Raw genomic sequence first — 144,179 nt, forward strand, 5'->3', positions numbered from 1 at the left:
CTCTGGCTGTAAAATTATAAATTTACTATGTTTGAAAGAAATATAAAAGAAGAGAGAGAGAGAGAGAGAGAGAGAGAGAAAATAAAAGCAAACCCTAAAAGATCACTGAAGAAGTCAGACAAACCTCACCACTTGCTTTGTATCACCTATTCATGCAACAGCTGTACTATTGTTCCACAGGGACACAGTAAAAATTCATCTTCATTTTCAAAAAGGGATCCAATTATTTCAAAAGCCTTTGAAGCAGAGAATTTTTAAAAATTGAAGATTATCTTCTGTTAAGCAACGCTGGTACCCCTTGTTTGCAGAAGAAGATAATATGGTGGTTTAAAAACTCGTTGTAAAGGAATGTGCCTCAAAAAAACAGGAAGGAAATCAATAGTGGATATATTCTTTTAAAAAGTTAATGGATTAAATCTACTATTATTATCGATTTCTAATTAGTACGATGTCCTATAGTTTTGTTTTCAGTAGTAAAGGCATATATAACTTACAGATTTAACCTTAAAAAAAAAAAAAAAGAAAAAAGACTTCCACTCAAATCATTTGGCCAGGTAAATTTTAGTAATCCTAAGAGAGCAATAGGCCAGGCTGCTCTTGGAGGGCCCTGGTTTCAACTAATATATAAGGTGTATACACTAGAGACCGTAAACATTTTTTCCTTCTATAACAGTGCACCTTGGGCTCCTTTATAAATCTTCTGGAAGAGGAATAAAGCCACTTACAGAAACTTTGCAGCTACAAACACCCTAGTTCTTGACATACAAAAAGACACAGTACCAAGACAGTCCATACAGAAGGTAGTGCAATAGTCATATGGCATTTTCCACACAGGAAAACATTTGTCATTGAAGTACATGCCTGGGGAGTAAAAAATACTCAAACTCAAATTGTTTGGATCCCTTTTTGCAATGTTTATGCAAATAATATCTACACAGTGAAGAAAATGTAATAGGAAGGTGTGTTTGATTGGTTCTTTTAATTCTTAGTTTGGAGGTACGGTAAAAATAAAGCCTCTGAAAAAAATAAGCAGAACTCAAAGAGGGGGCATGAGACCAAAAACAGTGCTCTTCGAGGTCAGCAGTTATTTTTATAGTTGTATTTAAAAAACTGTTATGTTACTTCTGCATGAAAAATAAGCTTCCATGTTCAAACAAACTGTTAAATAGATGTGCCTCAAACTGTATTTTGGGTGGTATTATACTATTACACCAGGCTCGATAATATACCAATCATTATGTTTATCAAACACTAGCTTAAATTTAAATTATAATGGAATTTCCAATGAGGTCTTCTTGACTTGGAGAGAAACAAATGAGCTTAATATTGACAAATGAGCTTAAATTTCAAGCTTTTGAGTCGCTACTTTACAAATTTATTAAGAGTAGGCCTAACAAGAGGAGAAAAATTTCACCTTCCCACTAATACACTGCCTAAATATTTAATATGTTTTGGTAGCATTTATTTTTGCTTGAATTATTTTTAGGTCTCATTTGGTGAATTACAGATAAAAAATTCACTTACACTATTTTAATTCACTTCCTTCACTGATCTTTGCTTCAAATGCTAAATTCATCTTAAAAAGCAATGAGCAATCTTTTGAATGGACAAATTTGAAGACAGAAAAATAATGGTGACTTCCACTGCACAGTTCAGTTTCAGTCAGTCAGAGGCCACAAATCTATATATGGGCTTAGTCACCAAACCTGAACACTGTTCTCGCTCTGCACAAGCAGCCTCATGTTTAGCGCTGAAAATATCAAACACATCTTCCAGTGGAGCTCTCTCTTTGGCAAAACTGTGGGCTGTCAGGCTCTGACTTCCAGGTGCATATCTCCACAGAAACTTATCTACTTTAGCTTATTTATGACAAACAGAAAACATAATAAAAAATCCACAGGGTTTTCATCCACAGTGTTTTTTTAAAAAGCACATACACTGTTAAAAACACTTATTTCTGAAGAGAAATAAACAAGAAAATTAAAACAAAAGTCAGATGTGCAAGGTCTACAGAGTAATACTGCTATGCTGGTTATGCAGAGGGCCTCTTCTCAGCGCCCAGTGTGGGCTATGCTGGGAGATAAAATCACTAGCACAGGCCACATTTTGCCCTCTTCCAGCTCATGTCACTTTTCACAAAACCAGAAGTAATGGTATTTCTAACTGTGCTATATGAGAAAGATATTTGAACTCTTAGTATCCTTTCCAAACAGAAAACTAAATTTAAAAACTAAGCACTCAGGGAAAGCTCTTCTACTTTCCAATGGAGAGATTTTTTAGCTAATTATTCTAATAAGCAATATTTTCTATTTAAGTTTCATGTATTCAAGGATGAAATACTTATGATTAAAAAAAAGCATAAAATTCTCCAAGAATACAATCTGAAAAATTTTATGTGAGGCCCAAAGTAATAGAAGTCTATTAGAAGTTACCAGTCAAAAAGCACTTCTTACTCTGGGCCACAGCCAAAATTCATGATGCCTCATGAGTTTGTAACATCCAACACACAGTCCTTGTTCAAGTGCCAGTTTTTTGTTAAAACTCTAAGGCATTTCACCTTCAAACTTTTTTTGTAACTTAACATTTATTTCAAAAGTTAAATGCATTATTGCATTAAAGAGCTCTCACAAAACTGCTTGATCAACTACTGACAAAATATGATTTCATCGTAAGGACCTATAGTAAGTTTTGAGAAAAATGTTTGTAATAAAGGAAGGTTAAGTAGGAAGGAAAGTTTTGATACTTAAAATTCCCAGCATCTCAGTCTTTCACCTTTTTCCCTTTGAAAATTATTTTGTATGCCTTATAATAAAATACATACATGCATACAAACATACGTAGACTCTCTTTTAAACAAATGTGATCCTGAATCTCATATTGATCAAAAATAATGAAAATGAATAACAAAAAAAAACTGGCATTGTGCACATGAAACACTGTAAAAGAAACTATCCTGATAAAATATCAATACATCATCCTTGATGATAAAAATCACCTGTGAGTGACAGAAGGGATAATCCAATTCACTTGAAAAATGTAGTTATTGTAAAATCTTCTTAGAAAAGTTTAGGTTGGGATTACAGTTCTCTACTAAGCAGATCTGTGGTCCAACAATGAATTCATATAGAAGGCCAAGCTTTAAACCCAGTTAAAAACAACCATGTTTTCTGGAGCCCACTTGAAAAAAGTGTCTGGCATATGAACACTCAGCCTTTATACCTCCTGCAGGAAATAATGTACCCCTAACAGTACTAAATTTCAGAAGTTTAGTGTTTTAAAAAAATCTCCCCCCATCCAAAACAACCCCCCCCCAAATCCCAAACAAACTCCAACAACTCACATTATTAACATTTCTAATTCCTACACTCTTGTTGTGAAAAAGCGAGTGAGGCTGCAGACTAATGGAAGCTCAAGCAAACCTTTCCGCTAGGCTGCTGGTAGAACCCTACTAAGCTGGAGTAGCTTTATACCTCACTTCACAACCAGCTCCTAATGTAACCCATAAGAAATATGTTTTTCTTTTTAAAGTGTATCTAAAAAAAGGCGATTCTCCCCTCCAAAATTAGTACAAAGTTAAAAGAAATGCAAATTAGCTACAATCTATTCCAAGCACAGCACCGCCAGAAGATTCACACACACTATTTGGTGTTTCATGTTGGTTTTCCTTTCATTCTTTTAAGGCAGTGGTTTCCACAGGTCAGTTCAGAGATAAGAAGCATGGTCCATGGCAGTTTGTTTTGCAACTCCAATTAGTTCTCTGGGAATATCTCACTTCATTCCCTGAAATTAGTGCTTTTTTGGTTCAGAACTCCAGAGGCTGAGATGGAACCTCTAGGTTCTTCCTGGCACAGGATTGGTTTATAGCTGGCGCTCTTTCATCAGGTCCTTGCTTTCACTTAAGATAACAGTTCACCTTGTTTTTTATCAGGCTTTTACTCAAAAGTCATCAAGTTTGTAGGAACCTAAAAAATATAAGCATTACAAACTGATAGTATTTAAAAGGTGTTTTTCAAAGTACTATTTCTTATCTTTCCTTGTCATTCTAAGTAAGCCCAAATATTAAAATCTTTCTGACCTAAAGATCTTTTAAAAAAAGGAATTTGCTAGAAGGTACTGTAATTGTTTATGAATAATGAATAAAATACACTAGAACATTTTTGAGAGGAAGTCATTGAGATGAGTTAATACTTTTTCCAATAAATTGAAATCCGGGTGGGAAAAAGGGCAGAGACAGTATCTTTCTTGTCTAACACAGGGGAGCTCAGGAGATGTTCGCTGAGTGAATAAATGAATGAGGAAAGAGTAAGTATGGCCCTAGTAGTGTGAGATTCCACACAAACATGCTTGTCATCATTTATTTTTTCATTATATGTATTACAATGAATTCCTACATGCAAATTTTAAAATCCAGCACAGATAATTTTATAACAAACATTACTAAGAATTTCTTTGTGAAATCATCATGAAAATGAGCATAAAAGAATAAAACTCATTGCTAGATAAACTCTTACCTGAAACTTTGTGACTCTGAAAAATCTATAGGTTATATAACAGTTTGCTGCTTATAGACTGGATCAAATTTAATTTGGTTTCTTTTAAGTCTGAAATTCAACAATAATTCTTAGAAATATGAATATATTTTGTTTTTAAAAATTAATGAACCCTCTAGTCAAGGACTAAAGAGGGTTTCACCATGCTAAAAAAAAATGCTCTTAACTTTTACTACCAGTTTTCCAAAGTTGTGCTGGTAGAGAGATTCATGCACCAGTGGTCATTTCTCTGTCCTTTAAAAGAGCTTAACAGTTCCCACACTTTAGCAACCTTTTTCTGAAAACCTGGGATACTAAAAAAAAAAAAAAAATTAATCTCTTATGTGTGTCAGCTTCTGAATGAAAAATTATTTGACAATATAATCATAACTGAACTATAAATACACAGTACAAATCCAAGAGTGCTTAAATTAAAGTATAAATTCTCAGGTCTGGTTCTAAGAAACCCAATATTTTAATAAAGTAACATTTTCATTTCCTCCTAAGTTGCCTGACTATGGTTTAAGGTGTTGTATCTGAGTTAGAGTCTTCTACTAAAAGTTTTCAAATTTCACAGCTTCTACTTATAAATTTGCTACTTCTCTGATTCTTCCAAGTATAGAAACAAACAAATTAAAAAAAACCCATTTATACACATCTGGTTGACTTGTTCAGTAGCAAAGTCAACTAATATAGTAAAAAGAAATTGAACCTCTATGCTGGTACGCATACCCTGTCTAGATTAATCTTGAAACTTGAGATTAAAAAGAAATGATACAGTACTTTAAGCTACATTTAAAGAAAATGTACGGCATGGAGCTGAATCCTGAAAAGCTTGGTTTAGGCAAAAGGAGGTCTGCTTCCTTCATTCTGTCCCAGACACTAACTTGACAGGGGCAAGAAAGTAATTTTTGCTCTATGGTATTTCATGTCCTTAAGGGACATTGTTAAAAATGGTACCAAGTATTGCTATTAGTCTTTCATATATTTTTGAAATAAAAATTGTAAGAGAACAAGGCCCATTCCAAAAATATTTAGGAAGAATGAATCTATAGGATGAAGACAGAGTTTGTGTCGTCTCAGGTCCACGATTTTTTACTTGTTTGACCCTGTGTAGGTCATTTAGGATTTCCGAGCCTTAGTTTCTTCCTTTATCAAAAAAGGGATAATAACTTAGGTCCTGATAGCACATGGTGGAAAATATGTTTATAAGCTTTATAAACTTGTATAGTGTATTATATTATTCAAAATTAGCTATTGATAACACTTACCATATACTTCTGTATTTCAGTACCTTAAGACAATAAAATTTTCAAATATATTCAACTGAAAACTGGCCTAAAAAAGTCTATGTTTATTTTATGTCTGCCCTACCAATTCATGGTTCAACTTTAAATCTGCAACCGGGTTTGGGGAAAACACCACTATGGATTCATTCCCCTTTGTAGCTGAAAGCCTTTGAGTTAGACCATCTTTGTTTCAGTAAAAATAGAAACAAACAAAAAGTCCACATAGTTTTGGGTTTCACTGCAAGCACAGGAACCCGCATAAAATTGTTAATAGAACAAATAAAGACAAATCAGAATAATTTTTGTTAAGGTGCCATCACATTTTTACCTCTCTAAAGTCTCCTTGCCTCCCACTACATTCTCCCAACAAGGGCTACAGTTCCCTGTTTTGAACACCTGAAGCTTGTTCCATCTTCAGGGTCTTTGCGCACTTACTGTTCCCTCCACCAGAACTTTGTTCCCCCTTATCTTCACGTGGCCCTTCCTTCCTGTCATTCGTGTCATTGTCATCTCCTTAGGGAGATCTTTGCTGTTCACTCTTATTTATTTAAAGTCTGTCTCTACTCCCATCACTCCGTATCACGTAATTCTATTTTGTTCATACAGTTTTTACTACTTGAAATTTTGTTATTTGTTCACTTGTTTATTGCCCATCTCCTCTCTAAAATGTGGACTTCATGTCTTGCTGACTGTGGTCAACAAGACATAGAATATGAACAATTTCCCTACTTCACTCCAAAAATTAGTCCACTTACTTCTCTTTGGAACTCTTTTAAATATATTCTCAATTTATGGACTATTTTGAGGATCAAGAGAGATGCTTACCTGTTGTTTGTTACTTTGGCAGGCTGCACTCAAGTGCTTAAACCACAGCATTGCATTCATCCTATTGCCAGCTTGAAACTTGTATGAATTTCCTAAAGTTATTAAAAACAAAGGGAAACAATAAAAATTGATGACAGTTCTCCGTTTAAGAATTCTATTTCTCTAATACCTGATTTTCCAATACAAATAAAACGAAGAGTTCTCTGTGCTACATTCATGTGTTATCATTTATTCAGAAAGTCACCGTTTTGCTGTTTATGAATTGGAAGAGAAGTATTTTGTCTCCTTAAATGCTCTTTAAAGTATATTTAAATAAAATAATTGTTTGGCTTCTCTAGATTTGTATGAGTGGATGAGAGTGCAGAATATCACTTCTCAGCACTATTTAGATGATCTAAATATTAGTAGATGCTAATACTGAATTTTTATAGGCCAGAATGCTTTAACATGTTTAACACTTAAACATTAGCTATTTAATGTGATTAAGGATTAATCAGCTAACATCAATATAACCTATGCTTTTAGTTTTTAACATTTGTCAAAATTATTAGAGAAATTTCTAGGTCTAGTGAGGGCTTATGTGAAAAATCTGAGAAGGCAACTTTTTCTCTTTTAGAAAATTAGAAATTCATTTGTTTCATGTGTGTTGTATGTATTTAGACCTTATGTTGACTCTAATTCAAAACTGATGCATAATAAGGATATTTTATATGTTTATATGTATTAAGGTAATAAACTGAGAAAAGAAGAAAGGACTCATGTAGTATAGGTGCCCTAAGTTGAGCTTAATTCCCCTTTTTCACTGACCTGAGTTCTTTTTATCTCCCAATTCTTACTGAGTGCTACTCTTCCCTTTATAACTGAATTCAATGGCTCAAGAGCCTGATCTATATGTAGGCATTATACAGCTCTTCTTTGAGATTTTATCAAAGACTTTTTCACTTTCAGAGGCAACAGCTTTCTTCACCAAATGTTTAATTACTAAAATAGCACTTTTTTGCTTGTTAGACACAGATGCAAACATTAGATCAACCTAAATAGCAGACATATCTGATCAGCTGGCCACAGCTGCCATTTACCTACTCTCTCCTCCCAGAAAAAGACCATCAGTACAGACTTCATAAAAACCCTGTACTCTGAAACGGTTCTGTCAAACACACTAAGGAATTGATGGAAAACAAATAATTTGTTAACTGAACCCCATGAAAATGATCTTTTATAAATAATGAAGGCTTTTGGGATTGGCAGGGTGGAGGCTGGGGCTTTGAATTCAGAATGTTGAGTAGGAGCTCCTTACTCTGTAAGTCAACCTATTTCATCTCAAAACATAACATTTTGCTATTATTTTTTTCTGCCCTAACTTTTTCTGCATATTTTCTTAAATTTTTACTTAAAGTACCACAATATCCTAAAAGCAGAATATCTGTGGATATGCATTCTAAATAAACAGAAGTCAGAGTATAATTTTACAGTCAGTAAAAGGTAATATAACTTCATTTTAGTAGTAGTGAGCTGCTGAAGTGGAAGATTCTGGGCAGATATGAAAGAATTTTCTTTCTGGCTTCCTGTGTGGTGCTTATCAACAGCTGGCAGATGTTACAAAGGAAGAGCTGCAATCACATGAGGATCTGTTCTGATGACCGAGGTCTCCACAACAGGCACAGGCAGGGTGAGAAGGTATGATTTGATTCTACTACACAGCCCACCCTCCAACCTCTCTCATCCACTTTTAAAGTTTATTTAAAGTTTTAAAGTTTTTAAAACTCCTATGGTCAATAGCCAACACTTTCACTATAAATGTCTCTATACATTGTAAGCTAAGTTATTATAATTAAAATTATATTTATTTGGAAAGTGGTTTGAGTCAAATTACCAATTAATTTAATTAAAAGTAATGGAATAAAAATCATTTAAAGGAAAACTTCTGCCACATTCAGAGCTTAAGAATAACAATTTATCTCAGAATATAAACGAAGGGGTACTGCATACTGTAAATCTGAGATTTTAAAGTTAACAGTGGTCTATAGATTCTCGAATTCCCTCCTTCCTTTTCTGGTTATTAGCTCTCTAGGGATTATTTGGGTTTTTAATTTCAAGCTTATGCCCATGTAGCAAAGAAAATAAGCTTATTTAATAAGCTTATTAAATAAGCAATTAATAGATATTGATATCTAAAAAAATTGCTATCATTAGTATACATTACATTATGTGACACAAATATTTCCCAAGAGATTAAACTACACAAACAATGGCCCTAGTCGTGTATTCCAGTTAAACTATTGATAAATTTTGGCTTATCGAAAGTTGTGTACATGCAATACCTTAAGCCCTAGTTATTTTAATGATTCACCTTTCTCAGAGTCAGTCAGCAAGAAGAGATCCGGATGTTCCGGGTCATCGGCCATCATCACCATCCATCCTACTACAGACACGTTCTTATTTGATGTTGATTTGAACTGAGAGATAAAAAAAATAATTAATGGAAACAAAATTTATGGCTTATTCTATGTAAAAATTAACTGTTAGAGAGCATATTTTCAGTTTCTCCTAGAGAGAGACGAGATTTCATGCTGGTCAGGTCTGCACCCGGTCTCTTACTTCTAAATTCCATGTAGGCATGCCCTCTTCAGATAGTCTCTTATACTTTCCAGATCTTTCTCAGCTTCAACTCTTCATCAAAAGTTAACTGTCCTAGCGTCCACCCCCAAAGACCATGATCTGTTAGTAGATCTGGTAAATTCATCTGTGTTGTTTTTTTTTGTTACTGTGCTACACCTCACCCCTTCATTATAGGAAACATACTTCCATTTTAATAGAGATGTTATCTCCACACACACACACACACACCGCTTTACTGAATATAATTGACATATAACATTGTATAAGTTTAAGGTGTACCAATGTAATAGGGGTGTTATCTTAAACCTGATAACCTGATGATTTAATGAATCAGCACTGCCATCACAATTCTTAGTAATATATTCTTGCTTATATTTCTCAAAAAGAAGGTATTCTTAGCATGCTTGTTACTTGTCTAGTTATTCTTTTTTTTTTATAAAGTTACACTTTAGTAATGGGAAAAAAAGGGCTGTTATAAAAGCACAGAAATTTAAGTTAATCCTACTCATGAACATAAATGAAAAAATGTTAAATAAAATATTGGCAAACTAAATCTAGCAGTGTATAAAAAAGCTGGTACATGATGGCCAAACTGGATTTATCCCAGGAATATGAGGGTGATTTAATGTTAGAAATCAATGACTGCAACTAAGTTTGGTTTATTTCATGAAAGCAAGCTTAGTTCAACTTTAGATAAATTATTAAAATAAATCACCATATTAACATTAAAAGAAAAAAGTATGATCAACTCAGTTGATGTAAAATAAAACCATTTGCTAAGATATAATGCATATCTGTGTGACTTAGAATGGAATGGAATTTCCTAATTCAATAAAGAGTACCTACCAAACAAACAACAATACCCCCCCCACAAAACCCGAACAAAAACAAAGCAGGAAAGAAAAAAACAAAACAAAACAAAACAAAACCCAAACCCAAACCCTGCAATGCATGCTCAAGGGTAAAATGCTAAAAACACTTCAAAATCAGTTTTAAGACAAGGATGCCCACCATTGCTACTTCCATCCAACACTGAATTGGAAGACCTAGTCAGCACACTAAGATAACAGGAAAGAAATAAAAGGTATAAGGGTGAGGAAGAAATAAAACTGCCATTACTCACAGATGATATTATCTACACAGAAAATCCACCAAGTTAATAAGAAAGATCAGCAAGGATGCTTGGAAAAGATCAATATAAAAGTCAACTGCGGGCTTCCCTGCAGTTTGTGCAGGGAAGACATGGGTTCGTGCCCCAGTCTGGGAAGATCCCACATGCCACGGAGCGGCTGGGCCCGTGAGCCATGGCCGCTGAGCCTGCGCGTCCGGAGCCTGTGCTCCAAAACGGGAGAGGCCACAACAGTGAGAGGCCTGCGTACCGCAAAAAAAAAGAAAAAAAGAAACTATTAAGCATAAAGGAAACGATAAATTTTATTACTTTAAAGTTAAGAACTATTCACTAAAAACATCACAAAGAGAGTAAAAAAATAACCAAATCAAACAAATTGGAAGAAGATATTAGTAACACATAACTGCTAGTAGATTAGTATCCAGAGTATATAAGGAACCTTTACCAATTAGTAAGAAAACACACTATCCAATAAGCAAAAGATTTATCCAGGCATTTTAGAGAAGAAACATGAATGACCAACAACATGAAAAAAACTTCAAACTCATTAATAATCTGGGATGTATACATTAAAATCACAAGGTACCATTTCATATTTACTAGGTTAGCCAAAATTTAAAAGCCTGACAACAAGTATGGTGAAGGTGTGGAACAATGAAAAACCTCATTATACTGTTGGTGAGTACGTAAATCAATTTGGCATTTTCTTGTAAAGTTGAACGTTTACCTTCCTTGGTATATAATCCAGAGAACATATGCACAAAAATATTCATAGTAGCTTTGTTAGATACAGCAATAACTTGGAAAGCATCCAAATATCCATCAGTAGAATGATGAATAAATTATGGCAGATTCATAAAGTGGAAGACTCTTCAAGTATGAAAAGGAATAAAGGACAGCTATATGCATCAACAGTGATGAATCTCATCAACAATATATTAAGCAAAAAAGGGAGTGCTTAAAACTATATATGTGAATCCATTCAGGTACAGTTCAAAAATGAGACAATGTGTTAAGGAAACACATATGGTAAAATCCTGAAGAAAAACAAGGCAGTGATGAACATGAAGTTTAGGACAGTGATAGGCTGTGGGTATGGCTGATAAGGAAGGAAGAGGATGCTATCTGGGAAGTCTTGGACAGTTCTGGTAATGCTCTGTCGTCTTATGCTGCGTGGAGTTATAGAGGTGTTCATTTTATTTATTATTCTTTAAAATGTACATGTATACTATATATCTTTGCATGTATATGTTTCACAATTTTAAAGAAATGGGGAAAAGAAGGAACATGTCACATTATTTGTAACAACATGGGTACTACAAAAATGAAAGCCAAAGGGATTAGGAAGTTTTAATACTATGAAGAATCAAATTGGCAATACCACAGAACAGCTGATTTCACAGCTAATAATTTATGTCAAATCAGATAGCACGATTTTCTAATATACTTTTCCTAGCCCCCAAAACATCTGCATCAATTGCTTCTTTTTTCAATTAAAAAAAAAGTAATTCAAACAGTATAAGCCCCTTTACATAGAGTGCAAATGCCCTCAACCACCAGCTGAATCTCATCCCACTCCCCATAATTCATCATCCTTTGGGGTGTAGCCATCTGGACCTTCCTCTATGCATTACACCAAAGACTGACTTTTCTGTTGCTGTTGGTTTTTATATACAAATGGGGGTATACTTACTCTGACTTGTGGTTTTTACCTATCAGTATTTCCTTAATAATAAGTATTTTCAGTGTTTGCAGATTTCTGATACTATAAATAGTCCAGGAATATTCTTCTATAGATATCTGTGCACTTGTTCAAGGATTTCCATAGGACAGACTTTCAGATAAAGAATCGCTGGTTATTAAGTTAAATACTGACTAGAATTGTCCACCACAAAAACAATACCAATTTAAATTTCCACCGACTGTCTATGTTTCCCTACATCCTGGCCAGTGTTATATTATCAATCTTTAAAATTTCTGCCTAATGGCCAATAAAAAGGGCATCTTTTTTAATCTGTGTTTTTGATAACTAGTGAGGTTCATCACCTTTTCATGTTTATTAACCATTTATATTTCACCTTCTTGATCTCTCTATTCCATTTTTCTACTGTTGTTTTAGTCTTACTGAGTTGTGGAAGGTCTTTATATAGGTTACAGATTTCTTTTTCAGGTGTAGCCTTGGTTTTTAACATTTAACTTATCAAACAGTATTTATTCACTCATTACTATGCAGAGATAGGCTCAAACATATCTGCAAAAATTTTTTTATAATGAATACACTTTAATGAAAAATAATTTTACAGGGGCTTCCCTGGTGGCGCAGTGGTTGAGAGTCCGCCTGCCGATGCAGGGGACATGGGTTCGAGCCCTGGTCTGGGAAAATCCCACATGCGGAGCAACTAAGCCCGTGCACCACAGCTACTGAGCCTGTGCGTCTGGAGCCTGTGCTCCGCAACAAGAGAAGGCTGGGACAGTGAGAGGCCCGCGCACCGTGATGAAGAGTGGCCCCCGCTCACCACAACTAGAGAAAACCCTCGCACAGAAACGAAGACCCAACACAGCCAAAAATAAATAAATAAATTCATTTTAAAAAAATAAAAAAAATAATTTTACAGTGTATGTTTTCATCTTAAAACATTCAAAAATATAGACATAATAAAACCATAGTCCCCCTCCTTTCTTCCCAGTTATTCTCGCTTCCCAAGCCTGCTCTGCTCCTGACAGGCAAAAACATTCATACTTTAGAGAGATAAAACAGAGGTGTAGGCTTCCAGATTTCCTCCTCCCACATTTATTTATATATATATGAACGGGTATACTTTCATTAGTGACTCTTTTTCCTCCTCCAGCTTTTAATTTTGAAAAGGTTCAAACTACAGAGAAGTTTAAACAATGCTACAATGATTACCCATATATCTACATTTTGCATTTGCTTGATCTCTTTGAACATTTAAATGTAAGTTGCACACATAACATTGGACTCTAAATATTTCAACATGTATCTCCTAAGAATATATTACTATATAACCACAATGTAACATATTCAAGAAATTTAACAGTCACAATCATATAAAGTCCATATTACAATTTCTTTGACTGTCCTAATTATGAGCTTTATAGCTTAAAAAAACTTCCTCCAAGAATAAACCAAGGTACATACATTGCATTTAGCTGTCAAGACTCTTTAGTTTCTCTTAATCTAGAACAGTCCTTCTGTCCCCCTACCCTATTCCATCTGCCAAATTTTGGTCTTAAGAATCCAAGCCAGTTGTCTTATAGGAATGTTCCACAATGTGGATTTAATTGTTTCTTCATGATTAAATTCAGGTTATATTTTTGGCAAGAACACTACATAGATGGTGCTGTGTTTATATAAAAGATTTTAATCCCTTATCTATTGGCTTATATATATTGCTTATATATAGCCCATATTTTCTTCCAATTTGTATTTTAACTGTTTGAAAATGATTAAAATTTTTTTTCCTTCATTGCTTTTAGTTCTGTGCCCTATCTTTTCTATCCTAAAATTGATACTAAATATAAACATGGACTTGTCTCTATACTCTATTTTGTTCTTATAATTTTCTTTAATCTTAACAGTTTAAACTAGAAAAGATGAGGAATACAGTCCATTTCCTCGGCACTCAGTTGGGCTCCCTCACAGCCCACTATGCTCTAATTTCTAAACATTTCATATGCATTATTTATCACTTCATATAATTAAAAGCCCAAACTAGCATGTTATTATTCTGTATGTATAAGTACCAATGCCAAACGTGAAAAGATATTTAACATATGTATTAGAGGACAAGTTCAGTTATTTAATCAATTCTCTAATTTGGCTTCTTTCTAATTAAAGTTAGGAAAAAACAAAAAAAATTTTACCTTATACATTTTACTTCTTTATAATAGTCAGCTTCTTTATAATAAGTGAAATCCAGCCAAGTCTCTGAAAGTGGCTAAGTGAACAGTTAACTATATCTGAAGATGACAATTTAATTTAGCTATATCAACCTTTTTTTTTTCCCCCTCCTTTGAGTACAGCAGTACTAACCAGAGGCAATTACTCTGTAAAACGTTCTAGTGAAACTAAACTGTAGCTTTGTCGGGTATGTGGGCATTATAGTCAATTTGACTAGAATACAAAAAACAGTCCTTCACCTCAATGTGAGGACTATATCTAGATAATTATAACATAATAGTGAGCAAAAAAGTCAGTGCTCAAGAATTTATATGATTCCATTCAGGTACAATTAAAGAATGACACAATGTACTGTTTAAGGAAACATATATGGTAAACTCTAAAGAAAAGCAAGACAATGATTAACATGAAATTCAGGACAGTGACAAGGTGTGGGTACGGCTGATAAGGAAAGGTAGGTGATGCTATCTTATGGCACTTCCCACATTCATTTAAACCAAAAATGTATTCTTCTCTACCCCTGGTGTGATTAAAGGGCTAAAACTGTGAGAATAAAGAAAAGCTTCTCTAATGATAATGTCTGAAGTTGAACTTGTAACTGGCCTCATCCAACCAAACTTCAAACTAGGGATTATGCTTACTAAAAGGAACAAAACAAAATAAAACAACAACAAAACAAACAAAAAAACACTGAATCCCAGTAAATTTAGTCCAAGTGTTTGGTGAAGTAATACCTGATATTAAAATGTATACATGTAATGTGTGTGTATTAAAGTTTTTAAGAGCCATTGTTAGAATAAAAAAACACAAAGTGATAAATGCCCTCCCCCCCACTTCCAAAAAAAAAGAAGGGCTTCTCTGAATTATGCAGTATCACTGGGTAATGTATAAGTAGTAAAAGAACTTAACTTTTTTTTTTCAGTGGCTTACCTTTCCTCAGTATGGTAAACCACTTAATTCACCCCCCACCCCCAAAATACACAATTTAGAAATAAAATTCCTCTCCAGGGGACTGTGTTAATGCAACATGGAAAATGGAAACTTAGTTTTCCATTTTCAAATACTGTAGCACTGGCATAGAAAAAACAGCATGCAAAAAAAAGATTTATAGGAAGATTCTACATCTGGAGAAAAGAGCATTTCAAAGCTTCTTTTAAACACAAGAAGGTGATCATAGTAACCTTAGTAACTATTATTCCTCTTCACTGTTGGGAAAATCACTCAAACAGAGACTGAGGTGGAAAGAACCAGAGATGCTGGTCCGAATTTTTCATATTTTACAAATTAGGAAATGAGACTCCAAGGCGATAGTTTTCAACCATTTTTGACCCAAAAACCCCAGGTTTGAGAGGGCTTGGAAGTGAAGATAGATACTTGTAGTGTGCAGTTTTGACATTTGCAATGGAAAAATAGCATTTAAAAAAGAAACTACAAAATATGGAAGTTGTTCCCAAGACCTTCCTTGGAATGGTCTTACTAAACAAAAATAATTCCATTATAATACTCCAACAAGGAAAGTGTAAGAACTTCTGGATTAGAATGTGGGAAAAAACCCAAACCCTTGCATCGCATTAGACCTACTTTCTTTACAACCATGAAGAGGCTGTGAAACTATGCTAACAACTTGGAACAGGAATACTTACATGTTTTCTTTCTGTAGCCTTTAGAGATTTGGCAGCATAGTAGAAAAGCTGTGTCCCACACAAAGCTGCCCAATATTTCGTCCAAGATGCTACCTGGAGAGGACAGACACATGAATATACTATGCAAATGCTACTGGCTTCTCAGTCACTCTGTTTTCTCAGTGCCAAAGATCTTTAGCTCCACTTCACTTCCACCACCTTAGCTTCGAGTTTCATCACTTCTGAAATCTTTATCTCAAATATTCTTATCACGTCCACTCAATACATTCTACTTAGGACTGACCAAACAAAATTGGCTGAATTCTATTTTTTAGGGTTGTCACTCTGTTTTCTATTTCTTCTAAACTTACTACTTAAAATACTTCTTAATGGGATATATTTTCAAGGTTCTCTAAGAACTATATTAGGGAGCAAAGAGAAGTACAGGAGCATCTTGATTTAAACACCCAAAAGGTATGATTTAACCAAAATCTATATGGCAGGTATAATAACACTTTAAATTAAATAACATTGTGAGGCAAAGGTGTATCTTAAATTATTTCAAGTGTATTATATATCTGGTTTTATTTCAACCGTCTTCATATTTTTTAGGGTCCTATTCATTTGCTTAATTTTAGAACGTGTATTAAAATATATTAAATTCTTACTGTAGGCTTTTTGCCTTCTTTTAACAAAGTTTTTCTCCTGAGAACACCTTGGATAGTAACAGCTCCTGGATATAAATGTACTGCCAAATCTTCTGATTCTGCAGAACTATAATAATGAAATGAAGAAAAGAACATATAAGCTCTTTAGTGATTATCGAGTAGGTACTTAAATAAAATGTAATTATTCTTAATTTTAAAACTGTTACTTTATTCAGAATAAGAAGACATTGACAGTTATAAAGGCTTACTGATCTGAAATTTGTAAGCTGTCACAAAATTAACAGGAAGTTACTGAAGTTAGCAGATGGTTAAAAAACACATTTTATTGCATATTTGAACAAGTATAATTTAGAAAGAATACAGAGATTCACCCTAGTAAAGATTAAATTAGGGATTTAAGACTTTTCTTCTTAACATGCCACACTGCAGCACTGCTGAAACCTTTTTTTCCCCAGTAAAAACTTAAGTCCTAGTAGGAAAGATGAGGATTCTATTTGTTAAAAGTATTTAAGCATATAAAACTCAAAATAAAAATAGCAGAATCAAAAGGAAAAAAGCAAAAGAAAACCCATGCTTAATTCTAAAACAGGTGAAAGAAGTAATGAAGGCAGTTAACAACATATTTTAAAAACCTACTTTCTGCAATGAAATTTAATGACATTTTAATGTCATCAATGCATCTAAGTGATTATAGCTTAACAGCTCTCCAAGAAAGGAATAACTCCAAACTCAAGATTTCTTTTTCTTGTATCTTAAGAAAACCATCACAAAATAATAATCAAACATTTAAATATCTCTCCCCAAGTCATTTAAGGTCCAACAGTTAAAATGAGAACAATTCCTATATAAGTCAATTAAAACATACACACTGATTAAAAAAAAAAAAGCTGTCATTCCTCTGGTCATTTGACATGAGCTGCAGAATTGCTACAACAGTGAAGAAACCTGAAGTTTGCAAGTTTATCCCTTTTTTATTATTTAGGTGTCTTCAAAGTGACTTAAAAACTTAGAAACACTAGAAATTTCATGCTGGAGCTATTTATATTCAAGGAGGTATATGTTCAAGGAGATTACACACCATTAAATTGACATAAAATTAACTTTAAAGTCTGCTATTTTGTTGTATTATGAGAATTGGTGGATTATCCATTACTGTTAACCTCCAGCCCCCAATCAATCTACCATACTTATTTTCTTCTGCAGCTAATGTGGTGCAGAAAGAGACCAGGTTTAACAAGATAAACAACTGAATGAACATGAGTTTAAACACAGAAATATTATTTAATAAAAAAGACTTGTCTAAATTCAGGACCTGAAGTTAACCTGAAAAATTCTTAAAAAAGATAAACCGAATGTAGTAAATTCTTCGATTGCAGCGTTGAATAACAAGTGGATTTTTGTACTGCTTATCCAATAATCAGCAACATTAGAAAGACCTGTGCAGTTAAAAAGCTACAGATTTGGAATTATTTTAAAATGCTGACATAAAGATGCAAGTTCTAGCAATTAGCTCTGGGATCAGAAAGAATAGTTCAAATTTATCTCTAGATTAAATCTTGGAAAGAAAGTTTTCATGGGCATTTTGTTTAGTTTTTAAACCAATTAGCTGAGAAAGAACAGAAATAATGTGAGACCACACCCATGTAAGCCAATCACCAACACCAGAGGGGAGTTCTGTGACCCCTGAATGCAGGGGAATTGTACCTGCTGGCCTTCATGTGGCTTCGATAGCCATTTCGTGCCACTCTTGTCACCGGGCCGAGAGAATGGTATAATCTGTTCCTGTTGGATTCCATTATAAATTGTATATATTACTTTTACTCACACAATCATCATCAATAACCTAGAACAGCATAATAATTTCTTTGTGTAATACAGCTTTCTAAATCCTACAAAAGGATAGTATGTGATTGCTCCTCTTTCTTTTTTTAAAGCATACAGCATAAATTTCAAATTATTTTTTTTCTTCTACTATTGAATATAAATACTTAAAGGTGCTTATTAGTTCGAACCATATATTTATATACATTCACAAATCTGCTAAAATAATTAAAGAGGTATTTATAACCAAACACTATCAAAGCCTGAAAAATACTTAAAAAATCCTTTTGTTCATATTCCAGTTCCTAGATTCCACTTTAAATATGATACCTGGATTTATATAACAATAAATTTTTATTGTATGCCCCTATAAAGACAGCTAAAAGCAATGAGACCTAGAAACTTAAAAGTAATGTGGCTTAAACACCTTATTTTCCTTTCTTTTATATTAAATCCAAGAAAACTACCAAAAGAGATGAACTGAGTAATAAATAAAGCAGTCTTCTATTTCCACATCAATTAAAATGAATACATGATAAAGCCCATAAATGATAAAAATGGTATGAGTTAATATTCATCCAAAATGGCATGTGATACTTAACAAAGGAAATAAACACACACACACACAAACACACACACATGTAGAAACACTGTTACTTCTTTGCCTAGGAAAAGCCAGAAGTAGCACTGTTGATAAATGATATTTAAAACAGAAAGTATTATTTTAGCAACTTAAGGGGCAACATATTTGATGTCTCTCTATTTTCAAAGTTCACTGCCCACAGGTAGCATTTTAAATCCTAGCTCTTTATTCACTTTTTAATATTTCATGTCTGAGTCTTGCTGGGCAGCATTAGATTTACTCTCAAAATGTCCCAAGAGCCACTGATTTAAACTTTGGCACAAGCACAGTACATGTTTTTGGCTGAAAATATCTGCAAAGCAAAACTCCTGTCAAAAGAAAAATATTGTTTTGAGATGTGAAGGTTAATATTGTTAAATACCATCTTCATAAGTAACCTGCTAGGATAAGAACAGATTATTTAACACAACACCATTCTGGTTACTCGCTCATAACTCATGCAATATGAGAAACAATTCTGTTCATCAATGTTTCTTACCTAAATACAGTACACTCTGAAATCAACATCTGATGATATTATGTTCTTATTAGAGGAAAGAACTAATAAGACAGTTTGTACAGACAGCAAGCCAGAGGCAACTCTTGTGTTTTTCCTGTTTCAGGCAAACCCAAATAAAGAGATTGAAAGAAAAAGTTGGAAGAGAAATAATATGTAAAAACAAATTGTTAAAAATCCCCCAAAACAAAGAGAACAAAACTTAGGAACACTGACAATTGGAGTAGAAAGGTTCAAAAGTAGTTTGAAATATTAGATTTGCAAGTAAAATCTTAATCACATAATGGTGAGAAATCTTTATGAAGTTTCAAGAACAAGGATCTAATTTTCCAGTTACATCATGAAATTAACCAATTCAAGTATGTATAGTTCAATTTCAAATATATAGTTAGTATAATTGTTTTCTATTAAAAAGTGACTGACAGGGAGTTAGGTAACTAAATATATTCAACTTCATCAATTTTAACATGACATTCAAAACTCAATCTAATCTTGTTGCTTAGAAACTTAGATTGCTTAGTTTATATACAAAAGGGAGCAATTATTTTGCTCATGATTCAAGTATCTTAATATGACAATGGCAGAATGAAAATGGTCAAAGACAGTAAAATTCTAATGGATATTTTTTAAATAACAATTATTTGCACTGTTTGACTATATTTTTAGAAAAATCTTATTTTGGAAGATCAATATGGCGTATTTGCCACAAGCAGATGACAGATCTTACAGCTTAAAGCATCAAGGAAAAGAAAACAGAACATGACTTACATTATTTCAGTACAAATCTCTGTGCTTTGTGCAAACTTTGAATTAATGACAATTTAAGTTCAAACTTTTAGCTGCTTTACTTACAGTATAATTTAAAATTTACTAAGTCATTTTGCTCTTGACAAATTAGCTGAGAATGAATGAAGTTGACCACTCCACTAAATGCCTTAAAATTACTTAAATGAACCAGAATTTAAGGAAATAATTTTGTTTTTGTATACATATGTAGGTAAGCTGTGATTAGTTATTATTATTTTTAAGTTACAATTTAAAATGCACTAAAATTCAAATATATGTGTCAAGCCTCCAAATAAACATGTCTTTACTAGATAACACTAAATTCCAGGCTTAAATATTAACTTTTTTTTTTTGCCACCAGCAGGAAGCCTAAAATAGTCCCTTGGAGATATGTAATAAATATTATGTGTTTAAATTCACATTATCATATACTTTAAGATAGACAAAATAAACTCAAAATAGTTTAAATGGGCAATTTTTCTTACCTTTCAAAAGCAGGCCATGAAGTCTCTTCACTTAGTTCAGAGCCATCACTGCTACCTAAAATCAAAAGTTATCTTATTTTTTAAACATCATAATTAGGGTTTGGATGTTGTCTTTTAAAAATAAATACTCTAAAGGTGCTTATAAAATGACAGTCACATTATTTGTGGGTGAACATCCACATATCAGTTCTTCATTCTAATATCATTGTGCTTAATTTATTTTGCAATATATTAGAAGAGTTGACAAGACTACCCAAAATAACAAAACAGCATAAAACATTTTTGCATGTATACTTATGGCTTAAATTCATTAGTAAACACTTTTCCTACCACCAGAGAATGTACATAAGCACAAAATTTTTCCTTATTAGGTTTGCCATAATTTAAGACCAATATAATTACGCATTTCTTACAGGTTCATGGTATACTGCTTCCCTTTGTATTTTTTTAAAAACCCATTACTACCCTAAGGATTAAAAAGCTTAATGACATTCAATTTTTGCCTTTAGGGGCAAGGTAGAAGAGGATGGAATCCTTAAATTCAGGAAAAAAAAAAAAGGTGCCATAACAATGTAGAAGTTTCTCTTAAGAGACCCAGAATATCAGTTAAAATAGAAAGTTTTAGATTAGCTTAATTTGAGGGGAAAGAATTTGGAGAGTCCAAAACAGCTTAGGTTGATTTAAAAGTTATTTTAAAGATAATACTGGCTCTCAATAAAATCAATAATTAATATGTCCCTTATGTATCAAGTTGAATCGTCTATCAGACTTTCACAACCAGGGTTCTGTGAGAGGCTCAAACTTGAATACTATAAGGAACCCATTATATGTGATGGAATAACACCTTTTCCATGCATTTAGAATGGCATGAGTTATGTCCCATTCTTTGAAGAACTGAGTAACAGTCACTGAAGTAATCTTCTGGTTGTGTGGTTCAGATAAGAAACTGGAAGTAATCTGTTGTTGGCAGTGGGGTCTTGTAGGTTATCTTTTTTTTTTTTTAATTTATTTTTTATTGCGGTACGCGGGCCTCTCACTGTTGTGGCCTCTCCCGCTGCGGAGCACAGGCTCTGGACGCACAGGCTCAGCGGCCATGGCTCACGGGCCCAGCCGCTCCGCGGCATGTGGGATCTTCCTGGACCGGGGCACGAACCTGCGTCCCCTGCATCGGCAGGCGGACTCTCAACCAGTGCGCCACCAGGGAAACCCTTGTAGGTTATCTTTTGATGTAGAATTATGTGATAATGAAAATTTAAGCATAGTTAGTATGACTTATTTGTAGAAGATAAAAGTTTCTTCCAGAAGGATGAAGCTCAGAGTGGATACACCTCCTTTAGCTGGGCAAGGCTCCTTTAGGTTACCTAAGACATATATACCATGTTAAAAACCGTTAGAGGCCATAGTCCCAAGCACTGGTTAATTTCTCCAGAGTACTTTCTCAAAGCCTCCAAGGGATATATTAATATTGTATGTAAAAGTTACAGCTGAGGAAAAAACCTTTTTGTGATTATGAATTGCGTGTGCGTATTAACAACTACCATCTATGGTTATAGACTTTTCAGAATGTTTTAAAGCAAACACCCTGGAAGGTAATGCCTATGTCTAATGTTTTTAATTTATAAACAAAGATGTAACAATCTCTACTGTTTATCTCCTTAGCCTTGGAATAATTAAACAATAAATACAAAGGCAAAAATTGAATTAGCCTCTTCTTGTTCTAAAAGATAGGTCTCTAAACTAAGACACTAACTGTAATGGAATGAAATAACTAGATAACTGTCTTGTGGTAACAAAAAGAACATCTATGGAAAGTAAAAGCCACAAATAGAGAATAATAATCATTATAATATTTATGATTATTATAGAAAAGCCAAATATTCTGTACTGAATTGAGAGCTGTAATTTTTAAAATTACTATTTTTGGCTTAAAGTGACATGCTAGATTCCATAAGTGTAACACATTTTTAACTGGAAAAATGTTCTTCCTCTCTCTTTTGCAAAATTATTCTGTGTATCATTTTTTCAGATTGAGGTTGATATTTACATATAGGCAATTCACAGTATTAACAGAGAGGTATTTCAAGAGGCCAACTTGTCTTCTGTTTTTTAAATTTTGTCATCATTTAATCATATGCATTTATAAAAAGGGGAATATTGGAATAAAACTGCTGAATGGAGCATTCTAGCTCCAAAGCAATTTCACTTTCAGGGTTTGAAACTCTCAAGGGTTAAAGGAAGTCAACATGTTCAAGAAAATGAACTCCTACATTTCTTTCTATTGACTGTTCATCAATATTGAAATGGTCATATTAATTATAATAGGCTTAGCCTTTGAGAAACCTGGCAGTTAATCACAGAAGAAGACATTTTCCTCCGTTATTGCTTTTTAAAAATAAAAATAGCACTGTATGGAGATTTCCTAATTCCAAACATCCAAAGAAATAATGTTCATCTAGAAGGTTCAGAAAATAAATAAAAGTTTAGGAAGTAAAACCAAACAAATTCCTCTCTTAATCTCACATCCTTTTCCAGTCCCAATTTTCTGCTCCCACTTCATAATAGCTATCCCTATTTTCTTACCTCTCATTCTCCAATCTCCAAGCTTTGCCTACACTACTCTATAAAGCAAATCTTGTCAAGGTCACCAAATGGCTTTTGTTTTTTTTACATCTTTATTGGAGCATAATTGCTTTACAATGCAGTGTTAGTTTCTGCTGTATAACAAAGTGAATCAGCTATATGTATACATATATCCCAATATCCCCTCCCTCTTGCGTCTTCCTCCCACCCTCCCTATCCCACCCCCTAGGTGGTAAAAGCACCTAGCTGATCTCCCTGTGCTATGCAGCTGTTTCCCACTAGCTATCTATTTTACATTTGGTAGTGTCTATATGTCAATGCCACTCTCTCACTTTGTCCCAGCTTCCCCCCTGGCCCCGTGTCCTCAAGTCCATTCTCTAAGTCTGCGTGCGTCTTTATTCCTGTCCTGCCACTAGGTTCTTCAGAACCATTTTTTTTCTTTTAGATTCCATATATATGCGTTAGCATACGGTATTTGTTTTTCTCTTTCTGACTTACTTCACTCTGTATGACAGACTCTAGGTCCATCCATCCACCTCACTACAAATAACTAAATTTCGTTTCTTTTTATGGCTGAGTAATATTCCATTGTACATATGTGCCACATCTTCTTTATTTATTCATCTGTTGATGGACATTTAGGGTGCTTCCATGTCCTGGCTATTTATTGTAATTAATGCTGCAGTGAACATTGTGCCACACGTCTCCTCCTGAATTAAAGTTTTCTCAGGGTATATGCCCAGTAGTGGGATTGCTGGGTCATATGGTAGCTCTATTTTTAGTTTTTTAAGGAACCTTCATACTGTTCTCCATAGTGGCTGCATCAGTTTACACTCCCACCAACAGTGCAAGAGGGCTCCTTTTTCTCCACACCCTCTCCAGCATTTACTGTTTCTAGATTTTTTGATGATGGCCATTCCAACTGGTGTGAGGTGATACCTCATTGTGGTTTTGATTTTCATTTCTTGAATGATTAGTGATACTGAGCATACTTTCATGTGTTTGTTGGCAATCTGTGTATCTTCTTTGGAGAAATGTCTGTTTAGGTCTTCTGCCCATTTTTGGATTGGGTTGTTTTGTTTTTTTTTGATATTGAGCTGCATGAGCTGCTTGTATATTTTGGAGATTAATCCTGTCAGTTGCTTTGTTTGCAAATATTTTCTCCCACTCTATGGGTTGTCTTTTTGTCTAGTTTATGGTTTCCCTTCCTGTGCAAAAGCTTTTAAGTTTCATTGGGACCCATTTGTTTACTTTTGTTTCTTTTTCCATTACTCTAGGAGGTGGGTCAAAAAGGATCTTGCTGGGCTTCCCTGGTGGCGCAGTGGTTGAGAGTCCACCTGCTGATGCAGGGGACATGGGTTCGTGCCCTGGTCCGGGAAGATCCCACATGCCGTGGAGCGGCTGGGCCCGTGAGCCATGGCTGCTGAGCCTGCGTGTCTGGAGCCTGTGCTCCACAACGGGAGAGGCCACAACAGTGAGAGGCCTGCATACCGCAAAAAAAAAAAAAAAAAAAAAAAAAAGGATCTTGCTGTGATTTATGTCACAGAGTGTTCTGCCTCTGTTTTCCTCTAAGAGTTTTGTAGTGTCTGGCCTTACATTTAGGTCTTTAATCCTTTTTGAGTTTATTTTTGTGTACGGTGTTAGGAAGTGTTCTAAATTCATTCTTTTACATGTAGCTGTCCAGTTTTCCCAGCACTACTTATTGAAGAGGCTGTCTTTTCTCCACTGTATATTCTTGCTTCCTTTGTCAAAGATAAGGTGACCATAGGTGTGTGCATTTTCTATCTCTGGGCTTTCTATCCTGTTCCATTGATCTATATTTCTGTTTTTGTGCCAGTACCATACTGTCTTGATTACTGTAGTTCTGTAGTACAGTCCGAAGTGAGGGAGGCTGATTCCTCCAGCTCCGTTTTTCTTTCTCAAGATTGCTTTGGCTATTTGGGGTCTTTTTTGTCTCCATACAAATTGTAAATTTTTTTGTTCTTGTTCTGTGAAAAATGCCACTGGTAGTTTGATAGGGATTGCATTGAATCTGTAGATTGCTTCGGGTAGTACAGTCATTTTCACAATGTTGATTCTTCCAATCCAAGAACACGGTGTATCTCTCCATCTGTTTGTATTGTCTTTGAGTTCTTTCATCAGCATCTTACAGTTTTCTGCATACAGGTCTTTTCTCGCCTTAGGTCAGTTTATTTCTAGGTACTTTATGTTTTTGTTCCAACGGTAAATGGGAGTGTTTCCTTAATTTTTCTTTCTGATTTTTTGTTGTTAGTGTACAAGAATGCAAGAGATTTCTGTGCATTACTTTTGTATCCTGCTACTTAACCAAATTCATTGATTAGCTCTATAGTTTTCTGGTGGTATCTTTAGGATTCTCTGTGTATAGTATCATGTCATCTGCAAACAGTGACAGCTTTACTTCTTCTTTTCTGATTTGGATTCCTTTTATTTCTTTTTCTTCTCTGATTGCTGTGGCTAAAACTTTGAAAACTCAGTTGAATAATAGTGGAGAGACTGGGCACCCTTGTCTTGTTCCTGATCTTAGATGAAATGGTTTCAGTTTTTCACCACTGAGAATGATGTTGGCGGTGAGTTTGTCATATATGGCCTTTATTACATTGAGGTAGGTTCCCTCTATGCCCAATTTCTGGAGAGTTTTTATCATAAATGGGTGCTGAATTTTGTCAAAAGCTTTTTCTGCATCTATTGAGACGATCATATGGTTTTTATCCTTCAGTTTGTTAATATGGTGTATCACATTGACTGATTTGCATATATTAAAGAATCCTTGCATTCCTGGGAAAAACCCCACTTGATCATGGTGTATGATCCTTTTAATGTGCAGTTGGATTCTGTTTGCTAGTATTTCGTTGAGGATTTTTGCACCTATGTTCATCAGTGATACTGGCCTGTAGTTTTTTTTGTGACGTCTTTGTCTGGTTTTGGTATCACGGTGATGGTGGCCTCATAGAATGAGTTTGGGAGTGTTCCTCTCTCAGCTATATTTTGGAAGAGTTTGAGGACAGGTGTCAGCTCTTCTCTAAATGTTTGATAGAATTCACCTGTGAAGCCATCTGGTCCTGGGCTTTTGTTTGTTGGAAGATTTTTAATCACAGTTTCAATTTCAGTGCTTGTGATTGGTCTGTTCATATTTTCTATTTCTTCCTGGTTCAGTCTTGGAGGGTTGTACTTTTCTAAGAATTTGTCCATTTCTTTCAGGTTGTCCATTTTATTGGCATATAGCTGTTTGCAGTAGTCTGTCATGATCCTTTGCATTTCTGCAGTGTCAGTTGTTACTTCTTTTTCATTTCTAATCCTCTTGATTTATGTCTTCTCCCTTTTTTTCCTGATGAGTCTGGCTAATGGTTTATCAATTTTATCTTCTCAAAGAACCAGCTTTTAGTCTTATTGATCTTTGCTATTGTTTTCTTTCTTTTTCATTTACTTCTGATCTGACCTTTATGATTTCTTTCCTTCTGCTAACTTTGGGTTTTTTTAATTCTTCTTTCTCTAATTGCTTTAGATGTAAGGTTAGGTTGTTTATTTGAGATTTTTCTTGTTTCTTGAGGTAGGATTGTACAGCTATAAACTTCCCTCTTAGTACTGCTTTTGCTGCATCCCATAGGTTTTGGGTCGTCGTGTTTTCATTGTCATTTGTTTCTAGGTATTTTTTGATTTCCTCTTTGATTTCTTCAGTGATCTCCTGGTTATTTAGTAGCGTCTTGTTTAGCATCCATGAGTTTGTCCTTTTTAGTTTTTTTCCTGTAATTGATATCTAGTCTCATAGCACTGGGGTCGGAAAAGACAGTTGATATGATTTCAATTTTCTTAAATTTACCGAGGCTTGATTTGTGACCCAAGATATGATCTATTCTGGAGAATGTTCCATGAGCACTTGAGAAGAAAGTGTATTCTATTATTTTTGGATGATAAATATCAATTAAGTCCATCTGGTCTACTGTGTCATTTAAAGCTTGTGTTTCCTTATTTTCATTTTGGATGAGCTGTGCATTGGTGTAAGCAGGGTGTTAAAGTCCCCTACTATGATTGTTACTGTCAATTTCCCCTTTTATGGCTGTTAGCATTTGCCTTATGTATTTAGGTGCTCCTATGTTGGGTGCACAAATATTTACAATTGTTATATTATCTTCTTGGAGTGATCCCTTGATCATTATGTAGTGTCCTTCTTTGTCTCTTGTAATAGTCTTTATTTTAAAGTCTATTTTGTCTGATATGAGTATAGCTACTCCCAGCTTTCTTTTGATTTCCATTTGCATGGATTATCTTTCTCCATCCCCTCACTTTCAGTCTGTATGTGTCCTTAGGTCTGAAGTGGGTCTCTTGTAGACAGCACATATATGGATCTTATTTTTGTATCCATTCAGCCAGTCTGTGTCTTTTGGTTGGAGCATTTAATCCATTCACATTTAAGGTAATTATCGATATGTATGTATGTTCCTATTAACATTTTCTTAATTGTTTTGGTTTTGTTTTTATCGGTCTGTTCCTTCTCTTGTGTTTCCTGCCCAGAGAAGTTCCTTTAACATTTGTTGTAAAGGTGGTTTGGTGGTGCTGAATTCTCTTAGCTTTTGCTTGTCTGAAAAGGTTTTAATTTCTCTGTCAAATCTGAACGAGATCCTTGCTGGCTAGAGTAATCCTGGTTGTAGGTTTTCCTCTTTCATCACTTTAAATAGGTCCTGCCACTCCCTTTTGGCTTGCAGAGTTTCTGCTGCAAGATCAGCTGTTAACCTTATGGGAATTCCTTTGTATGATGTTTGTTGCTTTTCCCTTGCTGTTTTTAATATTTTTTCTTTGTATTTAATTTTTGATAGTTTGATTAATATGTGTCTCGGCATGTTTCTCCTTGAGTTTATCCTGTATGGGACTCTCTGAGCTTCCTGGACTTGACTATTTCCCTTCCCATGTTTGGGAAGTTTTCAACTATAATCTCTTCAAATATTTTCTCAGACTCTTTCTTTTTCTCTTCTTCTGGGACCCCTATCATTTGAATGTTGGTGCGTTTAATGTTGTCCCAGAGGTCTCTGGGACTGTCCTCAATTTTTTTACTTCTTTTTTCTTTATTCTGCTCTGTGGTAGTTATTTCCACTATTCTATCTTCCAGGTCACTTATCCGTTTTTCTGCCTCAGTTATTCTGCACTGATTCCTTCTAGAGTATTTTTAATTTCATTTATTGTGTTGTTCATCATTGTTTGCTCTTTAGTTCTTCTAGGTCCTTTTTAAACATTTCTTGTATTTTCTCCATTCTATTTCCGAGATTTTGGATCATCTTTACGATCATCACTCTGAATTCTTTTTCAGGTAGACTGCCTATCTCCTCTTCATTTGTTTGGTGTGGTGGGTTTTTACCTTGCTCCTTCATCTGCTGCATATTTCTCAGTCTTCTCATTTTGTTTAGCTTATTGTGTTTGGGGTCTCCTTTTTGCTGCCTGCAGGTTCATTTTTCTTCTTATTTCTGGTGTCCGCCCCCAGTGGGTGAGGTTGGTTCAGTGGCCTGTGTAGGCTTCCTGGCTGGAGGGACTGGTGCCTGTGTTCTGGTGGGTGGGGCTAGATCTTGTCCCTCTGGTGGGCAGGGCTGAGTCTGGTGGTGTGTTTTGGGGTGTCTGTGAACTTAGTATGACTTTAGGCAGCCTGTCTGCTAATGGATGTGGTTGTGTTACTGTCTTGCTAGTTGTTTGGCATGGGGCGTCCAGCACTGGAACTTGCTGGCTGTTGGGTGGAGCTGGGTCTTAGGGTTGAGCTGGAGATCTCTAGGAGAGCTCTTGCCAATTAATATTACATGGGGCCTGGAGGTCTCTGGTGGTCCAACGTCCTGGACTTGGCTCTCCCACCTCCGAGGCTCAGGCCCGATACCCAGCCGGAGCACCAAGACCCAAAACCCTGGTTCTTCTCTGTTGGTAACCCTAGTATGATAACGATGTTGACAACGACAACTGCAATATGGTGCTTACAGTGCCTGAATGGTGGGGCGACCACATTTGTGGCAGTGAGACCTCAGGCTAAACTGAACCTTCTGAGAGACATCCGAAGGATGTCAGTGCGACGAACTGGGTTCTGACTGCAGACTGTTGATGCTTTGGAGGAGGCTAAATAACAGTCAGGACATGTTATAGAAAATTGTTTCTTTTTCTTTGTAACATCAAGTAAATCTTGCAGTGGCTCTGGGAGTGTTGTTACCCCTTGGGCTCACTGAAGGGTTGTACTTGAGAATCAGACCCTTCAGTACTTGCACCTGTTGAAAATCTGCCACAAGCTTTTCAAACATTCAAACCAAGGAACCCACTCTTGAAAGCTACGTCATCATCATGCTCGCCCTGGCTGATGCGTCCTCGACGTTGCTGGTGCCCCACCCCCACCATCTGAGGCACCCAGTGACTCTGATCTTGCCAAATCCAGTGATCAACTCCCATTCTCACCTTGCTTCTCTTCTGTGCACTTTATATTGATACATTCAACACTTCCCGCCCTTCAGAGACACTTCCTCTACTGGGCTTTTGTGATACCACACTGTTTTTTCCTTTGAAGTTTCCTTTGATGGCCCTCCATTAAAAAAAGAAAACTTTTTTTTTTTTAATCACATCTCCAAATGTTAGAATGTCTTCTCTTATTTATTTACATTCTCTCCCTAGGTGACCTCATCCAGTCTCATGGCTTGAAATACTATAAATATGCTAATTCTTATACTTGTATCCACAAACCTGACCTTACCCCATTAAGCGCCAGATTCATACATTCAATTACCTACCTGACAACTCAATATGGACCAAACATGTCCAAAACAGAATTCTTAATTCCCCAAACCTAGTCATCCTTCACAAATACCTTGACATTTACAAATGGCTGCTCTTCTAGTGTTCTCTGCCTTGGTAATAGCACCACCATCTAACTAGTTGCTTAATCTAAAAAACCGGGAGTCATACTTGACCTGCCCTTTTCCTCATTCCCACATTCCAACTACATGCAGTAACCAATTCAATCAGCACATGTTCTCTTCTCACCATTCCTCAAATGCCTCCCCCTTTGAAGTCAAACCATCAAGCACTTTTCAAACAATTACGAATTATTAACTTCAGTAGCTACTAGTAGTATCATCTCATTATCTACTTTGCTACTTAGCTTTTATCAATTTTTTCTACTTGTAGTAGGGTTAATTACTCATTCCCAGCGGAGTTTTATTAAAAATGTTATTTTTCATTAAGTTGGAACCCTCTCAGAGAATTATTTCTCACCTATTGATATTCCACTAGAAAGAGTAGAGCTTTCAGCTTGGCCTCGAGATGGTGCATGGGGCTCCATGACGCTATCATCTAATAGATGTCTTGGCCCTGCATTTGGGAACGTTGCACTCTTAAACTCTGCTGTGTTCATTTTATGAATGAAACTGGAAACAAAGAGAAATATTTTTCATATCTTTTATTACTGTTACTAATTCAGGATATAAAAGATACTCTTATATAAAGATTCAGGATATAAAAGATTTACCTGCTATCCTGAACTTACTTCCGAACTCTCATACTAATGAACACACAGATTTTATCATGAGAGCCTCAAACTAACAGTTTAGGGAAAGTTTTTTTGGAAACTAGGCCATATCTTCCTATGTAACAGAGAATACTTTAATTTTATCTTGATTCTTGGGTACATTAAAAATTGTTTTCACATTCACTTTTGGAAAATAGCTATTAAATTTTCACAAAAATCATGGCAAAGGTGAACCTTGGGCTCCATTTTGAGAAAACAATCTTGCAAAGCTAAACAAAAAATCAGTTTCCCTTTCTTTATATTTAGGAATAAAAAGAACAATTTTTACAGTGACTTATTTGGGTTAAGATAAGTGATCACTCTTGATACTTATGATAATTTAAAATGAAAATGGTATATTGCTTTCCTGATTTTATTTATGATGATGATCTGTAATGTTCATTTTTCTCCCCCAAATGTGAAGGCACTGTTGGAAAAAGCTCATTTCCAAATTAAGGTAAAGGAAGAAATAAATGCCTTTATGCAAACAAGATACTTTACTAAATCAGAAAAAGACTACTGTTACACAAATAAAACTATGCAAGGACACTATTAGTCCAACTAGTAAAATAAATAGAAAAGAAATCCAACTTAAAAAAAAACATAAAAGTTTGAAAGATAAAATTAAAAATGCTGACTTATAACCCAAGCTATGGCACTTCCTATGTCCATGTGGAATCAGGTTCCGAGGGGATGGTGGTGTCTGTGGTAGCAAGGCTCCTTCAGCTGCCACACTTTTTCTTCCACTTTGTGGAGATGCTCCTACTTCAGGACCTAAGGTTTAAATTAAAAAAGAGAGAGAGAGACATAGACATAGACACAGACACACACACACACACACACACACACACAGAGGGAGAGGGAGAGAAATTGTTAAATGGTTTAAAAAAATTGTTTTATTTGTAATCCTTTGATATGAAATATAAAATGTGGTTTAAATTTTAAATATTAATGTTAATTCTATTTAATTGACTGAACAAGAGAAATATTTATTTTCTGAATCTTAAAACACAAACCTCAATACATACAATATCCATTAATTTCTACCTATTTTACTTGCACTAAGTAGCCAGTATAAATATCCTCCCCATTTACAGAGGAAGCAGCAGAATTACAAGAGAAGGGGTAAGGATCTCATATCACAGATGAAACCTGGACTAAACACTCAGGTCTTCTGAATCCTAGTTCAGTGCTCATTTAATTTTACACATTACTTCTTCACTCTTAGTTTCAGCTTCTTCTTAGATAAAAAATGTGTAGGGTAGGTCAAGCATTCAAGTTAGAATTTAAATCTATATTGACACTGTTCAAGCTTATGGGAATTAAAAAAATGGAACTCAATAATGTACAGATTTGCAAAGTATCACTTTAAGAATGAAAAGAAAAGCAAACTTAAACAGATTTAGACTGAAATGATTTCCTCTGCTTGGAATACTCTTCCCCTGAGACACTGTCATGGTTTTGTTCCCTCACTTCCTTCATACCTCATGAGATGGGTCTCCAAATATTTTTAGCATATACAATAATATAAAGCTTAGTGCCAAGGTCTGTTTTAGAATTTTAAAAAAGGTTATTACTTATGAATTCTTAAAAAATAAATAATTCTCTTCAATTTTATATTTTTGATTATGTGTGGTATACATATAAATCCCCATTGTAATGCAACAGATAAAAATTAAGGGACTAACACTATTTTTTAATACTTTCAGTACTTGGTCCAGTATTAGAGTGAAATTTAAAAAAAAAATTAAGCCACTAAAATTGACTCTTATAATTATTCAAATTAGTAGAATTTCCCACTTAGACCACAGAAATTTCTAATGTAATCAAGCCTTGTTGCCTAGGACAGTGTATCCTTAACTAAAAAAAAGAGTCGATATTCATAAACACTTATTTATTATTTTCTGTTGGTTATATCTATTTTTCTTGATTAGTTGGCATATTTATTTATAAATTTATTTGTATTTATTTATACATTATGTATTTATTTGTACAAACTACAAGTAACGATTTTTGATTAAAGAAAACCAACAGAAAAATGGACATATTTTAATACCAAAAAGAAAACTGTGCATGCAGAATAAAATGTGCTAAGTGTTTATTCACTTTGGAGTATATTCTTTCTTATTAGGTTATCTGATTTATTACTCGGTAATGAGAGAAAGCTGCACTAACCTACTAAATCCTCCCTGGAAGCAGCAGAACGTGGTGTGCTTGTCCCTGGTTCTATCTTTAATGAAAGCCTGAATTTCAAAAAGAAACAAAGAACATAAAATGATTAACATTTGACAAAATAATATTAAAATCATGTATTTTCTACCAAAAACCTAAAAACATTTTTATAAAATAATCTCAGCTATATATTTTTCTTCAAGAGCAATCTTTAATTAAGTCTCCTTTCTCTTTCATACAAAGCTGATCTTACGGTGATTCCAGGATATATTAGGGAGGGAAAAAACATCAAAAACTCATATTTAAAATCAGAGAAATCTCCCCAAACTACCCCAATGTGGCCAAACAATTCAACACATTTAAAGATATTTGATGAATGACTAAAAGGTGATTTAACTTCAGGTTATATTGATACTTGACAATTAAATTCAGTAACTTTCACATATATTATTAAATATATTATGCAAATTCTTTCTAGAATCTTTACTGGATGGGCTCATGGCCTCTGTAACACTGAAAATTTAAAAAACACCTTATTTAAAACTAACCATCCAAAAAAAACAACCAACTCAACTTATCAAAAGAAAGATCTATCTATACAAATAAAAAGGCTATTTACAAAATCCATGATAAATCCCTTTCCTAAGTCAAAGTTTGTTAGTTGGTACTTAAGTTCCATTTAGGATAAAATATCAGTTTTGAGTTCCATGGCAAAAAGAGATTATAATTCCTATCAGTGGAAACTGTTTCAGGAAATAGGATACTAAAGCAGTTGTAGAAAATATTTTGATGTAGTCCATGAAATACACTTTGGTGTACTCTGCATTATTATTAAGCATTTGTCTGGAAATTAATAAAGACTTTTTATTTTTTAGCGTTCACCAACTGGAATTGGACAATGAAACTGCACAATACAAATGATATTATACATGATAGTATAACGATAAATCTATTATAGGTTCTTAACTTGTATTTCTTTGATATCCTAAAGAAGAAGTTATATATAATTGTATTCCAATTATTTGACCATGTAAAATGCATGTATTGAACAGATGTTTGATTAACCAGAACTCTCTGCTCTTTTTCTTTTTACAGAGTAGTTGACTTTAATTATTTGGGCGCCAGACTATGCTGCATTCATTCACTGAACACCTGTTTTGTGTCAGGCACTGTGCTCTCAGCACTGGAATATAATGGAGACTAAGGTAGACATGGTGTCTCTTCCCTTCTGAAGCTCACCGTTTAGTAGGTGGAAGACAAAGAAGTAAACAAAACAAGTACAATTTCCTAACACAGAACCAAAATAGAAAGGGACAGAAAGAAGGCTATGGGAGAATCACATTGCTATCAATAGCAGCTGATAACCAACAGCAGTATAAAAGCCGAAGCATTTAAACAGCACAGCAGTGAAGGCTAGTCAGTGTCAGTTGCCTGTATCATCATCAAAACACTATATATAATGGTGATGCTGATTCACTGAGAAAAGATATTATGCTCAGTATTAAAATGAAATAACTTTGAAAGATTTTCACCCCAATTAAAACATATACATTTAATTTGTAATACTGATATTGGCTGCCTATATAGATGAAGTTGCCAAAAGCAGAGGCCTATGGATAAATGAAGTATCATTTTTATTTAAATCTTTCATCATAAAAACCATTTTTTTCTAACTTATCACCTTAATGGCTCTTATGTTAAAATGCTCTGATTTTCAACACATTTAATCAGTAGGTTCATGCAATACAACTGTATCTTTAGGAAAACACTATCTTCTTCAGTTCCCCATATGATGCTCCAACACCACCAAGAGACTTGCAGTTCCCCAAGCGAACAAAGTTTCCCACCTTATTCCTTTGATCATTTCCATACCCTGGAACACCTTTCTTAACTCTTCACGTGGAGCTAACTCCTACTCATCTGTTAAGATGCAGCCTCAGGTAATAATGTCACCTCAAGCTGTTCATGTTTCTTTTCTCTTCACTTTTCCCACTTAAAGCTGAGTTAGGTCTCCACTCATCTATGTTCCCATAGCATCCTGGGCACATCTCTAGTATAGTACTGTTTGAATTGTTTTGTAATTATTTGTTTTGTGGATGTATTTTGCATTAGATTGAGCTTCATAAGGGCAAGAACAAGATCTTACTTTTGTAATCCCAGCAGCTAGCACAATAACTCGTCAATACCAAAAGCTGAATAAATATTTGTTAATGAATATAATGAGAAGGCTGCTCGAGTTCTAGCTACTCATGAAAACAAAAATCAGTATAATAGCATCCGCTTTCCTACCAAAATGAAGCTATCTTATAATATGTCAGGTTATAGACAGCTAAAACTACTTAATGGCTTAACTGGTCAACTTTATCCTTCTAGAGTTAAAATTCACCATCCTCTATAATTATGCAACAATTTCTTAGACTTCATTTCTACTGAATAAACTTTAACTTCTTTTAAATCCATTAAGTTTCTTGAGCCAGATATAGAAATTTTAATAAGTACTTACTCATATTTTGAGTTTTAAGATAATCTTCTGTACGTAATTGGACAAAACATGAGTGTTTTGTGCTATGTCAGTAATTAGAGAGATGGAAGAAATAGTGGTAAATATGACACAGACCATCAAACTCAAGAAGCTTACAACCTAGGGCAACATCAGATCTGTGAAACAACTCCAACCTTAAAAAGCCGATCCACTGACTTCATACATTTTCAAATGAATTACCCTGTGAAAATTTTCTGTAAAATAAAAATTGATATAGAAATATAAAGTGGTAATAATATGGTATGGTGGAGAAGGTGGCAATAAAGGTGTTTTCAAACATTAATAAAGGTTTAGATACATTTAAGTATAAATACAGAGCTTCTTAATATATTTAATATTAGAAGAAAAGTTATTTCTAGTTGTTTTCCAGAATTTCTAGTCTTTTATTGGTATTAATTCTGTACTGCAGAATTCTTTAAAAATTGTTGAAACTTAGGGAACAAGGAAGTTGATAATCACTATTATATGGCATAAGAAAAATTTTATATAATGCATTAATACTGAAAAATAACCTAGTCTTTCACTTCGATAAAATTTTAAAGTATAACCTTTTACTGGAAAAAATATTTGTGGAAGACACAAAGTTAAATTGAAAGCTTGGGAACAGCACAAAATTTTGAAATTAACAAATGAAGCTACAAGGAAAATGAGAAGTCTCAAGAGAAATAAGCTCTTTATCCTCCTGTCTTTTGGAAAAAAACCTGGCAGTCATGATGTATAGCACACCACTGAAAAATAAAAAAGGGTTAATGATTTAAAAAATCCTTCCTCCCTTGGGCAGGACTGTGGATGGTTAAGGAAAAGGAAATGGATATCAGCTGTCTTAAAAGTAAGTTTAAAAATCTTTAATGAAGAAGGATTTGCTTGAGTAGAAAAAAGGGCAAGTGTGGTGCTATACTGAACAAGTAAGTCTCTAACCCAGAGTTCAGAAGGTTCAATATTCTCACAATACACAAAAACAACTTGAAAACGAGTTAAAAATTGTGTTAAAAATTACCATTAAAAAAGGAGTAACTTTTCTATTCACAGACTGTTTCATTAATTTTTCAGCCTATTCAAAGATAAATTTCCATAAAGATTTAATGCTTGAATTTAGAGAGAAAGGAAAAAATTTAAAACTAGAACTACCAAACATCAGCTCTCAACAACTTGAGAAACATGAAATGCTTTTTAATGGAAGAACAGAGGAGGTACTTGTATATTGGCTCAATCACATCAAGTGATTAAAAAGAAATACATGTAAATAAACTTTACCATTGTAAATGTACAACTGGATTAGGCATATGCATGATAAGATGTAGGATTTAGATGTTTAAATACATGGTGATGAAAGGGTGGAGGACAGGACAAAGTTATACAAACCACTTCTGAAGATCCAACCTACTTGTAATTATCATCTTCCACAAACTTTTGTAGTTCTTCTATATACTGAACAGAGTTCAGGTATTTTTGGACGTGAGGCAACATGGGGATATCTAGGCAAAATGTGATAAATAATTATCTGATAAAGTACATCTTAGGCAGAATTTTTAAAGTTAAGCTGAGAAAAATATATTTAAAGGTAAATTAAGGCCACATGGCACCAAAATTTAAATGAACTCTAGAAGGACATTACCAAGGTAAATGTTATTTAATGTAAAACTGGAGGTAATTTAGAAAACTACAGTTGTATGTTGTTTGTATAGATTAAAAAAAAGAAGAAAAAAACCCCCCAAATAGCCCCATTTACAAAGTCCCACGTATTTGAGAAACTTCATGGAAAAAAACCAGAGACATCATTGTGATTTATATTCAAACCTCATCTAAATACAAGATGTAAGGCTCTTTAGGTTTCTTATTTTTAAAGAAGCCTGGCTCACATCTGTAAAGTAGTTTTTTCTTCCCTACTTAGAAATTTCAAATACGATTAATTTAACATTACAATTTGATGTTATGTTAAAAAAAATTGAGAAAAGTATAAAACAAGAGATTATTTAACTTTCAGATAATGTAAACTCACGGTTTTTAAACACCATAAAAATTATATAGCTATAATAGTCTATCTTTATTCCCTATCAAACTGAAAGCATCCAAACATTTTAAAACATTAAAACATTTTTTTCCTAATCATTTGGGCTTGCAAAAGCTCTTTCTATATATGTGTTTCCATAAAATACATCTTGCACAAAAATTGGTTATTTTTACTCAACATAGGACTCAAGAAAGCTAGTCAACTGTTACTAGGATCAAGGGTCTCAGCTCCCTCCCTAACTAAATAAATAAAATAACTATTTACATAATAGATCAGGGAGATCAAATGAGATGAAGAGAATAGAAAATAATTGTGAAAATTATGTTAGCAAAGTTGCTACAAAATAACAGAAAAGCAAAAGATATTAGCATTTTAAATATGAAATACTTCAATTCCTTAAAAGCAAGATCTTAAACAAGATGCTAAATATTAAACAGTGAAATAAAACAATCATTATTTTCCTTTATATTAGGATGATGTTCCCTGTTGTGTGAAAAGTGGCCATCAACCTGTGTAAATGAATCATAGCTTTACCCTCAGAAACTCACCATATTCACAGGACTGCTGTAAATCAGAAATTATTCTAAGGATGTTATTCATCAAATTTGATCTTTGCTCATTTTCTAGAATGCTGCCAGTTGATGGGTATGCTGAATCAATGTACGTTAAATCTGACAGGTAGATACCTGAAACGAAATTAGATAAATGAGTGTTTTCCTACTTATAGTTTGGAAGAGTATAGTTTATAGCTGTATTTCAGTATATGCCATATTTAGAATATATCATTATTAATACACTGCAGCCTTGTTAAAACATGACCACCGAGGCCTAGATTTCTGTGGAGTTGGGGTCAGACATGCAAATATGTTTTCTGTAAATGTCCTCTTAGGATACCATTTTAAAATACGGCTTGAGGCTGGAGTTAGAAACTCCAGTACCTACCTACCTATGGGTCTTAATGGAAAGAAACTGAGCTCCTGAACTGGCTCTGCCTCTGACTAGTTGTATATAACAAAGACAGTTATTTTAATCTCTGAACCTCAGTTTTTATGTCTATTTTCCAAGTTGTGGTATAGCCTGAAGGTTTTTTTTTTTTTTTTTCGCGGTACACGGGCCTCTCACTGTTGCGGACTCTCCCGTTGCGGAGCACAGGCTCCGGATGCGCAGGCTCAGCGGCCATGGCTCACGGGCCCAGCCGCTCCCCGGCATGTGGGATCTCCCAGGACCAGGGCACGAACCCGTGTCCCCTGCATCGGCAGGCGGACTCTCAACCACTGCGCCACCAGGGAAGCCCTAGCCTGAAGTTTTAAGTTAGCCAGCCTAACCACTACCTGACCATGGGGTAGTTACTTATTATTAGTTCTATACACCCTTGCCTTGAGTTGATAACTGTCACTTGAGTCTTAATTACTTTGAAAATTGTCTCATTCTGGCAGAAACATCTTGTTTTAAAGATTAACAACTGTATCTTTGAAACAGTTCATGTGACTACAAATTGAAGTTAACCTTGCCCTTTCTCTGTAGCAACAAAAAGGACATATACCCCCAAATAATTTGGTTGTACTAGTTCTGGATATGCAAGGTCAAATCTATAAAAAATACTTCCTGAGAGTTTACTATGCACATGTAAAGTGTAAAAGACAACTATAGCTGGAGAGAAAAATACACTTTCCTACTTTCTCCTCATTACCGCCCATTCATGAACTCTCAGAGTAAATGCAACCAAAATGATGTACCTACTGCCTTCCAAATAAGCCCTATGTTTTTTCTCATGCCACTTCTTCCATCTTAAATGATACCTAGACTCAACTCTGCCCATTTACATCATATCTTATATCCAGGTCAATGTCAACTGTTCTTTAGTTTTCTCACAGATTCCAAGAAAGGAATTTAGAAACTGTCTAGTCTAAACCCCTCTTTTTATAGGTGAATACTCTAAGGTCCACAGATATTAAGGAAGTGGCTAATGCCCTGTAAACTGTTAGTGTCAGAGCTGGATCTCAGAGTATACACTTGAACCCCAAGGTTTTTTTTTTTTTTATTACACTCTGTTACAAACTCATACAGTATCTATACCATTCACTTGATAAGTTTTAAGACTTTATCATCTTCTTATTGAAAATCTTTTGTCTTTATATCTTATCTGCTCAAGATTATAAACTCATTCAGATGGTTACTCTATCTTGCACTCTAAAAAATGAAAATCCTGACCAGTATTTTCAGACAATTAGCGCTTAACACAATGTAAAAGGTTGGCATGGCAATCCTTTTATTCATCCTAGTATCATTCCTATTCCATTCAGTAAATCTTAACCGTATTCTTTAAGCTACCTATCATAAATACTTCTTTTTCTTTAGAGATTCTCAACTTCATTTTTTATGACTTCAAATAAATCTATAGCCTGGCTCCCTTCCTTTTCCTCCCATCTCAGAGGAAGGAGAATCCCCTTCCTCTCTCCAAATCTAACCTGCGATTTTGAACATAATCGCTACTGCCTCCTCTAGAATGTCCCCTGTTGTCTTCACTATCACTCACCCTCCACTGGCTCCTTTCCCAAAGCCAATGCACACATTTAAATCTCCTCTATTTAAGAAAACAAAATCAAAGCCACCCTTCCTTTAAATCTGATCCCCTCCTCAAGATAGAACCCTTGCCCCTCCCTCTTTCAACAAACACACTGAAAGAGAAACACAGATTAGTACACTTACCTTTTTTATCTTTCATTCTATTTTTATGTAATATGTGGTACATATAAAAGTTTACTTGGGTCAGGAAAAGTTGTGACAGACTTTGGAATAGGCAAAAATGATTACTAGGTATATCCTCTCTTCAGTGCCTCCTTTTGGCCTGAGCTATTTTACAACTCTGTAAGTTGTTGAAAACTTGTAAAATACAAATTCTTGTCCATAAAAATACCAATGAAATATGTCCAGTGGGATGTAACTGATTATTGCCCCGTGGATGTTGACCAGTTTTGCAACTATCTGTAAATTCACTTCAGCATTCCTGACTGCCTGCATGTATGTGTGGTACTTTGAATTATCCCTTGAAGTGGCTGTAATATCTTCCTGATTCCCTTATATATTTAATGACTTAAACAAAACATTTGACACGTATTCATTTTGTATTTGTGTGAGAATCATAATTATACCTTTTAAAAAATAAAAGTTTAACACATAATATTGGTTGTTATCAAACAATGTAATAAATACCAGTCAACTTAAGAACTACAACATCAGCACTGTTGCATCATCTACATGCTCTTTCCCTATGTTATCTCCCTGCCTCCTGTCTAGAGGTAACCAACTATTCCGAATTTTAAGATTATTCCCTTGTTTTTTTTTGAGGCACCTATCTGTATTCCTGCACAATGTATTATTTTACTTTTGCTTATTTTTGAGCTTTAAAAAATCATACTTGATATATATGATTAAATTAAATAATATCAGTAAAGTTAGAATGGGTACACAGTAAGTGATTTTAAAGTGGTTGTTAAATCAATTTTTAAAAATATGGTCTGTGATTGCTTTGCCTTACTATTTTGTTTCTAAGAATTATTCATGTTAAGTATAGCTGTAATTCCTTAAATTGAGAATAAACTAATATGTAACTATATCACAATTTACTTATTCATTTTATTTGATAAGAGTTTTGAGTTACTTGCCCCCTCCCTCCTTGTTGCTACAGACATTCTTGTAAGTGTCTCCTGGTGCGCATGTACAAGAATTTCTCTAGCAGAGATATATACAGATATATATATATATACATGTATGTCTTACATTATAATGTTCAACTTTACAAGACAGCGCCACGTTGTTTTTAAAGCTATATCAATTCATACTCCCACTGACAGTACATAAGTTTCTACTGATCCACACATGCTAACACTTGTAGATAATCTGAAATCCACATCTATCTTGTTGCTGAAACTTATTCTGGCAAAGGCATACATGATCTCCTCATTACTAAATCTTTAGACATCTCTCTCGATCTCCTCCCTTCTGCTCAGTCTCTCTGCAGTATTTATACCATTCCCTTTGTTCCTTGGTCTTTACTGGCTTGAACCTTCCTCGCTTCCACCCTCCCTCCATTCTTCTTTTTCCTCATGTTCCCTGGAATTGGTATTCCCCATGGTTCTGTCACTAATCTTTTCACTCTGCATGTACCTTTTCTGGATTATCTTACTTCTGAGGCTTCAACTGCCACCTAATTGCCGATGACTTTCCAAACCTCTGTACAGAACACACCTCCTGACTTTCATTTTCAATTTAACATGCCAACAAACTAACCATTATTTGTCCCTAAACACCTGCCATTCCACTTTCTAACCTTGGTTAGTGATATTATTAACTGCTTTAAATCGCTCAAGCGAAAGAGCTCAGGAGGAGCTTACTATCTCGTATTTTCCCAGATTAAGCTATTAGTGAATACAATATGATCATTGAATGATCAAGTCATGTATTACATAATATAAATCAGAGGCTAGAAGCGGTCCCAATGTTTTTAAAATCAGGAAATACCATAAGAAATATCTACATATGACCCTCTTTTCCTTAAAAAAAAAAAAGGGCGGGGGGGAAGATCTGGCAACAATGAGGTATAGCTGAGAAGGGTGTAGATACCATTATACCAACCATTAAGGATGCCAGTTTGTCATAACCCTATTTTCTTCTGCTCTCTTACTTCTGGTTTACTTCACTTATATACATTACCTGCTTCATTCTTGTTGTGAGCATTTGTAGGCCTTTGAGTATGGAACCCCTGCTATACCTATGTATGTCATAGGAATTTAAAGAAATAATTAGTTCTGTGAAATAAGTAGAAACTATTGTAAGCTGACTTTAAATAAAGGATGTTGATCAACAAACAGTTGATGGTAGGGCCTGAGAAAGAGAAAGAAGCACAAGGTAAGTCAAGGAAGAGGGGAAAGCACACGGTATGCATAGAAAGTAGAAATGCACAGGTTTTATCTAGAAGCAGCAATCAGCAATTATATGATCCAATGAGAGAGAGTGTGGCCGAATGCTTTGGAGTGAGATTCAAATCCCAGTTCTTACCACTTAGTATGGAAGTCCTAAGCCAAATTACTTAAAATGTCTAAATCTGTGTCTCCTCAGCCACTGAGTTAATCAACATTCTTGATTTAATGAAATATAAAAGCATAGTTGGTACTCAACAATTACTAATTCCCTCTCCAGCACCCTAGGTTCATAGCAGAAGAACTGGGCCAGAGGTAGGTAAAGTGACTTGTCTAAGTTCCCATAGCCAGCGGGGAGTCAGAATTCTCTTTTTTCTCCCACTCAGGCCAGGGTTATGTTTGCTTTTAAATCACAGCATCAACTAATAAGAATAACCGTATTCAGACAAGAGGAGTCATGCTGCACATAGGAGGCAGTGACATTATATAACATCAGAATTTAATTATATAACATTAGAATTTAAAAAATGAACAGTTTTATCTCTTACACAGTAAGATATAACACATTACAACATCAGGTTCCTTACAACTTTAAAAACTTCTGAACTGGCAACTCAATGTTTAGAAATTCGTCTAGGCTATAAAGAGTATTATATTATTTAGGGGACTGCCTCTTAGAACAGAGTCTAACTCTTGTTCTTTGTAATAAAAAACAAACTCATCAGCCTGCGCCTACATCTACGTGAAGTTGAATACTATTTTTTCAGTGTTAACTTAAAAGATCTCTGGGCAGCAGACTAAAATGTTTGTTTTATAATTGCCTGCTGAACTATGATAGTTTGTTTCCAGATGGTGCCCTTCCTTCAACCTGCACAGTGTCTCCTTGTTCGGAGCTTTTCAACCTCCTGCTGATCACACTACCCCCACCCCTATTTAAAGCTACAGAGAGGAAATCCTAAAGAGATTTTCCCCCCAAGTCTCCAGCAAATTTTTGGTGACGTAATATGTGGGCTGAACTTGAGTCTCCTGAGAAAGAGAGGGAATCACTATTCAAGGGTACTGTATATACAATCTGGGTCAGCTGCAGCTGGTTACTGAATTTCTCCATGCGGCAGACAGAGCAAAGCCACAATGCTTTCTCTGCTGGATTAAAGACAGCCCGCAGACCAGGAACTTCCACTATACTACTTAAAATTACATAGGTGGCTTGTCAAATTCAATTGATTTGTGCTGTAAGAAGAAAAAGAAGTTCCTTAGTACAGCTTGGATTCAACGGTCCAAAACAAAAATGCAGTTGCCATTAAAGTCACAGACGAACAAACTTCTACACTGATTTTTAAAAGCAAGAGTAAGAGCAGCAAGTCTCTGGGATTGCTTTATCAACAGATGCAAAAGGTATTGTAATATTTCTTTTACTTTTATTTAAAAATTCTATGTATGTTGAAATGTATAATTATTTTACATTTGTAATAGAAATGTCAAAATCTCTTATTAATCAAAGAATTTTGGAATATACTACAATTTGTTTAGTCTGAAAAAGGTTTTGTTTTGCAACTTTATATAAAGCTGGTCATTATATACTTTATGATGATTAATGAATTATTTGAGGTTCAATTTAATGGTATTTAGTGTATATGTTTATAGACTGATGCATACATGCTGGGTTTCGGAAAACAAGTACTTTAGTGACATTAGAAATTTTAACAAGTAACAGATTAAATGTATAAGATTTACAGCACAGTGATTAAAAACAAAGGGATACAGACTAAAGAAAATAGTTGTAAACATGGTTAGTTTCTCTTTACATAGCTACAGTGTATATGCTAAAGATTTACATATACTGTGAAGATATCTTAAAGTATAGCTACAAAACACAGCTAAGAAGATATAAAATTAACTGAAAGGCACTGCAACAATACCTCAATTATAGCATAACCAAATGTAACCTAAATATTAATATTTCGTATTACTAAATATTAAAGATTTAAAACAAGTCTACGGTATTTCTTGCTAAAACTCAAACTTTTAAATAGTTTCATAGGTTTATATGTAACAGTACTTTAACTTGGACAACAGAAATTAAAACTGCTACAACTGGAATTACGTGAAAAAGCAAAGCGATTGATACATTAAAAAAATCCTAAAACCTTACAGATTAGAATTGAGAAGAAATAAAATGTGATAGAAGTATTGTGTAAGTTGTCAGCATTAACAATAGCAAATAAGAACCCAGAAGACAACAATTACTTAAATACAGAATTAAAAGACCAAAAATATAGGTCAACAAACACGATTCTTTCAATATTCTATCTGGGGGCTTTGTTTAATTGTATTACTAGAATTAATAAAAATAAAATTACTAGTTACCAACAATGAGCTTTAACACCAAAGACACTTAAATTTGTTATGATCTGGGGGTCCTCTGTCCTTTTAAAAATCAAAGAAATTCAAGGTAAGAATCTTCAACAAGCAAAAAATGGTAAAGCTACATAGGATTTCTTCAACTTTACTTTCATGTCCTTTCCTTAAAGATTCAAAACTCTCAATACTGGCAGGATCTCTGTTAAACATATTTTACAAGAAATTCCGATAAAATTTCCAAACGATACTGGATCTGAAATACTGTCATCTCTTTCTTTTTTTGTTGTTGTCGCTATGAAAAGTACAGGACCTCAGTTAAAACCTCAGTTCTTACTGAAGCCTTAGGCAAGCATTTAATCTGAAACCCAGATAACTATTTATCCCTTCCTTAAATATCTCCAGGGGATGAAACTGTTCTCAAGTCTCTTCCCAGAACATAATTCACAATCTAGAAGTCTTTATCTAAGGTATCTTTGGTGCTTCATAAATTTAAGTTCATTGCTTCATGCTGTTTTCAGTGCGTGACACAGCCAGTTAAATGCCTCTATGCATTTACCATCTGAAAGGAAGTATATCCTAACTTTCATTTCTTCTCCCTACTAGCTGGCAATGTAGCAACTATGAAGAGAAATAGTACCAATAAACTTAACTCAAAGCATGGAAGACTTTTTTTTTTCCTCCCCTAAAAACAACCAAGCAAAGACATAGATTTAAACTTAAGTATACTGTGACTAATTTACAACATTCTCGTGGGACCTAGGAAAATTTTAACATATACAGAAAGGTTTTATGATGTAACACAGATTTATGGATTTTTCACTTTAAAAACTGAACATATGTGGGAAAATACAAATAAGAGAATGTTTTCATAAAAGGTAAACAGTAAATGTGTTTAAAAAACTCCTTCTTTACTCTTGATGTAGCTAGTCTACTCCTTAAGTAGTGTGGTTCCTTATTGGGCTTTAGGTGACAACGAAGTCATGACTTTTGTAAAGGATAAGGGAATTGTATTTGTTTTTTAAAAAAATAAACTTTTGGTTGTCTCCTTTAAATATTAACTTAGGTCAGAGTCTCTTATGGTAGACAAGAATTCACCTTACGATCTAATTATACAGGAACCCACAAAGAGCCAAGGCAGAACACACCAAAAGGAAGCTATTGCTATTTTAATTTAGATTTGTATTTTCACATTTTTGTTCTTCCATGATAACACGGATACAAAGTCACATTAGCAGACTTGCATTATATGCTCTTAGTTCTATAAAAATCTGTGTCTGATAGGAATACAAGATCTTCAGTCGGAATACTGTTCAGAAAAGTCTACATGTTTTGAGGTTTCATGATACTTTCTGAATTTTCCTTGTTTTGGTAGCTTATTTCATACTAGTTTATTTAGATAAAATAATTATATGATCTAAGAGTTTCCATTCCATTACTGAAGTGACTGAAGTGAGTGCATCTGAACACTGGATACGTTAACTACGTAGGAGAAATGCTATACGTTTACCCAGCAGGCTGATGGCTTCTATTTTACTGTCCACAGTTTTAAAAATAAACCATATCTAAATTCTATGAATCTGCAAGTATAACAAGAAATATTTTATTGGTTTTTGGTACAGGTAACTCTAGTATAGTAACTAGAGTCCTTTTTAAATAAAATAGATGACACTCCGTCTAAATTTTCTACTAATGTCAGAAGGCAAAGTATGAAAGCAAAAAACTAAAAGTACTCATCCAAGTGTACTTCTGGCTATCAGTCAGCAAACAGAAAGCCTTTGACACAAATATGGAATACTACTATGCACCTCCTTCCTATCTTATGTTAGGAAAAGAAAAAGAATTCTGTACATTCCATCCATTCTTTGCTTTATTTTCATTATCACCCTGTTTTGCAAACATTACTCATTTGAAAACACCAAAGTAAGGAGACATGGTTTTAGAAAGCAGTAGTCATCTTTATGACTCTAGTTGAAGAGTCCATATTTCATTGATACAACCTTTAATTTTAGGAGGCTTCATAATCAAGTTAGACAGGTAACTATCAACTAACAGAATACATATGGAGGGAAAGGAGTGACAGCAGAAAAGTCTGGGATATAAAAATGATCCACAAGTACCTGTGCATAATTAAGTTAATGGGTCAATATAAAGAGATATAAACCAGGAAAAGACTGTAAAAGACACAGAACACAAAGTTAAGACTCCTCTGCAGTTACTACATGACGAGGGTAAAAATCACAGGTCTAGAAAGTTATGAGTAGAAGATCTGAATCCCATTTGAGTGTTTTAGCTCCTCCAGGTTTATTTCTTTGCAAAATGGTAGATGTTTACTTCACAGTGCTGTTGTGAATGCAAACAGTTAACATGAGTTAAGCACTACAAAAATATAAGGAATTGTTACAGTGTTGGTAATAGAAAAAAGGATAGAATACGTTGCCATATGATGTAGTTGTTATTGAAAAACGTGAACCCTGGAGTCTTCTACCTGAGTTCAAATTCTGGTTCCATGTCTTAGAAGCTGTGTGACTCTGGGTGAGGTACTTAACATCTGGATGCCAGTTTCTTCATTTGAAGATGAGGATAATAATAATCTACCTCAGAGGGTTGTGGTGAGATGTAAATGATTTAATACATGTAAAAGGCTGAAACAATGCCTGGCACTTAACAAGCACCCAATAAAAATGAACTATTGTTATTGTTGCATTGCTATTTATTAATAGCAGGCATAAACAACTTGGGACCTGGCTCCCCAAAGCAAAAAACAAGTACCTGGGTGGAAAATGGGATAGAAAAGTTCTTAGTATATCCACTGCCATCCTTCAGAAACAGCAGACAGGAATCAACTTTATAAGAGAGAGAAGGTGGGCTATACTATAGCAGCTTGTTAATGAACCTGATGGGGTGACACATCTTACTCATTCTAACTGCTACTACTCTTTAGGGAGGTAACTGAAGAAAAAGAAAGCAGCTTTGGTTTTTGGAACTACTCTTATGGTTTCCTCGAGTGTTTCTATAGAAATTGTACTATAAAAGGCAAGTATGTATCTGCCACAGCAAAAATGGAACATTCCAAGCACACATTTTAGCGTATGTGTCACTGCTATAAACACTGACTGAAGAGCCAGGGAACCTGAATTCTAGACCTGGTTCTAATATTACCTATTTGTGTGGCCGTGGCCTTGGCTTTCAACATACCCATGGGAGCAAAGAGGTCTTGTCTTGAATGAGATGAGATGGTCTTTAAAGTACTTTCCAACTCTAACGATCAGATTCTATGACACATGAGTTTCTTTCCTTGGTAATGGTTATAAAAATTTATTAACATTTTACTAAAATGAAGTTCAGTAGAATTTCTGTTAGAAAAATGAACCTGCTGAATCATATATAAGCTTAGAGCATATATATGATTACAATTTAGGAAACACAATTACCCACAATAATGACTGTGAGCATGCTATCATTCTTAAACTTGTCATCAATCCCAAAAGGACATGTTACAAAAACAAACAAAAAATATGATGCTAAAACTTTCTGGTTTTAGATTGTCTAAAAATATTTTTTTAATTTGATAGATAAAAAAGATACTTATTAGAGAGGGCCAATTTAATTGAAACCGCACAATATAAATAAAAAACACTGGCAACTTTCATACTAGTTAGAGAAGATGTTTTAATTAATGCCTTACCAACATTATGTACCATTTTCCAAGCCTTAAGATAGCGAGTGAACTTTTTAAAGGTCAGAAAAGTGTCTTATTAGGGTCTCAGAAGCCCCAAGAGCATCTAACAATATGCCTCAGCACACAGTGGGCACTCACCAAGATCTGCTCATTGAGCTGGGGAACAAAAAGCATTACAATAAGGTGGTAGTTGGAGAGCTCATCTCTGAAACCTAATTTTTAAACAAATAGGAAGGTGCTTAATACTGAATTTAAGAAATTAATAACTTCAATTCTGGCCCAATTTATTAACACCAATAGATATTCAGTTTTTCTCTTAGATAGTTTTTTATGTTACTGACTTTAAAAGTAGATTAATATCAATTCTTTTCTACTTTTTCCCTTCATCGTTTTTTTTTTTTTTAAGACGTCATACAACCTCATTTCAAAATGAAGGCTTTTATCTGGACCCTAAGTGTGCTATTCTTCCTACTAATGGGCATTGGACATTGCAGAGGAGGACAGTTCAAAATTAAAAAAATAACCCAGAGGAGATACCCTCGTGCCACAGATGGTAAAGAGGAAGCAAAGAAATGTTCATACACATTCCTGGTACCTGAACAAAAAATAACAGGGCCAATATGTGTCAATACCAAAGGGCAAGATGCAGGTACCATTAAAGACATGATCACCAGGATGGACCTTGAAAACCTGAAGGACGTGCTCTCCAAGCAGAAGCGGGAGATAGATGTCCTGCAATTGGTGGTGGATGTAGATGGAAACATTGTCAATGAGGTAAAGCTGCTGAGAAAAGAAAGCCGTAACATGAACTCTCGTGTTACTCAACTCTATATGCAACTATTACATGAGATTATCCGTAAGAGGGATAATTCACTCGAACTTTCCCAGTTGGAAAATAAAATCCTCAATGTCACCACAGAAATGTTGAAGATGGCAACAAGGTACAGGGAACTAGAGCTGAAATATGCTTCCTTGACTGATCTTGTCAATAACCAGTCTATGATGATCACTTTGTTGGAAGAACAGTGCTTGAGGATATTTTCCCGACAAGACCCCCATGTGTCTCCTCCTCTCGTCCAGGTAGTGCCACAGCACATTCCTAACAGTTATCAGTATACTCCTGGTCTGCTAGGAGGCAATGAGATACAGAGGGATCCAGGTTATCCCAGAGATTTAATGCCACCACCTGATCTGGCAACTTCTCCCACCAAAAGCCCTTTCAAGATACCACCAGTTACTTTCATCAATGAAGGTGAGTTACCTCTTACCATTAAAAATGGAAGTACAAGGTTAATATGTTTTATGGTTTATGAGACAATGCTCGTAATACATGCCTATTCTTCATTTTGGTGATGTAATTATACATGAACATTAAATTTTGTTTTTGTTTTCTATCAACCAAGAATTGATCTTAAATACATCTCTCAGCTCTAAGAGTTCATAGAAACAGTATATTTCGTGGAAAAAGTAGTCTTTCATCCAAATTCTTACAATCTAAATTACTAGCACTGAGACAGGAATGAGTCCACAGTCCACTCCTAACCTCTATGACCATCCTCTCGGACTCCAACTAGATCCTCACGACTGCTAAACAATCCTTTCATTTACCTCTTGATGCTCTTCCCATCACCATTTTCCTCAAAAGGAACATGTAATAATTTGCTTTCACTCTCCTAAAGCCTAGAATTAACCCCCTCTTATCTCCACTCTTAGCACATGCACCACCTACTGCTGTGCTGAGATTAAGTCTACTCAGGCCTAGGTTCCTTGTGCTTTCCTATCTTGAAAACATTTGCACAAAACCCATGCCTTCTTGCCCTCAGTCTCAAGAGGAAAAGATATCCCTCCTATTTTCCAAAGCTAAAATCCTACCGTTGTACCCTGTAACCATGTAAGTATAAGTAAGTTTTCAATACATAAAAAACCTGAGAATTGATCCTAATATCTCTACCTCTGTTTCTAATTTCATTCCTTCTTCCCTTCATTATCAGTCACTGATCAAGGTGCCCAGAATAAAAAGATGAATAATTCATCTTTGTTGCAGTCTAGTAATAAGCTCACTGCTAACTTTCTGAAAACATTTATTTTACACCTACATCCAATTTCTCATAAGCCATTCTCCTGAATTCTTTACAAGTTGATTTGTTTTCTTGGAGTAAAGGGAAAAAACCCAAATGCCCAAAAGTAAAAAAAAAAAAAAAATTAATTACAGTTCATTCACTTACTTTCTGAAAAGGCAGGACAAAAAACTGCACACAGACTATGAAATAATTTTAAACAACAACAAAAACACAGAACAAAGACAAAGACTGGAAGTATGTACATCACAAAGTGGACGTGTCTTTCTGCAGCAGTGGACACCACTGACCATTCACATCTCTGCTTTCTTGGGCCTCCACATCATAATACTCTAACTCTTCCTACTTCTCTAGGTCCTTCAACTGGCATCTTTTTCCTTCTCCTATGGCTTAAAAAGGCTTTCTTGAAGATACTCTGTTTTAGAGGTCTATACTCCTTCAAGGCTACAAGTATCACCACTGCTCAGATGACTCCTGCATGGAGCTCTCCCTCTTGATTGTAACCAAAGCTAGATGTTTGCATCTGGATATTCGACCATTACCTCACATGCTGCTGCTTCCTCTACTGAAATGCCTTCTTTCAGCTTATCTGTCAACCTGGCAGATTTCAAGGCTTAGCTAAAATAGTGTCTTAAATGTTATACCTACTCAGATTCAAACAAACGTATCTAGATGGCTCCTTCCCCAAATTGCTGACTATGCCTTGACTATGTTTTTTACATCATATTACACTGGAGCTATTTGTTTGCATGTCTGTCTCCCTTCTAGGCTGAATGCTTCTGGAAGAAAGTGAACTGTCTTTTCATTTTTCTCTCTCAAACATCTAGCCAGGATTAGGTTTGGCATGCTGTACTCAGCACACTGTAAGCACTACAATAAATACTTGAAGAACGAATAAATAAATTAGTAACTGAACCCTAAAACAATCTTTTCCCCAAACTGGCATTCTCCTTTTAGAAATAAGTAAATTATTATTATAAAAGCAATAATTACTGAAGAAAATCTAGAAAACACTAACAAACTTTGTAAAAAGGTTTGCTGAATATCCAAATACTCAGAAATAAACTACAGTTAACACTCTGGTAATAACCTTCAGGTCTTTCTCACCCCCCGCCCCCATAGACATGGTAACCAATATTCTTGCAACTTTAAAAATTAACTTTGTTCTTCTTTTTTTTCCTCTATGATTATACTCTCAGGATATAAATTTCTGTAAGTAAAATTGATAGGTAAATGGATTTTGACTTCTCTAGTTTGGTGTATGTTACTACCCATTTTGGAATTCCCTTGGCTCATCTTTGACACTTCCCTCCTGTCCCACACATGTAGTCAACTAAGTTCTATCCATGTTGCTTTTCAGTCTTTCACGCATGTGTCCCTTATTTCTATTCAGAGCCAGAACTCTAACTTAGATCCAAATTATCTATGGAAGCAGCTAGAGGATAGAGACATCCTGGATTTCTAGATGGGTGACCTTGGTGGGGCTGGGGGCGGGTGGAAAGGGTTCCTCTGTGCCTTAGAATGTCTCTACTCTCTGTAACACAGACACAACATTTCTTGTATTCACTGTTGAATTATCAGTTACCTTCACATGTACACACAGTACTTATACACACATCTAAATAAAATGCCTTCTATCTACAATACAAGCTCCTTCCTGGTAGACGGATACTGTGTCATTTGCAGATGCTAAATAAATGCTGGTTGACTTGATAACTACATTTTTATAGAGATTTGTAAAGTTGTCATTCCAAAGACCTTCATGAAAGTACTTTAACACATTCTATTGTACTGGAGTCATTCATTTTATAGTGTTCTAACTAACAGTAACAACTGGCTAGTGTTCCATTAAATTAGGCAAATGATGATCATTATTAAGATTTCCAAAGGAATAACGTGTATGAAATGATCACCTGGGTATAGAAAGAAAAAAATATATTTTTTTATATTCTTTTAAAATATGTCTTGTGTAAGCTTTTACTGTATACAATTTACCAGTAGTTTTTACATACAATTTATAATACATACAATTTACATACAATTTATAAATAAACATATCTGAAGTGTGTGAAATTTTTTTTAACTGATGGGATGTACAATTATGTAAGTATGAAGGTGACTGCCATGGAGTATTTTCTGTGGGTACTGATCTTAACTGGAGGTATCACCAGTTCTGGAAGAAATGATTATTCACATATTCATACACTGACACACGAAAAATGCCTAAGCAAAATGAGATACATCAGTTCTAGGTTTTATTACACATTGAGCTGTAGTGCAAAAAAATCTAGTATTACAGACTTAAATCTCATGCTGAGGATTTAGCATATCAAAGGTCCCATTAAACAGACTTTTGCTTTAATGAAACAATGGTGTATATATCCCAAATAAACCAATCCTTAATGTAAAAATTAAGCACGTGCATAACTTTTTCTGTTATTCATTATTTATTTGTTGTTATAAGTAAACATTAACTTTTTATTTTTTTCTATAAATGCTGGTCTCTGAAATTCAAGGACATAATTAGCTACAAGGGAAACTGCACAAAATTAAGGAAACTTGTTTCCTTTGTTATTGACCCTGGGTAAGTCACTTTGCCTGTGTTTTCTAGTTTGTACAATTAGAGAGTGCTGGTTGGACTGGAAGATTCTAACACCTCTTTCTAGTTCTAATATTCTGTGATTCTTATCAAATATAAACTACTACAAGCAACAATAAATAGACTTGCTATTTTTTCTTTACATATAATGTACTAAAATCTTTGTTCATATTATTCTTATGTCAGACTGGAAAATATGTCTAAGCTGTTTGGGTACTTGCACAAAAAAGGGCAAAGATGGATGTCTATTGCTGTACTTACATATGCTTCTGGCACCAAGAAGTTCATATTACTGCACTCTACATGTAGGTACATGATCATTCTAAACTCTTTAAATGCATAATGTATATGTATTATTTAAAAAGTGTCCTAGCCAGTCACAAAAAAGTCAAATACTGTACAATTCCACTTATACGAGGTACCTAGAGTAGTTAAATTTGTAGAGATAGAAAGTAGAAATGGTGGCTGCCAGGGGCTGGGGTGAGGGGAGGATGTGGAGTTGTTATGTGATGGGTACAGAGTTTTAGTTTTGCAAGATGACAAGAGTTATAGAGATTAACTGTACAATAATGAGAATATACTAATGCCACTGAACTGTATACTTAAAAATGGTTAGGCTGGTAAATTTTATGTGATACATATCTTACCAGCATTTTTTTAAACATCTTTATTGGAGTATAATTGCTTTACAATGGTGTGTTAGTTTCTGCTGTATAACAAAGTGAATCAGCTGTACATATACATATGTTCCCATATCTCTTCCCTCTTGCGTCTCCCTCCCTCCCAACCTCCCTATCCCACCCCTCCAGGCGGTCACAAAGCTCTGGAGCTGATCTCCCTGTGCTATGCAGCTGCTTCCCACTAGCTATCTATTTTACGTTTGGTAGTGTATATATGTCCATGCCACTCTCTCACTTCGTCCCAGCTTACCCTTCGCCCCTCCCCGTGTCCTCAAGTTCATTCCCTAGTATGTCTGCATCTTTATTCCCGTCCTGCCCCTAGGTTCTTCAGAACCGTTTTTTTTTTTTAAGATTCCATATATATGTGTTAGCATATGGTATTTGTTTTTCTCTTTCTGACTTACTTCACTCTGTATGACAGACTCTAGGTCCATCTACTTCACTACAAATAACTCAAGTTCGTTTCTTTTTATTTATCAGCATTTTTTTAAAAGGTGTTTTAATGACAATTTTATATTTTCGTTCAAAATGGTTACAAGAAAAATGCACCTCAAGAGAACAAACTTACTATGAACTTATGGCAAATAACAGAATACTTTTGTTGGTTTACAATAAATAATCTCCAGAAACATTACTTTCCCTCTACCTAAAAAACAAAATGTTTGAGAATGTAACTATACACTTGGCAAACTGCCATCAAAACAATTCTTAACTGTTAATGTTATTAATTGGCTAAATTTTGGGTTCGTCTTTCATAAAAGAAAACAGTTTCCTTTTACAAATGGTGTATTTATAAAAATAAGTTCATTCCTTGTAGGTGAATGAAGTTGAGAAAGTTCCTTCATAGTATGTTAGAGAATAGATCTGAATACCAGGAAACTTGGATTCTGGCCAGGCTTTTCCGCGGCCCAGTTGCTTCTTTTGTAAAAGAGTTTGTTGTGATGACTAAATGAGGTGATGCATGTAAAAATGCTTTGTGTACAGTCTGAATATCATTATTACATTTTTTGAGTGCACTTTCCAATACATGCCTTGCCACGTATGGGAATATAAAAGGTAAACTTAAAAAGTTAAATTTGAAAAACAGTCATTAGAAACTAAAAAAAAAATGCTTTTTAGTGGGTAATAAGCTAATTTTCAATTATTTATAATGTTTCCTATTAGTAAATTTTAAAAATACAATTGGTTTCAGTGGCATATTTATATTAGCACTTAAACTAAGAGAAACTAAAGTAGACTGGTTAAGCAAAGGGGCTGAAATAAGATTCCATTAACCAGTTATAAAAAATAATTGGTATATTCTTAAGTAACTTCAATATAAAAGCTCAGGTTGCTAACTGCATTTTAAACTCATACATTAATAAAGTAATTCATATTATTACAAGAAAGAATCTATTATCACTTTAGAAAGTATTTGCCTCAAATTTCCCAGTCCAGAAATGCTGTTGAATATACTTACCTTATGCTTAACTCACAACCCAATTAAAAAGTTTACCTCTTAAAAGATTTTACTTGCTGACCAATTATTTGAAAGCTCTAAATTGGTTTTGTCTTTTGTCCTATTTCTCCTATCACAAAGAGCACAGGATTGGGACAAAGTAAGAAAATTAATGAGGAATTCAACAACAAAAAGAAAACGATTTTCCTTTTAACTTTAGTAATTAAGCAGTTTCTTTATAGAAAGAGAATAGGTAGGTTAAATAAAGATGGTTCCCAGTAAAGGTGCTATTCAAAGTATGAAACCTCCTGTCTTTTTTAACCCACTGTTCTGTTCAAAATACGGGTTCTTAATGAAAAAATACATGTTGGAAAATATGTGGCATGACTGGTCAATGTTTTTCTTTCTATGATGAATCAGACCTGTTAACTGGAGTTTGTTAGTCTTATACAAATTTTAATCATCACAGAAACTGAGGAAGAAAGAGACTGGTACTTCAAATTCAATGTACAGAATTCCATTTTCCCGCTTTGAGAAGAATGCAATTGTGTCATAGAAGATGATTATTTCAGGATTACTCAATGCAAGTCACAGATGTAGAAAACAAACTTATGGTTGCCAGGGGGAAAAGGGGGGTGGGTAGGGATAAACTGGGAGATTGGGACTGACATATACACACTACTATAAATAAAATATTATAGATAACTAGTAAGAACCTACTGTATGGCACAGGGAACTCTACTCAGTACTCTGTAATGACCTACATGGGAAAAGAATCTAAAAAAGAGGGGATATCTGTATAACTGATTCACTTTGCTGTACACTTGAAACTGACACAACATTGTAAATCAACTATACTCCAATAAAAATTTTAAAAAAATTACTCAATGCAAACAAAAGGTTAATAAAATTCCTATTTTGAAAGAAAGGCACTTCCAGTCTATACCCTTTGAACCATTAATAACAAATTCCTGAATCATATATAAATATCATAGATAAATAAATCAATTAATTTATTTCTGATAATATAAACCAGCAAGTTAAAACTGGCTTCTCAAAAATAAAGCTGCTACTTTTTTACTAGTCATTTTAAGAATTCCTGTTAAGCATTTTGTATGATACAGAGAAAGCAGTAAAATATTTAATGTAAGAATGATCTATAACCTAATTCTACAGCAGAAAATGAATAAGATATGCAAGTAATAATGAGAAAATATTTCTGCCAAGACCAACAGTATACACTGGGCTAAGCAGGTTAATGGTTTACTTATAAAAATAGACAAATACTAAATTTTGATATTTACTATCTTTACTGACGAGAAAAAAAATAGCTATAAGCACTGCTAATTTTATCCATATGTCTTGGAAAAGAATTTCAACCACATTTTCCTAAGCCTTTATATCAACCAAGTCTAACAGGCATCCAAACTGTAAACATGAAGCCCACTACGAAAAAGTGGGTTGAAAATTAAAGTTGAAGATAATTTTAAATTTGCATAAATTGAAGTCTTATCAAATCAAAGCTGGATCTAGAAAACCCAGAACTCCCCAGTTTGCTTAAACATCCGAGGGCTTATTAAATAGCAGGAAAGGAACAAATGGCATTTTACAAATATTCTGTCAAGATTCAAAACCTTGATGTTTCTAAATATTTTAACAGCAATTCAAATAATCTAATGAAAGTCCAACTTGTGAATATATAGTTAAACATAAAATGTAAACTGTCAAAACTATACTCAAATGACTGCAGAGCAAACATTTACAAAGATGACATTCATAGAATAAGCAAATTTCTGAAATAAGAGAAATATCTGTATGTATTGCAACAAAACCACTTCATGTGTGCATTAACTACAATACTAATAGGTTTTAAAATAAGAGCAATGCTCCTCAGATATCCTTGACTATTGTCAAAGTGACAATTTAGAAAAAAAATCTGGTTAACGTGGTAAACAACTACGATGACTGCATTCTTAGACTGAAGAAATCAGTTTCAACCCTACAGCCGACCTCAAGAGCTCTAAGTACCACCCTCCAACCACTGACATTTCAGACATGCAAAATTTGTAACTCCGCTGGAACATCAAGCTCTCTTCTGTCTCCACACCTCAACACATTTCACCCATGTGTGGCCTTGATCAGACCCTCTACCCCTAATGGCCAAACTCCTACTCAATCTTCACAACTCAACTCAGACGGAGCCGACTCCAGCTCTTCCCCACAAATCTAGGTTAGCTAATTCTTAGCTAGTGTTCCCATATGCCCTGCTGACTCAATCAGAGTACTCAGCAAGCTGTAGTGGAGTTCTCTCTCCCCACTTCCCACTGGACTCTATGGTTGTTTCCTTATCCCTGGAGCCTAAAGATTTCTAGCCTATCATAGATGCAGAAAAGACATTTCTGGGAAAAATAATGCAGAACTGAGGAAACCACTGTGGCTGCCAGGAATCATTTAGTTCAACAAATATTTGAGCACCTAAGTGGGTTAACCTGTGGATACACAACCAAAAATTACAGTTCTTGCTCGTGAGTAAACAAATAAACACGTTACCATGCATTACACAAAATAATTTAAGATTGGACCTGGAAATCATACTTCATTTAAACTTCTCTACCCTTCTCTGACTTGACTACGATGCGTGTTTCTGTAATGTGAAGTAGCTCATAGGTGACTGATAAAAAAGGAGAATAATATCAGTAAAACAAAGTAGTCATATTGATTCATATGGAATTTTCCCCAAGCATATTAATGTTCTGTGCCGCAAGTAACTGCAGCTGAACACAAAGTATGCTAACAGCTAACATCAGCTGCTATTTTTAGTGCACAGTTTTGCAGAACACGAGATTTTTCAGGAATACGTTATTTTTCTGCAATAGAAATGACTGTATATTCATCTTTGAATAGTCGCATTAAATTTATGAATTAAATAAACATTTATTACACAAGCTACTTAAATTGCGCAGTAAGTGTCAAGGTCAGCAACGAAGAAGAAAAGGGAACTAAGTTACTGAAGATGACTACTTTGTAAAGCACTGTGTTAAAGCCTCTGAATACTCTGTAATTTAAATTCAATAACTGAGAAGGTAGGTAGCATAAAAATAATTCACACTGAATTTAAATGGAATGTGATCTAATTTATGGCCAGTCTGAAAAGGGCAAACATTATTTTTACAATAGTCCTCCCTAGCTTAAGAAACATTTATGAGCTTTCACAAACTAAACAATATCCTCATGACTATGAAAGCATAAATTCTTAACAAAATTTTAGCAAATCAAAACCATCTATACATAAAAACGATAACATGACCAAGTTGAGGTTATCCCAGGAATAAAAGGTTGGTTTGACATTAAAAATACAATCCACAGAATTTATCATATTAACAAAAGGAAAAAGAAAAACCATATCATCATGTCAGTAGATAAATAAAAAGCCTTTGACAAAATCCTAAATCCATTCATGGTAAGAATTCTCAACAAACTAGGAAATAGAAGGAACAAGAATTTTTAAAGTAGTTATTACGGCTTAAAGGAAACTATGTTCATAATAAATGCAAGACTGGAATCTCAGAAGAGAAAGAAAAACGATAAAAAAATAATCAAATTGAAACTCTATAACTAAGACATTTAATACCTAAAATAAATATAACCCAAGAAAGATAGCATTACATATTTCCAGTTTCTGCAAATTTTTAATAGTAATCTGTAGTGCTTACAAGTCACTGTATTATAATTTTTAAAAACCTGAAACATAATAAAAACATGGACTAGAGAATTGATCACCTCTGATTTTTGTGTGTGGTTTTCAATTTCCTTGTTATTTAAAATGTGAAGGCAACTTAGCTGATTCATTTGCTTAACAAAAATGTATTGACCGTCTACTTAATAGTTAAAACAGTGATGACATGAAGTCAGAAGAAAAACAAAAACAGTCTCCATCTTCAAGGAGTAATCTAGAGGGAAGAGTTTATAGTCTCTAAGAATCCCTTCTAATGATGTAACTGTGGAACTGTTTATTTAATGAGATTAATTCTACTCCAATAAGGCCCCATAAGGGACCCTGTATATACTTGGCACAGTATAGATAACACATTCCTCAAAATTTCAACAATTCTATTATCATTACAGTACAGACTTTCTTGGACGAATTTTACTTGACTAAGCTCTCTTACTTTCACACATTTTCTAAAAATTATATATGTCAGAATTTAAAAATTTTTAGTAAAATATAAAATTTGACAACTGAAATTTCTATACTTTTTTGGTTGTTCTAATAGATCTTTAGGGTAATTTTTATTTCTGAACCACTTCATATCTTGACATACTTACGAAAAAAAATCAAAGCATCAAAACACTGGAGAAGGGTGAAACGAAATAATGTTCAGTAAAACTAGAAGCTATCTTTCTTTAGATAAAAAATATGGAAATCACAAGTTCAAGAGACTCTACAAATGATTTTACAAAATGTTTTGTCATTTTAAAATTTATGAAGAACTTATCAGTGGATTAAAAAATAGGGAGTGAATTCATAAAACTGTGAGATAACATGGGGACAACTGTAGCACAGCAGTTCAGAGCATAGATGCTGGGATTAGAAAAAAGTGGGTTTAAGCCTATGGTTTAAAGACTAGCTAGTTAACTGTTTCATCTATAGAACATCTGTAAACTATCAGAAAGTCATTGTGTAGATTAAATAAGAAAATTACTATCAGTCATATAAATTGATACAACACTTTAGAAAGGCATTTTGCCAACATTCCTGAAGTGTATTCTTATGGTTGTATGAGGGAAAAAGTTAAAAGATTCCAAAAGTTTGGGAAACTGGTTTACTTCAGGGCTTCTCGGTCTTTAATATGTGAATGTATATTGTGTTTCCGAAAGGGTAACATAATATTTAGCAGTCTAAAACTTATTTGACTGTGGTATGCCATTTTCACTGAGCATCTCAAGGGACTAGTGTGTTCCATTGAAATCAAATTTTGGAAACTAAAAATTGGGCACTATGAAGAACTGTAAAGCTGTTCATACCATTTTGATCCAGTAGATCAATCCTGCAACATTTTTATAAGTATGAAAAAACGAAGCCAATAAGAAGACACTTTGTACAGTGTTATTTATAATAGCAAAAATCAGATCCAATGTAGATCCAATGTAGATCCAATCAGATCCTCAGTATCCAATGGCAGTGGAATAAACATGATATATCATCAAAGATTGCATATTACAGCTACTGTAAGTGCTAGAATGGAGACTGTAGTCCAATGGAAATGTTTGTTAAAATAAAAAGACAGAATCCAATTTTCTATTATAACAATACAAATTATAACAAATTATAACAATACAAAAATGTATGTATTTGGACAAAGACTTGCAAGAACAGTGGAAGATAAAACAAGTTAATGTTCCAGATAGTGGGACTGAGGTAATTCTTTTATTTAGTTTTTTTTTTAATATAAATTTAGTTTTTTTAACTTGTAGAGTATTGTGTACACAATACATAAAAAGTGGTATCTGTAAACAAAGATACAACGGTAAGACTCTTGACTAAAAACTACTTTAATATGGCTCTTTTCCTATTAAGTTTCCTGGCAATCAAAGATATTCTGATTACAGGACCATTCAAAGACTGTCAGCATGCAAAAGAAGCTGGACATTCAGTCAGTGGGATTTATATGATCAAACCTGAAAACAGCAATGGACCAATGCAGTTATGGTGTGAGAACAGTTTGGATCCTGGGGGTTGGACTGTTATTCAGAAAAGAACAGATGGCTCTGTCAACTTCTTCAGAAATTGGGAAAATTATAAGGTAAATCAGTGTTTCAGACGTGGGGGAGAGGCAGAACAAAGCAGCTCTTGCAATAATAGTCATTATATGCAATAAATAAGATACACAGTTAAAAAAAACTATCCATATGTTTTTCATTATCTGCATTTGTCAAAAAGACAATTCTCATCTCTGGTTTTAAAGTCAAAATTAAAACGCAGAAAGGAAACTGAAGATGTACTAAAATGTTTCCTTTCAGTCTGAATGACTTACACATGTATTTAATTCTTTGCAAAGACTGATCCTAATTTCATTTTCTAAGAAGACAACTGCTTTTTTAATCATGACCACATTTGTGCCCATTATCAAGTATATTTAATCAGAGATAAACAGTCCTAGAAAAACAGTCATGTTCTGGAGGTCTTATACTTTATATTTACTTACTTATTTATTTAAAAGATTTTTTTGATGTGGACCATTTTTAAAGTCTTTATTGAATTTGTTACAATATTGCTTCTGTTTTATGTTTTGGGTTTTTGGCGGCAAGGCATGTGGGATCTAAGCTCCCCCACCAGGGACTGAACCCGCACTCCCTGCATTGGAAGGGGAAATCTTAACCACTGGACCGCCAGGGAAGTCCGGGAAGTCCTCTACTTTAACAAGGGGAAAAAATCCTGCAACACAACCCCCTGAAAATACATTTAGCATTAAGATCAGGTTTACCAAACTTATATTCTGCTGCATACCTGCAATGGCAAATGCTTACTGAAATAGGATAGTTAATTGATTTATTTTTTTTTTCAAATATTAACCTACAATCTTTCAAAGGAGCTTTGTTTTATCTTCTTACATTTACTTATTTCTAATACAGTCAAAGAAGATAATTTGTTCTAAAACAGATACTATCATTTTTATTGAATATCATAAAAATGTTAGATGTCCTATTTGACTATGGTGGGGACAATATCTATACACAAAAAATTTTTTATGAGTATGAGAGAAATCAGGAACCCTTTTTAAGGGCCTGGGTAGTTTACTAGTTAATGTTTTTAGTCGCTCTGAATAATTTTAGTCCCTTCTGCCTTTGTCTTATTTGTAAAGTTTGGAGGTAGTTGTGCAAATAAATGTTGACAAATTAAGAGAAAGCAAAACAAAACAAAGTGATTATATGGGACTTCAGTAGAACAGGTGATCTACAAAAATGGAAGGTCACATTACCACTTAAATTGTCAATATTTTTATGCTATCAAATGTTTAAAACTTATCTATAAGAAGTTTACTATCTCTATACTTATTCATGTAAGCATGCTCTCTGTTTATTAACAGAAAGGATTTGGAAACATAGATGGAGAATATTGGCTTGGACTGCAAAATATCTATCTGCTTAGCAATCAAGATAATTATAAGTTGTTGATTGAATTAGAAGACTGGAGTGATAAAAAAGTCTATGCAGAATATAGCAGCTTTCGCCTGGAACCTGAAAGTGAATTCTATAGACTGCGCCTGGGAACTTACCAGGGGAATGCTGGGGATTCTATGATGTGGCATAACGGTAAACAGTTCACCACACTGGACAGAGATAAAGATATGTATGCAGGTGAGTAAGAAAAAACTGATGTGTATTCTCTGTAGAATCACCACTTTCTACGCATTAAATAGAACCCTGTTATTAAAGTACTGCCATTAAAGTCTTTTCAGAAAGGTCATTTTAGACTCAGTCAAAGAGAATACAACCTGCTGAAAGGAACAGCTTTTAGGAGCTCTTCTCTAAGGCAATCCCAAAGTGTGAACTCTGTGAACAAGGTTCTGTTGTTCTAACTTGAAGGGGTGGGGATGGGAAACAAAACATACTCATCTGGAAATAAAACTTCCAACTGCCTAAAATTGCTAACAAATCCCACTGGACCCCTACCATATGCTAGACACTGTTGTAGGTGCTGAGGAATACAGCAGTGAACAAAGTTCCTGCCCTTTTGGAACTTACTTTCTAGAAGGAGACAAGATGATTTGTTAGGTGGTGACAAGTACTTTAGGAAAAGTAAAACCGAATAAGGGAACAGGGGGTGGGTGCCATTTTATGTGGGTTGGCCAAGAAAGGTAACATTTGAATGTTACCCAAAGGGAGTGAAGGAAACAAGCCATTTGGGTACCTGGGGTAAAGGTACTTCTTGCTAAAGGGGACTAGCAAGACGACTGCAGCATGTGGTATAGGAATAGCAAAAAAGCTTTATTCAGAGGGGAAACAGTCTCTTTAGAAAGACTCATTTAGGCCATCCACATAATTTTTAATTTAATTTTCACATATTTTTGCCTTTTTAACCTAGGTTTCTCGCTCTGATAAAGACATACTCCTGACAGTTGATTTATTTTTACGTTCAGCTGCGTCTTGCCAAGCAGCGCATAGGTCTCTATTTCACACCGGCAAAAGAGTAAAAAAGAAGACAAATATGATCATAATACATGGCTTATTTATAGAAATTCATTTGATTGCTAATAGTATTATTTCATATTATTTTTTTGCTATTTTGAAAATCAATTTTCCCCAAACTTTACTCTGTTTAGCAACTCCATATCCTTCCCTCCCAATCTCTCCAATCTCTCTCTCTTGCACACAAAAACTACTTGCATTTTATTTATCCTGTTAGCCAGAAAATTAAATCACTTAACAACAACAACAACAACAAAAAAGCATGTACTAAGCAAAGGGCAAAATAAAAATGGCAATTCAAGTGATCCTTCAAGTAGGTGATACTTAAGCAACAGTAACAGAATAAATGAAGAAACAACACTATGAAGATAAAGGTAACTGAAATCAGTAAGAAAAACTCCCATTGTTCTAAAAGTAGAATAAGTATTTGATGGTTTACAGAGTACCACACTTAGAAGAAACTTTTACTCTGATGTCTATATTTTTTCCTCAAAGGAAACTGCGCCCACTTTCATAAAGGAGGATGGTGGTACAATGCCTGTGCACACTCTAACCTAAATGGAGTATGGTACAGAGGAGGACATTACAGAAGCAAGTACCAAGACGGAATATTCTGGGCTGAATACCGAGGTGGCTCATACTCCTTGAGAGCAGCTCAGATGATGATCAAGCCTATTGACTGAAGGGAGACAGTCTCCAATTTAAATGACATAGAACTCTATTTTTCAGTTCCTAAAAATGTAAATGTTACATGTATATTATTTTGCACAATTCATTTCTACAGATATAGTTTTTTAAATGAATTTTACTACAACTATAAAAGGGGATTTATGAATGTAGTTTCACCTTCCCTTAATACACTGCAGATAATCTGTATCTATAATCCAAGTTATTTTTAAAATATTATTGACTAAATACAGGCAAAGTTTGTTCTCTAAAATGTAAATATTTGCCACAGTGTAAAACAAATTTTAGTTTTATTTTAAATCAAAATTCAATCATGTTCAAGATCCTTATCAATTTATTTAAAAACTTTATGAAAATGCTATAACTTCCAATGGAAAAAATAATTTTAAGATTTCAGCAAAATAATACATTTTATTTATAAAAATATAGACAGGAAATTAGAAGAAAACTCTAGTTTTGCCAACATTCTGCATTGAATAAAAGTTACTTCAAATTGAATTTGTGCCTTTCACATGAAATGATTAAATATGAATTCCTGACAATATGTTTTGTCAATTTCCCAAAAGAATTAAGAAACCCACAGTATTAAAATATGTATCTTTAAAAATAAAAAAATAACGTATGCCGTATTTAAATGGTCAATTTATAAAAACAGAAATATACAAATGAATTTTTCAATATTATCTTCATATGATTTGCTGAACATCAAAATCTCCTGACATCTATTTTATGTTGTTGTATCAGTAAAGTGTTGATATTACAAAAGTGCAGAATATTTAGTGAGCCAATGGTTTAAAGAACTGAATTATAACTCTAAGTTTATTTATTAATATTTTTCCCTCCCTAATTTACTGATCTTTACTATTTAGAAAAAACGTGTCTGCTAGTCAAGTCAGAAAGCTTGGACATCTTTACAAGCATTACTGCATACTTATGGGTGAGACTAAAACAACTTCAAGAAACTGTTAGCTATTTTTCCAATACTGAGATTCAACAGCTTCAGAATGGAATCCACAGGGGTTTGCCTAGTCCAAACTGTCAATTCCAGTGCGTGTATGTGTCTTTAACTCATCTTTGCAACTAACAACTTTATTACCAATCTTCCAGAACAATTTTCTTCTAGAAATTATGTTCTGCTTAGAGCTGACCTTCCCTTAATTCATTTGTGAACTAAAAATTTTAGAGAAATCTCTTGAGACTTTTGCTCAACCAATCAAAACTGAAGATAATTATCTGAACAACTCAAGTCCATCAACATGACCAATGTTTTTGCTCTGCCACATCTCAAAATAAAACTTCTGGTGAAAGAAGGTAAGAGAACATCAAACCCTGATGTTATTCTTTGCTTTACCTATGGTCATTTCGGAATGGCTTTAAAGTCCCTCTCCACCACCCCCAGAACCAGAAAAATCTGCTGTAAGATTTCTGGGAGAAATTAGGTATCTAATTGTTTCATCAAATCTTAACTGAATAAAATTTTACTAGGGCATTCCATTTATTTGCAGAACTACAGCATTTCACTTAAACATCCAAAACGCTATTAAAGACAAGTCTTAGAGAATTTTCACAGAAGAGAATATTATTAAAGCTAGAATCATGTGAAAGTCAACAAACTAGAAAACTGTGCTGAATGCTAACTGCCTTGGCCACAGGGTCCATTGTGCTCTCCTTTATAGAGGTGATATAGCTCTGCTCTGAAGTTCCTGGAAAGCTTAAGAATGACTTAGGCAAGTGAGTTCCTTGAGATCAAGGAATAAGAAGCAGTATTGGGCTTCCCTGGTGGCGCAGTGGTTGAGAGTCCGCCTGCCGATGCAGGGGACACGGGTTCATGCCCCGGTCCGGGAAGATCCCACATGCCGCGGAGCAGCTGGGCCCGTGAGCCATGGCTGCTGAGCCTGCGTGTCCGGAGCCTGTGCTCCTCAACGGGAGATGCCACAGCAGTGAGAGGCCCGTGTACCGCAAAGGGGAAAAAAAAAAAAAAAAAAAAAAGAAGCAGTATCATATCATAGCTAAGCATAGGTCCTAAAGGCAGAACTGCTTGGGTTTGTGGCCCAAATCTACCAGGTACATGTGTTCCCTGGGGCAATTTATGTATTCCTGCCTCAGTTTTGTTATCTATAAAATGGAGATAACAACAGTACCTAGCTCACGTAGTTACTGTGAAAATCAAAGGAGGTAATACATGTGGTAAAACATTTAGAATAATGCCTGACACTAGTAAGTACTCAGTAGCTTTTAACTACCAGATTACTACTGCTCATCTATGTACTTTCTGCATTACCTATCATGGTGCCTTGCACAGAGTGAGTAATAAATGTACTAAAAGAAACAATATATCCAAATTTTCAGGTGCAAAATTACACTGATCCATGATCTTCATTTGCAAACCTAACAGAGCTATGTCAGCTGTTATGGCAGGTAGTTAAGAGAATGGGCCGTAAGAAAAATTAAGGTAAGAATAGCCATAGTAAGGGACTTCAGCCTAATGAGAATCTTGTGAGAGATTAGATAAGTCACATGTATGGTAGGCAAGGTCCGATAGCTAGCTACTTTGCAGGTTACAAAGGAATAAGGTGTGGCTGCCTGACCTTCAGTAAGATTGAGCTATAACCTTGCAGCTGGTTTCTAGAAGGATTATTTATGCTTAGTTATTTTTAATAAATGAAATGAAGCTTATCCTAAAAATGACTTAGACCCTATTCTCCACTCAGTGGGATACCATCAATGTCAAGGAAACTTGGCATCTCTGAAGTAGACTTTTAAAACATGAGATATTGGATGAGGCCAATATTAGAAACCATCCTGAAATTTAGTAGATATGAACTAACAAGCTCATCCTCAGGCTCCAAGCCTGGTTGAGTATAAAGATCAAATTTTCAGTCTAATATTCAGTTGACTCTATGAGTCATGATACAGGAGTGCTAATTCTTCTAGCATTATATTTCTTAGGACTCCTACTGGTAATAATATAATAAGCCTGTAAAAACTTCCACAATCATGAAAATGTTTTAAATTACTTGTAAACCTTTACTAATGTGATATGATTTTTATATACTTAAATTAATCAATGGTAAGTTAAAACTTATTACATCCTAACAATTTTTTAGTCTTTTATTTGTGTCTGAGAAAATAACTAAGTAAGAAAAGAATGATTCCACTTACGATGATGCCATGACCCCTCCTCAAAAAGCCATCTAAAAATAAGCTCAGTTTTCAATTTTATCAGTGGGGTCAATAGTTATTACATCGTAATTCTATAGGTAATTACAGGAAAGACTGAAGAATGAACTCAAAATTAAAACTAAAGACAGATTTCCAAAATATTAATATAATTCCACAATGCTTTCTTTGAACTATAAATGAAATGGTTATAATGCATATCTTTATAGCAAGTGAATTTAACCTCCCTTGTCCCAGTTTCTTCACTTATAATATATGAATAATATCACGTATCTTATAAATTGTTGTTAAGAATTAGATAATTTATGTAAAGTATACAGTGTTGGGCATAGAGGATTAAGTTGCAAATAAATGTTACTTATTAAGATTTTTATTATTAGTCTCCTGTTAAGGTTTGCTAAAAAATTTACAAAATACATTACTGAAATATCAGCTGTTGGAAACACTACTGGCAAAGCTGTTGGAACTAGGGGAACCTGATTCTGTTTATGATTAAAATGCGGATCTGTATAGCTTCTACACATGATATTTTTTAAAGATATAAGGCTCTTAAGAGAAAAACTATGAAAATGGGAAAGAAATCAATGTAACCCCATCCCCAGCCCTTTTATATCACCAGTCTTTGAGTGGTCTAAAGTAAACTTCAGAAAATATACCATTAAAGAATGTTAGAAGAATTTTAAATATATAAAAAAGAATGAGGGTAAAAGGGGATATAAATGAGGTAATGGAAAATGGGAATGTAATTCTGGCTAAAGAAAAAGCTAGGGCTAGCTGCCATTTGGTCAGAGCTCATTCTCAAGATTCAAAAGAAAATGACTGAACATGCTTTATTGCTGTTTTAGAACTCAATATGTAATCTTAATGAGAAGAATAAGGTAAAGTAATCCATGGTGTGTATTATATATGAATTAAACAAAAGAAAGGAAAATGGAATAAAACTCTTAAAATATGAAAAGCCAATGACATTTTTTGACCATTAGGCATTTTTGAGATCAGTGTCAGAGATTTCTATACATTTAACCAAGTAAAATTCTACCAAAGGGGCAGGAAAACAATCTCATTAATTCCCAGAGAGCTGCAGAAAGCTTTGGACTTTGTTGAAATTATCTGAATAGAAATGTGAATAAAAAGCTATTATTTTTGAAAATATTTATACATAGATTAGCAAAAATTTCTCAAAATAACGTAAAACTAAAGAACTATATTCTACTAAGAGATCAACATAGGTTAAAAACTAGTGAAACATAAAAGAGGATCAGATAAAATCTGAATGTCCTTGTAAGTTTAGGCATGCTTTAAACATCTCATTAGCTGTGATGAGGACACTGCGATCAAGGCCTGGTAATGTTATGTACCTCTTTCATGACATAGGATATAGGAGAGATTATTCACAAGGTAATGACATCAACTTGAGCCTTTGGTATTAAAGAGATGTTAAGTTCCACAAAGGAAGGAACGAAGTCCATTTTGATCCCTGTTCTATATCTATCACCAAGAATAGCGCTAAGCAAACACTGGATGGCCAGCTGATGCACCAAAAGAAAACTGGGGGCAGGCAGGGAGTTGTATACAAAAGTGCACACAAATAAATGTATTGTATTTAAAACAAATGAAGTTGCTGGAACAATGGGAAGAGCCAGAAAGGGATCATTTAATTAATTAAGTCAACAAATAAGTAAGTGCCCGCTTTTATTCTATATGCTAAACATAGAGCCCTGGACCAAGACAAATTCAGGGCTTATACACTGCTGAGGGAAAGAGATTAATGAAAACAAAATGGTGCTTGTCAGAGGACAGGGGATGAGAGGGGCACTATATCCCATATTACAGATGGATATAAGGACAGCTTTTCTCTTCTTAAAAAAAAAAAAAAGGCCTATTATGAAAATCTTTAAGTTGGGGCAGGGGACTTTCTCTACAAGAGGCAGAGTCATACGTAGACACATCAAAACAGTGTACTCATGTCTTACAGAAGGGCAGGAGAGTTTAAAAAAACTTCTCTGTAGCATTCTGCTTCTACTTAATAGAAAGCAATGTATAGAACTGCAACAACTTATTTCCATAGTTTTAAACACATATGCTTTCCTTCTCAGAAAACCACCTAAGCTGGTTGAGCTACTGCATCTTCCCAAAATTACATAAATAAAGTAGAAATGAGGTTAGAAAATGCACATGAAAGAATATTTATCATGTTTCATACAACTAAATTATTTTTGCACACTGTTCTTTTTCTCTCTCTCCAGCAAAGCAAAGCTTCCCATGCCAAATTCTTCAATAAGCTCCTTAAGATTGTTCTCCAATGACAAGAACAAATGAATGCTGTTAATGATTTTCAGATTTAAAGCAATAATTCTCATATAAAACAATTTTTTCCTTGAGATTTGCCAAACTATTTCTCTCCAGAAAAACTGTATCCTTAGTCTAAGAATTTTTCACTATATTGTCCAGGCTGACTAATTTTTACCTTGAATGCAAACCAACAGAAGAGACAATTTTTCAAGGGATGATGAGTTGAAAGCCAAGAAAACATTTTCTACTTCTTATAATTTAATTCACATTGAATTATAAATAAATCTGGCAGTATCAAAATAAGAGTTTTGTCAGCATACAAACTTCCATATTCTTTTTTAAGCTTCACAAAGAATGGTTGGTTCTGATCATAATTTTTAGGGGCAAAAACACCATTGGTTTGGATCATGTCTCTCACGTTAAGAAATAGATAATTAGCCTTCACCTTTTCTCTGTGCACTGTAGATAGATTCTTTGGGTTGATACATTTGTTCCAAAAGAACCTTTGCAGACATAATGGATAAAGGGTAGCATTATGCAAATTCTGTATATTTGAAGAGAGATAGTTAAATAGAAGCTACCAATATGAATAATGAGCATTATCTTTCAAATGTCTTCGGGACAGGTTCTCTCTTGTCAAATGTACAGCATCTTGTAAATGTTGACATTTTTGGCATCTATCTGCACTGGGCCTAGTTTAATATGACTGGTAAAAAATTCTGAAATAAAGAAAAGTTAAATTTAAAAACCACAGTCCTAATTCATTTTAAATTAGAACAAAATATGAACAATGTAAATATTAACAGGATATAAACTATTGTAAAATCTTCATTCTTCAACACACTTCGGTATTGAAGATTAGGAATGAGAAAATGAACCAGCTGTCTATGACATAAATAAATCAAGCAGTCAAAAAGTTGTATGAAGTTGAAAATGCTTCACATTTTCTTAGGAAAAGCATGTATGTTTTGATAGATGGAATGAATACATTTAATCTCAAAGTCTGTGATAAAATGAAACTGTCACTACATTAAAAAGATGATTTTCATGCTGGAAATGAACTAAACTGAGTCACAATAACTTGTTTGACAAATGTTTCAATGTTTCACTTTCCCTTCCCAAGTCTACCAAATGTTTGTGCCAAATGTTCCACAATCATGTTACATTCTCAGATGCTTCTTCACAAACTGGTATAGGGATAATTATATGAATAATCCAATGTACAAAATTATGTGGATGCTAAAGTGTATGTTCTCTATTTTAACTTAAGTTTTTGCCATCCCCCCCCTTTTGGCTTCTAATTCTTGAATAACCCTCAGAAACATGCATCTTGCTTCAAAAGAGAATATAAGAAGTGGAGGAGGAGAAATCCAGTAAAAAAAACAAAAGCAAAAACCCCAGGTTTCTAGGGTGGTGGAGCAGTGCAGATAATGCAACACTATGATCACCAGTAGACTAAACCAGGAAATAAGATGGGGATCAGGTATGGAAGAAGGGGGAAAATGATGAATTTACTTCTGAACATGCTAAATTAAGAGTTACCAATACATATCTCATTCAATCAGTATTTGAGTATTTGAGTACCTAAAATGTTACCAGGCTGCAGGAATTACAAAGACAATTAGATGTACAGGTCTAGTCTAAGATTTGGGAGTCATCAGGCAATATACAGAAAAAAACTGCATAAGACTACTCCAAGTGAGTGTATAGAGGAAGAAAAGAAGTGGACTGAGACCTTTATAAGAACAGATTTAAGAGAAAGGCAGAGAAAGAGAAGTCGATAAAACAAAAGCCAGAAACGTAGAAGGCAAATCAAGAGAGACTGGTGCTACAAGTGGAGAATTTCAATAAGCAGAAATAACTAGCATCAACCTCTCACAAAATTACAGGTAACAGTGAGAAGGGAGATTCTGGGTCATGAGAATATATAAAGTGAAAAAGAACTGAATTGAGGAGTCAATGGAGACCAAACTGAAGACACAGGAAAGATCATGGTTCTATTATTTTCTCCAAACCAACTTCTGCACCTCAATATTTGCCTCATTTGCTTTAACCCACAGGAGCAATTACTCTGTTTTAGGTACCAGTGCTGGGAGAAAACAGGTATATTCTTTAATGGAAAACCTTTCCAGATTCCACTATTTCAACGATTTCCCACCCCGCCCCGTACGTGCATGAGAGTACGCTTATGTGCACATGCACAGACAACTTCAAATCTTGTACTGAAGTCTCCACTGTGAATAAATATATAACAAAGACCTCTGAACTAGACATCAGAGCACAAGGATTTATACTGTCATTTTCTCATTTTCAATCATCTTTTTCTAAAAAATACAAATTATGAAATTTGAGAAAAACATTTCAATGAGAAAAAAATGCAATCATAGAATCAGTAAATTTTAGAATGAGAGTTTAGCAGGTATAATTGGAAAGATACTAGATCAGAACTTCAGATCTGTCATTAACTAGGTTTTAGGATTATGAGCCAGCTCTTTTACCTTTCTGGACTTCGGTTTTCTCAATTGTAATATAAGTGAATTAGATACAAGAGACCACTGTGGTCCCAGCCAGCCTTAAGAAGAACATGACTCTGGTCCTATGTGTGCTATTTCTAGGTAAAGAAAACAAGGCTTAAAGGAGACAATTCAATGACTTGAAAAGTTAGTATGGTAGAGCCATTTTGGAATTTATGGTTCCCAATTCTCAGTCTAATGTTCTTTATGCTATAAAAAGTTTATGTTTTTATGGAGTATGAAGATATTGATGACTTTTTAAAATCCTCTATTCTTCCTCTCCCCAAATTACATCTTTCAAGAATGGGCACAGCAGGGCTTCCCTGGTGGCGCAGTGGTTGAGAGTCCGCCTGCTGATGCAGGAGACACGGGTTCGTGCCCCGGTCCGGGAAGATCCCACATGCCGCGGAGCGGCTGGGCCCGTGAGCCATGGCCGCTGAGCCTGCGCGTCCGGAGCCTGTGCTCCGCAACGGGAGAGGCCACAACAGTGAGAGGCCCACGTACCGCAAAAAAAAAAAAAAAAAAAAAAAAAGAATGGGCACAGCCAAGGTGACAAGTGGTAAAAAGTGGAGCACATGCAGAATGTCTTTCCTAATATCCAGCTTACAGCCTCTCTGATTGAGTCATGCTTATTATGGCCCTGAACTATTTATCAAAGAAACAGACAAATGGTATGTAGTAGCCACTATCTATACAATGCATAGGAGTATTCTGCCTTCAACACAGGGTGTACAACATTCCCCATTCCCACTGGAATTCTAGAATGTCCCACAATGGTCTAATAAGTTCAAGTCTTCTCTGACAAACTAAGGCTGATGCCGTAGAGCAGCTGAATGACAGTGTTATCAACTGTCTTTGTCCCTACTTTGTGTTCTGGTCACTGGTATTGTAAAGACTTAAAAGTTTACACTGTAGAGTCTCCTAAACAAGTAACAGGTTTTTCCATTATTTTCAAAAATAGTTATGGTGAAATCCAGTATGAGTAGTTGTTACATAAAAGACAAAGTGGAGACAGGGGAGCAAAGGGGATACTGGGACAAAGCAAATGTTACCATTTGATTACTCTCTACATGGGATCAAACCAATTTATTTTAATGCATATACTAGGTATATATAATATAAAGTATTTTCTGTATTTACATTTACATATACATTTAAAACGGTATAGTTTCAGTCTTTTTTATTCAAATACCTAATAACGCATTACTATTCATATTTTGTTGAACATAAGCTTATAATGTTATTAGGTTCAATACTTCTTGGAATTCATCAACACTGTAAAACATACAGTAAAGAGATATATTCTTAGGCAAATAATATGTCAAATACAGATTTGTCTGTCTCAGCACTGAGCTAAATTTCCACAGCTAAACGGCTAATTTCTCCCAGGAAAACAGTAACACCAATGTTCATTGAGACTACTTTTCATAATTCACTGTAAAATATCTGCCAACTACATAAAGCGAGAACTCACGATGTTGAAAATAAATTCATTAAATCTTTTGATCAATTTCTTTAGTTAATGTTAAATATTTTTACAGCATTAAACTTCACTGCAAACTACTGGTTCATTCTTTAAAAGCATTATTAAAATAGGTAAAACATATTGCTTTACCATATGGTCCATCTCTAAGAAGAAATGAAAATACACTCCAGGTAATAAGCTAACACATTCCTCTAGTCTATTTTTTCAACTTAACAATCCTTTAATTTCTTTAAAGGATACACAAACTTTTAAAATATATTGAATTTTATATAAACTGCTGATTAAGTCAGAGCAACAACCAGGCATAATGAACACACATGACGTAACTCACCTAAATAGGGAATGCAAGGTGTCATCTTTAAGCTACTTATATAGTCTCTGAGTCTTTTGTAGTTATCTTCTTTACTCATTACATATTCTAATTTTTCAAAGGTAGTTTTGTCTTTTCGACTTAATAACTAAAAAACAAACAGAAAAGCCTAAGTTATTTCCGAATCCAATTTTATTATAGCAAAGACTTGAAGTTATAGTTACTATAAATTTGAATTTTAATTTCAAAGTTATATCTTCTTTAATTATATTTTGGTAGTATATAAATAAAACAAAATCAAACATGTCTATTAATATAATAAACCCAAATTCATTATTTTTAAAATACAATATACTTTGTATGTACATAAAATAATTAACTTACTAAGTAGTAAATTATAATACATTATTTTTTATCTTTACTATTTTAAATGGCTAAACAATTTTTATTAATCATTTTCCTAATTTAAAATAATTATGGGGCTTCCCTGGTGGCGCAGTGGTTGAGAGTCCGCCTGCCAATGCAGGGGACACGGGTTCGAGCCCTGGTCCGGGAAGATCCCACATGCCGCGGAGCAACTAAGACCGTGAGCCACAACTACTGAGCCTGTGTGCCACAACTACTGAGCCCATGTGCCACAACTACTGAGCCCATGTGCCACAACTACTGAGCCTGTGCTCTAGAGCCCGTGCTCTGCAACAAGAGAAACCACCACAATGAGAAGCCCGCGCACCGTAATGAAGAGTAGCCCTCGCTCTCTGCAACTAGAGAAAGCCCATGCACAGCAATGAAGACCCAATGCAGCCCAAAATAAATAAATAAAATAAGTAAATTTAAAAAAGAAAAACAACTATGATTTACATGTTTGGATTTTTGACATTTTTTTCTTTGATCCCTTTGATCAGTGCTATATTGCATACAGTTGATCAATCAACAGCAGCTGTTTTAGGAGGCTTGAGGAGTAGATTTGTAGTGGATGCCCTTTGAGAAAAAATGGAGCTATCAAGGGGAATAAAAGAACAAGCAGGGTCAGTCACCCAAAACGTATTAACTAAAAGATTCAGAAAATATGTATTTTTAAGTATTCCAAAGACTCTGGAAAAAATTTTTTCTCTTTAAACATGTGAAGTTACTATTTCATTATGATGTAATCAGATTTCACTTTGTATCATAAAATATTTACATTATTTTGTAGTAGGCAAAACACTTCCACCAATAAAATTCTAATTCTCCTATGAGGTTAACAGAAACGTCAGAGGATTGATTTAAAGATGAGGTGACTGAGATTCAAAGGAGAAGCAGAACATATCAACACTCATCAGTCATCAGCTCACAAAGACTAGGTCCTGTTTTTCAGGGTCTCAGTCTGGTCCTGGAGACAGAAAATTCTAACACCTGCTCTTTCTAGTATTACAAGTAGTACAGTTGGAATTGATGTTGGAATCTATTTTATGTTTTAGATAGATTTTCCAGGGTCTGAAACACTGGTTTCACAACTTTCTGTGGCCCAGCTTCAACACACTTATCGGCATTTTCAAGATTAGGTGCAACTCTCTGCTGAGTGACCTGTAAATCCAAACATCCTTTTCTCTCCCACATAACAAAGCATTTAAATATGCAAAATATACTGACATGACATAGCAGGGGTAAAAAGAAACTTATTCTTTTTTTCCAAAGTCAATCATTCTAAAACTCTGGTACAGTATCAGGAGAAACAAATTACTTGGAACTCATAACTGATCTTTTTTTTTTTTTTTTTTAAATTAGTTTCTGCTTTATAACAAAGTGAATCAGTCATACATATACATCTGTTCCCATATCCCTTCCCTCATGCATCTCCCTCCCTCCCACCCTTCATAACTGATCTTGACACATCTGAAACACAAAACTAAAGAACTACACAGTCTAATATGTATAAAAATAACTTATATATTGGAATTTTCATAACAAATCAATAACCAGATTGAAAGGATTCAATCTGGGGTGGCATAGCAGAGACTTGTTTTCAGAGGACTATTTTAAAAGGCTGTGGTAAAATATACATAATATTTTACTATTTTAAACATTTTGAAGTGTATAGTTTAGTAGCATTATCGGCCAATCACTGCAACCACCCAAGGCCAGAACTCTTTTCATCTTCCCAAACTGGAACTCCACACCCATTAAACAGAAACTCCTCATTGCTTGCTCCTCCCAGGCCCTGGTAACCACCTTCTACTTTCTGTCTCGACCAATTTGACTACTCTTGGTACCTCATATATATGGAATCATTCAGTATTTGTCCTATTGTGTCTAGCTCATTTCATTTAGCATAATATCATCAAGATTTATCCATGGTGCAGCATGTGTCAGAATTTCATTCCTTTTTAAGGCTGAATAATATTTCATGGTATGTTTATACCACATTTTGTACATCCATTTACCTGTTGGTGGACATTTGGATTGTTCATACCTTTTGGTTATTGTTAATCATGCTGCTTTGAACACTGGTGTAAAAATATCTGTTTGAATCCCCACTTTCAATTCTTTTGGGTATATATCCAGAAGTGGAATTGATGGATAAATGGTAACTCTATGTAATTCTAATATTTTGAGGATAAATCCTATTATTTCTAATCATTTTTTTTCTGACTGTGCTGGCTAAGATCTCTATGTTGATTAGAAACGGTGAAAATGGGCATCCTTTTCCTTGATGTTAAAGCGAACGTTGCTAATATTTCCCCCACTTAGGATTTTTTCTGGTACATTCCCTTTGTCGGGTTTAAAGAAAACCCCAAACACTCTCAATTCTTCATTCATATGATCTTTATTATCTTCTAACTTGACCCGATACCCTACCCCTCCCAATCCTTTCCAACTGTACCCTCTAGGACTCAGGGTCCGTTCTCTGCAAAAGCCCCATCTTTGACCTTTTCTTGAAGCATTCTCTTTCTTTTCTTACAAACGTTGTAACATCAGTCTGGAGTTCAGTTAGGTGCCGTTCTTCCTCCTTTCTCTTCACAATTCCTTCCAGCTTATTATCACATTATCCTCTCCAAAATCTTCCAGGTTCTAATTAAGTTCAAGCACTAGATCAGTGCTGTCCAATTAAATTTTGTGTGATGATGGAAATGTTCTACGTCTGTGCTGTCCATACAATAGCCACTAGCCACATGTGACTACTGAGCATTTGTAACATGGCTAGTAAGACTAAGGAACTGAACTTTAAATTTTATTTAATCCTAAGGATTTAAATTTAATAGCCACATGTGGCTAGTGGCTATAGTACTGGACAAAAGAACACTAGATTACAACACTTATATTATTGTCATTAATAGAGCTACAAGTCATTTCCCCATCATTAAGATTTTAGTAGTTGGAGAAAAAGAGCCTATGAACCAATATTATTCTTTTTTGTGTGTGTGTGGTACACGGGCCTCTCACTGTTGTGGCCTCTCCTGTTGCAGAGCAGAGGCTCTGGACGCACAGGCTCAGTGGCTATGGCTCACAGGCCCAGCCGCTCCGCGGCATGTGAGATCTTCCTGGACCGGGGCACAAACCTATGTCCCCTGCATCGGCAGGCGGATTCTTAACCACTGCACCACCAGGGAAGCCCAATATTATTCTTATATCCTGATGATTGCAGTCTTCATACAGACGACACTCCCAATACCCTGGTTTCTAAGTTTCTTCACTCCTCTTTGAATCATCTTATCCTCCACCACTCAGCCTCCACTCCCTAGGACATCCTGAACCCAATAAATATTTGAGGGCACCAGGATTTCCACCAGTTACCATACTACCTTTTCATTGTTCATTATCTCTTTCCTTTTACTTGGGTTAAACTCCTCTTCTATCACTAAAACAACTTTTACATTTGCCTACTTTATCTCTTATACTATCCTTGACCCCTCTGTGGTACAAACAAGCCTAAAAAAATTCCATCTCTGCTTAAATACAATTATCCGCACTTCTCCAGGTTAATGCTGAACACCTGACCTGGCTGGAGAATACATAACTTTGCTGACTGGTTTCACTGTAAGTTCACAACCAAAAATCTCAGGTGGACCTTCATAAGACCTACCAAACCTACAATGTTTCCCTAGTTAATTCACTCTCACACTCTCCTAGACGACTTTCATCCTTTCCTCCTTCTTCAAACCAAGACCTCCCCCACTCTCAACTAATGACCTTGCTTCTTACGTCTTATGAAATAAAGCATCAGAAGAACTTCTGCAGAATCCCACCACCAAATCTACCAACATACCTGTGTCTGTAACCAAATGCATCCCCTTCTCTCCTGTTAAAATGGATAAACTGTTCCTGCCCCACTAGAGTACTGGACCTCGTTCCCTCGTGCCTAATCTAGTAGGTATCACTGGAGTGACTCTTTGTTCTCTTACTATTTCCTCATTCTATTATATTAGATCATTGCACCAACATACAAATATATTGTCATGGATCTCATCTTCAAAATGAAAACAAAATGCCACAAATCTTTAATCTCCTATTCCCCTCCAGCTACTGCCAGATTTCTCTACGGGACCTCACCCCAGTCCTTTACAGCAAAACTCCTCAAATGCATTCTCTGTACTTACTGTCCCATTTTTTTCTCCACCATTCTCTCAAATCCAATCAGTCTTTCACCCCACTACTGTACTGAAGCCACCTCTGCCAAGGTCACCAATCCTTTCCAACTGCCAGATCCAATGGTCATCTCAAAGTTCTTATTTGACACAGGTGAGCACTCTTTCTTGAAACACTTTCTTTACCTGATTGTGGAAAACTTCTACCCGTGATATTTCCTTTGTTGATTACAATCTCATGTTTTAAATACTATCTTTATGCTGATGATCACAAAAATGTATCTCTAGCTCTAACTGCTCTATTAAACTTGTATACCTAACTCTGACCTTATAGTTCCACATGAATGTTTTATTAGCCAACTCAAAATTGATATGTATAAAATAGAACCCCCCCAACACTCCTTCTCTATACCTCCCTGAATATCAGTAAATTGCATCTCCATTCTCTGATTTGATGCCACCTCTCTGAACTCAGCTCCTGTCATCAACTACTCCTTAGCTTGTTTCACTCTGCCAACAATGACCACCCTGCTATTCTGTGAACACTGTCAGGCCCTTTGCACTGGCTATTTGTTTGGAATTCTCTTCTCTCAGATATGCACATGAATGTTTTTCTCAATTACTCTAGGTCTCTACCCAAATGTCACTTATCAGAGACTCTTACCACACATCATAGAAAGGAAAGCACGGAAGTATTTTATATCTCATTTACTCTGCTTTACTTTTCTACAGAGCATTTATCACTATTTATGATATATCATTTATTTATTTACAGCTTATCTTTCCCCAGTAGAATGTTAGCTATACAAGAATGGGACTTTGTCTATATCATTCACTATGCATGTCAAGCAATTAGACAGTGCCTGGCACAAAGTGGAATATTTTAAAGTTTAATACCAAAAATTTTATTCAGATTAATAATAGAGCTGTTACTAAATTTAAACAAAATTATTCTCCATGCAATACATGAGGGAGACAACGAAAATAACTTCAAGGAAAATAAAAATTAACTTGAGGGAAATGTATCTCATTTCTAAACCACAATATAAACCAGAGTATAATTCTTTTCCCTAAAACTTCAAAGATGGAATTCATAACTGTATATTTATAATCATTTCCATTCCCTCATTAAGTTCAAATTTTAATAAATAAGGTCATCATTAAAAATCATTTTTAGAGTAGGAAAACCGTTCACTCAGGTGTTTCTAAAATACAAATAAAATATAAAGAGGACCATAAACTCTTCCAAGCTAATGTTTTTCCAATATAGAAATCTACCCTGATTTTCATGAGAAACATCTGTCTCTTCAGATACTATGAAAAATGAAAACAGCACTAGGCTAATTAAAAACAAAGTTATATTTTATCAAGTAAAAAAGTGTTTTAAAGTCAGTCAAGTCTTTATTACAGGACTGTAAGAACACACTAACCCTCTGTACAAAATGCAGTAAACAAAATCATTCCTCTTTTACATTAAAGAACAGTATTAAATATGAACAGATTTAACTGAATCTAAAATTTCAGTTATATAAAATCTAAATGAAAAATATCTAGAAACCTTGAGGCCAGTATCCAGTTAATCAACTGTAAAAGTACACAAATTTGCAGAAGTAAAAATTCACACCCTGACTTTGTTAAAGTAATAGAACCAAATATGATTAGCATAATATCACAATGTGCAGAAACACTGCCTACTTTCATGTTAACTATCAGATTTTCCATTACTCCTAAGGAAACAACCTGAGAGTTTACTGACTAAAAAATAATGGAAATCTGAATCAGTAAATTTTTTTGAAACTTACAATTTGTATCTTCCTCAAATTTTCCAAAAGCATAATCTTTACATGATTAACACAATTTTTTTTTGCATTTACACTTTCCCATCAGTAAGCTTGAAATGCTATGTTGTCAAAGATGTTTAAAGAGGTTCTAGAAAAATGAGTTCCTAAAGAGCAGAAACCAAGCACCAAGTTGTAACTTACCCAAAAAATACCTAACAAGCCTAGTGAAATACTTATTTAAGGAGAGAGAAAAAAATATGTAGGTTTCAAAGAACAGTACAAAGTACTTCAAAAATCTTTATCTATTATCATAATATTAACCTTACTAAGAACTATAAAAGGAACTAACACATCTTTACTTCCAACAGGAAGTCTAACCTTTCATTAACTAAGGAAAATTACTCACCGCCCATGTTTTAGTCAGCCTGAAAATTGGGGCACTCTGTAAGCCAGAAACCACTGCCATAAGTGCATGAAGGTTATTCAGCTCGTATAGTTTCTGGAAGATTTAAGAAAAGCAGGGAGGAGAGATGAAAAATAAACAGCATGAATACAAGACAACTTTAACAAGTATAATCTAGGCAACTGGTAGTGTTCTAGTACTTATTACCCTCATTGTTGAGATTTGTCTTTGGGGTATCCACTATGTTTACAGTAAGCTGATTTCGGCCCACAATAGAACTTCCACATTCTTACTTGGTACTGCCCCCAAGCTCTGGGAACAAATCTACCTCTACTTGTGTAATACATTAAGAAAACCAAAATTATGGCTCAGTATCAAGGTTACCTGCTGTGACCATGCATCCTCATTTCTAGTAAGCAGCTTCCTTCCTTATACTGAAATATTACTAGCCTCTGCCTTATGATCCAAGTTTAAAGGAAGGGTCCATGCCCAGGATCCTGATCTGGTGTCCTACTCAGGATCCCCATTATTCCAGGGCTAGGGTTCAAACCTGCTTTTCATAGCCCTCCTCAATTTCCTGCTTCCTCCTGGCTGAATCTTCAAATCCTTTGTTCCTTGTTCATGTTGGGATATCCACCTGCTTCCCAATACCAGACCTTGCTTTTTACAGCCTCTGTGCAGAAGGCTCCCATCTAATGCTAGGTTCCAACTGTTTAACGAGAGGTCTACTATTTTTGTCAAATTATTGCTAATTGCCCAGGTTTCTTCAAACTATCAGATGCTTACATATCAATGGTCTTATCATTTAAAAACTGTCCTCACCATGAAGCGACTCCAAGGCAAAAATGGCCTGTTTTGAATATGAAAACCAAGGAAAAGTGAAGGGTTCTATTCCTCTGAAGAACCCTAACTAATACCACCTTAACTCAGGTCTCAAAGAACCCCCATAAAATTTCAAGAAATATGAACTCAAGTAAAAGAAAAAAAGGAAAAGGATAAACACAAGGAAACAATAATTCACAAATGGAGAACATCAGGTATTGGCCTCAAATAAAATGAAGATTAAAAATGAAGGCATTATCTAGAAAGCAACATAAAAGCCCAAGGGTCTTTTAAAAAATGTGAAATAAAAGGTAAAGAGACATCAAAGGAAGAGCAAAAAAGGCCAACATTTATCTCAATGGAGCTTCAGAAGGACATGATAAAAACAATGGGGTAGAAACAATATGAGAGATAATGGTGGATTATTTTCTCAAATTACTGAAAGACACTAATTCCCAGGGCTAGTAAGTTCAAGAAATCCCAAGTAGAGTAAATTAAAAAAAAACGACTGTAAGTCTGGAATAGCATTTTTCAAGAACAAGGGTGACATAACAATGCTTCCAGACAAAATAAAGAGAACTTTAAAAAAAGATTTAAAAAATGGTGCCAACAGGGTTATTCATATGGAAAAATATGTATGAATTATGGAATCCATAATTCATATATATTATATCTAAAATTTCAGATGAATTAAATACCAAAATCAAAGCTGTAGAACTTTTAAAGAATAATATAAGAGAAAATCTTTGATATTCTCAGAGGTGAGAGTAAGATATTTAAGTGAGATATTCTGAAATCAGAAAATGAAAGTTAAAGATTAATACATTTGACTATTAAAATTAAGAGCATCTATATCAAAAGATAACATGAAAAGAGTTATAAGATAAGTCACAAATAGGAAGATGTATGCAAAGAATATAGCAAAGAACTTTAGCATCTGGAATTATATTTTTAAAACTGCTATAAAAATCAAAGACCAATACTATAATAGAAAATTGTTCAAAGATCTTGAACAGACATTTCAGGAGAGAAAACCTAAACAGCCAACACAAAAAAAGTGTTATTTTTCATCAGATTCAATGAAAGTTATTGGTGTAATTGTCATTTCTTTGAAGATAAAATTGCCTTTTCTTTCTATATTTCTAGGGCTTTAACCTGCAGTTGAGCACCAAGAGACTCACACATGAATGTTTTATAAGCAGTGGTACTTATAACAGCAAAAATCTAGAAACTCCTGCCCGAGTTTCTAGGCTGTCTGCCCTACAGATTTCAGATTTACCAGTTTCCCCCCACCTAATCACACGAGATAATTCCTTAAATCTTTTTATACATTATGTACATATATATATGTGTGTGTGTATTTTTTTTTCTGTCTCTACAGAACCCTAACTGAAACAACCTACTAAAAGAAGAGAAAGACCTGCCAGTTTTATAACAAACTGAATACAGAAGGCGAGTCTGACTAGAGGGATTTAAGAGACAGAAATGAGACAAAAAAATTATGAATTTAGGGCTTAAGATGAAAGTAAACACCATCAAAAATAACTCAAAGTTTAAGAGTCTGAATTGGAATTAAATGATTATTTGATGAGGATAATGGCAGGTTTGATGGACAAAATTTGGTGGTTTTGAGTGGAACATACAACAAGTACATTAAAAAAACTAACAAAAATACCAGAAAACAATAATGCAAATTCAGGATCTATGGAGAAAAGTCATGGACTTCTATTAGCTAAAACCCAATATTTATCTAACATATCACAAAGAATGTTTTTAAAAATTTTATGACACTTCTGCAAAGTATCAAATTTTCAGAAGGCTAGCTCTGCCACCTAGTGCCATAGAATGTTAGAATACAATTGTTTGCAGGTGCTCAAGGGAAATATGATGGAAGAGTTATGACTTACAATAATTACATTTTTACAATAATTTACAATTGTAAAAATGATATCCTCATTTTATTCCATCTTTGTTCACAGGTGAGATAAGTTATGCATTTATTATAAGAATAATGAGGGATATGTTTACAATTATACCTCTTTTTAGTTAACATAAATTTGGAGTTGTTACAAATTTTAATAAAATCTTGAATGTCCTATTCCATCCTCCTCTCTAAATTTTGACTATCCTTGAAATCCATGTTCTATTTCTCTTACTGCATCTATTATCTATGCTGCTCAATTAAGGTATTTGGTTAACATCCTCATTTATACTATTAAAAAAAAATAAAGTCTTATCATTCTCCACATGGTTGGCAGAGTGATCTATTTCAAAGGCAAATAATTGATACGTATTTTCCTACTTAATCCTATAAGGCTTTTTCAATCACCTGCAGAATAGACCAGTATTTTATAAATATTAAACTTCATCATAATCTGACCTCTGCCCAGTCAAATATTATGTAATTCAGCTTCTCTGAGAGAGAGAGGAAAAGTATAAAAGAAAGGGGAGGAAGACAGGAGGAATAAAAGAAAAGGCAAAGGAAACAGGCATTCAATTTAAAAAATGGACTTATATTAGTCAGTAGGCCTTATTTTCTAGGGTCGATAAAAAGTGAACATAGTGTCACAGGCAAACATTTACTTACAAGCATTGCTAAATGATTAAACTCAAAAATAGAAACACAAGTTTGTCTTACCTTAGCAGTTTTAATATAGTGGCTCAAAACTTCTGCTCTAATTTTTAACGTTTGAGCATGAAGAATCTCTCTAACAACCCAAAAGCTTACCTGCAAAGAAAAATTAAAAATAGTTGAATAGCAAGACTCTTTACTTACTAGGATCAAATTAATGACAAGAGCTATTTGAGAAATAGATAGCTGTTCAAAAACAATACTTTCTCTTTCCCTTGATTCACCACCAGGACACAGACAATCTTCAAATGTTGCATACACTTCATATATACACAGACAGATACAGATATGTATATATGTGTGTACACACACATAAAAACATCACTACAAGTTTTAATTTGTAAAAGCTAATACAAATTTTGAAGGAAAAGAGAATGCAATAAAACCAGAGTGATGCAACATGAACACTATAGAAGTGTTCTCTGCTGTATTTTGAAACACTTTGGCAGAATTAGATAAGCTCTAAGATCAGATATTGCAAAACATGCTATAGTATGTTTTACTGTGGCTCTGTAATCCCATGCTGCCATTTTATTTACATTGAGTAGAATCATAAGTGTAAAGAATCTCAAGTACAGTTTTTCTGGTATGAATAAAATGAAATAAAATATAAAATATCATAAAGAAAAATATATCTAAGTCACTCTAAAATTAAGATTGTATTTTTTTAATTATGTAATGTTTTCTAATTCAATGAAACCATTTTCAAGATTTCTTTTAAAAAACATTAAAAACCATTCATCAGAAGGCAGACTAGATCTGTAACATTACTAAAATGCTCTAGTGAAAATAGTGGGCTTATCATATGATTAAAGTAATATGTATGTAACATATTCATGTACTACGAAAGCAAAATCAAAGCACTATCAGTTGGTTCAAAATGATACAAACCTAAAAATAGGATGCAGTTAGAAATCTTAGTGCAAAGAATAAAGCCACTGCCTGATATTTTGTCACCATTTCTTAGTGAGAAATATTTTAGATTTTACTTGCAACTTTCATCTCTAAACAAATGTGTAAATGTAAAATGTATATATTTTACCAAGCCATCTTTACATTTGTTACTATACTTGAGCTACTAATGGCAATAATTATCCCTGATTCTAATAAAGTTTACTTCTACAGTATATCTAAAGTTATACTTTAGATATTTTAACACCCTTAGCAAATATTAATTACGATTCAATCTAAACTGCATGATCATTGACTTAATTAAATTTTATGTCAAATTTTAAGACAAATACTACAGTAATTTAAAAATATGGCCACTCTATATGGGAAAAGAATCTAAAAAAGAGTGGATATATGTATTTGTGTAACAGATTCACTTTGCTGTACACCTGAAACTAACACAACATTGTAAATCAGCTATACTTCAATAAAAATTTTTTTAATTAAAAAAAATAAAAGTAAAAATAAAATGAAAAACATGGCCACAAATTCTTTGTCACTCCTCACATTGAAAGTTGGGGTGTATGTCACCTCTCATTGAACCTAGACAAGCTCATGACTGCTTCAAGAAACAGGAAATTAACAAAACTGATGCTGGCTTCCAGGAAAAGGTCATAAAAGAACATGCAGCCCCTGCCTTGATTGCTGGAACATTCTCTCTGGGATTCCTAAACTACCATGTAAGAAGTCCAACTACCCTGAGAGCACCATGCCAGAAAGGCTAAGTGTAGGTGCTCCCCAGCTGACAGTCCCAGCTAAAGCCAACCACACCTGAGAACACTGCCCCAGAATGATCAACACTGAGGCATAGCTTAATGAAATTACTGGACTTAGAGGAAAAAAATCTTTAGGCTGAGACAAAAAGAGAAAGTGATTTTTAGGGAAAAGAAAATTTAATTATCATCAGACTTTTCAATATCAACACTTTGCCAGAAAAAAAAATGGAGTACTATATCAAATATTATCAAGAAAGAAAATTTCATACGAAGGACAGGCAAACTTGTCAACATGTAAAAACTCAAGAATTATTGTTCCGATGAACCCTTCCCAAGTAATTTCCTGGAGAGTGAGCTTCAGACAGTCAAATGACTAGAGAAACATCAACATGAGGATGGTAGTGAGCATTAAATATGCACTTATTCACAGAAATAAGAGTAATGAGGGTTAAAAGAAGGAGAGTACGTTATATAATGCCTATATACTCAGACAATATATACAATTATAAAAAATACAACATTTGCAAAACATATAGTTACCTCTTTATAGGAATATTATTGGTATTAGTATTGTTACTCTGAGACTGTTATTTGTTATGTAGGCTAAAGCAAATGAGTCACACAGGATACTGTATCATGCCCTGTGTTCCCTGAAAACCAGATTGTGGGTATGGAAGAAAGGATATGCAGATATAATATGGAAGAGGTGAAGTAGAACTCTGGTCCTGAATTTGAATTAGAAGTATTAATAAGAACTCATGAGATATTTTATCTTTAAATATTTGTGTGTGTATGATATTTAGATATCCTAGCTATATCTGCTGAAATGGCATAGAAATTATGGTCACCCTAGTAGCAATGAGCCTTTTTAGCATCCAGGTCCATTTCCCACTATAAGAAACCAAGGTTTATTAAAGAAATGTTGATTCCAGGCAGAGGGCAGGTGATGGACAAAATGAACATGCAACATCTTTGCATACAAATAGCAAAGAAACTGTTAACAAGATTACTAGGGTCATGAAAAAGGACATGAAAGCCAACCTGAAGAAACTTCCATTGGCCAAAGATGGGACAATGTGTGTTTCAATAAGGGTAATAATTGCAATGGGTTGAAACATATCATTTTTGTTTACATTTATGAGTTCAAAATAAAATTAAAATAAACTATTTGGTCTTCGTTAAATGACAACACCAATTCATTATCTTCAGAACTGCTAAATAAAGAGAAAAAAATCAAATATTTATCCTTCCTTGCCTATAGGAAATGGACCCTCTGGGTATGCAAATACTAGATGAGGGAAAAATGGCTCTTTATAAAAGCATTCCCACTAATAAATAAAAAAGAATGAAATGAGAATTCACCTTTTAACAACCTCAAATAATGGATCTAGACAACTGCTAACATCACGAAACAGACCTGATGAAAAAACCCAACACAACCCAGGCTCTTGCCAAAGGCACTGAACCCAACTGAACCTTTGGAACCAGCAGCTGATTTCTAGAAAACATAGAACATATTAAACTGCACTGAATGCAGTCTAGACTGTGGGAGACTCTAGAGGTTCCTCCACAGGTAAATAGTAAGGAAAAGGATAAAGGGAGAAACTGTAAATTAAAAAGTGGTGAAGAGAGGAACCAAGATGACGGAGTAGAAGGACGTGCTCTCACTCCCTCTTGTGAGAGCACCAGAATCACAATTAGCTGCTGGACAATCATTGACAGGAAGACACTGGAACTCACAAAAAAAGATATCTCATTTGCAAAGACAAAGGAGAAGGCGCAATGAGACGGTAGGAGGGGCACAAACACAATAAAAATCAAATCCCTTAACCGCTGGGTGGGTGACTCACAAACGGGAGAACAATTATACCACAGAAGTCCACCCACTGGAGTGAAGGTTCTGAGCCCCACATCAGGCTTCCCAACCTGGGGTCCGGCAATGGGAGGATGAATTCCTAGAGAATCAGACTTTGAAGCTTAGTGGGATTTGATTGCAGGACTTCGACAGGACTGGGGGAAACAGAGACTCCACTCTTGGAGGGCACACACAAAGTAGTGTGCACATCGGGACCCAGGGGAAGGAGCAGTGACCCCAGGGGAGACTGAACCAGACCTACCTGCTAGTGTTGGAGGGTCTCCTGCAGAGGCGGGGGTGGGGGGTGGCTGTGGCTCACTGTGGGGACAAGGACACTGGCAGCAGAAGTTCTGGGAAGTACTCCTTGGCGTGAGCCCTCCCAGAGTCTGTCATTAGCCCCACTAAAGAGGCCAGGTAGGCTCCAGTGTTGGGTTGCCTCAGGCCAAACAACCAACAGGGAGGGAACCCAGCCCCACCCATCAGCAGACAAGCGATTGAAGTTTCACTGAGCTCTGCCCACCAGAGCAACACCAGGCTCTACGCACCACCAGTCCCTCCTATCAGGAAACTTACACAAGCCTCTTAGATAGCCTCATCCACCAGAGGGCAGACAGCAGAAGCAAGAACTACAATCCTGCATCCTGTGGAACAAAAACCACATTCACAGAAAGATAGACAAGATGAAAAGGCAGAGGGCTATGCACCAGAGGAAGGAACAAGATAAAACCCCAGAAAAACAACTAAACGAAGTGGTGATAAGCAACCTTCCAGAAAAAGAATTCAGAATAATGGTAGTGAAGATGATCCAGGACCTTGGAAAAAGAATGCAGGCAAAGATCAAGAAGATGCAAGAAATGTTTAACAAAGACCTAGAAGAATTAAAGAACAAACAAGCAGAGATGAATAATACAATAACTGAAATGAAAACTACACTAGAAGGAATCAATAGCAGAATAACTGAGGCAGAAGAACGGATAAGTGACCTGGAAGACAGAATGGTAGAATTCACTGCTGTGGAACAGAATAAAGAAAAAAGAATGAAAAGAAATGAAGACACCTAGCTGCTCTGCAGCATGTGGGATCCTCCTGGACCGGGGCACGAACCCGTGTCCCCTGCATCGGCAGGCGGACTCTCAACCACTGCACCACCAGGGAAGCCCTCATAGGCTATTTTTAACTCTAGTTGCTTTATTCAGGGTTTTATAATCATATAAAAGCATTATGAAAACCTTTTATTTGCAGCCAAACATATGTTAAGCTTTAAAGATAGTTTCTTAATTTTTTATCATGGAAATCTTCAAATGTATACTGAACTAAACAGATGATAGTAATGAAGTCCTCAGTACACAACAACTGGCTTCAATAACCAAGTTATGGCCAAGCTTTCACACCTCCACCCTCACCCTACCCTCAAGTGCCCCATTAATACTGTGAAGCAAATCATGGACAATATATAATTGCATCTATAAATATTTTCTAAAAGGAGTCTTTCTATAAACATAACCTAAAATCATTATCATTCCTAAAAACATTAATTTCCAATTATTAATCAAATTTCCAATTATTGAAAGGTAACATTTAAAAGAAACTTAGACAACCCTTCCCCCCCCCCAAAAAAAATCAGGAAGCCACTGGCCAGAAGGCATGAATACAAGTTATCAGAGAAATAGTCAAAATAGAGTGATTATTAAAATTATGATAGAGTCAAATCATAGGAGATTATACAGATACTTAAAATGTTTTCAAAATGATTTTATGATACAGTAACATTTCATGGTATGTTAAGACAATAGGACTGTAAATTACATGTACAGCATTATTTCTATTAGATTAGTAAAAAAATAAAGAATGGAAGAATATATACTAAAAATATTAACAACAGTCACCTCAGGGTGATTTTCCCCCCAACTTTTTATAAATGTCTACCTTGTTTCAGTTTCCTTGCAATGTATGTTACTGTTTCGATAATCAATAAAAAATCATAGTTTTAAAAGGATGGGGGAGAGTTCCATTTCTGGTAATGTGAAGAAGCAGGTATCTTTGGAAATGCTCATCTGATTATAATTACAAATTATAAAAACAACTATTAAAACACAAGAGAGGAACCAAAAGAAGGCAGAAACTGGAGAACAGATCTTTGGAAAAAGTAAGATGCACTGGGTGAGAACTGCACTTCTAAAGTTTATTGTCTGAGGACATTCACCAGTTACAATGTGGAGAACCAGAAACTCAAACAGAAGGCCACAGTCTTAATGGCTTCAAAAGTCAGAGGACAATTGGCTAGAAAGTGAGGGGGGAAATTCTGAAAAGGCGAGAAAAATCCCCCAAATCTATATAAAAACTCCATCCAGGGGCTTCCCTGGTGGCGCAGTGGTTGAGAGTCCGCCTGCCGATGCAGGGGACACGGGTTCGTGCCCCGGTCCGGGAAGATCCCACATGCCGCGGAGCAGCTAGGCCCGTGAGCCATGGCCGCTAAGCCTGCGCATTCGGAGCCTGTGCTCTGCAATGGGAGAGGCCACAACAGTGAGAGGCCCGCGTACCGCAAAAAAAAAAACCCAAAAACTCCATCCAGATCTCTGGCTGACCATGCAATTGTGCATGTGCAGGGGAAACTCGAAGAAGCCCAAATGAAGATAAAATCTGGAAAGACTTCTCCAAGGAGAAATATGTTCTCCAAGTAGAGACAGAATTTAGACTTTGAGTCCAGCCAAGTTAACTGCCTGATAAAATAAAAATCAATACTTTTCAAAAGAAGACAACAAAATCCAGAATCTCCATAACATATTATCCATAATGATGACAATACAATTGAAAAAATTACCAGACACACAAAGAAACAGATTCAAAGTTGACTGTTAAGAGAAAAAGCATTAAAAAGACACAGACTCCAAAATAACTCTTTTGTTGGAATTAGTGACAACTAAATGCAATGTGGGATCCAAAATGGTATCTTGGAACAACAATAAAAAGGATATTGGTGGGAATACTGAAGAAATTTGAATAGGGCCCTTAGTTTAGTTAATGGTATTGTATCCATGTTAATTTCCAGGCTCTGATAACTATATTATACTTACCTAAGATGTTAAGATTAGGGGAGCTTAGTGATATACAGAAACTCTCTTTGCATTTTTTTCTAGGTCTAAATTGAAAAGCAGAGATTGTCAGACCAGACCAAAAAAAAGGAAGACCCAACTATATGCTATCTACAAGAAACTCATTTTAAAAATAAAAGACTCTGTAACTTCCTTTGTAATTTGCTACCTTCAGATTTCCTAACACCCTCCTAGGAGAAAATAACAGTAATGGAATAACTAAGTAATGGAGTTTATTATAGATCAACTGTAATCTTTATTAAGCATAAGAGCTTTTGGTACACTGTGACATATTTGACTCTAACAACCTTTTGGCTTACTTAAGAATAATATGAAAAAAAAAGAATAATATGAGTGCTTAAAAATCTAAAGTCAAATTTATGGGTATTGTTACAATGTTTTTGTATGGTGAAGAAAAAAGTTTTACTGTGATGATAAATTCTGACCACCTCAGAAAAATTTTAAAACTGCTAAATAGCTTAAATAAGGAACTCAGTATAAGACGTGTTTGTCTAGGCCGTTTAATAATGATTTAATCTAATTTTTTTAAAAACTTTAACTCATTTCCATTTTGGGTATACAGTGAACCAAATAACTTGAGAAACTATTTGCTATAAACCCCATTTTTAAACCCCAACCATTTTTTAAAAAGTGTATAACTAACTTGAAAGGAAAAGAAAAGATTTCACTAGAGGTCAAAAACAAAGGAAATAAAGGCAAAAAAGGAAAGGGTACTACAGCTGCCTTTGGAAGATTTCCTCTCAAGAGCATAGGGACTTGGGTTTTTTGTGTTTTTTTTTTTTGCGGTATGCAGGCCTCTCACTGCTGTGGCCTCTCCCGCTGCGGAGCACAGGCTCCGGACACGCAGGCTCAGCGGCCATGGCTCACAGGCCCAGCCGCTCCGCGGCATGTGGGATCTTCCCAGACCGGGGCATGAACCCGTGTCCCCTGCGTCGGCAGGTGGACTCTCAACCACTGCACCAGCAGGGAAGCCCGGGACTTGGGATTTAATACTCCTTCAAAGTCATAATATAAGGCCTCACACCTCTACCGTCCCGTCTGTTCCTATCTAAGGGATCTTCAAAGGGCTACAATTTTGGTGAAAAAGTAGACTAAACAATTCACCTACTGACAGAGGGAGATGACACAGAAGAAGGAGAAAATTAAGCCTTCACAAGAATTTGTAACTTGCCCTTAATTGGATTTGGAGCTTAAACTTTCAGTACAGAGAAGTACAGATGTTCCCCAACCAAAACATATAACATAAAAAAATAGTCCTAGTTCTGTAATAGCCCTTGGTATTGGCAAAAGCAAACAAAATGCCTCTTAGACAGTATACACCCTCAATCTAGGCAGCAGCAAAATTCCCACAGCTAAAGCTTAAATGAACATGAGCTCTCAATTCAAAATTACAAAATGCATAAGAAAACAAACCATTTTGAGTAAGGATCAGCAGATACAGAGAATTAATACTCCAAGGACTTTGGATAATAACAGAAATTATAAAATAAAAAGTTGAAAATGATTTAAGAAATTTAAAAAATAAGAAAAAAATGACACTAGTGTAAAAGCACACAGGTTTAAAACAGATTTGACACATCCGAAAAGAATTAGTGAACTGAAATATAGATCTGAGGAAATCATGCGAACAGAGCACAAAGGGATAGATGAAATATGGAAGGTTAAGATACAAATAGGAAAGAATGTCAAGTTCCAGTAAATTTCCAATAGGAATTACAGAAGGAAAAAAACAGAGATCATGCAGAGAGACAATTGAAGAGATATTTGCTGAAAATGCTCTAGAATTGATGTAAAAACTTAACTATTTCTTAATGAAAAATTATAAACTGAGAAAATGAATTTCAGACACTAAATATCAAAACTTTATAAGCAACTCACATGATTAAATCTTCTTGTAAAGGCAACTGCATTTGGTGCAGAACTGTATTTTTCTTTTTTATTCCATCCACAACTTGAAAGCTCCTGAAAAATTAAGTTGAAAATTAAATATAAATTCATGAAATAGCCCAGTTTTCCTGCTGCATTAATGGTTTCAAAGCATTAAAGACAGTTGTGTACTTTCCCAGAACTGTTTTATTTAATATGAACACATTTAATAGCATAACCATTCAGTTAAAACACAAAAGGAAATTTTATTAGAATATAAGAGGGCAAAATTACTTGTCTATGTGAACACAGATAATTAGACTTATACTCCATATGCAGAATGATGGGTTCTTCTTTGAAGACGTTTGAATCCCAAGAGGAAAAATCTATCTACAAACAATGAAAGCTGAGCATCCCACAACATAGAGTGAAGCCCACTAGTTGTCAAGCCCCAGTCATTCATTCAGAGCTTCCAATCAGCTTTCTAGTACCTCAGTCTTTGAGCTGACAGCCAACGACCCCAGGTATTTGAAGAAACCTCTAATAAAGGGGTGTTTGATCCCCCACAGGGTCTATCAATAGAATTCAAAGGGCACAAGAACTTGGATGTAAAAAAAAAAAAAATTAAATTTTTGTTTACACTAACCTCTAACTGAAATGACGCTCCTTTTAATTATACATGCAGGCTACAAATTATAGAAGAATTGTCAATACATGTGACTTTGTCACTAATAAAAATCACAGATATTTTCATAGCACATTACAACTGGTACAGATATCTCAAAAATATCATTTACCCTCATCACTACTTTGAAGATGTAATCTCATCACCTATAAATCTTACTTAATATGTTAATAAAGAGGCACATATATTGCCAAAGAACAGTTTTAAAAAATATTTTAATAAGTGTATCTTATTAGAACTGATTTCCTTTGATATTAAAGAAGGGTTCAGTTCCAGAAGCTTCAGTTTGCCAAAAGGGTTCAAGGTTCAAAATAGGTTAAGAATCCTGCTGTAATACAACCACCACCACCAGAAAGAGACAGAATCCATAGGAAAAAAGAAAAACCTCTGAAGAAATCAAGTTAGGGCAGAGAACAAAAGAAAACTGAGAAAAGAAAAGGACAAAACCATATAATTATTACTTTCAGACAGATATTTCTCCCATTAAATGGCAAAAACAGAAGGATACAAATAAGAAATATTTAGAAAACAAAATAAAACTTTTAGACATGAAAATATAATACAAGAAATTTAAAAAATCAAGAGAAGAGTTGTGAGATAAAGGTGATAATATCTTTTAAACAATAAGCTAAAAGTAGGAGCAAAAATATTATGTTAATTAGAAGAGTCCATTAGAGTCAACTTCTGAATAATAAAAAGAATTTTAAGAGAATACAGAGAAAATAGAGGAAGGTAACTTATCAAAAAAAAAATGCTAATTCAAGAAAATGCCTCCAGAACTTAAAGGACAAAAGACCTGTCTAACGCCCATTACAAAAGATTTAAAAAAAATAATAAATAAAAAGAAGACTCAAACCAAGGCCTAGCATCAAAAACCTGTAGCACATTGGAGACAAAGAAATCATAAAATCCATCAGTTCAAAAACAGAACAAAACAAAAACAGATCACCTACAGAAAAATAGGGATCAGAAGGTATCAGAAATCTCAATAGCAACCCTAGAAGTTAAAAGACAATGAAAACAATGCCTTCAAAATCCTAGAATTCTTTATCCAACAAAAATACCAATTAAGTATGAAAGTATACCTCATTTTCAGACATGAAAGTCTCAGAGAATTTGCCTTATATGCACCTATTACCAGAGAGCTAGTAGGATATGTGTTCCATCAAAACAAACTAGAAAGTAAGAAAAAGGAAGACAAGATCCAGGAAACCAAGGAACCAACATAGAAAGAAAATATTGGAAATTCCCAGATAAACAGTAAAGGGAGATCCTGGGACAAAGCAATGAGCAGACCTTAAGAACAACAGTCCAGATGGTAAGTAGCAAGGATGGAAATTCGAAGAGAGACATCTCTGAAAGATGAAACAATATCTGGAGTGTTTGAACACATTGAGAAAACACACTCACTACATTCACTTCTGGCAGAAAAATTAGTGACAAATGTAGAGAAAGCTAAAGTAAGTTATTTAGCTCAAGGAAAACAATTATTTAAGTAAGTAATCATGGCTCAACTGTTCTTTAGCTTCCTCTACACTTGTAAAGAATGGTTGAGCCAGTATTACTTATTCATGTCAAAATTGTGACATAACTACATAGAAAGAGGAGGAAGTAAATTGTGTAAATGTGAGAGGAAGAGAAAATAAGAGATTGAAATCATCTTCTATAGTAGAGAATCAATAAATCATATCCAAAATTGAAAAATCATAAGCAATAGGCATTTAGACGTATTATCTTAAAAACATATAAATTCCTCCAAATAAGAAACGCGAAGAGACTTGGATGGATATGGGGCTCAAGGGTGGAGGCTGGAAGGGTGGGAACAACAGGATATTGCTATATTTTGTTCTCTTATGGAAATATTTGGCTTCTTAAACATGATATATGCATACCTTCAATAAAATTTTAAAATAAAATAGAAACAAAAAAGAATGAATTGATTCAAGGGAAGACTGAGGAAATAGTTGTGATGATATTATAATACTTCAGGAAAAAGGTAATGTTCCTTGAGTGGGGTAGTGTCAGTGGATATTGGAAAAAACTGGTAAAATATTCAAGATATTTTGGAGGTAGGCAGGACTTGGTCAAAAACTGGATCCACACAGTGTAAGCTAAGAATGAGGTATCCAGAAGTACTAAAATTCCCAAGTTTCTGGCTTGAGCAATTGAGACAGGGAATACTGAAGAAAGAGATGAAAATTATCACTTTAACACAATAGAGAAACAGTAAATGCTCTGAAGATATGAATTACTTTTTTTAAACCTAAATATTAAATTGCAACTTCCAAATTCGAAATTACTGACGGAAAAAAAAAAAAAAGGCAGAAGCAATTCTACAGTAAAAGAAATTTTTGGTACTTGATACTCAGCCTAGATACATGCTCATTGCACATTATCTCCCTGTACAGACAGAAAATATTTAGTGGTAGATATTAACATAAAATGACATATAATAACTATATTAAAAACATCAAACTTCTGGAATACATGTTTGTTCTTTCTAAAAATCACAGCCTATTTATACAACCATATAAGGATGTCACAGTTTAGGACAAAATTCCTAGAATTAAAGCCATCAACTCTGAATTTGTTTTTTAACCAGTTAATATAATTTCCAAATTTATATTAATTCTATAATCAAAGTGTCTCTAACAAATTGCTATTAAACTTATCAAGCCATTTGATAAGCCATTTTCCTATTATAAGTAAGGTTACACTGTAATGAACATTCTTGCACCTTTTCTGACATTTCTGATCATTTCCTAAATATATAGTCCTAGAAGTGAAATCACTAGGTCAAAGTGTAGGAACATTTTCAAGGCCTTGATACTTGTCAAACTGCCCTTCTGAAATACTGAATCATTTATACTAGCACTACTGAGTGTCAGTTCACAAGAGTCATATCAAAACTAGGTATATTTAATTCCCTTTCTATATATTATACTTTAATTTCCCCAGCTGTAAGAGGAATTATGGTCGTTAAATGTATTTGTTAAATAGAAAATGGGGGTTAGAGGGCCGTAAATCACCTATAAACCCACCACCCGAACAAACCTATGTAAACATCTTCCCAATCTTCTTTATGTGTATATGGGGGTTGGCTTTTGTTTGTTTTAAGTAGCCAATACACCTGTCCTTTTCTGTGTGATCTCATCTTCTGATTTTGTGCTTAAAAAGTCCTTTCTTCCTGAGAACATATGTCTTAACAGCAGCAATAAAAATAATAGTTAAAACTAACATAGAGATCACTATGTGCCAGGCACTATTCTAAGTGCTTTAGACATATCAACTCATTTGATCCTATCTTTATCATTATAATTTATTATGATAAGGAACACAGACAAAGGTATTAGTGAATTGTGGCCTTATTTTTTACATTAAAAATTTTTTAAATGCTTTTCTGACTCCTCAACTAAGAAATGCTAAGAGGTTTTGAAAAATCCATTCAATTTTTGGGACATTTCAACACCATTAGCTTAATGAAAAAATGCTTTTCCCCTTTAATAAAACTCTGTTTGAAGCAGACTGAAAGAAGGCAGGAGTTAAATGAACCTCCAGTCACATTACTTGGGAGCAAATAGGTTAAAATTCCACTGGAGCCCTCCATCCTAAAGAAACTTATAATTAAAAAATAAGAACAAGCAGGTTCTTAAAAACTTAAGATAGTAGTTTCTGCTTCAGAAAACATTTCCCCTTTGAAACAATGTTATATTACTAGTCCATCTAAGACAACAACAAACTAGGGCTATAAAGATAGAGAACAGCATAGTGGCTGCCAGGAGGAGTTAAGGATGGTGGGGAATGAGGGTGGGAGTAGGATGGGTGTGACTATAAAGGGGTAGCACAAATGAGAAATCTTTTGTGGTGATGGAATAGTTCTGTATCTGGATGGGGGTAGCAATAAGACAAATCTACACAAGTGATAAAACGTGGCCTTCCCTGGTGGCGCAGTGGTTAAGAGTCAGCCTGCCAACGCAGGGAACATGGGTTCGAGCCCTGGTCCGGGAAGATCCCACATGCCACAGAGCGACTAAGCCTGTGCGCCACAACTACTGAGCCTGCGCTCTAGAGCCTGTGCGCCACAACTACTGAGCATACATGCCACAACTACTGAATCCCACGCGCCTAGAGCCCATGCTCCACAACAAGAGAAGCCACTGCAATGAGAAGCCCGTGTATCGCAACGAAGAGTAGCCCCCGCTCACCACTACTAGAGAAAGCCCGCACACAGCAACGAAGACCCGACGCAGCCAAAAATAAATTAAAAAAAAAAAAAAAAAAAGGTAAAACGTCACAGAACTATACAGACATGTCTTGTACAAACATCCATTTCCTGGGTTTGATATTGTGAAATCTCAAATTATCCTTGTACTATTTTTTGCAACTTCCTGTGAAACTGTAATTACCTCAAAATAAGAAGTTTAAAAAACAATGAAAACAAAAACCAATTTAATGGATTATGAAGTAGGCACTGCACTGGGACTCCAGGAACTCATCCAGTACTTTCTTCTTAAACCTTGACATGCATTTATGGTTAACTGGCCTTAAAGGAGTTTTGCCCTGCCCCACCTCAACCTCTCAAGAGCCACTAAATATCTCTGTGAGAAAAAAAGATGCTTTTCCCTTTGTCTCTGTCTCTTTTTGTCTCAGAACCTAGACTCTTTCTCCAAGTGACACTTTACAATCTAAGAAATAAATTCTCCTACGAGCATCATCTTGTATGGACAGCTTATCAGCCAGGTCAAGTTATTCTATACTAAACCATTTCCCACGAACACCAAAAAGTTAAAGTAAACTTAGTGACTCAAGAGACCTTTTTTTGGGGGGGTCTAACTTATGAATAAGACTGATTCAAGTTGAGTACACTGCGTAAATAAGCCTCTGTTTCAGCAAAGGCTAAATGAAACAGAACCGCCTTGATGCCTCTTAAAATTTGTTCAAATGGATTCAACCTGCAATTTTTAAATCAGGCAGCGAAGAGAAATCTTCTAACAGTAACTCACATATACAAAGGCGATCTCTTAATAGTCATTAAAAGTGTATTTGAAAGTATATTCATGGACTCATTTTGAGCCATTAAACAGATTATTTTGGAAGCACGTGGGAAGGCAAACACCACAGCTGAGGACCACCTACCCTATGAAAGAACTACTGAATTTCACAGGAGCCACAGCTTCTCTTACGTCTTGTAGGTTTGTTCTGTAAAGTCAAATTCTTGATCTAAATTTCATCTTGTAGGTTCCAACACTTTTAAAAGCACTGCTCTAAGGGTGATGTTGTAGGGATACCTATAGATAGAAGAAGAGAAAAGGCCAATATAGACCAGCATGTAGACAGAGACTGAGGCAAGGAAAGAAAAAGCAATGGAATTTGTAAAAGACTGTGGGGTGTGGGGGCCCTGAGAGTGAGAAGATGACGGCTGCTGAGGCATTCCTAGGCTCAAAAGTTGGAAGCTTTACAGGGGCATAGTACAGCCATTAGCATTCAGCCTGTATGGCTCTTTGGAAAGAAGTCTCAGCCACAGATGAGCGCTCACCCTGAGATGAGGGGCTCACCACGATTCCTATATTCTTAATGGGTAGAATAAGCCCTGAAACTATATAATTCTAATGGAATATGTTAAATCAAAAACACCACCTCACTTTTCTGTGATGTAACGTAATCACATTCTTTCCTCCCCCAAGCTCCCTCCTTCCAATACCTTAAAGCCACCTCTATAGGGAGATCAGAGAGAAAGGCAGAAGCTATCTTCTATCACTGATACTGTGATATACCTACTCACCTAGTCAACAGTTATCTTCCCTAGTTCTAATCTAAGCCTGCCCTTACTGTATATAAAGGAAGTTCGCAGTGAGGAACAGCAATAATATGAACCGACAAAACAGCTGCACCTTACTTCTAACAAAACAGCTAGCTTTTTCTAGTCCACAAGAAGAGTCACGTGTCTTCTTTGCTTTCTTCAAACCTCCCACTGTATTCATGGATTTTCACATTTTAATTCTAATGAAAATGATAATTTTCATTAAAACAAGGATAGAATTATGATATTCCTGATGTTGGAATTTTGGATGTTGCCAAGATTATAGGCTGTTTGCATACAGAAGAAATTTCACATAGAGAAAACTCTTTATACGTATTGTCAGAAATATCTCAATTGTAAGTTTTTCAGAAATGTTTTAATAAGATTCAGAATGACCTATTATGTACTTCCCCTCATTTAACCAGAATTCTTCCTCAATCTCTAGTGTATCCCAGTTATACAGGAGGGCCTTATCTATCCTTTGTATTTAATGTGTTTATTGATATAACCTAAATGACTTATTATATTGACCTACCAGAACAAATAATAAAGTGTGGAACTTTCTTTTTTGAATGTAATACACATCACAGGACTTTCAGTCAGAGCCTGTCACTTTATAAACACTTGGGAACCTCATAAGAGAGGTAAACGTTATTCAACGTAATGACTACAGTACAGATTTCAAGCGCAGTTCACCCCCCTTACTTAAGACTGATCAAAATCACCAGAGAATTGCTATTGGAGAGAAAGCCTGATTGCAAGAGAGCTTTGTGTCATAACTCATCCTGTGTTGAATAACATAATACTCATTCTGAAGAGAAACCCCATCGGTGTAATGAACGTGGCAAGGCCTCCAGGAGAAATACAAGCTTTATAGAGCATCAGAGAATTCATAATAGAAAAAAAAAACCAAAATCCTATGAATGTAATAAACATGGAAAAATCTTCAGAATACAGTCATTGCTTCCTCAACATGAAAGAACTCACAATGGAGGGAAGCCCTGTAAATGTGTAAGAGCTTTCTAAAAGAAAAAAAACCTTCACAATCAGAAGAGAAATCATACTGGGGTAATCTATGCATATAAGAAATGTGGGAGAACTTTAACAAGAGCTGAGCTTCAACTAAATACCAGAAAATTCATACTTGAAATTAATGAGTGTTTCCCTTATGGTAGACTTTTGCCCTTACTGAACACTGAAGAATTCATACTAGGGAAGAAAATGGTTCTGAATTGTGGGCAGAGGGGAAAAAAATTCTGCTTCCACAGAATGAGTGTTACTTTATAAAAGTTACATTCTTGGACTGGGTAACAGACTTTTGCAAAAGTAACTCCAAACATGATAAGCAATGGAAGACGATATGCCTGTAGGCTGTACAGGATAAAGCCTTGGAATGGTCACTCATCAAACCCAAATATTGAACAAGTATTATTCAAGCACTATAGATACATCAGTGAAAAGAGCAGACAAGTTTCTGCCCTTGTGGAATTTACATTCTAGTGAGACCCCCAATCTCTAAGAACTTGACTTATGACCACCCCCAACAATTATCACCTCCTTAAGACTTCTGCAGTTTTGGTCAAAGTCCTATTTATTACTGATTGACAGCTACACTTAACTGAAGCTCCTACTCTGAAGTCACCCCCCAAAATTATTCTACTTCCAGGAATTTCTCAAAAGACCTAGAAGGTATTTTATTTTATTTTATTTTTATTTATTTATTTATTTACTTACTTACTTACTTACTTACTTATTTATTTATTTATTTATGGATGGCTGTGTTGGGTCTTTGTTGCTGCGCGTGGGCTTTCTCTAGTTACAGTGAGCGGGGGCTACTCTTTGTTGCAGTGCGCAGGCTTCTCACTGCGGTGGCTTCTCTTGTTGCAGAGAACCAGCTCCCGGCACATGGGCTTCAGTAGCTGTGGCTCGCGGCCTCCGTAGTAGCGGCATGCGGGCTCTAGAGTGCAGGCTCGGTAGTTGAAGCGCACAGGCTCAGAAGTTGAAGCGCACGGGCTTAGTTGCTCTGTGGCATGTGGGATCTTCCCAGACCAGGGCTTGAACCCGTGTCCCCTGCATTGGCAGGTGGATTCTTTAACCACTGTGCCACCGGGAAGTCCCTAGAAGGTATTTTAAAGGTCAAGTAGCCCAAAATCCCTTATTTCACACATTTTTTTTTTTAAGAAAGGCTGAAGATATGAAATAGGTTGTATTACTGGCACAATCTATAGATGGCAAAGCTGAAATAAAAATGCATGTCTTCTGGCTCATTGCTTTTATGTTCTGCCACTAAAAATTATCTTTTGGGATTCAAAGGGCTTTAAAATAAAGTTTAAAGGAAATGAAATTAAGTAATTAAAAATTTTCTGAGCACCCATTCAGAGAGCTGTGAATGTTGGACACTGATTAAAAAAGAAAAAGAGGCAGCAAAGTACATGGAAATTTACCCCCAAAACTGGTTTAAATTAAAGAACAAAAAGACAGGGAGCAACTCTGTGGAAGTGAGAGTTGTAAGGACATATTAACAGAGGGTGAGTGCAGATGATGGAACTACTAACTTCTCTCCTTCCTTGTAATCAGTATAACTTCAGTGCCAGCAACCGTATTATTGTGTTTCCTTCCCGTCCCTATCACTAAGAAATGGCTACTTATTAGGAGGAGGGGAGAAGAATGAAAAGACTGGTTTGGTGTGAGAGGGATCACTATCCATAGAAGCTTCCAAATTTGGCCATGTTGCTTGGGCCAGTGGGCAAGTGAAGATTCTTAAGATTTCTGTAGCACTAGCTATGGGAATATCAGGGCAAAGTGTTCAGATGAAGGGGGATCCACCAGTATATACAGATAAGAGATTGAGCTGAGACCTGTCTCAGGCCCAGCAACCATGTACAGGCACTAAGGAATGTTCATACTTCTAGAGCCAATGAGCTGCAGCCCTAAAAAAAAACTGTGCTCTTTTAATAAATATCCTTCAGAGTTGATAGGGAAGGGGAAGGGCAGAAAAGTTATTTAGGAAGTAAAATCGACTGGAGATACTGGAGAACAGAGGAAAGAGGATGCAGGGAGAAGGGAAAAGAATGACTTGAAGGTTTCTGACTGGTATTAAAAATGGATAAAATGGTACAAATCACTCAGACAGGGGACCTTAAAAACTAAAATCAGAGCAAACATGTAATTATATTCCTACTAAGTAGTTTTTTAAATTATTGGACTTTTCCTTTACCATTAAATTCTTTTCATTGGTGAATATGTTTTTCTCTTCTTCTCTACCATAAAACAAAAAACTAAGAAACAAAGTGTCGAAATCTGTTCTTTTGTCTTCCTTCACTCTGAGGTAATTTCAAGTGTGATACAAGGTTGGAGAAAAACCAGACTTAGCATTATGTTTGCTTCAGATCTGCTTACTTCAAGATGTGATTTCGTTGGCCAGTATTTTACCGACAACTAAGGCCAGTCTCTATATAATAAAAAATAATTTTTGACATCTCAAAGATAAGGCCAATAGTTTCTAGAGGGAAATAAAAGGCTTGGAATTTTCCCTGAGCAATTCTGAGGTAGACAGTGTAACAGACAGGCAGATAAGCAGCTTTATTCTGAGAAAACAACTGTGCTTCTTATAGCTGCCCCTTTCTTTCTACAAGTCAAGAATAAGTTTAGGGACAAAAGTTTAAATAAATTCTGCTTGATATGAAAGACTTGGGAATACAGAATGCCACAAACTGGTAAGAATGACAGGGACCTACTTAGGGAATGGAATTAATAGGAGTTATATATTTTAATAAGTTTCAAATAACTCAGAAATTGCTTCTATTGTAGAAAACTGAGTGAGACCTGTGTGGTTCAATCACTAATTTGCAAGAAAAATCACTACACCACATAGTTGGATTCAGAATCTATCATCTTCAAAGCTCAAATTTAGAACACATTTTATTTCAGAAAATGTGAATAAATCGTCACCTGAAATAAAGTTACATGTGGATATTCACACATAATAATGAGTTTTGATTGAAACAGTTTTAGTGTAACTTAACTAAAGATCTTTTAAATAGTTTCATTATATATATATATATATAGTTTTTTAAGTTTTACATAAAATTATATATAAAGTAGAGACGAACATTGGTATAATGGGCAGAAACATGAAGATAAATTTACTGGGTTCAGTGATAACACTGTCTTTTCATATCTGAGGTTAAATTTGGATTTAACAAAAATAATTCATTCTTTAGTAAAGTTAATATTCTAACTACATAATAAGGTAGACACCATTTCATGCTAATAAATGAGACTAATACATTAGATTGGCCACCATCGTGGTTTAAAAAATCTTCTGTTAAAGTTATCAATAGCAAGAGTTTCACATAATAAACAATATCTGTACAAACAATATGGAAAACAATTTGGCAGTATTTAATAAGTTTAAGGATGTTAATGCGCTACAACTCAGTAATTAATGCACTAGAGTATAAACATGGATGCTAGTCAATGATGTTAGACATAAGAAGCTAAAGAAGAAAAAAAACAGGATACCACTTACATAAAAAATCTGAAACCTGCAAAAGCACATATTGCTAAGGGATACATATACTTACAGAAAATCTGTATCTAAATGCACAGGAATGATATAGATCAATACTGGATAGTGGTTCCTTTGGTGGGAGGAGGGAAGAGAGGTGAATATGGGAGGACGCAGAGTGGCTTCAACAGTACTGCTTAGGCTGAAGGTTGAGATGAGAGGTTCATCTCATTACATATGCCTTGTTGTATGTCTTAAAATATCTCAGGATAAATTAGAAAACATTTTTCTGCCAGATGACAAAGTCCTGTTTATGCTGCCAGATTTAATGTAATCTTGATGATTATATGAGATGGATACATCAGAATATTTTGGTGCTACATCGTTTCTTCCAAGGGTTCCTATTTCAATTTTTTAAGACATTCTCTCATTGAACAAACATTTACTAAACACTGTTCATTTTCTCATTCTAAATACTGAGTTCCCACTACATGCCAGACAGATAAAATAGTAAAAGCAAAATTATCCGTCCTAAGTGTCCTCATGTAGCTCAAAACCTAGCAGAAGTGGCAAGCAATAAACAAATAAGCACATGATTAACACCACTTTATACCTGATCACGCCTTCCTTCTTAAAAATGTCTTTCACTTGGTTCATCGCATTTCACACTAACCTAGGTTTCCTCCTAAATCACCGGCTGCTGCTTCTCAGTTTCTTCTGTTAGCTCCTCCTCAACACTACATAGGTCCCTTCTTTTCTACATCTATATTCACTCTCTTGGTAATCTCACCTATGCTTTAGATATCCCTATACCGACAACTCCCAAACTTACACTTCCAGTCTGAACTGAAAATAATGCTAGTATATATTACGTAACTTAACATTCTCTGTGGCTGTCCAACAAGCAGGTAAAACTAAACATGTCCAAAGCTGAACTCAGGCTCTTCCTTCAAAACCTGCTCCTCTGGCCCTTCTCCACAGGCTACACTGCACAGTCTATTCTATATAAATGGCAGCCCCAGGAGCTATGAACACCATACTAATAATTTTCCATCTCAGAGACTATCAACTACACGTGTCCGGTGTCAGGCCAGAAACCTTGTCATCATCCTTGACTCCTCTTGCACATACAGTGCCTGACAACTTCTTACCACCTCTTCCCTCACACCCTGATGCAAGCCACCTTCATCTCTCACCTGGTCTCCTCGATTCAGTCCTTGGTACCAGCCCCTCCCCATCCCCAGGCTTGCTTCCCCACATACCCTGGTCGGTAGTCAGGAAGAGCTACTTAAAACTCAAGTCAGAAAATGTCACTTGTTTGTGCAAAACCCTCCCCTAGCTTCCGATCTTTTTCAGAGGAATGGTTTTCAAGGCACCATGCCATCCAGCCCTCTCTACCTTTCTCACTTTCTACAAGACCCTCGCGCTCACTCACTGCAGCTCACTGGCCTTTGCCCTGGGCTTCACACCTCACATCAGTAATCTTTTCCCTTATGTGAGCATAATAAATGGCTTACAATGGGTAGATGCATAATAAATGTTAGTCTCCTTTAAAAAAGTAATGCCTTCCTTGATTTTTTTTCTTGTCTCTAAAATACAACACACAGTCATATTATAAAGTCATAAAATAAAAGTATAATGAAAAGTATCCAGGGCCATTGCAGACTTGTATATACTACAACAAACACACTATATTTTGTTACCGAAAGAACTAAGAATGAAACTTATGGTACTAAGTATCAGTACTGTTTTCTCTGCCTGGAACACTCTTCCCCTAAACACCAGTATGGCTTGCTCTCTCACCTCGTTCAGGTCTTTCTCAGACGACACCTTTTCAGTGAAACCTTTCTGACCATCCTATCTAAAATCACAACTCCCACTGCCCTTACGCCGCCCTATCCTCTTCTGGCTGTTCGACGTTTTTCATGACACAGTGCTAGTTCACCTCACTCAAATGTAAGATGCATGAGGGCAGGAATTTTAGTCTCTTCAGTGTAAGCCAGTGCCTGGCACAGAAGAGACACTCAGTAAATACTTGTTGAACTACAACACATACATGTAAAACTGCAACTGACAAGTCCAGTGAAGAGCTAGGAAGTGCTGGGAGAGCCTGTAGGAAGAGAAGAAAAGCTCACCTGAGAAAGTCAAACTTGATCAGAGAACTGAAGGATGAGTTAACTAGGATGTACACAGGCTCAGTGGTGAGAGGGGCTAAAAGGCCACTGTAGCTAGACCAGAAAAAGGTGGAAAAGGTGTAAGATAAGGTTGGAGTGGGTAAGAAGAGGCAAAACTTTGAAGAGATTTGTAGACGACATTAGGATGGTTTGCCTTTACCCTCAGAGTGACAGGAAGCCACTGAAGCATTATAAGCAGAGGAATCCAATGAGCAGATTTACATGTTGAAAGATCACCTTGGCTATTGGGTAGAGAAAGTTGAGAAGGGTCAGGGTGGATGTGGACAGATCAGGTAAGAGGGCACTGCAGTAATTCAGCTGAGTTACAATGGTGTCTTGGATTGGGGTGTTGAGAGTAGAGAGAGAATGGATAAATAAGATACTTAGGTTAAAAAAAAAATCAATGGGGTTGGTGTTAAATTAGATCAAGAAGTGGGGTCAAGGGAATTTTTAAGGTTCACTTCTATGAAGTTTACAAAGCACTGTTAGATGTCCCAGGGAAATAAAAATTTCCCATTGACTTGAAGTTTATGTCCTTAAGTAATAGTCACTGTCTAAATCTTCAATGTCAAACCCCTCTCCACAAATGACTATCAAGCACAAGCACTTGTAATGTGGCAACTCCACATAAAGATGTGCTGTAATTATACAATATACACTGAATTTCAAAGTCTTAGTACAGAAAAAAGAGAGTACAACATCTCAATAATTTTTATACTGATTACAAGTTGAAATGATAATTATTTTGGATGCAGTAAGTTAAATACAATTATTAAAATTAATTTTACTTTTTAATTTGTAATGTGGCTACTAGAAAATGTAAAGTTATAGAAATGGTTCACATTGTATTTCTACTGGATGGTACTAATGTTGTATGAAACAGAAATATAGTAATTGCAGTTTATTCAAAAGGAAAAAAATAGGGGCTTCCCTGGTGGCGCAGTGGTTGAGAGTCCGCCTGCCGATGCAGGGGACATGGGTTCGTGCCCTGGTCCAGGAAGATCCCACGTGCCGCGGAGCGGCTAGGCCCGTCAGCCATGGCTGCTGAGCCTGCGCGTCCGGAGCCTGTGCTCCGCAATGGGAGAGGCCACAACAGTGAGAGGCCTGTGTACTGCAAAAAAAAAAAAAAAAAAAGGGAAAAAAATATGTCTAAGGAGAAGATGGCTGAACTTCAGGGCCAAAAAATGTAATTTTTATAAAGAATTTAGTTTGCTTTGTTTGTTCGGGGATGTGAGGAAATGAATATTTCAGTTACTATCATTTAAATACAAAAGCCATTTTCTGTTTGTGCTTTATTTATAGACTAGATTGTTTCTCTTCCTCTGTTGCTGAACTAATGGTTCTATTGACGGTGCCCTCCATGGTAAGGGAGGAAAGTTAGAAAAACATAGAGTTGTGGAAATGACAAAGACTCAAGAGATCATTCAGGCCCATCCTTTCATTTTGTTAAGTGACAGACTTGAGATATTCAGACATTAAGTAACTTACTTGAAAAACACAGGACTAATACTGTCTATACCACTGAAGATACAGATGTTTTCTGTAACATCTATGTTATAGTTCACTTGAAAATATTGCAACAAATACACTATATTTTGTTCCCAGAAGAACTAAAAAAATATCTTATGGTACTGAATATGTCAGTATTATCAATGACTTAGTTTTGGGATACAAAATCATATTAATATTCTTACCTGATAAGAGTGGGAAAAGCATCAGTTTTTAGAGTCTGAAAGCCAGTTCCAACACTTAGCTGTGTATCGGGGACAGATGTCATTCTGTTTTCTCATCAGTAAAATAGATACTTCAGTAAAGTAATGAAGCCAAATCAACCAAAATGATTCAAACAGTACTAGCTATGACTCAACAGTGTATAGCTATGAATGCCACATGAGTTTTTGAGGCCTGAGTAATATACAGATAAGTTACATCAAAAGCTTTAAACATTTAAAAATTAATATAAAGTGTAATTTGTCACTTCTAAAACTTCTTAATTGGGGATACTATAATTCACCATCTTGTATATTTTAAAGGAAAGTTCTTAAAACTACTCACATCTGGTTGAATGGCTTTAAATACTGGAACATCCATTAGCGTTATCTGACCCTGAAATAAAAAGTAAAAACATATTGAGTACTCAAATCTTTACCAGAAAGAAATCCCAGTTTTATAAGGGCTTAAGAAAATGAAAATTTAGCCCGTATAGCATTAAATATAACTATTTCTAATTATCTCATGCCTATTCATATTTTTTTGTGAGATAAATGAGGTAAAGCTATAAAATAAACAAAAATAATTTTAAAAATTTGAACATGGTCATACATTAAATCCAAATTAAAAAAAAACACTTGGATCTACTGGTTCGTAGAGCAGTGTTGTTGTTGTGACTATTAAATCATATCTACTCAAACAGTAATATAAAATATGACATTAATGAAAAGGTATTCTTCCCAATTTATAAGAAGTAACTGACTCTACACTAGTGGCAACTCATATTGAAGGACTTCACATGGACCTATCTCAACTGTGGCTATAGATGTAAAACAAAATCTCGCAATATACCAAGGAATAATATGCTATGGCCAAACACAGTTTACTCCTGGAATGCAAGAGTGATGCAATATCAGGAAATCAATATATTCTGCTAACAAGTTAAAGGAAAAAGATAGCACAAATAAATGAACACTTATATCAGTTAAGAATTGAAAGTTTTTCTAGGTATCCTTCATGATACTGCAATAATGCCTTCAACTTTAATTTTTTAATTTAGGAAAAAGTAAAAATACTTCTTACATATGTCAATAAAGTACAGTTAGCTTGGGGAGGTGGTATTGGTAGGGACAAAAGCAATTACCATGAAGGTAAATACTTATTATTACTTACCAAGTTGATAGTGTAACTTACAAAGCTGCTTTAAAAATATCAATGGATTTTCTTACCTTCTGTTCATTCTTCTGCTTGCTCCATTGTTGTGCTACTCTCCCCATCGATTCCCACATGTAGTTTCTTGTTTTTAAAAATCTCCTCTGTTGGGCCTACAAATTCTAACTGAATAGCACCAATATGTAAATTATGTGCAAAAACTGGAGAACAAGAGGTGGGAGGCTTACCGCATATTCTTCTGGTGTAACCTTAAGGACATCAAATACCACAGCATCAAAGCTTTTCTTCAATTCAGAACCTTTGTCACTCAATGACTCAGAACTGCTACTTTTCTGTTAAATTGAAAAAAAAATGCAGCGATTTAAAAACTGTCTTGCAGTTAAGTGTCATGGAAACTAGACCGGCCTTAAAACTGAGGAAGCTAAGAAAAGTGAGTTAACAAATGCCGTAGAAAAGTTGGGCAGGACACACTGTTTCCTTGGAAGAGCACTAGGAAAAGGGTCGGGCAACCTGAAATCTAACCTCAACTTTAGATTTTTAGGTTCTTGAGTAAGTTTTCCTTACCCTGACATCCTATCATTTCTAACAGAAATAAAATATATTATCAATAACAAGTTCAATGATTTTCAAATGGGGTAAAAGAAGTTAGGGGAGAAGGATACACCCATCTATAATTTTTAAAACTAATTTTTATTAAGAAAAAGACAAATTATTTTCCTAACATAAACCACAGGAAAACATTCAGAACTCCATTAACTAAATAACCCAGTCTAGTTTGTTAAGTGCATGTCTGTCTGTGATAGTACAATTGATACTGTTCTTCTTATTATAGTACAGATTTAAGTGTTTTCTGCTTTAATTTTGAATTTGCTGTTGCTATATGCAGAACAAAAGGTGGCTTTTGGCCCTGAAAATCTTATTTCTGTTAAATTTCCACTTCATCTGTACTACAAAATAAAAGTGTATTTTGCAATCAGTTGGCTGAAATCAGAGTATCATCCCTGTAAGAACATTTAGATCACTCTCTGTTAAATGGTGGTCGGATATCAGGCTACAGTCAGTGGCAGAAAAAACTAACCAAAGTTTCATTTACGGAGGTATAATATTATGCATGTCAACCTATCAGCTATTATACATCAATTTTGAGCACCTGTCATTATGCTTCCCTTGCAGTAGCAACTAAATATCAAAATCATTACAAAGGAAGGGATCTGTCATTAATTTTGGAAAATTCTCAACCAGTATTACTTCAAATATTTCTTCTGCTCCTTTCTCTTTTTCCTCCTTCTGGCAGTCCCACTACATACATGCTACACCTTTTGTCATTGCCCCACAGTTCCTGAATATTGAGTCCCATTTTCCTCATTCTATTTTCTCTTTGCACTTCAGCTTGGGACGATACTATTAACATGTCTTCAGGTTCACTGATTCTTTCCTTAGCTGTCTACTGGTCACCAGTCTATTGGTGAGCCAATCAAAGTCACTAGTCATTTCTGGAATGACATTTTCGATTTCTAGCATTTCCTTTCGATTCTTAGAATTTCATTATCCCTGCTTCTACTATCCATCTATTCTTGCATGTTGTCAATTTTTTCCATTAGAGCTATTAGCATTATTAATCGTGGTAATTTTAATTCCCAGTCCGTTAATTCCAAAATCTTTGCCATGTCTGAGTCTGGCTGTGCTGCTTGCTTTGCCTCTTCAGCCTATGTTTTTTTTTTTGTTACTTTTAGCATGCCTTAAAATTTGCTGAAAGCCAGACATGATTTAGTGGGTAACAGAAACTGAGGCAAATAGGCCTTTAGTGTAAGGGTTTACGTTTATTTGTATAGGAGTTATGCTGTTTACTATTTGTTGTGGTTAGAGGTGCCTTCACTTTCCTCTAGTGTCCTTGTTTTTGTCTCTGGGTTTTTCAAGAAACTCCTCCTTAGATAAGAGTCTGTGCCTTGCAGTTCTTTCAGCTGCGATCCTTTACTATTATACGGGAGCCCTGCTGATGTGGTGCTAAGGTGTGGGAAGAGGAGAAGTGTTCCATTGCCCTACAATCAGGTACTTTAGTACCTGGGTGCTTCTCAGTACCCCGGACTCCCCTTAGAAAGTAAGACAGGAAGGCTAGAGGGCCCGGAGTTGGGTATTTCTCTTTCCGCAAGTAGGTTAGGCTCTGGTAAAGCAGTCTCCCCTGAGGTCAGGTGGGGAATAGAATGTGCTGGGCATATTTTAGCATGATTACTTCCCCCTAGTATATTTCAAAATGGTTACTTTTCCCTCCCTCTGCTGGAAACAGGAGGGATTTTTCTCTGAACCTCACTGTGAGAACTTGGTGGGGCTCCTGGAGGTAAAACTCACAAAAGTGGGAAAGGAGACCTAAAACTGAGCCCCCAGGAGGTCTTAACTCTCAAGCTAGTCCACACACTGCCTCCAGCAGTTTGTCAACTACAGTAAGCTTTCCTACCCTTTCCTGGCTCCAGGGAATTCTGCTCTTGGTAAACAGTGATTCTCTGTATTTGCCTCTTTCTCCAGTTTTCAGGGCATCACTGTCAATTTGCTCTGTGACATCAGTTCTCTGATAGAGCTAAGACGAGTTATTGGTTTTCAGTTTGTTCAGCTTTTTTCAAGCTGTGAGGACAGGAGTGATGAATTCCAAGCTCTTTACGTGTCTGAGCAGAAGTCCAAAGTCTCATAAATGGATTTCATATATAGTATCTTATTCCATGTGCTTAATCTCTTTAATAAGACTAGCTTACACTATGTTGACAATGTTACTTTATATTCCAAGACTAATATAGAAATTTATTCATGTTAAGCATTCAAATAGACATCAGTTAAGCAGTATATACGAATCCAGTAACTACCAAATAACAGATATATTGTGAAGTAAATACATTCATTTTAAACATAATTTGGTAATTTTCTCCAAGTTTCTAACTCATTCAAGACAAGTGAGCAAATCGTAATGGCAATCTTATTGCTTATCAAAGTCAGTAATCATTTTCCTCTTTTCCTTCTTACAAACCATTAGTAGAGGCTTTAAAAATTATGAGTAATGTGCTTCTATCTGTTTTCCCACTACCAATAAATAAGCTGGTAACAACAAGAAGCTAAGCAGTACTGAGACCTAATGTGCACTAAGAGCGCAGTAGTAATTCTTTATTCACAACAAGACTAAAAAACTACTCACACTTCTAAATGTCTGAAAAAAGTTCGCCACCACTCTACTGACACCAGAAGCTTAAACATAGGTTAAGTCTAGAAGGCAGAGACAGGAGGAGTCAATCACCCATCAAGTACTTTAAGTACTTGTGAGGTTTTCACATTTGTGAGAAGTTTGCATTTTGATATGTTAACACATCTTTATTTTAAGAGAAGGTAGAAAAACATATATTTTAAATTTTATCTTCTTGCCACAGCAGGAGGACAATTTAAAAGGCAGACTTCCCCCCAGCCCCTTACTTCTCATGTACTAAATTATATTACTCTGAGGTCTGATGTAATTCATCCACTTTCAGAAAGGCCAACACAATTTTTTATACGAGTGAAATGATCTATTTTATTTAACAAACAATTGTGTACTGTTTCCTGTAATACTAGCTCATATGTTTCAGGACACATAGTCATAAATATACTATACATATACACACATACATTTAACATAGTCAAGAAATATGGTCATAAAAATACCATGTAAATATACATATATTACAGACATATTTACAAACATATATAATCCCTGTCTCAAGGAGGATGAAAAGCTATGTATAAATTTAGGGAAAAAATTATTAAAAATGTTTTTTTTTAAGTGATAGTTTCAAAAATCAGAAAGCTCCTATCTGTTTAGGGAATCAGGAGAAAACTTCCCTAATTTTTTGAAATAGAAAAGGCTAACTAAGGGTTTATACAAACATCAACAGGATGTAGTATTCTTTCATTAGAATGTAAATTTCACGTAGAGAATTAGTAGCAGTTAAATCCATTAGAAAGAAAATTTAGGCTCATTTTGATGAAAGTCTTAAATGCAGGGCTGAATGTGTATTTAGTTAATATTTAGTTAGTAGGTAATGAGGAACCATGGACAGTTTGGGAATACAATAAAGTATAACAGCTGTATTTTAAGAATATTAAAATTGAATTACAGTCAAATGTACCAAAAATAGCAGAGAATAGAAGTGCAAGATCAAAATTTTAAAAGGCCACTATAACATTCTAGACAAGAAATAATAAATGACCAAACTAAGATGGTACTAGTAGAAATAAGGAGTAAAGGACTAGATCTCAGAGATAAGTGTGGTGGACAGGCTCTAAGCCGGCTGCCAGGCATCTCTATCTCTTGGTGGTCACCCCCCTGTGTAATCCTCTCCACTTGAGTGTGGGCAGGAGGAGATGTCGATGATTACATTACTGAGGATTCTAACTTCTGTTCTGTTAGCAGACTCTCCCTGCTGTGATGTGAAAATGGCTGTGGTGGGCAAGGGGAAGCAGGTTAATGCCCAATCTACAGATCTGAACTTTGATGCTAAGGAAACGGTGATGCTACTAACAAAAGTCAGAGAACGAGGGTGGCCTATTTTCTTTACAGGTAGTGCAGCAGAATAGAAACAAAGTAACCTGATTTTGTTAATATAGTAAGTAAAAAGTCCATCCATCAGAAATGCTTAACAAAATTCATAAGGGTAGCCAGAGCTAGAGTTAAAAATACAGAAATCATACTCCAATAAAGACGTTAAAAAAATACAGAAATCATCTAATAAGAAAAATAATTGAAACTACTGACTTAGAATAGAATATTTTCAATGACCGCAAGGCCTAAGTAATTGGCTTGGGCAAAACAAAGTTATCAAGGAACTCTGAGGTCAAGGCGTTAAAGTGTCATCATTTATTTTCATCCTCTATGGTAAGAGTAAAATTAAGGAGAAATATAGAAGCTAAATACTAAAGTTATTAAGGAAAACAGGCCAAGTACCCTAGATTTACAGACAAAGCAAAAAAAAAAGGGGGTGGGTAGGTGAGCACCTAGTTCAGTCTTTATGTCCATCTTTAACACTCTGAGCTACATCACCAGAGTAGCCCCTTTCAACATTCCAGCCTAATAGGTCTTTGATCTCCTTCAACGGGCTTGGAATCAAGGGATCTGACAGTGTCAATATTATGTCATTCTTTGCCCCACTTGTACTGTTGCCCTCAAGGTTCATAAAATGTAAAAACACTTTAAAAAGAAATTCTATGCATTCTTTAAAACTAAACCCAAGAAAGGGTTTTAAGTAATCATTATTTGTCAAGTTTATGAAGTAGGTAGGGATGAACTCCTAAAACATACAATGAACACATGGATGGTACAATGAAAATAGTTTTTTGGAAACTGAAAAATCTGTAACCCTTTTTCTCAAGCTCTGATTTACATCTGTGACCAATCATAATGCTTAAAAAATTAGAATGCCAGGTAAGAAATTTTACAACTAAACTTTTTAAATGTCTTACCTCAGAAGCAGTAGCAGCAATATTAACACTGCTTGCCTGCCCGTTCATTAGGTCCATGCTTCCCACAACATCAGTCCCTGACGCTAGTTAACAGCAACAGAAGACTGCTTCACGTCCAAGGCCACAAATACATCATTATTCCTGTAAAAAATAAATAGAAAACTTTAACTGTGTGTCTTACTGGAAGTTTAAGAAAAGAAACCCATGCCTGTCACCATGCCAAGAAATAAAATACTTCAAATTTACTAAACTCTATTTTTCACTTCAGTTAAATCACTAAATCTGGTTTGAGGACAATCCTATTATGCTATTTTCAGATGATCAGAAACACCAAATGGCCAGTGTTCAACACATGCTGCTGTTATATTCTTTATCAGCAAAGTAAATGTATAATTTTTCATTTATTGTGAGAAAAATTCAAAAGCTTTTTTAGTCTTAAGAAAGTAAAAAGTGTAAAAAACATGTGGCAAAGTAATATATGGTCTAACGAAATAAATTTTAGAGATCTAAATGACATCCCTAACTCAACCATACTGAATAAGTTTAGCAGTGTTGATAATGTAGTTTACAAAGATATCACGAATAATTAAAAATAAATTATTATGGAGCATGTTATAAAAATACCACAGTACATGATATATTTATTTGTATAGGGCTTTAAAGTTTACTGAGTATCTTTACTGCATTATCTCACTGGTCTTCACAACTACCAATAAGACTAATTAAGGAAGATATCATGATACTCATATAACACAAACACAGCCTCTGAGGACAGAGGCTGGTAAATGACGGGTCAAGAATAAAATTCAAGTCATCTAAAATTCTAGTCAAATATTCTTTCCACACCACCATAGTTTTTCCACTTTACTGGAAGTCAGAATGTTTACTTGAGAGTCTAATCCCTTTCCACAAAAAACTTGTTGTATATCACTGTGTTGGTAACTTCACCTATCTAGGAGGGAATTTCTTCCTCTCTGTAAAATGACACAAATAAACAGAGTAAGTTCCCTTTCCAACTTTAAATTTCTATGATATTTTTCATAAAAGAAATGGTTAAGTGTCTATAAATTAGGTATTTAAAACTATATCCACTTTTTTTTTTGAGGTACGCAGGCCTCTCACCGTTGTGGCCTCTCCTGTTGCGGAGCACAGGCTCCGCAAGCTCAGCGGCCATGGCTCACGGGCCCAGCCGCTCCGCAGCATGTGGGATCTTCCTGGACCAGGGCACGAACCCATGTCCCCTGCATCAGCAGGTGGACTCTCAACCACTGCGCCACCAGGGAAGCCCTCCACTTTCTTATTGTAGTGTAATTGACTTACATTATTATATTAGTTTGAGGTGTACAACATAGGGATTTGATATTTTTACACATTACAAAATGGCTACCACAATAAGTCTAGGTACCATCTGTCACCATACAGAGTTATTAACAATACTACTGACTATATTCCTTATGCTGTGCATTACAAAATTATACCCACTTTAAAAACTTAGTTCGAAATATCAATAATAATTCTCTGAAATGCTAAGTTTCCTCTCTCTGGAGAAGCAATATAGGACAGTGATTTAGAAGCACAAACTCTAGAAAAAAACTGTGTAAGTTTGAACTCAGCAAACTGTTTGCCTTTTCTGTGTTCAATTTCCTTACCTATATAACAGAGATAGCAATAAGTACCTACTTCATACAATTGTGGTGAGGAGAAATTAATTAATATATTCAAAGCACCTAAAACAGTGCTGACACATGGTAAGAATGCTATTATAATGACACACACTTTGTCTACTATCTAATGAATCCACACAAAGTTTAAATTCAAGGGAGTCTTCTAATTAAAGAAGACAAAAACCTTAGAAATATACCTCTCACAAAATACATGTTGGTGGGCATCAGCAAAATCCTGATTGCAGAAATAATGAATGAGAATGCCTAAAGTATGTTTCCTAGATGTAGCAAAACATGTTGCTGGTTTTCAAATGCTTAAAAATTATTACTAACGATAGCAGCCTTCAGTCACATCTTAAATTTATCTTCGTTTCTTCAGATATACCCTAAGTACCTGCTAAGAGCAAAACATCGTGCTAGAATTTTTTAAATGAGAAATACATTAGAAATAATGATTTTTTATAAAAACATTTAGAAAACCAATATGAAAATGAATAGAGCATAGAAATACTTTAATTTCCTTCAATCTACAGTATTTATTTTATAAACTTCATTTATTCTTATTAAGAATCTTATTAAGAATCATTTATATTTACAGTACGATAATCCAAATTCTCTCTGAAGGCAACACTCAATTTGCAATGAAATGTCTTCAAATAATTTCATTTCATTCCACATGCTATACCTGATTTAGATATGAATTCATAAATCAACAGTGCCCCCTAGTGTTAAGAAAAATTAATCAAATCGTTAAAAAAAATGTATCCTTTAGTCTAACTTGTGTATCAAATATATAAATTTTATGGTTAATATCTACTGAAAAAGAGGTAATACACCAGAAATAAACATTAATACATTTGTAAACTATTAACAGTAAAGAATAAAGTTTTCTCTGCCTGCTTTTAATCAAAATGTCATTTAAATATCTATGAAAATTGTCACGTTAAAACCCATTACATGAAAAAAAAAAAAAAGTACAGCAAAGCATACCTCAACAAAAATCTTATTCATAATTACTTACAAATGTACTACATGTCAGTATTTAATACTGTTTAAGTACAACAAAGCCTCATATGATACCATAAAAACACTGCAAGTCCTAAGAGACAGGCATGGGTTTATTTATTTATTTATTTATTTTGCGGTATGCGGGCCTCTCACTGTTGTGGCCTCTCCCGTTGCGGAGCACAGGCTCCGAACGCGCAGGCTCAGCGGCCATGGCTCACGGGCCCAGCCGCTCCGCGGCACGTGGGATCCTCCCGGACCAGGGCACGAACCCGTGTCCCCTGCACCGGCAGGCAGACTCCCAACCACTGCGCCACCAGGGAAGCCCCGGGTTTATATTTTTATAGTATGTGCCCCAAGACGTTTCTGTGCTTTGCACACAAAAAAGTTCAAATTAGATAAGTCAAATATATGCCTTAATATTATTTACTTTTCCTAGTGCTATGTATAAACAGCACAATCATTCATAATAAACACCAACATCACAGCAGCTCTTTTTTTTTTTTTTACAACTTTATTGGAGTATAATTGCTTCACAATGGTATGTTAGTTTCTGCTTTATAACAAAGTGAATCAGTTATACATATATATCTGTTCCCATATCCCTTCCCTCTTGTGTCTCCTTCCCTCCCACCCTCCCTATCCCACCCCTCCAGGCGGTCACAAAGCACTGATCTGATCTTCCTGTGCTATACAGCAGCTCTTTTTTTTTTTTTTTTTTTTTTTGTGGTATGCGGGCCTCTCACTGTTGTGGCCTCTCCCATTGCGAAGCACAGGCTCCGGATGCGCCCGCTCAGCGGCCATGGCTCACGGGCCCAGCCGCTCCGCGGCATGTGGGATCCTCCCAGACCAGGGCACGAACCCGTGTCCCCTGCATCGGCAGGCGGACTCTCAACCACTGCGCCACCAGGGAAGCCCAGCAGCTCTTTTTTTAATGAAATTTATTATTTCCTATTGTCTTCTGAAACTTCTAAAGACATTTAATCTGTCCTTTAAAAGGGTTTAAATACCAAAACAGGCATAGTACTTCAATATAATCCCCAAATAGGAAATCTGAAATGTGTAGATTTACCTCCCCTGCTTGAGGTCACAAACTAGATTATTTAAACTGCAGGCACAATCATTCAGTCTCCTAACTCCTCACTTTCTCAATGGTATCCCCACAAAGAAACCAATGCTTTTCAAAGAAGTAAATAAGAGGGTAAAGTTAAAGTGACAACTTCTCACTAATTAATGTAATCTCATTTCATAGTACCAGTTCTTCTCTAAAATAATTCATGCTATCATCATTAAGAATATTATGCTAGGGCTTCCCTGGTGGCGCAGTGGTTGAGAGTCCGCCTGCCGATGCAGGGGACACGGGTTCATGCCCCGGTCCGGGAGGATCCCACATGCCGCGGAGTGGCTGGGTCCGTGAGCCACGGCCGCTGAGCCTGCGCGTCCGGAGCCTGTGCTGCGCAACGGGAGAGGCCACAGCAGTGAGAGGCCCGCGTACCGCAAAAACAAACAAACAAAAAAGAATATTATGCTAAAGACATTTAATAGTTTTACAAAATATGCTCTAGAAGAGCTAAGCAAGTATAAGGAAAAAGGTAGTGAAATGCAATTAATTACTGCAATTTCTTTGGAAACATTCAGATAATACAGAATTGATATGCTTACACATGTTGGCTTAAAATCTCAGTACCATAAATTCATCTTACTATAACTCTGGAGGGGACTTCCCTAGTAGTCCAGTGGGTAAGACTCCACAGCTCCCAATGCAGGGGCCCGGGTTCAATCCCTGGTCAGGGAACTAGATCCTTCATGCATGCTGCAACTAAGTTCGCATGCCACAACTAAGGAGCCCACCTGCCGCAACTAAAGACCCAGAGCAACCAAATAAATAAATAAATAGTAAACTGCCAAAGCTAGGACACTCAAAACTTAAAAAAAAAAAACTCTGGAGAAAAAGAAAAAACTACATAGATAAAGGTTATTTAATCAAGCACTATTTACAATAGTGAAAACCAGAAGTGACTTTCATGCCTTTGTATATAACCACGTTAAAAAATTCAAATAAGACGATTATAAGAAAAAAAACCATGAAAACAGAAGTGACAATTTCAACAACAGAAACTGAACCTTCTTACTGTAAACTTACAAATTTCATGAGAAAAAAAAGTAACAGGGTAAAGTTAAAACAACATAATTGCAACTCAATATTTAAAAGTTGTTATAGTGCTTGGCTCTCCTTTAAAATTTATTTTTTTTTTTTTTTTTTTTTTTTTTTTTTTTGTGGTATGCGGGCCTCTCACTGTTGTGGCCTCTCCCGTTGCGGAGCACAGGCTCCGGATGCGCAGGCTCAGCAGCCATGGCTCACGGGCCCAGCCGCTCCGCGGCATATGGGATCCTCCCAGACCGGGGCACGAACCCGTATCCCCTGCATCGGCAGGCGGACTCTCAACCACTGCGCCACCAGGGAGGCCCTAAAATTTATTTTAAAATAAACATTAAAGACATTTTAGCCCGGGGCGGCCGCGCCAGCCTCGGCCAGGATTTCCGCTCCGCCTCCCGGGACCGCTCTCCCCGACGGCGCCGCGCTCCGAGGCAGGACTGAGAACTGGATACTTGTCCATGGGCTTCTGGTCACGCTGTGAGGCGGGACGGCTTCTGGTGTCCTGTTCGGAAGGATTCTGCGGTCAAACGCTTTTCAGACTCCGACTCACTATGATGTGGGATTCCAGGGCAACGCGGTTTTGAAGAAACAAGCTTACAGGTGTCATATCTAAAAAACTGTTGCCAAGGGGGGCCGGAGGAAGATGGCGGAAGAGTAAGACGCGGAGATCACCTTCCTCCCCACAGATACATCAGAAATTCATCTACACGTGGAACAACTCCAACAGAACACCTACTGAACGCTGACAGAAGACCTCAGACCCCCCAAAAGGCAAGAAACTCCCCACATACCTGGGTAGGTCAAAAGAAAAAAAGAATAAACAGAGACAATAGGATATGGACGGGACCTGCACCAGTGGGAGGGAGCCGTGAAGGAGGGAAGGTTTCTACACACTACAAGCCCCTTCGCGGGCGGAGACTGCAGGTGGCGGAGGGGGAAAGCTTCGGAGTAGCGGAGGAGAGCACAGCAACAGGGGTGCGGAGGGCAAAGCAGAGAGATTTTGGCACAGAGGATCGGTGCCCTCAGGCACACACCAGCCCGAGAGACTTGTCTGCTCGGCCGCCAGGGCGGGCGGGGCTGGGAGCTGAGGCTCGGGTATCGGCTTTCAGTCGGAGCGCAGGGAGAGGACTGGGGCTGGCGGCAGGAAGAGACCCTGAAGGGGTTAGTGCTAGCCCGGAGGGAGTCCGGGGAAAGGGTCTGGAGCTACCGGAGAGGCAAGAGACTTTTTTCCCTTTTGTTGCCTGGTGCGCGAGGAGAGGGCATTCCCCTCCCTCCCCTCTGCCTGAGTGAGCCAGAGCCCCCGAATCAGCGGCTCCTTTAAACCCGTCCTGTCTGAGCGAAGAACGGACGCCCTCCGGCGACCTACGCGCAGAGGCAGGGCCAGGTCCAAGGCTGAGACCCGGGAGCTGTGAGAGCAGAGACAGGGAAATCTCTCTGTGCAGCCTCCGAGGCAGCGGATTAAAGCTCCACGGTCCATTTGATGTGCCCTGCGTCTGTGGAGTGCATGAATGGACAGCGAATCATCCCAAATTGAGGAAGTGGACCTTGAGGACAAGATTTAAGACTTTCCCCCCCCCTTTTTTTTTTCCTCTCTTTACAACGAATTATCTCAAATTAAGGAGGTGGACTTAGCAAGATTTCAGACTTTTCGCCCTTTTCCTCTTTTTACAACGAATTATCCCAAATCGAGGAGGTGGACTTGGAGAGCAAGATTTTTGATTTTTCCCCCTGCTCTCTTTTTGTGAATGTGTATGTGTAATCTTCTGTGTAAGATTCTCTCTGTATAGCTTTGCTTCCACCATATGTCCCAGGGTTCTATCGGTCCGTGTTTTTTTTCAATAATTACTTTTTAATTTTAATAACGCTACTATATTTCATACTTTATTCTATTTTACTTTACCTGCTCTTTCTTTTTTTCCTCCCTTCCCTTCCTCCCTCCCTCCATCCGCTCCTCCTTTCCTTCTTTCTTTTTCTTTCCTCCATCCCTCCCTCCCTCCCACCCTTCTTCTTTCCACTTTCTTTTTCTTTCCTTCCTCCCTCCCTCCCTCCCTCCCTCCTGTCTTTCTTTCTTTCTTTCCTTCCTCCCTCCCTCCCTCTCTTCTTCCATTCACTCTTCCTTTTGCTTTCATTCCTCCCTCCCTCCCTCCTTTCTTTCCTTCTTTCTTTCCATCCTTCCTCCCTCCCTCCTTTCTTTCTTCCTTCCTTCCTTCCTTCCTTTCTTCCCTTCTTCCTTTCTTTCAGTCTCTCTTTCTTTCTTCTACTAATTATTTCTCTCTACTTTTTCTCACTGTTATTCTGAGCCGGGTGGATGAAAGGCTCTTGGTGCTGCAGCCAGGAGTTAGTGCTGTGCCTCTGAAGTGGGAGAGCCAACTTCAGGACACGGGTCCACAAGAGACCTCCCAGCTCCACATAATATCAAGCAGCGAAAATCTCCCAGGGATCTCCATCTCAACACCAGCACCCAGCTTCAGTCAACGACCAGCAAGCTACAGTGCTGGTCACCCTATGCCAAGCAACTAGCAAGGCAGGAACACAACCCCACCCATTAGCAGAGAGGCTACCTAAAAACATAATAAGGCCACAGACACCCCAAAACACACCACCAGACGTGGACCTGTCCACCAGAAAGACAAGATCGAGCTTCAACCACCAGAACACAGGCATTAGTCCCCCCCACCAGGAAGCCTACACAACCTACTGAAACAACCTTAGCCACGGGGGACAGACACCAAAAACAACGGGAACTACGAATCTGCAGCCTGCAAAAAGGAGACCCCAAACACAGTAACATAAGCAAAATGAGAAAGCAGAAAAACACACAGCAGGTGAAGGAGCAAGATAAAAACCTACCAGACCTAACAAATGAAGAGGTAATAGGCAGTCTACCTGAAAAAGAATTCAGAATAATGATAGTAAAGCTGATCCAAGATTCTATTTCCCAGATCCAAAATCTTGGAAATAGAATAGACAATATGCAAGAAACAGTTAACAAGGACCTAGAAGAACTAAAGATGAATCAAGCATCGATTAAAAACACAATAAATGAAATGAAAAATACTCTAGATGGGATCAATAGCAGAATAACTGAGGCAGAAGAACGGATAAGTGAGGTGGAAGATAAAATAGTGGAAATAACTGATGCAGAGAAAAATAAAGAAAAAAGAATGAAAAGAACAGAGGACAGTCTCAGAGACCTCTGGGACAACATTAAACGCACCAACATTCGAATTATAGGGGTTCCAGAAGAAGAAGAGAAAAAGAAAGGGACTGAGAAAATATTTGAAGAGATTATAGTTGAAAACTTCCCTAATATGGGAAAGGAAATAGTTAATCAAGTCCAGGAGGCACAGAGAGTCCCATACAGAATAAATCCAAGAAGAAATACGCCAAGACACATATTAATCAAACTGTCAAAAATTAAACACAAAGAAATCATATTAAAAGCAGCAAGGGAAAAACAACAAATAACACACAAGGGAATCCCCATCAGGTTAACAGCTGATCTCTCAGCAGAAACTCTACAAGCCAGAAGGGAGTGGCAGGACATAATTAAAGTGATGAAGGAGAGAAACCTGCAACCAAGATTACTCTACCCAGCAAGGATCTCATTCAGATTTGATGGAGAAATTAAAACCTTTACAGACACGCAAAAGTTGAGGGAGTTCAGCACCACCAAACCAGCTTTACAACAAATGCTAAAGGAACTTCTCTAGGCAAGAAACACAACAGAAGGACTATACCTACAATAACGAACCCAAAGCCATTAAGGAAATGGGAATAAGAACATACATATCAATAATTACCTTAAATGTAAATGGACTAAATGCTCCCACCAAAAGACACAGAGTGGCTGAATGGATACAAAAACAAGACCCATATATATGCTGTCTACAAGAGACCCACTTCAGACCTAGAGACACATACAGATTGAAAGTAAGGGGATGGAAAAAGATATTCCATGCAAATGGAAATCAAAAGAAAGCTGGAGTAGCAATTCTTATATCAGACAAAATAGACTTTAAAATAAAGACTATTAGAAGAGACAAAGAAGGACACTACATAACGATAAAGGGATCGATCCAAGAAGAAGATATAACAATTGTAAATATTTATGCACCCAACATAGGAGCACCTCAATACATAAGGCAAATACTAACAGCCATAAAAGGGGAAATCAACAGTAACACAATCATAGTAGGGGACTTTAACACCCCACTTTCACCAATGGACAGATCATCCAAAATGAAAATAAATAAGGAAACACAAGCTTTAAATGATACATTAAACAAGATGGACTTAATTGATATTTATAGAACATTCCACCCCAAAACAACAGAATACACATTTTTCTCAAGTGCTCATGGAACATTCTCCAGGATAGATCATATCTTGGGTCACAAATCAAGCCTTGGTAAATTTAAGAAAATTGAAATTGTATCAAGTATCTTTTCCGACCACAACGCTATGAGACTAGACATCAATTACAGGAAAAGATCTGTAAAAAATACAAACACATGGAGGCTAAACAATACACTACTCAATAACGAAGTGATCACTGAAGAAATCAAAGAGGAAATTAAGAAATACCTAGAAACAAATGACAATGGAGACACAACGACCCAAAACCTATGGGACGCAGCAAAAGCAGTTCTAAGGGGGAAGTTTATAGCAATACAATCCCACCTTAAGAAACAGGAAACATTTCGAGTAAACAACCTGACCCTGCACCTAAAGCAATTAGAGAAAGAAGAACAAAAAACCCCCAAAGTTAGCAGAAGGAAAGAAATCATAAAGATCAGATCAGAAATAAATGAAAAAGAAATGAAGGAAACGATAGCAAAGATCAACCAAACTAAAAGCTGGTTCTTTGAGAAGATAAACAAAATTGACAAACCATTAGCCAGACTCATCAAGAAAAGAAGGGAGAAGACTCAAATCAGTAGAATTAGAAATGAAAAAGGAGAAGTAACAACTGACACTGCAGAAATACAAAAGATCATGAGAGATTACTATAAGCAACTCTATGCCAATAAAATGGACAACCTGGAAGAAATGGACAAATTCTTAGAAATGCACAACCTACCAAGACTGACTCAGGAAGAAATAGAAAATATGAATAGACCAATCACAAGCACTGAAATTGAAACTGTGATTAAAAATCTTCCATCAAACAAAAGCCCAGGACCAGATGGCTTCACAGGCGAATTCTATCAAACATTTAGAGAAGAGCTAACACCCATCCTTCTCAAACTCTTCCAAACAATATCAGAGGAAGGAACACTCCCAAACTCATTCTACGAGGCCACCATCACCTTGATACCAAAACCAGGCAAGGATGTCACAAAGAAAGAAAACTACAGGCCAATATCACTGACGAACATAGATGCAAAAATCCTCAACAAAATACTAGCAAACAGAATCCAACAGCACATTAAAAGGATCATACACCATGATCAAGTGGGGTTTATTCCAGGAATGCAAGGATTCTTCAATATACGCAAATCAATCAATGTGATACACCATATTAACAAGTTGAAGGAGAAAAACCATATGATCATCTCAATAGATGCAGAGAAAGCTTTCGACAAAATTCAACACCCATTTATGATAAAAACCCTGCAGAAAGTAGGCATAGAGGGAACTTTCCTCAACATAATAAAGGCCATATATGACAAACCCACAGCCAACATTGTCCTCAATGGTGAAAAACTGAAACCATTTCCACTAAGATCAGGAACAAGACAAGGCTGCCCACTCTCACCACTCTTATTCAACATAGTTTTGGAAGTTTTAGCCACAGCAATCAGAGAAGAAAAGGAAATAAAAGGAATCCAAATTGGAAAAGAAGAAGTAAAGCTGTCACTGTTTGCAGATGACATGATACTATACATAGAGAATCCTAAAGATGCTACCGAAAAACTACTAGAGCTAATCAATGAATTTGGTGAAGTAGCAGGATACAAAATTAATGCACAGAAATCTCTGGCATTCCTGTACACTAATGATGAAAAATCTGAAAATGAAATCAAGAAAACACTCCCATTTACCATTGCAACAAAAAGAATAAAATATCTAGGAATAAACCTACCTAAGGAGACAAAAGACCTGTATGCAGAAAATTATAAGACACTGATGAAAGAAATTAAAGATGATATAAATAGATGGAGAGATATACCATGCTCCTGGATTGGAAGAATCAATATTGTGAAAATGACTCTACTACCCAAAGCAATCTACAGATTCAATGCAATCCCTATCAAACTACCACTGGCATTTTTCACAGAAGTAGAACAAAAAATTTCAAAATTTGTTTGGAAAAACAAAAGACCCCGAATAGCCAAAGCAATCTTGAGAACGAAAAACGGAGCTGGAGGAATCAGGCTGCCTGACTTCAGACTATACTACAAAGCTACAGTAATTAAGACAGTGTGGTACTGGCATAAAAACAGAAAGATAGATCAGTGGATCAGGATAGAAAGCCCAGAGATAAACCCACGCACATATGGCCAACTTATCTTTGATAAAGGAGGCAGGAATGTACAGTGGAGAAAGGACAGCCTCTTCAATAAGTGGTGCTGGGAAAACTGGACAGGGACATGTAAAAGTATGAGATTAGATCATTCCCTAACACCATACACAAAAATAAGCTCAAAATGGATTAAAGACCTAAATGTAAGGCCAGAAACTATCAAACTCCTAGAGGAAAACATAGGTAGAACACTCTATGACATAAATCACAGCAAAATCCTTTTGGACCCACCTCCTAGAGAAATGGAAATAAAAACAAAGATAAACAAATGGGACCTAATGAAACTTCAAAGCTTTTGCACAGCAAAGGAAACCATAAACAAGACCAAAAGACAACCCTCAGAATGGGAGAAAATATTTGCAAATGAAGCAACTGACAAAGGATTAATCTCCAAAATTTATAAACAGCTCATGCATCTCAATAGCAAAAAAACAAACAACCCAATCCAAAAATGGGCAGAAGACTTAAATAGGCATTTCTCCAAAGAACATATACAGACTGCCAACAAACACATGAAAGAATGCTCAACATCATTAATCATTAGAGAAATGCAAATCAAAACTACAATGAGATATCATCTCACACCAGTCAGAATGGCCATCATCAAGAAATCTAGAAACAATAAATGCTGGAGAGGGTGTGGAGAAAAGGGAACTCTCTTGCACTGCTGGTGGGAATGTGAATTGGTACAGCCACTATGGAGAACAGTATGGAGGTTCCTTAAAAAACTACAAATAGAACTACCATATGACCCAGCAATCCCACTACTAGGCATATACCCTGAGAAAACCATAATTCAAAAAGAGACATGTACCAAAATGTTCATTGCAGCTCTATTCACAATAGCCCGGAGCTGGAAACAACCTAAGTGTCCATCATCGGATGAATGGATAAAGAAGATGTGGCACATATATACAATGGAATATTACTCAGCCAGAAAAAGAAACGAAACTGAGCTATTTGTAATGAGGTGGATAGACCTAGAGTCTGTCATACAGAGTGAAGTAAGTCAGAAAGAGAAAGACAAATACCGTATGCTAACACATATATATGGAATTTAAAAAAAAAAAAATGTCATGAAGAACCTAGGGGTAAAACGGGAATAAAGACACAGACCTACTTGAGAATGGACTTGAGGATATGGGGAAGGGGAAGGGTAAGCTGTGACAAAGGGAAAGAGAGGCATGGACATATATACACTACCAAACGTAAGGTAGATAGATAGTGGGAAGCAGCCGCAGAGCACAGGGAGATCAGCTCGGTGCTTTGTGACCGCCTGGAGGGGTGGGATGGGGAGGGTGGGAGGGAGGGAGATGCATGAGGGAAGGGATGTGGGAACAGATGTATATGTATGACTGATTCACTTTGTTATAAAGCAGAAACTAAAAAAAAAAAAAAAAAAAAAGAAATAAAAGAGGAAATCCAAAAAAAAAAAAAAAAAAAAAAAAAAGACATTTTATATGACACTCATGGAAGGCCCAAAGATTTAAATGGCTGTATATCATAGCACTTTCAGCATTTCTGACACTAAGTTAAACTTGCACTGCCTTCTTTATTTTTTTATCTAATAAAATTAGAGATTAGTCCCAAATTCCCCAGTACTTTGTTTCAATAATTACAGCCATCAAAAGTCTGATGAGGGGCTTCCCTGGTGGCGCAGTGGTTGAGAGTCCGCCTGCCAATGCAGGGGACGCGGGTTTGTGCCCCGGTCCGGGAAGATCCCACATGCCGCGGAGCAGCTGGGCCCGTGAGCCATGGCCGCTGAGCCTGTGCGTCCGGAGTCTGTGCTCCGCAAGGGGAGAGGCCACAACAGTGAGAGGCCCACGTACCAAAAAAATAAATAAATAAATAAATAAATTAAAAAAAAAAGTCTGATGAGTAACGACAACAACAAAAAAAGATTTTGTCTTTGACATGATTGATACTGAGCTATTTTGACAAAAGTTTAATAAAAAATGTGGTTGCTTCTTCAAACCATTTCTGCTATAGCACTAAACAAGATCACCTTTGGTATTTGCTTATAACAAGTTCAAGTTATTACAAAAGAAATGGGTTCTGATGAACATCCAGGGTTACAAGAGCTCCCCAATGCCTCCCACAGAGAGGTCATTAGTCTCCTTCTTTTATGCTTCCACTGCTCTTCTGTCAGAATTCTATTGCTATATTTTCACACTGATATATTTATGTGTCTCCCTTAATGAACTTTGAGTTCCTTGATTTTAAAGACCCATATTTAAAACAAAACACAACAGAAAAACCATTATTTTTCATCTTTGCACTCAGGCACATAAACACAATACTGACCTCAATTTCCTATTTAATCTGGGAAAGATGAATAAATGACTAAACAAAGCAGTTTTTCACAGGATAACATTAGATAAATGCCCAATTAACAATAAAAGTATAGGGAGAATGGCAATCAAATACTCAATACACACAATACTACACACATTTAAAAGAATATGATGACGATTTCTATTTCTAGCAACATGGCTGCAAAACAACGTAAAAGTCTTTGTACCACAAGAGAAATTTAGAAATGGACATTGACACCAGTTGGACAGAAAAAGCAACCAAGAGATGAGAATGGAATTGAGACGCACACACTCCCCACGCCAACCCATCCACACACACTTTTACCTAGAATAAAGCCAGAGAGACTGATAGTCTACTCAATCAGTGATAAGATGGTCTGTAAAAAAAAATTCTGGTACAGCAAGATAAGAAACTTGTGTGTCTTGGCCTGGGCTTACCACTGTGGCTGGTGGAGGGTGTCTACAAAATGATAATTTGTAATCCTAGGCATGCTCCAGCACAGACACAGAATTTGAATTTATACTACCAGCATGGCCCAAGACCTTCAAGACTAGAAATTCAAATAAAATGTTCACAAGCCAGTGAGACTCCTGGAACCCAAGGCAGATAGAGGGAACAAAATTTGGGGGGCGGGGGGGGGGTGGAATATTCCTTCAACCCAGGCAATGCGGAATTCCCCCTGCCGGCAAGCTCAAAATAGAAATTTACCAACTCTATAAGCAAACAACCCACTACAAGTAAAAGCAGGAAACACAACAATCATTAGGATTATCTCTTGAGAACTTTAGATGAAAAATTATCAGATACAGGCTATAAAACCAGATTAAAGATTAAAGCCAGCGGCCTTAAAAGAAGAAACTGAAAATTCAATAAGACATTAAAAAAGCAAGACAGACGTTTGTAAGGGAACCAAATAAAATTTTTAAAAAGAAAAGGAAGATAGAGTCACTGGAGAATTAAGCATCAGATTAACACAACTAAAGAGAGAATTTGTGAAGTAGAAAAGAGAAATGAAATTATGCAAAAATTCTAACAAAGGCTTTATGGTATGTAAAATGCGAAGAAGGACTAATGAAATACAAAATAGAATAAGATCTAACACGACGTCTAAGAGGAGTTCCAGAAGAAGAGAGATAACGAAAGGCAACATTTAAAGAGAGAAAGGCTGAGAAGTTTCCAAGATACGGGAAAGACATATATCTTCACATTCAGGAATCACAAACTTTGAGCAGGATAAATAAATAAAAAGAATCATATTCTATATACATCACTTTAAACTGGAGAATACTTATTTAAAAAACAAGTGGGTAAGGTATTTTATTTACATAGGAACGAATTAAATGGAAAGCTTCTCAACAATACCAAAAGACACAGAAGAAAATGACATATTTTCAAAGTGCCAAGAGAAAATAACTGTCAACCTAAAATTCCATACCCAGCTAAATTCTCATCCAAGAGAATGCAACATAAAGACATTCTTCAGACAAAGAAAGAATTTACCACAAAATTAGTCCATGTAGCAAGCAAGTAAGAATGTTGTAGTATGTACCTGAAATACTAATTTATCTCAAGGTAGAAAAACTTGTCCTGGTTTCTGTTTAACTTTGTATTGAATAAAAGTAAAGTCAGGAGTAGAAACTGTTATGTTAACCAAGACTGTTAGGATGATTAATGATTTTAGATGACTGTCAAAATGTTTAAAAGTTTTAAATTAACCTCTATTTAATAACTGTTTTTAAAAATAAAAACTTGCTTTTATGTAAAGAAGAAAAACAACTTCTCCTTTTATAGACACCCTATCATTTGTTTTATACATTAAAATACACAAAACGGTACAACAATAACAAAAGCTAACATTTATGGAGTGCTTATTATCCAGGTCCTGCTCTAAGCACTTTTTCATTAAAAATTTACTCAATCATCAAAACAAACCCTATGAAGTTATTATATTATACCCCATTTTTAGAGATGAGCAAATAGGTAACTTGCCCAAGCTTACACAGTAGGAATAGGCAGCCAGAAGGGAGGAAAAAAAGGAGGACAGGTGGATAGAAAAACAAGACAGGAAAGAAGGATAAACTGATGGATAGGAAAAAACTAGGACGGGGGTGTGTGTGGGGGGGAGACAAAATGAGGGAAGAAGGGAACCAGAGAAGAGAACCTAAAAGGTTGTTCTTCCTCTGAGCAGATTTATAAATGGCTAGAGGGGAAAGAGCAGAAATGAGAGAATCGGAGAACACTACAACTTGTTACGCTGTGCATCAGCTTCAAGAGATGCATGATTTCTACAGGAGAAAATGACGTATAGGTTTATAAAGAAACACAGGTTGAAAAGTATGAAGAAAGGCTAAGTAAAAACCATCAAGGGTGCAAATTTAAAAGTAAAGGTGGCCCAGAGAAAAGGTATGATGTGGACACTGACCTGCTTGGTGGGGAGAACCTTTCTGATGAGCTCTGGAAAGGTTCAAAGAAGTGACAGGACCAGATTGCAGAGGGTCTCAACTGTCAAAAGGGGGAATTTAAATTGGAAGGGACAGGCACTGGGAACTATTAAAGGTTTCTGAGTAGGGAAATGACCTTAGGAAACTAAAACCAGTATTGCAAGGATTACCATGCAGGGGTATGCCACTGGGCTTTAGGGAAGGTGAGTAGTAAACAACACTCTCACCTTTTGCCAAAAAAGCAAAGTATCTGAAGTGACGTGCAGGCCCCTTTCCCACCCAGGCTTCTCTAACCTCTGCTCTCCAGGACCCTCTCCTAGTCTTCTAGTTGTATAAAACTCCCATGATCACATTCTACCCTCTTAACTTCTATCACCTTCATCCTCCATCACCATTCTAATTCAGAAGCCCTGACGCCATGAAAATGGCAATCTCAGATGATATTTAAAAGAAAAAAATTTAACAAAATTCATATTTATTTGTGAATGCTGGTCCTGCCCACGCTGAGGGGTAGTGAAAGCAGTTCAGTGGGAAAAGCATAAGATACGGAATACTAATTCTAGGACTTTAACCAGGTATGTGATGCTGGGTAAATTATGTAATCTCTGAACTCTGATTTAATTGTTTATAAATAAGGGACAATAAAATGTACCTCAGAGAGATTTTGTAAGAATTAAATGAAATCATATAGGAAAAACGCAATGCATCTAAAAATGGTAGAGTATAACAGCAAGAACACAAATTTTGGAGTTGGAAAGCCCTAGGCTCAAATCCTAGCTTGGGCACTACCAGCCAGCTGTAAGGCCTTGAGCAAGGAACTTTCCTAATATTTAGGCAGAGGCTCACAGTCCATCTATCAGTAATGAGGCTTTAAACAAACAAACAACAACAAACAAAACAAAAGGAGAGGAAGAGGCAGACCTTCTTCTAAATAGAAGAAGGCAGACCTTCTAAATTCCAGAAGCATGTGAAAATTACAATATAAACTAATGAATTAGAAAAACTAAGTAAACTATGCCTCTAAATGAACCATTTTGAAAGCATATTTTGACACAAGTACACTGGAAAATAAATTTACTAAACAATTAAAAAAAATTTTTTTACTTAAAAAATATTCATTTCTTAGAAGTTCTAAGTGTGTAAACATGTTAACTAATAATAACTATATCTTTCAGGACAAAAAGGAGATAAATCTACAAATAGCTTGCAATACTATATCGTTGCATTTAACGCTGAGAGGTCCCTTAAGAGAGATACCACTTTGCATGCTAACTGACTAATTTCTAAGGGTAAATTAAACATGAATGTTATAAATTATTTTATGAATTTATTTAGAAGTACACAACTTGAAATTATTCCACGTATCTTTAGTAGTACAGAATAAGTGATAAAAAATTCTAAGCTATGCTTAATTCTTTTTTTTTTTTTTTGCTTAGTTCTTAATCAAAGGATAAAAAGCATTTTTCAAACAATATCAATTCACATGGATAAGAACACCCTGAAACTGTAAGGAAAAAAAAAGACGTTCTGGAGAAACTTCAATCACTGTAAAGCCAACCACAATGACAGGTTTAGCAATTTCACACACCACCCAGGTTGAAAAAAAAAAAAAAAAAAAGATAATGTCTAAATTAATCTACATATTTAGAAATCTCCTGTCAAAAGAACTTATTAAATTGTTTCACGGCAAGACTGTTTAACTAGATCACTTACCAAATTACTGTTTAAGCTTAAACATCTCTATAGTTTTTCCAGACATATATTTTATTTATAAATATTTTAGGTACATATTTAAGATGATTTTCAAAACGAAGTAAGCTGAGATCTTAAATTAGAAGGAAAAAGAGAAGGATAGCACAAAACTGTTTCACTTACCACACTGCCACTTTAATACCCTACCTAGAGTGCATATATTAAAAGGTCAATGAAAAGAAACTGGCCCACTTAAACCTCCCCATCTATGAAACAGCAGACATTATTTCTCAAAGTGTAAAGGAAAGCTTAAAAATAATGAAGCTGGGCTTCCCTGGTGGCACAGTGGTTGAGAGTCTGCCTGCCGATGCAGGGGACGCGGGTTCGTGCCCTGGTCCGGGAAGATCCCACATGCCGTGGAGCGGCAGGGCCCATGAGCCATGACCGCTGAGCCTGTGCGTCCGGAGCCTGTGCTCCGCAACGGGAGAGGCCACAACAGTAAGAGGCCCGCGTACCACAAAAATAAATAAATAAATAAATGATGAAGCTACTTTAAAGATTGTGCTTGAATTAAAACTGTTTTGCCTTAAGTCAATAAAGACTCAACACAAGTCTTTCAGATATAATTTTGTCTTATTTGTACTAAATTGTAGATGTAATGAGATGAACCATTTATAAACTGGCCCACAGCTACAAAGAAAGCTTATACTTCCATGTACTTAAACGGTCTAAAACGAATTAGCTGTAGGGGAAGAGAGACTTTCAAATGACTAGATATTAAAGGGGGAAAAAATCTATTAAATAATGCCTCTAAAGGTTATACTCTACCTCCAGCACAGAAGGTTCACTAAAGATAATTTGCCAAGTGATTCTAATACATAAGAGCTCTGAGATCTCCTATATGACCTCGCCCAAAATATAAATATAGGTTAACCAGATATTCTGGCAACAGAAAGGAAGTTCCAAGCAAAAAGATGAACCGTGCTTCAAACATTTGTTTGTGTGTGTGTGTTTTGGTGGGTGTGTGTGCATTTTGGCCAGAAGCTCAACTCAGAAGACTAGCCCATAGAAGTCCACTCATAAGACTATACACTACTTGAAATTAAACAAAACCCCCCAAACTGCACAATTTTAGCAATTAAAACATAAAAACAATTCAGTTGAATCAGAAATGCATTTCTGAACTTGGCAAAAGTGTGCCACTGTAGGCCTAAGAATGATCAGAGAAAGGAACTCAGCTTGTTAGTATGAAACGGCAGAACAGAAAAACAGCATGGCGAGTCAGTGTGACAGGAGCAAGACAGACATCAGGACTCTATGTCGGAGCCAAGATTTCAGGTGAGGCAATAGTATAGCAGTGCCTGCCTTAAAACGCAAAACAAAATGGTCTAAAAAGGAGGGCAATTCAAAAGCCTGGACACCCAGGAGATTCTTATACCTGAAACATGAGGCTAAACTGAACATCACAGAACAATCCGTAGGCAAAGGATTATATACAATGGAACACTAGGCAGCCACTAAAATACCACAGGAGGATACTCAGTGATACATGGGGAAATATCCACAACTTACTGTTAAATCAATAAAGCAATCTGACCAACATTATTTGAGGTATAATCCTTTTTGGTTGTCATTATCATTATAGCATAGAAGAGAGACTGTACCAACATACACTAAAATGTGGCTATCTCCAGGTTTACAAGTCAATTTTTTCCTAACTTTGGAAAATTTTTAAATTAAAAAAAAATTTTAATTTAAAATTTTTCTACAAAGACTTTAATTTTTAAAAAGTAAAAAAACAAAAACAGTGTTTTCCCACAGACTGCTTATTAGTTGCAAGAGGGAAAATAAGAAACTATACCGTGAAGAAACTGGACAACACCTTGACTGAGTGAATCAGATTTACCATCACCAATGAGGAGCAGACAGACATCGTGTGCCTCTGATGTGATTACTCCGGGAGGGACTCAACATCACTTATGAGTACTTGAGCTGCGAATGCATAACCTGAATCTAATCTCAAGGAAATGGACAAAACTAAACTGAGGAATATTCCATAAATGCGTTCTTTAAAAAATACCATTGTTACAAGGCACAAAGAAAAGCTGAAGAACCATTACAAACTAAAGGAAAGTCAAGAGATATGACAACTATACATCCTGTATTGGAGGGCAGTAAATGCTATAAAAGATGTTATTGGGACAATTCACAAAACCGGAATACAGACTGTAGATCAAAGTATTTTATCAGTTTCCTGAATTTGATAACTATATTGTGGTTATATAAAAGAATAAATTTGTTCTTGGGCTTCCCTGGTGGCGCAGTGGTTGAGAATCTGCCTCCTAATGCAGGGGGCACGGGTTCGAGCCCTGGTCTGGGAAGATCCCACATGCCGCGGAGCAACTAGGCCCATGAGCCACAACTACTGAGCCTGCGCGTCTGGAGCCTGTGCTCCGCAACAAGAGAGGCCGCGATAGTGAGAGGCCCGCACACTGCGATGAAGAGTGGCCCCCGCTTGCCACAACTAGAGAAAGCCCTCGCACAGAAACGAAGACCCAACACAGCAAAAATAAATAAATTAATAAACTTCCACCCCCAGCATCTTCTTTAAAAAAAAAAAAAAAGAAAAAAAACCGCGTACGCCCTTCAAAAAAATTTTTGTTCTTAAGAAATAAAGTTGAAGTATTAAGAGGTAAAAGCATATGAGGCATGCAAACTAATCTCAAATATTTCAGAAAAATAGCATGTATGTGTGTGAGAGAGAAAGAGAAATAAATGAATGACAAAGCAAATGGGGCAAAATGTTGAAAACTGGTGAATCTGTACAGAGGGCATACAGTTCTCTTTACTACTCTTATAATAACTTTCCTTTTAGCTTGAAATTCTTTCAAAATAAAAAGTTCTCCTGAATTATACAAAACCTCCTCGACGTAAAAATCTTCAACTTGCAAAATTTCAGAGACTAAAGTACACATCTAATAAAAAGTAAAACTCTTCCTACCAACAGATGGCGTTAGTAGCCATTTATTTAGTGTCATTTTCAACCTCAGAGCCAAAATGATCTCGTGAACAGCCTTTTGAAACTAAGCTACATAAACCCTTAAATATTTTTGCCTCATGCAATAACACAGATGAATATTATTTAAGAGGTGGAAGGTGCTCTGGAGATCTCCCCTTGGAGTACATTTCAAACCCCCAGGTCTTCCCTTATTTTAATATTTGCCTCCCTCATCCCGGGAAATGCGCTACCCCTCCACTCCCCACAGAGAATCACTGCTGTAGTAATTTACTATAAAGCAATGTGAAAGCATTGTATCCTTCAAATGTGCAAGAATAAAAAAGAAGGGGAGGGAAGAAAAATGGAAGTAAAGAAAAAGAAAAGAAGGGGCAGGCATGTTTGCTCACCCCCTGCTTTATTCCAATCCCCTGATTTTACAGTAAGACAACACTCTAATGGGAGGTCATGTGATCTGGCCAAGCTCCCATAATCAGTTAAAGGCAGAGGTAGATCTTAAATACAAGTCTGCTGTTTGCTAATCCTTCGTGCTTTCTACAATGCCAAATTACCCTCCCTCTCTACCAATCCTTAACTGGATGTTTAAATACTGTGGAAATGTGGGGCAGTAGAGGGTATAATATCTGGTCTCTCTCTCTCTTCACGTCTAATAGAAGTTCATTAGGTGAACATGAGAGAAAATACCATGTACACAGGCGACAAACAGTGAAAGCCTTTGTCACTGGCATTCAGGGAACCACCAACAGTTGAGGGCAATGTAATTAGAGGGTAAAATGCACGAGTGATGGAAAGCAACAGGAACTGAGTCTGGAGAAGCAGGTATAAAGGGCAACGTTTGCCACAGTAAAAAGAAAAGCCTGGACTTTATCCTATAGGCAATGAAAAGGCAGAGTCCTTATATATGAGACTATTAAATTATACGATCTTACCAGTTTCATTCAGAAGATATACACACATGCACATACACAGTGACAGAAAGATATTCCTGTTGAATTCACAAATCTCAACAAATGGATACCCTTCTGATGACTTCAAGTACAACAGATCCTCATGTTTATGAGGGATCTGTCCCAAGACATCTGGAAAAATCCCCAAATTTGAGAATATTACTATGGCATATAACACATTAAAGTATAACTAATTTTTTTTACTCCTACAGACGTTCAATGACTCTATAAACACTGAAATAATTTCTACTTACGGTATACAACTTGCAAAGTAGACTCATTCACATCATGAATTTTAACCACCACAGAATCTTACATTTTACTTTTTAGTTTATCCAAAATCCCTCTTCCCAGATGTATTGCCCTTGCTCCTCTTTGGCCACAGCACTACAAGCTGGCTCCCACAGCAGACAGTGCTGGCAATAAAAATTAACTACACACAAAAAACGGAGAATAACAAATTACACGGAGATGTGCCTACCAGTGTCAGACTAGGATCAAATATGTGCCCAGAAAAATGACCAATTATCATATTTCATACACCCTCCCAGTCACTCCTGGAAGAGTGAAAACCACAAGTGTTAATTTGTGAGAGACAGAGCTCTATTCTATCAGAACTGACTAGACAAAAAGAGCATCATTCTAATAGCAAAGACCCCACTGGCCTTTTAAAAGCAGCAACGCCTTTAACAACATAAATATTTGCATAGTGACTTGTAGCTCACAAAACACACCCTACCATAATTTCAGCAGAAGGATTTCAGGAAATTTTGTTTTAGTAAATTGACAACCTAGTTTTCCATTAGAACATTTTATTAAGAACCGAGTACTGGGTCTCTGAAGATGTGTACTCCTGCGTAAATTCCTGGGGCCACCCAATGACCAGGAGAAGAGAATTTCCTGTATAAATATTGAGGTGTTATGGAGATTGGAACACTCTTCTTTATTTATTTTAACAGCCCCCTAAGATAAGTATTATATTCAACTTAGGAAACTGAGGCTCATAGAGGTTTAAGAAGAGGAATATCTCTTAAGAGTAAAGAAATCCTTCCTGGAAGTTTCCTCCTTCCAAGCTTTTCCCACTCCTCCCCTCCAAAAGAAAGGCTTCCCTACATGTATCAGTCGCCACAATTCCTTCGTATTTATTTATGCCAAGGAGGAAATGTGAGGAAAATTTTCACAGACAATCTGATATTTGAGATGAGTCTTAATGAGTAGATATTGGGCAGATGCAAGGGAAATGGTAAGGACATTCCTGGCAAGAGGAAATAATACTTGCAAAGACAGAAGAATAGGAGAAATTGGCATGACAGGAGAATGTTGGTTAATTCTTTGCAGAAAAAGTGTGCGTGTGTGTGTGTGTGTGAACATGGACAATAAACTGTAAAGGCAGACTGGAGTCAGATCATAAAGCATTAACAGCATGGGAAAGAAACATGCATTTTATTTTCTAAATCAAGATTTCTTAACTAAGAGACTATGAATTAAACCCTGGGGCCATGAAATGCCCAACTCCCCAAAAGCATGAAAATTGTGTGATGAACACACAAAAATATCATTTTCCTGGATCCACAGCTACCAAATGATTTTTCAAAGGGACTCAGAAATGAAAAGCAGTTAAGAACCACTATCCCAGGTGACTGGGAGTCACTGTATAATTTTACAGGTAGAGATATGTGCCATAATACTTTCATTTTAGAAAGGTAACTGGCAACATCTGTGGAGGTTGATGGATTAGGGAGAGAACCTTAAAAGCAGAGGGAGCGATAAGAAGGTACTGCCCTACTCTAGCCAAGAGGTTTTAAGTACTTACATAAAAAAAAAAACAACTAATTCCAGAGACTTTTCAAAGGTAAACTTGCTAGAATTTGGGTTGTGATCAAGAAAGGAACTCAGCCTGCCTTACCATTCTACTTCTCATTTAAAGTTCCTGTCATCTACTTATCACATACCATCATCAGGAAAAGCCATTCCATACAGCAGAGCAGCTGCAAGTGAAAAGGTACCTCTTTCTTCCATTTGCAACCGGCCACCACTGGGAAACTAACCAGAAAGTGCCAAATGTTCCAAAGAGAAAATGCTGATAGCCTAGAACAGGGGCTGGCCAACTATAACCCGCAATCTGAACCCAGGCCTGTTTTTATAAATTAAGTTTTACTGAAACACAGCCACACTCATTCATTTCTGTATTGTTTATGATTACTTTCAAGCTATAAAGGCAGACCTGAATAGATGCAACACAGACTGTATGACCTACAAAAAAGGCCGAAAGTATTGACTATCTGGGCCTTTATGCAAAGTTGGCCAACTCCTGGTCTAGAACAAAAACAGGGACAGATTCTACCTCAGAAAGCACTCCTTTAGTACAACAGATGGGAGTAATATGCAGAGGAAGGCTGTAACTGGACGAAATTCAGCCGTATAACATCAGTCTTCTGGGCATAACTGTAGATATATTTGTAGTAGCAGCAAACTACTCCTAATCAAATTGAATATACAAAATTCCTAGTATTCCTCTACTTGGAAAAATACTGTTCCTTGTAAGCAACATATTAAGGACCAATATTCTCAACCCATTTCAAATCCTTGTTCTTTTCCCTCATTCTTCCACTAAAACCTACTTTCTCTCTCCCCAAGGCTCTCTTTTTAAAAGGAAAAAGAAGAAAATACTAAAATCCAAGTGTCACCATGCAAGCTGCTGAACTTATCTGAGAACCAGGGTCTTGGCCTATTTGTGGAATATTGGCAAAAAGGAGGCTAGGTAGGCATTTTAAATTAATGAATCTTAAATCTAAATTTCAGATATCAAAGCTCCACTAATTATTTCAAACTAAATTTTAGTCCATCGATTAAAATTAAGCTCTACGGGTGGCTTCTACTAGACTAGGGTGGGAAATTATATGTATGGTGGTGGTAATTTTTTTAAAACACTTTTTCCAAATGATATGAAAACAAATACTTCAACATATCCAAATTGATCAACTCCAGGTGGCTATATAAAAATCATTATTTCAAAAATGAAAGAGTCTCATAAACACATCATCCTCACATTCCCAAAAGTCTAAGACAATTTTCTCCAAAGGATTTTATTTAGCAACTTTTTTTTGCCAATAACATGTTCAACACAGGAATGTATAATAACACAGGTTTCAAATAATAAGCAGCTAAATTGACTTTAGATACTTTAAACCAAGGTTTCTTAGCCTTGGTGCTATTGACATTTGGAACTAGGTAATTCTGTGTGAGGAGGACTTTGCTATGCATTGTAGGCTGTTTGGTAGTAGCTGTGGTCTCTATCCACTAGATGCCATTGAACTAGTTTTGGCAATCAAACATCTCCAGATACTGCCAAATGTCTCCTGGGGAGCAAAACTGCCTCAGTTGAGAACCACTGCTCCAAACAAATTAAACTTAAAAAAAAATTTTTTTTAAACATGTTTACTGGTAGGTATTGCTTTCCAAGTCAATTGTTATATAGACATGTTGGGTGTCTGAGCTGGAAGGAACCTTGGAAATCATGTGGTCCAAACCATACATTTTACAGGTGAGAAAAATAAGGGCCATTGAGGCAGTTGAGAGCATAAGAGAGACAGGAGCCCATGACCCTCAGTTCCAGGTCAGGACACCAAGAGGACCAAAGAGCCAACTCATTTCCACAGGTGCTTACTAAGCATCTCTTATTATCTTTCAAAGAGCACACATTTTTAATTTGATAGAGTTCATTTTATCAATGTGTCATTTTATTGGTTGTGCTTTTGGTGTCGTATCTAAAAAATATTTGCCTAACTCAAGGTCACAAAGATTTTCTCCTGTTTTTGTCTAAAAGTTTTATAACTTTAGGTGTTACATTTAGGCCTATGATTCATTTTGACTTAATTTTTGTAGACAATGCAAGATACAGACTGAAGTTCATTTGCTTGTATATGGATATCCAATTGAGCCAGCATTTTTTTTTTAAACAGACTATCCTTTCTTCAATGAATTGCCTTTGTACTTCATTAAAATTCAGTTGTCTACATATTTACTGGACTTATTTTTGGACTCTTCTATTCCACTGATATATTTCTCTATCTTTACACCAATACTACAATGTTTTGATTACTTTAGCTTTATAATGAATTGTGATATCAGGTAGTATTAGCTCTCCAACTTTGTTCTTCTTTTTCAAAGTTGTTTTAGATATTCTAGGTCCTTGCCATTTCTATATGAATTTCAGAATCAGCTTGTCAATTTCTACAATAAAGCCTGCTAAGATTTTGATTGGGTTGCACTGAATCAATAGCTCAATTGGGGAGTGCTTTCACCTTAGCAACAATGAGTCTTCCAACCCATGCACAAAGAATATCTCCCCATATATCTACATGTTCTTTAATTTTTGTTCAGCAATGCTGTGCGTAGTTTTCAGTATTTCATACATGTTGCTATTGTCAATGGTATTGGTTTTATTAAATTTCAATTTCTGACTGTTCGTTGCTAGTACAAAGAAGTGCAATTGATATTTATATATTGATCCTGTATCCCATAACTTTACTAAACTCACTTAATAATACTTGTGAGGTCAGCATAACCCTTATACTTAAACTAGACACAAACATTATGAGAAAAGAAGACTGCACAAAAATATTCCACATGCAAAAGTTCTAAACAAATTATAGGAAACTGAATGCAACATTTTTTAAAGAAAATATAGTACATGATGACCAAATGTGGTTTATTCTAGGAATTCAAGTTTAGTTTAACATTTAAAAAGCAATGAATGTAACTGATTCTATGAACCAACTAAAAAAGAAAAACCATGTAATCAACTCTATAAATGCAAAAAGAAAAAAGCATGTAACAGTCTTACCTCCATTCCAGATAATACCTGAGCACATTTTAGAAAGGAACTTCTTCAACCCAATAAAGGGCATATCTGAAAAAACTACAAATAATGTAGTTTTAATGGTGGAAAACCAAATGGTTTCTCCCTAAGACCAGAAATAAAACAAGGTTGTGTACTCTCACCACTTCTGTTCCACAGTGTACTGGAGATTCCAGACAGTGCAGTCAAGCAAGAAAAATAAATAAAAGGCATCTAGAATGGAACGGAAAAAGTGTCTGTTTTTTTGTGTTTTTTTTGCAAACATGACTGTGTAGAAAATCTGATGGAACCTATGAAACTACTAGAACTATTGCTGAATTAAGAAGCACTCCCTCCTCTGAAATTTTCTCAAAGTGTTTGTGTAGAACTGTTATAATTTATTCCTTAAATACTTAGTAGAATTCACTTGTGAAGTCATCTGGGCCTGGAGGTATTCTTTTGGTGGGAATATTTCAATCAAAAATTCAATTTCTTTAATAGATACACGGCCATTCAGGTTGTCTATTCTTGAGTGAAGTTTAGTAGGATGTCTTTTGAAGAATTTGTCCTTTTCCTTTGTTATAAAATTTATAGGCATAAAGTTGTTCATAATATTCTCTTGTTATTCTTTTATTATCTATAGAATCTGTAATGATGTCACCTCTGTTGGTCCAGTTAGAACTTCATCAATTTTACTGACCTTCCCAAAGTACCAGTTTTAGGTTTCACTAATTCTGTCTACTTTTTTTCTGTTTTCTATACTTAATTTCCACATTGGTCTTAACCATTTCCTCTCTTCTAATTACTGTGGTTTAATTTGATTTTTAATTTCTTAAGGTAGAAGCGGAGGTCATTAATTTGAGACCTTCTTTTTCTAATATGGGCATTCAGTGCTATAAATTCCCCCCCAAGTTCTGCTTTAGTGGAATCTCACAAATTCTGGTATGTTGTGTTTTCATTTTCATTCCGTACAAAATCTTTTTTTTTTTTTTGGTACGCGGGCCTCTCACTGTTGTGGCCTCTCCCGTTGCGGAGCACAGGCTCCGGACGCGCAGGCTCAGCAGCCATGGCTCACGGGCCCAGCCGCTCCGTGGCATGTGGGATCTTCCCAGACCGGGGCACGAACCCGTATCCCCTGCATCGGCAGGCGGACTTTCAACCACTGCGCCACCAGGGAAGCCCCGTACAAAATCTTTTAATCTCTTTGAATTGTGTTATTTAGTTTCCAAGTATTAGTAAGTTTTCCAAAGTCTTCTGTTACTAATTTCTAATTTAATTCCATTGTGATCAGAGAGCACAGGATCTCAATCCTTTTAAATTATGGAGACTTGTTTATGACCCCAAAACATGGTCCATCATGGAAAATATTCTGTGGACATGTAAGAAGAATTGAGAAGAATATTCTGCTATCGTTAGGTGAAATATTCTATAAATGTTTATTAGGTCAATTGGTTGACAGTATTGTTCAAGTCCACTATATCTTTGTAAAATATCTTTATAACTTTCAATGCTCAGGAAAGGGTATTAAAATATCCAGCTAAAATTGCAGATTTGACTGTTTCTCCTTGGAGTTCTATCCATTTTGTTTCAGGTATTTTTGAAATTCTGTTATCAGAGGCACAAATGTTTAGAACTGTTATGCCCCCTTGATTAACTGACCTCTTTATTATTTTGTAATGACATTCTTTATCCTTGGAAACATCCTTTGCTCTGAAGAAATCTACTTTGTCTAATATTAATATAGCCACTCCATCTTTCTTTTGACTATTGTAAGTATAGTATATATTTTTCCATCCTTTATTTTTAACCTATTTGTATCTTTATATTTAAAGTTATGTTTCTTATAGGCAATGATATAGTTGGGTCTTGCTAATTCCAATCTGATAATCTCTGCCTTTTAACTGGTGTGTTTAGACCATCTATATTTAATGTGATTACCAATCTAGTTAAAATTAAGTCTATTGCCTATTTGTTTCTCTTTGTCCCATGTTCTTTTCTTCCCTCTTTTTATGTCTTTTTTTGAATTAAATGAGTATATACTCTGATTTCACTTTATCTCTTTTGATGGCTTATTACTTGTAACCTTTTTAAAAACAGAATTGCTTCAGGATAGTATGTATCTTTTCACTTACCATGGTCTACCTTCAAGTGATATTACACCACTTCACATACAGTATAAAATTCTTACAGTAGTATACTACCTAGTATCATATCTTGCCCACCTAACACTGCTCATAAATGTTACCTCTTTGTTAAAATGGGAGAGAAGCACTAGAGAAATGTAAAAGAAATAGTAGCAACAAACTGAGACCTCTTCCTTGGCTTCATTTAAAAGGCAAATAAGAACTGAGAAGGAAATAGATGCTTAAAAACTAGAACTACAACCATAACACCTGGGTTCAAATCCTAGTTCTGCCACTTACATATTGTATAACATAAGGCAAGATGGTTAGCCTTCCTGTTTCTCAGTTTCTACCTCTTTAAAATGAAAGTAACAACAGTACCTTCTTCACCAGGTTATTGTGACGATCCAATGAGTTAACACAGGTAAAATGCTTAGAACAGCACCAAGCAACTATGAAATGGTTAAAAAATAAAGGATACCTCTGAGATATTCTGAGTTCAGTTCCAGACCACCGCAATAAACTGAATATTGCAATAAAGTGAGTTACACCAATTTTTTTGGTTTTTCAGTAAATACAGAAGTTACTATACTATACTATGGTCTACTAAGTGTACAATGTTATGTCTAAAAAAATGTACATACCTTTATTTTAAAATACTTTATTTCGGGGACTCCCCTGGTGGTACAGGTTAAGAATCCACCTGCCAGTGTAGGGGACACGGGTTTGATCCCTGTTCCGGTAAGATCCCACATGCCGCAGAGCAACTAAGCCCATGTGCCACAACTACTGAGCCTGCGCTCTAGAGCCCACAAGCTGCAACTACTGATCCTGAAACCCACGTGCCCTAGAGCCCACATGTCCTAGATCCCATGTGGTACAACTACTGAAGCTGCAACTACTGAACCCTGCGTGCTCTAGGGCCCGTGCTCCGCAACAAGAGAAGCCACTGCAATAAGAAGCCCACGCACCGCAACGAAGAGTAGCCCCCACTCGCCACAACTAGAGAAAGCCTGCAAGCAGCAATGAAGACCCAATGCAGCCAAAAGCTAAATAAATAAATGGACTCTTTCTTTAAAAAAAAATACTTTATTTCTAGAAAATACTAACCACCATCTGAGCCTTCAGC

General features: G+C 35.7%; 2 protein-coding genes across 5 annotated transcripts; one reads left to right on the plus strand and one right to left on the minus strand.

Annotated features, from left to right (window-relative positions):
- Nucleotides 1-3,665: 3,665 nt before the first annotated feature.
- RALGPS2 (Ral GEF with PH domain and SH3 binding motif 2) lies at nucleotides 3,666-114,376 on the minus strand (the record flags this gene model as incomplete). 4 transcript variants are annotated; one of them, XM_079697956.1, is made up of 19 exons in its annotated part: nucleotides 3,666-3,962; nucleotides 6,644-6,735; nucleotides 8,994-9,099; nucleotides 15,957-16,049; nucleotides 16,604-16,709; nucleotides 18,308-18,385; nucleotides 20,835-20,889; nucleotides 30,663-30,814; nucleotides 31,593-31,728; nucleotides 33,130-33,197; nucleotides 37,053-37,143; nucleotides 38,228-38,365; nucleotides 74,113-74,239; nucleotides 80,844-80,936; nucleotides 84,301-84,390; nucleotides 92,808-92,891; nucleotides 108,020-108,070; nucleotides 109,075-109,179; nucleotides 114,320-114,376. In XM_079697956.1, the coding sequence occupies 19 exons, from the start codon at nucleotides 114,374-114,376 to the stop codon at nucleotides 3,933-3,935; spliced, it is 1,752 nt and encodes a 583-aa protein (XP_079554082.1). The 4 variants fall into 4 exon arrangements, with proteins under 4 accessions (XP_079554082.1, XP_079554085.1, XP_079554083.1 ...); XM_079697959.1 differs by lacking the exon at nucleotides 109,075-109,179; XM_079697957.1 differs by lacking the exon at nucleotides 18,308-18,385.
- On the plus strand, nucleotides 43,934-64,306 carry ANGPTL1 (angiopoietin like 1; the record flags this gene model as incomplete). Its single annotated transcript, XM_079697616.1, has 5 exons — nucleotides 43,934-43,993; nucleotides 49,044-49,890; nucleotides 61,044-61,237; nucleotides 62,522-62,792; nucleotides 64,119-64,306. Exons 1-5 carry the CDS (start codon nucleotides 43,985-43,987, stop codon nucleotides 64,304-64,306), a joined length of 1,509 nt encoding a protein of 502 aa, XP_079553742.1. The 5' UTR covers nucleotides 43,934-43,984.
- Nucleotides 114,377-144,179: the final 29,803 nt, after the last annotated feature.

Source organism: Hyperoodon ampullatus, assembly GCF_949752795.1.
Source record: "Hyperoodon ampullatus genome assembly, chromosome: 2".
Classification (NCBI taxonomy): Eukaryota; Metazoa; Chordata; class Mammalia; order Artiodactyla; family Ziphiidae; genus Hyperoodon; species Hyperoodon ampullatus.